A 122,525-nucleotide genomic window follows, 5' to 3' on the forward strand; every position below is an offset into this window, starting at 1 on the left:
TGACTTGCTACGCACCCGCGTCCAGAAAAAGGGACGAAAGGGTCTTTTCACCTATATGCGGCGGCGTCGACGTTTTCCTTAAAAAAGTGTTTTTCAAGCACTGATCGCACAAAAAACCAAAAATAATCGGAGATTCACAGCTAGGGCCGGCGTTCTCTACTTTTCCCTTAAAAAGGGGTGTTCTTTAAGCACTGATCGCACAAAAAACACCAAAACGGTACCTTTTTAGGATCACAGGTTTCCGGACGTTTTCTTTTAAAAGGGTCATTTCAGAAAAACGGTGCGATACGCCATTAGGGTCCATTGATGTTGATGGACACGTAGCATTTGTGTATGAGAGTGACATAGGGACGGGCCCGGACGGGCACATGAGAATGAAGATTACCGTCGCATATCGGCTGAGCAAAGTAACAATAATAAAGAAATTTGTGAGAGGGAGGTACTGTAAAAATGTTGATACCACTTCCTCCCACTGTCCTACACCAAGCGCGGATCCAGGATTTTTTTGGGGGGCCCAAATTTGAAATTATGCGAGCCAAATATCGTAATTGTGACCTGCATTGACGTAGTGGGGGGGGGGGGGTGCAGGGAGGGGCGATTTCCCCCTCCCTCCTCCGCAAAGCGCCGAAGCTTTGCCGTTTCATTAAATTATTAGACAAAGAAGACGATTCGTTTTATCGTTCTCGACTCTTAATTCTTGTCTGAATTCGTTACCCCCCCCCCCCCCTCCTGCGCGAAGCGCGGAAGCTTTTACGTTTCATTAAATCATCAGAGAAAAAGACGATTCGTATTACCATTCTCGACTCTTAATCCTTGTGTGAATTCAGTCCTCCCCCTAATGCGCGAAGCGCGGAAGCTTTGACGTTTCATTAAAATTATTAAAGAAAGAAGACGATTCGTTGTACCATTCTCGACTTGTCTGAATTTCAAAAATGATTTTTGTCTGCTCCTTTTTCTTCCTATATACGTCCTCTTCTTTTTCTCTCCTCTCTTTTTTTTGGCCGGTGTTTTTTTTTGGGGGGGGCGCCCCCACCGCCCCCATGGCTACGCGTCTGCGGTCAGATGAACATAATTTTGATATCTTGTCCGCTCCCGGAAACTCAGGGGATTAAGGCAATAAATTACGGTCAGACAAGCATTCAGGGGCCCGCCTTAGGGGCCCTGGTGGGGTTGAGGGTGCGGAAACCCGGAATCTCATGGGTTTTAGGCATATTTTGATTACGGTCAGATGAACATATTTTATACCTTATTTGTGACACTGGCAGGACACTTGGCGTGAGGTCCAGTGGGCGGAGCCCCCAGAAGCTCAGGGGTTTTAGGCATTAAATTACCGTCATATTAGAATCCAGGGGTCCGCCTTAGGGCCCTAGGCGAGGTCCAGGGGGCAGATCCCCCGGAAGCTCAGGGGTTTTAGGCATTAAATTTCCGTCATATTAGAATCCAGGGGTCCGCCTTAGTGCCCTAGGCGGGGTCCAGGGGGCAGATCCCCCGGAAGCTCAGGGGTTTTAGGCATTTGATGACGGTCAGATGAACATATTTTATACCTTATTTGTGACACTGGCAGGACACTGATTGATGTGGGGTCCAATGCAGCGGGCGGAGCCCACAGAAGCTCAAGGGTTTTAGGTACTAAATTACGGTCATCAGATGAGCATTTTTGATACTTTATTTTGTTGTTACACTGGCAGTTAACTATTCTTTCTTTCTTGCTCTTTTTCTTTCTATTTCTTTTTAATATAATTTGTCAAAAAAGTGTGGGGGGGGGGGGGGGGGGAGGAGCTGGAAGCTTCCGATCCCCGCCGTTCCGCGGGCCCTGACATGTAGGCACCTCAAAAAGCTAGTTTTCTTGCCTGGCTGTTGATTTAGGAATTTGTCATTTTACAACAAACGCATAAAAATGTATAATTTACTAAAAAATGAGGAAAATTATGTCATTTCAGCATTATGTGTAAACCACCGTAACGGTTATAAAATCAGAAATAAACCCCTCCCCGATCAAGACGCCAGTGCCCCCCCCCCTCTTTGTTGGCGGAAAAAAATCGCAACTTCCCCTACCTTTCTTTTTTTTTCTCTTTCCCTTTCTCTCCACATTTAAAATTTTCCTTGGAAATTGGAAAAATTACGGCGTCAGATATTTCGTTTAGTGGCTTGGGGGGAAGGAACACCTTTTTTCAACAAAAACAAATTTCCCCCTTTTTTTTTCCTTCTTTTCTTTTTCCTTCTTTTTCTTTTCCTAATTTTTTTTTCCTTCTTTTTTTTCCCCTTGGATCCGTCACTGGCGGAGGACACTGGCCCTCTTCCTGGCCCCCAAAACAGGTACATTTAACCAATTAAAAACAAGAAGACGGGCCCCTCCCCCTAGCGCAAGGGGGTGGGGCCTGGATGTTGATTCGGCGCTTAATATTTTCTAACGAATTTTGAAGAAAGAAAAAAAATAGTGCTCCTTCAATCTCAAATTAAGTGACGTAACGCTTCAGTAAATGCACTTTGTAATGTATTCCCCCTCCCATCCCTTCTCCGTTCCCTAATCCCGGTCCCTAATGTTTTCTTTTGTATTGGGGTTCAGGTTTTCTCTGCTTTTCTTTTCCTTTTCCTCTATACAGTGTATACTTTTTAAGTGGTTGACGTTAATAAAGCAATTGCCCTTTTTTTTAAACCCAAAACATGATATATAGATTGATAAAAGATCACATTCCCATAAAATTTTGTTTGCTCCTTCCCTTTTCTTGTATCGGATCTACTAATCATGTATGTCATGTTTGAATGTTTAATATTTTTTTTGTAATGGAGAATGAAATAAATGAAATGAAATAAAATGAAATGAAATGAAATGAAATGAAATGAAAATGACATGAAGTACGTGTAACAAGTGTGCAAAACTTAAACTTTTAACAAAACTTCTTCAAAGAAACGTCAATCGTTCTTCTATTCTACGGAAAGTACCTGGAGTGATTTATCTTCATGGAATTCCGCTCATGCGCACTGTACATTGCACTCCATGACTGATCGTGTACGAGGCTGATTCAAGAGCTAGGGAACTAAATCATAGAAAGATGGAAGACCCCGAGACAAATGGATCGAACGAAGAGCCAGACCAAGTGCAGTTCCTGTACAAGGCTATGTGTGAGTTTGGAGACATAAAACGCTTCATTTTCTTGGTTCTGGCCTACTTCTAAGTTCTATCATGAACTCGTACAATCTTACTTCGCTCGTATGTGCATCGTGTGCTAGCTTAGCGCTGTACACGGCGCGTACCTGCACAGGCTATTTCGCCTGGCCCAGGGTTTTGGCCTGGCTGGGGCATAAACCTCTGCCTCGTAACGCCTAACGTTAATAACGGCCTCGCGCACTCGTATGGTGGATTATGGATGGGTGGCTGGCCGCTCAGCTGGGACCTCTCACCTGGGGCCTCTCACCAAGATCATTCAATGATAAATAGGGAGCATAATGATAATGGGGGGGGGGGGGGGGGGGGGGGGGGGGAGGTTGGTAAAATGATGTTTTAACTTTTACCAATCTTGGTATCAACGTACGACGGGGAATGAGGTAAGATCTAAATAACGGCATGAAGTCATTTCCGAACTGCATTGTGGGACGGGCTTTCAGTGAATTGGGTAGAAAGAACTTGATAAGGCCTACACAAATAAGATGTTGTATTGCCCTTTAGCTGCCAAAACATGGGTCGATCGGTAGGAAATCTTTTTTATTTTTTAAACTTTTTTTCTTCTTGTTTTTTTCTCTCTTTGGGTTGATATTTCTCACTTTCTTAACGCTTGAATAGTCTACACATTTTTTTTGTTATAAATGTTTTAAACAATTTTTTTTTTAAAAGCCGACCGTAGATTTCAAGATTTCATTTCCGAACTGCATTGTGGGACGGGCTTTCAGTGAATTGGGTAGAAAGAACTCGATAAGGCCTACACAAATAAGATGTTGTATTGCCCTTTAGCTGCCAAAACATGGGTCGACCGTAGATTTCAAGATTTCAAGATTTTTGGGTCGGTTGCAAAGGGCAATACAACTGTTATTTTAGGCCTAATGATCCAATAAGGCCATTACAAAAAATATACATGTGTAGCGTCCCCGCCCGCTTCCTTTTGGGGGGCTGCCTCCTTTTTTTCAAAATTAAAAAAAACATGAAAAACACTGCTAAAATGGATCTAGATCTATTTCTGATTTTTTTTTTAATGTCGGCGGCCATCTTGAAATAAAGCACGACTGTCAAGGAAAATGTACCAAGAGGCCATTTTGAGCTGCCATTTTGAGCGGCCATTTTGAAGAAGAAAAAAAAAAGGGCCTCCTTCCTATTTTTCAAAATAGCAGGATGCTAAACATGTTTTTTTTTTAATTTGGCCTAACATAATGATATCATAATAATCATACCCATGCTATAGTGAATCTTCTTCGGCTGCTACGGTACAATCAAGGAGTTCTGTTGCAAAAATGGGACTAGCCATGGTGACTGGATCAAAAAATCAGTCTGTTGAGTGTTAGGCATTATTATAACATGTAACCATTTGTCGTTTTCCACAGGAGTGCTTGTTATCAGATGATTACTTTTATCAATTATTATTTTATTAATTTAAACAGATCAAAGGGATCCACAGAAGAGGAGAGTGAAACCAGTTGATCATCATCTTCTGCAGTTAGACTTTGGCTTGAGTGATAGTGACAGTGATAGTGACTTTGAACTGAAGGGAGATCATGAAAGTGGTAAATATTCATTTGTTTCCCTCATTATAATACATTTATCACACATGTGCAGGCAACAGGAGACTTTAACTAGAGTTGGCCTATTTTCCTTCCCCAAAATGACTCTGTTTGACCTATCGCATCTCAAAACCTATCATTGACATCCCATGTTAGGGAAAACACCTTGTATCTTTCAGAAATTCAATATACTTTACACATACCTGCCAACCTTTGAAGACTAAAAATAGTGTAGATGTTCCAAATTCATTGTTGACTGTGTTTCTCTAACATCTTTGATCTTGCATGTCAGCTGGAATTCAAAGATGGCTCAAGATTTTAAAAAAAAAGAGTCATCAATGAATTTGCCAGTCATGCCTCCATGCAAGATACAAATCAGATTTATGGAATTTCTGATGTGATATGATTTTGAATCTTTCTCTAAGACTCAGGAGGATCACACGGAGATGGAGGTGTTGGCAGTAGTGACGAAGATAATGATGATGGTGATGAAGATGAAAGTGATGAGGACAGTGGCAGCAGTAACCTGGACAAGGGATCGTCAGAGAGCGAGACTGAGGAGAAGCTAACGGTCGATCAGATGATTGCAAAGGCTAAGAAAACGAAAGGGCATAGTCAGTCAGTAAGTCATAAAAGAAAATTAAAATGTACTGTTGATTAGCTTGCTCTTTTACTGTCCATAGATCTGTTTGTCTGTTTGTCTCTCTCTGTCTATCTGTCTCTGTGTTCGTGTTTGTCTCTCTCTACCCCTCCATCCCTCCTTCTCATTCTCTATTTATCTCTCTCTCTTTTTCTCCCTCTCCCCTCTATTGTCTTTTTGTAGTATTTATATACAATACATGTATATATGAATGTAATGTTGTGAATTGTATTTGAAGTAAAATTTTATCCATATGATTTTATAAGGAGAGGGTCATTAGATTTCATGTGCAGAAGGCCATAATTCGCAGACACCAGACTTGGTGGAAGTCTGCACACAGCAAACACATTGACCTATACAAAATACCCCCTATTTTTTGGAGGGTGAGGGAAAGAAAGATAATGATTTTACCTTAAGAGGGATTTCATATAGTAAGATGTGTGTAAATATGATGCAAAAATAATTGTGTTGGCTTTTACATATTATCATTAATCAGTCTTCAAACATTAAGAATCCAAAATTTGGGACTAAAATTCAAATCGCAAAGGCTTTAAATTTAATATTAAAGTTTACTTTTCTATTGTTTTCTTTTGAATGACCGTAGGTTACAAACAATACAACTGAAATAGGAAAACATAGATTCGTTTGCTCCTTTATTTCCTTCCATTACTGCACTTAATGTTTTAAAAAATTATTATAATAATAATGATAAAAGGCAATCGTATTACGCCATCAATATTGTAATCAATCTTTTAATCTGTTTGTCACAGTGTATAAAACTTGTTATCATCTGATATTTGTATGCCCCCCCCCCCCCCCTCTATATATCCAGCCAAAATCAGGGAACAGATCTGGAGACAAATTAAAGATAGTGATCTGTTGTGTGTGTCTTGGTGAAAACAGGTAAGCACAAGTCTTTTCTCATTTAAATGAATATAAGGCTGTTAAGAATTCCTTCATCCCTTTGCATACACAGTGAAACCTGTCTATAAAGACCACTTGAGGTTAAGGGAGACAAGAAATGTGGTCTCTATAGGCTTGTGGTCTTTATTTACAGGTTTATTTGATACATGTTTCAATGTAAATCTATATTCAAGAGAAACAGAAAATGTGGTCTTCACAGATAGGTGCTCGCTAAAGCATGTTTGACTGCATTTGCTTTTGCTTTTACTGCCATTTAATTTTGCTTCTTCTGCCATTTAATTTTTATTTTCAGATGTTGAAAACAAAAAAAATATCATCTTTAAGTTGTGTAGAAGATGTATACTTCCATCATCATTTTGACTTTTTAGATGATAGTCGTTTGCTATTTATAAGTCATCAACCAGTGACAACAGCCGCTGGAAAGTAAAAGAAACAGATAACATTAAAATTCATATTTCTATAATTATTACATGCATGCATGTAGGTGATAAAGATATAACTTAGAGAACGTAATAATCCCACACTTATTGAAAAAGCCAAATTGATTATCTTTGATACTCACATACAGCTATGCAAACTTGTTTGCTGTACTTGATTTTTACAAAATATTTTTTTGTTGATTTTTTTTTCATTTATGTCATCTTTTGGGAGTATCCTAAAAGGTGCATATGGGAATATTCATAATTATTTTTTGGCTTATGGGAATAAATAAATTGTGTATTTCTTCTCACTTGTAGCGAAGACACAGATGAGATTGTGGAGTGTGACATGTGTGGGGTCCCAGTCCATGAAGGTGAGTAGAACTTGGCAAATATTCCTCATCATTGAGCTTATTTCACCCGTATTTATAACATTGGAAACATTCTCAAAAAGAATCAGCAAGAAAAAAATGCTATTTTATGTGCAAATTATATAGTTGGGACGTAGGGGTATGGACTTGGTAGCTTTATGGAACTAAAAATCACATGCATACTCACTGATCTGTGTGTAATGAGATGAGAAAAAGAAGAGCAATATGTTTATGTTGAGGGAAGGATTAGTCACTGGATTACTTGTAGAGTTACTCATTGAATACTAAGCCTAGGATAACACAGGTTTTGGGTCAATGGACAATACAGGCCATGTTATCCACCTTGAAGGCAAGCATTTCTCCTAAAAGTTGCCTTTGCTTTCATATCAAGTTTTGTACACCTGTGCGGGTTAAATTGTTTGGTATCCTCATTGATAAAAGAAAGAGATGTCTCTGAGGATATTTAATCCCTCTTTGGTAGTAGCATGAAGAGTTGTAAGAACAAGCTTAAGCAGAAATATTTGAGCAAAAAAGAATACCTAATGACTATAAAAAATGCATGCTTTTCATGGTGTTTTGTGTATGTTTATTTATGATCAGAAAAACTGTGAATTTAATAGCATTGATTTGATCACTTCTCTATATGTAGGGACATGCGGTACATATCAATATATTCATGTATTCATGATGCAAGTAAAGTAACCCTACCATATTAAACACGTCTGTATCTCTACCAGGTTGCTATGGTGAGAACCAGAGTGATGCGGACTCAACATCCAGTAATCAGACTGCTAGCTCTACAGAGCCGTGGTTCTGTGACCATTGTAAAGCTGGAGTCCTCAATCCTGTAAGTTTCAAACTTTTCATAATACAGAACTACAAGTGTTGTCTCGCTATGCAGGCAAATATGTATTCAAAGATCATGTTATGAAGTATTCCAGCCTTTGCTTTGATGAATTGTCCTTTGGAAATTGCAGTCCTGAGGAGATTGATTTAGTCCATTCATCATGCCTACCTCTTGTACATTGAACGGCATGTATCAATTCTCCTGGTGGGGGTTCAGAGAATTGCATAGAGCATAGAAGCCGTTGTAAATTACTTCTTTTTATTTCGACATGATGTATTAAAAATGATTTGTATTCTTACAAAATCTTGCTCATCTTAAAAGGAGAGATAGTGATCTTGGATTTTATTTTTTTTATTAAAAGAGAAAGGTTTAATATAAGCCCTGTTGTTGTACACAAAACCTCATTCAGACTCGTTTTTGTCTCGCCTGCGTAGCAAAAAGCGAGACATAGGCGCCGCTTTTCCGGTGACGGCGGCGGCGACGGCGATGGCGTCAACATCAAAAACTTAACCTAAGGTTAAGTTTTTGAATTTTGGTATAATTTTTAAAGTATAAGTTCTTAGTCAATGAAACTTTGACTATAGGGTAATCAAGTATCCCCAATAATGTGAGTAGAATTTCAGATCACAAAGTCAAGGTCAAAGGTCATTTCAGGTCAACAGACTTGGACTATGTTGTAGCATCATCATCGAAAACTTAACCTAAGGTTAAGTTTTTGAATTTTTGATATAATTTTGAAAGTATAAGTTCTTAGTCAATGAAACTTGGACTATAGGGTTATCAAGTCTCCCCAATCATGTGAGTAGAATTTCAGGTCACTAAGTTAAGGTCAAAGGCCATTTAAGGTCAACAAACTTAGACTTTGTTGTGGCATCAACATTAAGATTTTCAAAATGCTTCTTCTTCGTTATTTTTCAACCGATTTTGATTCTGATTGTTTCATATGATGGGGCTAGGAGGGGATTTAAAATTTCTACACAGAATCGTGAAATTCATTATCTATGCTAATTTATGCAAATTTATTCGAAATCACAAAAAAGGCTTCTTCTCCTTCATTTCTCGACCGATTTTGATTTGGTTTGCTTTATATCGTAGAGCTAACTTTGGTACACTAAACTTCTACACAGAATTTTGAAATTGTTCTCCATTAATTAATTATGGTAATTTATGCAAATTTATTCCAAAAATAACAAAAATTGCTTCTTTTCCCTCATTTCTTGACCGATTTTGCCTTATCTGGTAGAGCTAAATTTGGAACAATAAACTTCTACACAGAATTGTGAGATTTTACTCCATTGATTATTTATGGTACTTTATGCAAATGAAATGAAATTATGTCCCTTCCAGGGCATCAAATTTCTATTTTTTGACCAGTTCAAAAGTTTACCACATTAAATTTACGATATTTGTTGTTGTGAGATGCGGATGAGCGCTACGTCATTGACGTTCTGGTTTATCATATTGAATTGCGTTATGCAGGCGAGACCGCCGAGAGCGTTTCCCTTGTTTTTAAAGACATTTGTTATAGTAATATGAATAATTTAGGCTTTCAATAACCCAGATGAGAAGAGGAATCAGTTTATATTTGCCTTGATAGAATAGAAAATAATTTTCCCCTTCCCTTTTGCAAATTAAGGCATTTTTATGAAATCAGTCTGTCCATTTGAAAGAATTATGATCCATCTTTTGTTAATACCAGACATGTGAGTTATGTCCTAATCTTGGAGGAGCATTCAAGGAAACAGACGCTGGAAGGTGAGTTTGCTAATGTAGATTAGCTATCGTAAAAGAACGTATACTGATTTTGAAGGTCATAATTAAGAAATCCAGTACCGTGAAGTTTTTATTGCAATGCCTGTTGCCGTTATAACATATTGTAGAAAGGGTTTGCATTGTTCTTTTAGTTTGCATCATCAAATATGATATCATCAGACATTAAGCTAAATCCAGTGTTCTTAGTTCTGTATGATGAGAATGAAAAAAATGGTACAATTTCAATACTTGTTCTACTATTGTCTATGACTGAAAGAGTACTAATTGTCATCAATTTTTTTATTTGCAGTAAAAGCCTTAAATTATCTTAAGACCACAAGCCATTTGTTATTAATTTTTTTAACTGGCTACAATACATGTCCATGCCTCTGTAAAAATGACTTTGCAGAAGGCCATATTTGTTGTACTCTTTTGCTTTCAGACATCATATTTGGGTTTTTGTGTTCCTCTGACGGGCCAAATAAGTGCCCCTACTTTTAATGATATGCTAGTCCTGATTTGAAGAAAAAAACCTCTTCTCCCATGTATAACTGATCTGTTGTATAATCTTTTTGATTTTGGTTCATCATTTGTTGTAGATGGGTCCATGTTGTTTGCGCCCTCTATGTTCCTGGGGTTGCATTTTCGGATGTTGCTAAGCTGAGATGGGTCACTCTGTCCGAGATGGCACCTGCAAAGTGGGGAGCAAAGGTACGTAGAACATTAAGCAATTACTGATAGACCTGTAAGCTAAAGCATTTTGAAGAAAACCTTTCACCAGTTTTATTTAGCACTATTCTTTTCATGATGTGACATTTTGTACTGAAGAGACCTGGGGGGTCTTTCACAATGAATTTAAGTAGAACTTGACTCTAAGTTGGACTTAAAAATGATGGAGAGCCATTTGTAGCCTTAAAATGAAGTTCAAAAGTAGAAATTCAAGTATTTTAGAATTTTCATAAATTCCACATCAAGAACATGAAATCTCTTTGATAATAGAAAATATGAATGATTTGAATTAACATTTTATGCCATATTAAATTACTTTTACAAATATTTTCAAAGAAGCTAGCAACTTTCCATAATAGAGATGAATTCAACTTATGATCTTTGTGAAACACCCCCATGAATTGATTGCTGTCACATTTCAGGTAAGGGTATTTCTAGTTGATGCAGACTATAAATGTATATGTCTTCTTGGTTTTGAAATGGATCTGTACTGATTTTCTTTTGCAGTCATGTAGCTACTGTGAAGATGAGAGGTTTAGTCTAACAGGAGTAGCAATCAGTTGTGATGCAGGGATGTGTAGAAACTTCTTCCATGTCACATGGTGAGTTCTCCTTTTTATTTCCCCTCTCCAATCACTCCACTGAGTCCTGCTATGTTTTGACTTTTCACATGATAAAAATGAAGTTTGTGGCATAAGAACTATAAAAGAATTATGGTCATGAAGCATCACTTTTGCAATCAATGCCATAATTGTGATAAGTAATTGTGTATATGATTTCATTCAATTCTCATAGTCAAATCTGTGTATGTTATGAAGTAAAAATGATGTATAGTAGTACTTTTCCTAATTATGCTCTTGTATTTTTGAAACCATATGTTTCCTTTCAGGTTGTAACCTATTCAGTTTATTTTATGTCCTCGTCTTATATCTTCTTAATGTGTATTACACGTAATATATAGCTGATTGTTATATGAAATGTCTTTTTAACTGAATGAAATAAAATTGAATTGAATCATTTCGTTGTATTTACTAAGAGGAAATATGATATATGATTTTGTTGAATGTTCTTACAGTGGTCAGAGAGAAGGACTGTTATCAGAGGCTTCACCTGATGAGGTACGTATGTGCTCCACATAGAAATATCATAAAATCTTTTTTTAAATGACTCAGTAACATTGCCACAGATTCTGAAACAAAATCCTGGATTTAGCTCATGCTGGAATCATAATTATAAACCTTTAGGTCAGTCAGGAATCCCATGGCTTTTACAAGCCAATAGCCTGTCTGATTATCAAGATATTTATGATATTTGTTTTTTAACACTACAGTCTATTGGGGAAAATGAGTATGGTAAAACCGGTCACTCAAACAATTTTATTTGTGAGGCACTTCATGATCAGTTTGAAGCACAATTTTGTTAAGGGCTTCAATATTACGCCATATCACAGACACTGATAACACGTAGGGCCATGCATCTCAGATTTAACATTCTTAAACGATGCCTTTAATGCGATAAGTCACTGATAGGGTAGGAATTATTTCCATTCATTAGACATTTTGAAACATGTAAAAAAAAAATTAAAAAATGTTGGTATAAAAACACCATTGAGGTTTAATGTTTCTATTTTATGGTCATATACAGGGGGCTTATACCCAAATATTTTCAGCCTTATTCCTTAATTGGTTAACAATAACAGACAAACTATTGCATTCACAACCTATACCTACCCTTGTTGTAAACATCAAACTGCAATCAGCTATAGTGCCATTGTCTCTTTTGCACTCTTTGAACCAGGAGATTGCCGATCCATTCTATGCGTACTGCAAGCTTCATGTTGAGAAGGGTATCCGACGTTACAAGCGTCAGAACTGGCTTGCTATCCAGTCCAATCAGAAGCAAGCAAGCTCTGTCAATCAGCGTCTAGCTGCCCTGCCAGATAGAGTCCATGCCAAGTTCCTAAGGTGGGTTTCTCATTATGTGCCATATTGAAAAGTGATTGATGAACTGTTTCTAAGTTCAATTCTAGTTACTGCATTTTTTATTTAATCCTAATATAATGTTATGATGAAGTGTTCCTGTTGGATCCTATCAAATTTGCTTTATTCTTATCTTTTGTGATACATTTTCAAAAATACTGCTACATCTGATCTATGTGGTAAACTAGCACAGCCATAGCTACTAAAAACCTTGTAATAGGCATGAGAGCTGGCATGACCAGTGGTAAACCATCAACAAAAATTATTGTCATTAATTTTTATGCCTCCGCCACCGAAGGTGGTGCCGGAGGCATCATGTTTTCGGGTTGTCCGTCCGTACGTCCGTCCGTCCGTACGTACGTCCGTCCCGTTTGACCGTTATCACAATATCTCAAGAACCATTTAAGATTTAAACTTAAGACTCGGGAATAGTATTTATCACCATAGGAAGACGATCTGATTAGATTTTGGAGTACGTAGGTCAAAGGTCACAGGTCACAGAGGTCAACTTATGAAATTCCTTGTATTGAGTTTGTTAGCGCGATATCTCAAGAACCATTTGAGATTTAAACTTCAAACTTAAGGATAGTATGTATCACCATAGGAAGACGATCTGATTAGATTTTGGAGCACGTATGTCAAAGGTCAAGGGTCACAGAGGTCAACTTATGAAATTCCATACATTGAGATTGTTATCATGATATCTCAAGAACCACTGGAGATTTAAACTTCAAACTTAGTGATAGTGTGTATCACTATAGGAAAACAATCTGATTAGATTTTGGAGCACGTATGTCAAAGGTCAAGGGTCACAGAGGTCAACTTATGAAATTCCATACATTGAGATTGTTATCATGATATCTCAAGAACCACTGGAGATTTAAACTTCAAACTTAGTGATAGTGTGTATCACTATAGGAAAACAATCTGATTAGATTTTGGAGCACGTAGGTCAAAGGTCAAGGGTCACAGAGGTCAACTTATGAAATTCCATACATTGAGATTGTTATCATGATATCTCAAGAACCACTGGAGATGTAAAAACTTCAAACTTAATGATAGTGTGTATCACCATAGGAAGACAATCTGATTAGATTTTGGAGCACGTAGGTCAAAGGTCAAAGGCCACAGCGCATATTATGAATGCAAAAACAGCTTGTGATCGCGTTATCTCAAGAACCGATTGATGGATTCATGCCAAAATTAGGTCATGTTTGTTACTTGCAGAGCCAATGAACTGAGTAGATTCTTGGTTCATAAGGTCAAAGGTCATGGGCCCATTATGTATGCAAAAATAGCTTGTGAACGCATTCTCATTAGAACTGACAGATGGATTACTATTTAATTCAGAACATCTTGCAGAGCCAATGAACTGAGTAGATTTTATGGTCATGAGGTCAAAGATCAAAGGGTCATATGTATATGAGAAATTGCTTGTAATCACAATATTCTGAGAACCTGTCAATGGATTACCATTGAACGTGAATTCAATTTTTTTTTTCTGTTTTGGTTTGTAAATTTGCTCTATAACGGAGGCATCATTTTCGACTGCACGCAGTCGAATTCCATCTAGTTTAGATTCATCTTTATTTACCTAATACTAATAGCTTATCTACATCTTCTTCTTCTTCTTCCTAAAAAGTGCAGGCTTCATGAAATGAAGATTAACACACTGTGGGTTGATGCGCACAGTCAATATAGTCCGCAGATATACACATTATTTGGTGAATGTGCAGTTAAAATAATAATAAAAAATAAAAAATTAATATAAACAAATGAAAAATAGCTTGTCTGCATGCTAGACGGTGCCATCCCTCAATGCCACTTTGAAGGCATCGAGTGAGACAAACTCTCTTGGGTCTTTCTTCAGAGAGTTCCATTCTTTGCTGGTGCGGTGAAAGAAGGAATGGAACTCTCTGAAAAAAGACATGAAATCATCTTGATATGAGTTCATTCATTTATCTATCTATATCTGCTTCTCCGTCAGCCAATGTGTTGTGATGATTTTTTCACACCCATGATCACTTTGTCTGCTAATCCTCAAGCTTTCCTTTGTCTTCACCACACCACCTAGCAGGTTCCAGGACCAATACAAGGCTATGAGGAGGCTGAAACCAGACCCCTGGGTGCCCCCAGAGAAGGTCCCCCGGGCCCTCACTACCAGTGCCTCGGCCTGCAGACGTCTCATGCGTAAGGCCGAGCTGATGGGCTTTACCGTGGATAATATGAGGGCGGCTCACGTTAGACACAAGAGCAGTCAGCAGGTCAGCAGGAAGTGGCATATCCCTCCAGCATTCTCAGCAGAGTTTGTCAACTACTGTATAGGTGAGAGTCAACTTTGGTATGCCAGGGAGCAGAACAAATCATTTCTATATCCCCAATTTTGTTAGTGTCATGTATTTCTGAAAAAAATCAGAGAGAAACATGTAGCGGTATACCTGATCACACACCATTAAGTTATACTGGGAGGAGAGACGTGTGGGACATGGTGATTAAGTCCACCTTTTCCCCCTCTTAGTCACAGAAGACATCAAATAGAATAAATGGTAATTTACAAAAATATGACTTTGCAAATATATCATTCCCCAAAATATGTATGATGATATTGCATTTAAAATTGGTTGCAATAAAGGTCTAATACAGGAATTGAATTAAAGTTTAATTCAATTGCAGTTTTAATAGAAGTCCCGTTACAAAATTGCTGGAAACATTATGACAAAGACCAAATGTGAAATTTATAATAGAAATATATAGTTAAGCTATGAATGTATAGAACTTGCATGAAGGTTTCCAAAGAGAAGATAATATTTCCAATTTATATTTTTCCCAAGTTGGTATGCAATCATCCAAATTCATTGGAGGAAAAAAAAAAGTCTTGGATTATGGATTTCTTTTTGTCTCTACCTTGATGCGTAGATCGAGATGAGAGGATGAATAATCTAAAGTCTCGTCTCAGTGATTTGATGAAGCATAGTGAGAAGCTCCAATCCCTTGAAAGTCAGTTACGCCGCAAGTATGATGGGGTAAGTACAGTCAAACTTACTTTAGCGACCACCTTTACAGAAAGAACACCCGTCTATAAAGACTACAAACTTTGTTTTCTTTGAAACAGTGTTTCTCATTGAAACGTGTATAGAAAGACAACCAGCCTATAACTTCCCCTTTTCAATACAGATTTACCTTATCATTAGTACCATGACTCAATGATTGCTTTCTCACCTTATTCTTCCGGTCATCTAATGGTTCAATATTGATAATACAGTAAAATTGAACTAATTCAAGTTATTCACAGATTGTAGTCCTCAAAATTACAACTTATACCTGTATTTTGTATTGCTGTTGACTTTATTTTTTAATTTCAAATAGAAATTGTAACTGTCCGAAATGATATGCCAACAAAAGAAGAAAAAAATGATGATGCTACTTCAATGTTAATGTACCTGTCATGAATTGTGTTCAGTGAGAAAAGCAAAACATTGTTGAATTTATTGATTTAATGTGTATTTATTCATTTATTTACATGTATGATATTGAATCCAAAAGCAAAGGAGAACCAAATAATTTAATGCAATGTTGAGTAACCAAGAGGCTGTTCAGACCGGCAGAAAAAGCGCGGTCTAGCGCGCGCTAGACCGCGCTATCTCTGCGGTGTGGAAGGTACAACATCGTTTCGGTTCGCCCAACAGCAAGCCACGGCGTGCCACTGGAGCACCTCTTGGGGGTGGTCCAAAAGAGATCTCTGCCGGTGTGAACCTGAGCTACGATAGCATGCCGGAAGTCATCGTTCTTCACGCGGGGAATTTTATACTCTTTCTATTTTGGTGCGAACTGAATCTGAATTGGTACAACTCAACACTCCAAATTAGTCATAGCGCGCGAAATCTTTGACCGCTCTGACCTCATGACGTCACGCGTCATGGCAACAGGACCTCTCAAAAAAGGGGGTGCTACGATAGACCGCGTTATCTCACTGCGGTGTGAATCCGGCGAATGCCAATGGGCGGACTGTGGGTCGTGCTCAATAGCGCGATACACGGTCCCCCCTTGCGGTGTGAACAGCCTCCAAGATATTTTCCTTGTAGACATAATGTTCTACCTGTAAAATAGCGGGTTTTATTGTAAATCTTATTCCATTCATCATCTCAATTTTGTGTCATCATTTACATCAGCTATCGGTACAAGTAGCAGAAATGCGATCATGTCAAGCCGAGAGTCGTGGGGAAGTAGAAGCCATGTGGAAGACACTGGGTGCGTTGGCAGGCAAGAAGCTACAGCAGCCTCAAGTCCTTAGCCTTCCTCGAATTAGGAAAACACCAACCAAGAGAGAAGAAAAAGAAGAGCTGAAGTCTCCAGGTGTTATTCATCTGTAATTATTCATTCCTTCTATTTTTCATCTTCCTGTCCAAATGCCATTATACCTTTACTATGTCTTCCCCCCCCCCCCCCTTAGTGTCTAACACTTCTCGTTAAGTAAGTTTGTCCTTTCTTACCATTGTCCACATCAATCTATTCGTTTCGTGGTCTTCCTCTTATTTCTACTATTTCTCCTTCTCTGTCCCTCTCTTGTCTCTATTCGTATACATTGTCTTACCCTCCTTTCTGTCTCTCCAACCGTAATCCACTTTTCTGTGATATTTCCTTATATCCCATCCATTCACACAGCTTACTTTCCTTATCTCTACATGTGCAATTTATGAGAAATGAGAAATGGACATTATATTGTGTGAATAGTGTCTGTTTGTAATTAGTGCAGGCATTCATTTATAAATCAATTTCTTATCTCCGTTGATTACATGCATTGTTATGTGAATGGAAGAGAGAAAGGGGGGGGGGGGGAGTGTCTGAAAAATTATTATTATTAATTACTTGGCATTACCTGTGCCTGAAAGACAAATGTAATCCTAGGAGCTCTCGTCCTGCTTTGACTGATTAGGGATGTGCAGGTGGAGCACTAAACCGGGGTTTCCCCCTTTTCTTCTATGAATAATGTATTTGGTTCTTGAAATGCAAAGATGGTTATTCTCCTCTACATGGAGCCTCTGTTTAACTTCCTATCAGACTGAATGTTTTCCAGTTTAACATAGCCTGCGTCTATGAAATGGGGGAGGGGCTCATCAACACACAATGCAGGCTTCAGTCATCCGCCTGGGTTGGATTTGAACCACAATGTTTGCTTCGACAGCCAGGCACTTTACCGACTGATCCAACTCGCCTCCTCAAGTAGCAAATGTTCTATGATATACACATTTGTTGCATTATCTTCCAGGTGTGGCCTATGTGAGCAGTCTCATGACCAGCATCTACTCGTGCTGTGTGATATCTGTAAGAAGTATTACCACATGGGTTGCTTGGAGCCGCCACTGACACGCCTACCAAAGAAGAGTGCTTTCAGTGTTTGGTGAGTAATATTTTCCTTTCAAAATTGAAGATGAGAACATGATGTTAACCATAGAGGCTTCTTCACATATGCTTCTGTAAAGCGCCATTTTTATTATGTGTTTTTTTTAATTTTGTGTGTGTGTGTGTGTGTGTGTGTTTGAAATGAATGGCAAGTGGGGACAAAAATAAGGAGGTGCATGCAACAAAGGTCCTAAGGTTACTCTGTACTGCATGTGTCATAATATACAAAGATAAGAAGTGCAGTATGGTGAGAAAAAACATTAGAAAAATAAATCAATCGTAACATTTACCCGCAGCATATGTGAATGAGACTTATGAAATAAGAAATGAGTTTTGTAATTTATAAGATATTGGATGGTCTTAGGGTTAAGGAAATATTTCACGAGCTAAGTCGAAATATGGGAAGTGTCAGAGATGAGTTCATTGTTGTTTGCACTTTCCAAATGTAATATATACTCAATTACCAAAATGTAGTCTTCTTATTATAGTAATATCAGCTTTTAGGCTTAGCATCAAATTTTGTACTATGCTTCTTTCAGGTAAACTGGAAGAGAAACGGTGCTCTGTATGTACTGTCCAATCCTCCTGTATGTAAATCTATATGATGTGCAAACTATTTTCCAACTCTGACTTGGTTTTATTTATTTTTCATGAATGCACAAAGCTTATCGAGATAGGATATTGGTCGAGAATGCAACAATTCTCAAGTGATGCTATTTGTCTGATCTTTGTATTCTCTAATACTAAGAATGCCAATGGCTATTTGAGGATTATCACTAGTAGATCAATCTTGTAAAAATAAAAAAAAGTTTCCAGTATTCAATTTTGTTAATAGCATTTTTATGTGAACTCCCATATGTATAGTGAGTACAACTTTCAAAAATTCATGAATTTCTTAATTTTGTTTGATTTCATTTAAATTTTCACTAATCCGCTTCTCTGGTTTTTCTGCCTTTTTTGAGAGCAATTTGCCATTGAGTAGGATTTCCCATTAAGAGTAGAGCTGAAGAGGGTGATTATTAACTAACTTGTAGACACTAATTGAAATGTGTTTTCTATCTGCAGGCAATGTTCTGAGTGTGTTAGTAGTAGCAGTGATGAGAGTGATGCAGAAGAAAGCAAGGAAGTAGAGGAAGAGCCGAGACGTAAGAGACGGATCATCAAGGAACCCCTCAAGTTTACCACTCAGTATCCAGACTTCCTGTCTACCAAAAGGGTGAGAAATCAAGCTCAAATCCAATTAGAAAGAGGGGAAAAATGGAAGTGGTGTGCCATTTAGCTCTGGAAAGCTGAAATAAAAGAAAATGTCTAGAATACTGAAAAAGAGCTCTGGTTTAAAAATTAAAATTCTAAAAAGACATAAAAACCAATATGATGAAATCATGCTTGTAGCGTAGAAAATACACTGAGAGTTCCTATAAACAAGATCCTATAAACAAGCATAATGCATGTATAATACAATCATGTATGTCTGAGAGTTATATACAGCCATACCTGTATGGAAAGACTGCCCAAGCGGTCTTTACAAACAGGGGGTCTTTCTATACAGGTAGTTGCTACAGTACTTTTGACTGTACATATTAAATGAGATACAAGGTGTGGTACAGGATACATGATCAGTGAAACAGTCAATGTTCTTGAATTCATGATACAAGAACATCATTGCAAGAATTGTCATGTGAATGACTCAGTCATTAAAATCTCTCTACTTGTTATTCCAGGCTACCAAACCAAAGGGTAAAGGAAGGAGTAAGATGGCAACAAAGAGGAAACAGATCAAGACTGATCCTACTGATGATATGGTAAGTTTTCACATTTATATATTTTTGCATAAAACTCATCTTTCTTTAAAGCCCCCTGTGTATCTTGCTGATATCAACCCTGATCCCACAAGGTGGATATGTACGCTAAATAAATATCCAATATTATTATTATTATTATCATTATTTAGATCATGGATCAGGAGGAGGGGGGGGGGGGGACTGTTGCCTTGAGATGAGAAAAAAAAACTTTGAAAGGTTTTACAAAATCATTGCATTCCTAGAAAATAATCCAGTATTTTTAGTAGGACCATGGGTTTACTGTGTGCAAGACTTCTACAACCATTAATGGTATTTCCACCAAATCTTATGGAATTTTGTATTATACCGCCTGTTATTATGACCTGCATATGAAAACTGACAACCATCTCCTTGTAATGGGGATTGTCAGTCATGCTGTGTCATGTCAGTTATTGGGGATCTACCTGGAGTCAAATATTTGTATTCCTCCTTGTCTTCTGATTCATGATTAGCAGTAATAAGAGTTTGTTTTGTGTTTTGTTTGTTTTTATTATCAATTGTAAGTGATATTCATATTGGTATCTCAGTCTTTCATCACACCCAATACTGGTTTACTTTGTCTTACACCAGCTTGATCCAGCACCAAAGACCAGAAGGAAATCAAGGTGATGGACTTTATTGCAGGGCTTGTTGATAATGTAGCATACAGGTAGCAAGTGACATGATCTACACATTTCCATAATGTTTAGAAGGTACTAACCATGAAGAGAAAATGTAGGGGCAACGTGAAGCAATCATGGTAATTTTTATTTTGATTTGTCAAATATCATTTTACTTTGTTTTGCAGGGTGGTAGATAATGTCTTGTCTTTCTTATTGTGAACTCCAATTTATGACAGTTCGTAGGAAAGGTTGGGAAATATGTAAGGTTCGAAGGCCAGTGCACTTTATCATAAAAACTTGTTATCAGAAACAACTGCCAAAAATCTATTGCAATTGCAAATTTTTCACACAACCTGTCAAGTGCCAGGATTTCAGTAGGTTGTATTTTCAATGATTGTTACTTGTTATTGCTAATTAGTTTTAAGAAATGGGTCCAGCAGACCATTGACCATTAATTACTTTGGAGTGGGCATTTTAAAACTATGCATTCTCCAAGTATGTAGTTTATCAGGTTTCTCAAAAATAGGCTGAATGGTTAGATACTCTTTGTTATGACTAAGTGATGGCTATATCTGCCACAGGTCATTTTAAGTTCTATTCTTACCTCTTGGTGCATTATGATAATTGAAAACTCCAGTTGAAATTTCATTGTTTTTGTAAACTGTAATCCTAATAGTAGATGTGATGATCCCTCAAGATTTATCATGAATTAACAACTCTTGATACATTATGTTGCATTTGTGACCCAACTAAAAAAAGAGATACAAGAATTGAAAGTCTGTTTCATTAATGGCAGAAAACTGCATTAAAAAAAACACACAGATTGATTTGCTGTTGCATTCCCTGTTGCTTAGTTTGAAAGTAAAACAAAAGCATGTATTGTTGAATTAGGCCTAGGCCTGTACTTTCTTGCAGTCACTTTTGAACTCTAGCTGTAACAGATAGTCATCATCAAACTTTCATTGTAATGTTCTGAATTTGGCATGTGATTGTAAATTGAAGTAAACATACATGTAATAAAGTAGATTTTAACATTGTGGAAGATTAAAACGAACATTTCAGTCTACTTATGTTAGGAGTATTTTGATAGAAATACATGTACAGTGGCTGAATTCTAATAACAAGTACAAAACAATAGGTGTGATATTGGAGCACAGAAAGTTATCTTCTGCGATATTAGCTTTTGTATCAGTTTAAATATTTGTGGCTAGTATGTTAAAGTAGAAAGAAAACATGTTAAAAAATGTTCTCATTATGTTCCCCCTGTATGACAAGTTACATGTGCGTGATATTTTGATGTTCCGTCCATGATTTTTGATGAAGTTTAGTGTAAATATGTAAAGGAAAGTCCATTTTCAGGCTGTCAGTCATTCTGTCTGAGCCGAAGCACACTACATTGCAGTCTGACATAGGTTTGTGCAAACAGCTTTCTGATCGTCTTACACAGGCTAGTGGTTAATATAAGGGACTTTGCATCTTCACCTCTAATTTGTGTAATATTCCAAAAGGGGATACAATTTAAAGTGACTCGTTAACATTGCCTCAGATTATGAAACAAAATCCTGGATTTAGCTCATGCTGCAATCATAATTATAAACCTTTAGGTCAGTCAGGAATCCCATGACTTTCATAAGCCGATCGCCTGTCTCATCATCAAGATATTTATGATTGGTAACCAAAATTTTATTTTTTGTTTTCCTAACGGTTTATTGGGGAAAATGAGTATGGTAAAACCGGTCACTCAAAGTTTTTTCCTTTTTTGATGCACTTCTTGATCATTTTGAATCGCAATTTTGTTTATGGCTTCACTATTACACCATATCACAGACGCTGATAACACGTAGGGCCATGCATCTCAGATTTAACATTGTTAAACGATGCCTTTAAGGTACATCAGCTCAGAATGTTTAGTATCTTGCTGTTTGTCACATTTTTTCAAATCTGAAAAACAGCTTTCAGGCCTTGCCAAAACAATAAAATAGCTGTTCGAGAAATTAAGTGTCTAGTCGAGACCTGAAATACTTCTACCATCGTTTTCAATTTCAGTAACGTAGCAAGTGTTATCAATGACCAAGAGGCAAGATTAATTTTTTTCAGACAATAGATAAGATCTTAATAAGCTGCTTGTTGGCACTTTCATATTTAAAAAAACATGTTTACTTCAAACCAACTGTCCTGTTCTCAAAATACTGAATTCACAGATTTGACTGTTTTTCAGCGAGAGAAGGATGTTTACTTTAAAACCGTCAAGGTTAAACAAAATTAATCAGGCGAAGCATATATTCTTGCAACATGCATATTATTGTGAGACATTTCATCATACGTGTGTATGTCTAGGTTTCAGTGCTAAAACTGAAGATTTGATTATCTTTGTAAATGTAATTCTTGAATTCATGTAGTATACGTAGGCATAAGTGTCGCCTGTTTCATTTTTGTACTTTCTAATTTAAATGTTTTCAGTGATGTTATTCTGGTAGTAGTTTAACATTTTGTTTTGTTACCATCTTGTAATGTGAAGGAAAGTGGGACAATCTTCCCCTCTTTTATGTACATCTGTGTATGATGTATTCATGTTTAGTGTTTGTAATTGGTTCACTTATTGTGCCATTAAATCATGCACTTGCCACTAGTACAAATTATTTATTCTGTTTTCTTGCAGCAATGGTAGAAATATGGGGGGGGGGGGGGGCATTGAGTGAAACCAATATCCATGAAACATCTCTTCTAAAAAAACAGTTTTAGAGAAGGCGGAGGGGGCTGCAATTTTTGTTAAATTTATGTACACGGCAACAAAACACAAAAATGAAGTGGGGAAAAAAAATTGCTAGAAAACGACATGTGTTTATAGTTAGTCATGTTGTCCAGTACAAGCAATTTCCAAACAGACATAAAGACATGCAGGGATTTTTCTCTTTTGACATGAAAATGATGAGCAATTTGACTTGACAGTTATCAATCTACTCTTTCAAGCATGTCGATTAGATGTATTCATGTGGGCGTATGGATCTCTATTTTGTGCATCCAGAGAGAGACAGAGAGACACAGAGAGAGAGAGAGAGAGAGTACCAAGCAGTCAGACAGGGATAGAGGAAGGGGGGGGGGGGGGGTGCAAAGCGAAGATAAAGTGCAGAGGAAAGATAACTACTATTTAGAGATATGATATAGCAAAGGAAGAGTGTGAGGATAAGAATATATGTACTAAGATGAACATGTTTTGATTAAAGAAATAAAAAGGTTAAACAGAAGGGAACAAATATACTACGTACAATTTATTTATATACTAATTAAAGTGACGAACTTGTTTATCTGCCTCTTTTTTTTTTTAATTGATATAATCGCAAAGACTGTCGAAAACTCAACTTGAAACGGTTTCAATTAATAGCCTTGTACGTAACCCTTTGAAATGTATAAAAATCACAATCCAAACTCGACCTCTATGGGGTTTACAATAAGTTTCTATACTTGCCATCGAGTCGGTTTCAAAATCTTTGTAAAATAGCACATAGGACGCGCTCACCAATACATACGTGTATTAAAGGGGAAGTCCACCCTGAAATTAAGTTAGTTTTAATAGGAGTAGAAAAATGAGAGAAACAGGTCAGTGAAAGTTTGAGCAAATTCCGATTAAAAATAAGGAAGTTAGGATTTTTGAAGTTGTGATCAATCAAACACAAATTGGCAACTCTATGACTTATCATGCGAGCTCAACTTCCATTTGCTCAGTACTAAAAGTATCTAAAATTTTCATTTTCCCTCAAGAAAAATTTCAACCATACATGCACCCTAAATATAATAATTGCAAATATGTTTCTATACTCCCCCTGCAAGGAACAAATATATATTCCGTCATCAATAACGAAGAAAACATGATTTTATGGAATATTATGCACAAAGCAAATGAAGGAGAGCTCGTATAATAAGTCACAGAGTTGCCAATTTGTATTTGATTGATCACAACTTCAATAATTCATAACTTTCTAATTTTCATTCAGAATTTGCTCAAACTTTCACTCACCTGATTTTCTTATTATTCTGCCTCTATCGAAACAAGCTTATTTTGGGGGTGGACTTTCCCTTTAATATTTCGTTTTTCCCCTTACGATTCTGCGTGGTCTTCATGATTCTTTGCATCCATTCTTTATTGTTACAAATTGTTTCCATATTCACCAGAATTACTTTCGAGTCAACCAGTTGGCCATTTTCGTAATGTAATCAAATTTAATTCATAAATCTTTTTGTTAAGTGCCTCATTACTAGCCATATCATTTACCTGTTACAAGTACTTGTATTTTAATAGTCAGAATGCGAACTGCACACATTATGTGTTGAGTAGGACAAGCAGTAATGTTTGTCATAACTAGCATCAATTAATGTATTGAATTCGCATTGTAAATTGTGCTGAATTGAATGCACCCAAAACGAATTGGATTGGCAAACTTACAAAATAATAATAATAATAATGATATTCAGCTTTTATATAGCGCTTAATACATCTCAGACGTCTCTAAGCACTTTACATATATACTATTACCCCGGTCATTGGATTCAGTGCTTGCCCACACACAATGTGTGCACAATCTCCACTCCCTGGGGAGTGGAAAACCATTTGACCAACAATGACGGTCGCATCCTACGGTGAATATTAAGTGTAGGTTAATATCTTGCCAAAGGATATTAGTGCCGTGTCGGAATTCGAAACCTCGGCCTTCGCATCTCCAGTCAAGCGCCCTAAAGCACTCGACCATGACACTCCCCCTGCAGGGAAAACCTATAACATTCAGGTCACGAAATCCTAAATGTTGTCTTTCTCGTTATAATTGGGTGTGGTGGTTTTGTGCAATCATTTAATAATCTAGTTTAATGACGGATATAGCATTAAAGGAGCTACACAAAGAAAATTCACTAACAACTAATAACTAGAACATATTACATATGGATGGAAAGATTTTCTCTTGAAAAACACGAATGATTTGCTGAGAAATCATATAGATATCATGGAAAGGCGTAAAATGCAATTTTTCAAGATCCTTCTTAGACCCCCAAGCGCCCCCGAATGTAAGCAAAACACACGAGCGTAGCGAGCTATGAATAGTGACGTCACACACTGGACAAACAGCTCAGTGCCGTGTAGCAGCTAGCCAGCCATGTCTCGTATGTGACGTCACAAATATTACGCTCTATAAAGAACCGCTGATTAAGGCAGAAAATCTGGATCTCAAAATTAACATTTTTGAGAGTTGAAGAGTTTCTCAAACAAAGTAATATACATAATTATACAAACATATATTATATAGATCAGGGCCCCGTCTTATAAAGAGGTACGATTGATCCAAATCAATCTTAAGTCCCCCAATTAATCGCAAGTTTGCAGTATCCTATCTCTTATGTATATGTCAGCTGTGTCCGTATTCTTGCTCGATCCTCGTGTACTATATCAATGCAGAAGTTTGAAGTCGGTGAGATGTATATTGTCGGTCGGCCGACAAGTTTTTTTCCCTACGAACTGTGACTTTTTATCCGCTGTAACGACTTCGAGAGTGACTACAACTACAATACTTGTATTTTCTCGAAGTTTCACTTTCCTATAATATCAGCTAAAGAAATCAGAGGTTTAACATTTTCGGGGAAACTATAGTCAAACAAGGATTAAGAGTCAACAACGGTACGACGATTCGTCTTCCTTTCTCTATTGATGAAACGCCCAATCTAAATTCCGCGCTTCGCGTGGGAGGGGAAAACTTCATTTAGACGAGTCGAGAACGGTACAACGAATCGTCTTCTTTCTCTAATACTTTAAGGAAACGTCTAAGCTGCCGCGCTTCGCGCGAGAGGGAGAAACTGAATTCAGATAAATAGGGTTTAATAAGAGTCCAAAACGGTGCAACGAATCGCTGCTTTCTCTAATAATTTAAGGAAGCATCAAAGCTTCCGCGCTTCGCGCGAGACGAGTCGAGAACGGTACAACGAATCGTCTTCTTTCTCTAATACTTTAAGGAAACGTCTAAGCTGCCGCGCTTCGCGCGAGAGGGAGAAACTGAATTCAGATAAATAGGGCTTAATAAGAGTCTAAAACGTTGCAACGAAATGTCTTCTTTTTATGATAATAACATCAAACGTCTAAGCTTTTCGCGCGGGTAGGGGGAAACTGAATTCAAACAAGGATTAATAAGAGTCGAAAACGGTACAACGAATCGTCTGCTTTCTCTAATAACTTAATGAAACGCCCAAACTTCCTCGCTTCGCGCGGGAGGGGAGAACTTTAAAAAGAACTTTTTTAAATGGTTATTTCTCGAATCCAGGCGTAAGAAAAATTTAAATGTATTTGTCTATAAATCAGTCCACAATATGTTATCTCCCAGTATGAATGAAATGTTTCAACCCCCTTCTCATATTTATTCCCTCCGCAATTCCGGTAACTTTGTTATCCCTAAACCTAGAACTGAATATTGTCGCAGATCTACCCAATATAGAAGCTCAATTCAATATAATACTCTTCCTCCTACCACTAAATTACTTCAAACTGTTCACACATTCAAAAAGTATTTAAACAATACTATTCCAGACTTCTTGTAGTTGTATCTTCTTTTTTTTAATTTTATTTTTTTAATAATAATTTACTTGTCTAGCTTTCTCTCCTGTATATATCGTAAATATTTCTCTCCTGTTTCTTGTTTTACTCGAATTTGCTCTTATCATTATTGTAAGTTCTTATTTTGCTGTAAGTTTTCCTTACTTTTGTACTATCTATGTTCATGTTTTCTATGTCTATAGGAACCCCTCTGTAAACCAGCATTGTTATGCTAACAACGCTGAGTAGGGCCATCCCTCCGTCTTCCTTTTTTTATAAGTGAGTCTTTATGATTGTATATATGTTGATGTCTTTTTTAAATGACGGAAAATAAATACAATACAATACAACTGAATTCAGATAAGGTTTAAGAGTCGAGAACAGTTCACCGAATTGTCTTCTTTTCCTTATAATTTAAAGAAACGTCTAAGCTTCTAAGCTTCGCGCGGGAGGCCTATCACCCACCCCACCCCCCCCCCCCCCCTAATGAGCGCGCTTTGCGCGCTCTTTAAGTGATTCGCTTGCTCATTACCGCCCCTCCCTAAAATAATTTCCTAGCTCCGCGCCAGCATTAAAATATATAGCTACGATGCTGACTAAGTTGATGAAATAATTCGTATATTTATGTCGTCGAGGAAAATGACAATTTGCGCATACGCAAGTACTATAGATAGTCCTTTGGAAAAACAATTTAGCCTTCGGCCCCGGGTTTATAGGGTTAAATTTGTAGATATTGGGACATTTAATTTTGTCGGTAATTGGTGGCTAGTTTTGTAGGTAATCGTTGGCCTCTACACCCCCCCCCCCCCCCACTGGAAAAGGTCTAGCGACGCCCCTGACTGTAAGTCTAATAGGACTGGGCCCACATTAGCAGAATGTCCTTTTGCCGTAGCTTCTGGTCCTTGGTTCATCTGGAGTAGATTTAGAGAAGCAGATCTGAGAGTTCCTGATGGGACGTAAGGACTGAAAACTTCTGATATGATCAATTTTTTTTTTATTTATTTATTTTTTTTTAAAATATTTTTTTTCACATTGCTCTTACCGATAGTATGGTATTGCACGATCTTGTTATTTTGTTCAATGGATAATGCATGCTAATTGCTACATAGACCTTCAAAGACTAACTTGCCAGATAGAATTAATTTCTCTTCTAACTCTCCATCTCACAAGCTTCAATTTAGGAAAATTATCACGAAAATTTATGTACGTATTATGCTGGCCAGATAATAATAGCAATACCAGAAATAGCAACAACATGAAATTATTGAGCTATATGGCTTTTGGAGGATGACAAAAGATTTATGAAATTAATAACACCAGACGGTGTACACGGAACGGTAAGACAGGGTCATACATACATCAGGGTAATATGATATGACGCCCGAAGTATTTTTCTTTTAAATAGTGCTTTTAGCATATTCAGCATATCCAGAGGATATTGTTGACCAGTACAAATATAGCTACTCTACTAACAGAAACGAAATATGAATGGGAACACTGTTTTATTGTCATTGTGATAAAAGACGGCATATTAATGAAAATTATCATGAAATCATATTCTAGTTAAATTCATGATGATATTAATTAGGCTTTTCAAATAAAGGATGCTTTTAGCTTTACCGAGTCTTTATAAAAAGAATCTGAATAATCACCCTCCAGCATATCACGTTGTCTCCCTGAAATATATACTTGGCGATAATGAGGTCGCTCCTTTAGAGTATAGTTTCGATAATAATAGCCTAATGATGAATTACTAATCGATATGCTCTACTTTGTATTGTCTTTGTTATAAAAACCTATTACGATTCACCCAGAAAAAAACACATTCGCGGTTATATTTCATTACTTGCAAGGAATAATATAAACACGGAGATCAGAAATTCAATTTATGTTTTCATTTTGGTTTCATGATTTGGGCAAAATTAAATTTAGATGGATGGAGAAATACCACTGTGTTTAAAAAAATGTCTACTCCTCTGGGTAGTCATATTGTATTAATAAAAATCTCTTTTGATGTATGAAAAGTAATAATTTCACCTCCCGACGATTACAAAAAATTATTTAGAAATCAGAAATGGATCTCATCGCCTGCACAATCACTATGCACAAGCACGCGAGTCTGTGGTCAACCAAATTAAAATTAGAATTGATGTTTGAGTCCACTTTTGTCTTGATAGAAAAACAATCTCGTCCATTTTCTTTGCTTTGGTTCTACTCTAAATTCCGGTTTGGGATTCGTGTACTTATCATGCAATGATTCTGTTCAGCAGTATGTTCACGTCATGGGATTGTAAGATTAGATAAATTCTCATTATGACGTCACCACTACGTGATGGAAAAGAGCATCTTTCATCTAGGGAACAAAGCGCATTTTAGTGTCATGCATTGCCCTAAAATGTCCCGCTAATGCATATCCGGATGTTTATCGTATCTCTGCGACATCACTCGTTGCATGATAATTTCTTGATATCCTTTTGGGAGAACATGACTGCATTTTATTGAAAAAAATAGAACGACTCCGTACTTATAAAATGCCTGCCTAATGACACCTGACTAATGAAATAATAAGAACTACCATTAGCAGCGAATGAAAGCCTTTTTTTTTTATTGCATATTGCGATTAAAGTTATGTAGAATGGTCCAAACAAATTACGCATTGGCATCTATCTTTTTTTAGTGTCTCAGATATAAATCGCAGAACGGTAAAACTGTGTTTTATTGTTGTGTTGGAGATCTAACATCAGAATGATCGACGATCAGCTTTCCTCAATTAGCTTTTAAAATAAAACGGATTATTGTTATTGGAATACTGGTGAAAAGGGGTTCTAATAAAACCGACAATCAAAGGCGTATCTAAATAAAGATGTATCTATCAAATTAAAGCAAAACTCAAATGAGATTTTACAACCCAATTTTAGCTCCGGGTCGGTTACAAAAGAAATGATGTATAGAGCAAATCAACGAATATCACATACAGTTATAACTTATAAGTATCAATATTCGCTTCAATTCGGTCAATCGTTCACAAAAAAAGACAAACAAAGAAAAGAAAGAGAGAGAGAGCCTATTGTTTCCTCTTTAGTCTTAAAAAAAAAAGAAAATACTTGATTCACTTGTATAAAAATTTTATCTAACAAAATACATTTTTATCAGGGATGATGAGGAGAGGGTGTTTTTTTCTTCTCCACAATGCTCTTTTCCTCCATTAAGACTTCGACTTCTTCATGATACGCAACTGTCAACTTAGAATTCATAAACTATCCCTTCCTGATATATCAAGTGTCTGTTATATTCTGTTTATTCATTACTCACCATGAAACGAACCGTCATCGTAATGATCATCCCTCGGTCAAATAATCCAGGAACAGAACCAGGCGAAATCTTCAGCGTGTGAAACGTTACAAGAGAAAATATAAGATTTCTTCGAAGCGTGAAATTTATCTACATTAATATTCATAGCGAACAATATTACAAATATGATGATGATCTTTTGGGGAAGAAGTCCATAAATCGTGAAATTTAAATCCGCGCTCGACGCAAAATAGTGTAACTCATCTTGAAACGGAATCCTTTCGAGAAGCAATATCTATCTTAACCGCTTGACTGGTGTGATTTCTAAGTCATCGCATCTAATTCGATAGTTCATGTCGTTTTTAAGGGGCTATAAAATGATGAAAGGAAATTGCCCTTCGATCATTATTTTTATTACAAAACATTTTTTAAATGCTGTTTTAGAAGCTTTTGACAAACTTGATGAGCATGAGTTCAAGAAAAATGAATCCAATTTAAAACACAACAACTATTGGTTTGGTTGATTTTTTTTTCTTTTCTTCAAATTGTTATTTCCTTTAGAGATTCCATATAGTCGAGAAAGTGTCGCTAAACTTCTCGTACAAGTGCTGCATTTCTTTAGTGGAGTGATGCTTTAGCATGACGATGTTCAACCTACAAATTAAAATAAATCATATAAGTTCCTAAACAGTATTTTCTTTTATTAACTATATTCTCTATTGTCGCATAACAATATGACAGTATATTTTCTTTGGTAAAATGTCTTTATCTCCGTTATGTTTCATTACAAATGCATGTTAATGAAAACTGCAACGGTTAATCCTATTATCATGATTTCATCATTCAGAGAGTTTTATTTTTGTTTAAGTTTAGAAAATAGTCAAGAGCGGTGTTACATGGTGGTACATGTGTATATTATGTTATCACACACAAATGCAGGAATTCGAATGCGCGTAATCATGAACACGTATCAAAGTGTTCACATTCTAGTGCCTATTAAAGTATCCATAATAAATTAACCGGAAAATACACTGATTAAAAGCTAGAAATATCTTTAATAGGTAGGCGGAGACCATAACAACTTGTATAACATCGTCTATTTATATTTTGTTGCAAAACATATAATTACGTCCTGGATGACTTCTACTAATACTGCAAATCATAAATATCAGGTTTGGGATTTCAAGATGAAGTTGAGTATTGTTCGTGCACCTATATTGTGAAAGAAGTTGTCTAGGTTATTTGAAAGGTTCATTACTGATTGTGTTGTATGCTGTTTTGAAAAAAATTACAATGATACTTAAGTTATTAAATCTTGCTGAAAATTCACTAATGGAAATTAATTAATGAACACGGATATGGGCAACTATATGGGTATTCACACAATGATGTTGCGTCGGATGCGATCCAATTTTTAACTCTTTTTAGTTATAATTGAAATATAGTAACATTTCAAGGTAATCATTCTCACGTGACATTGCTTCCGTCATTAATTATTCACATAGAATTTTAAAATCAAATTGAGAAGGCTCACAAATTATTTTCGCTTTTATCACATCTCAATTTTCTCTTTAAAATATATACAGGACAGATAAAACAATAATAGGCTTTTAGAACACCACGAGAAACAAACACGCAACACGTCTTTTTTATTTGATCCTGCAACTCGTTAATGTAAAAATGTAACCCTTCAGTCATTGGTAGCTGACTAAACCACATACTCTTGGTAAAAAGTATTTATGTAGCAATTATTGAATTTAAAACAAATGGTTTAATATGAACCAAAATGATAACAAAAATAAATTTTGTCTGAAAATGTTTACAGTTATATGAACCTTACCTGATTATTGACTGATTTCGTTAAATATGTATGTCAACTCGATCGCAGATATTTTTGAAAAATCAACCTGATGCCATTTCAGTAGCCCTGTCCTTCACCAAATAAATATTCGAAGGTTACAATGTTGATGTAATTCATAATAACATGATTTATACGTGATGTCCCAAAATGGCCCTCGTGTTGAATTCTCCAATGCTTTGCGATCGTGTAACGATCTTAATTTTGTTATCTGGGAAACCTAACTCGTTGCTCTGCATGGTTTCACGACGCTTATACAATATGAATTGGGTAAGACTGGGACTCGGAAAGAAATAACGTGAATATCTTTGGGGTCATGTAAAAAAAAGTTTGACTTTAAAAGCACGGACAGACTGATGAATTCATTCTCGCGGTGCAGATGCCTGAAAAACAAAAACTAGACAGATATTTTCAACCGGTGGCGCTACCATACCTTTGCCTTAGGAGGGGCAAAATATCAGAGCTTAGAGTAAATAAGTTAAGCAAGGGGCACCAACCCTAAACAAAAAAAAATATATTATTCTTTTGTTGCCGAGCAATAATTTTTTAATAGGATGTGTTTATGTTTGATGCGATTCAGAGAGCAATACTCCATTGACTGTTGTTTTTCTTGGTTCGAAAACCGTCAGGAGGGCAATTTACTCCTTACCCCCTTCAAATGCCCATGTGTATCCAGCTCTACAAACATTAAGATTGCAAGATGATCGTCTGCTTTTACCCTCGCCCCTCTGCTTAAAAATACATTGATACCTCCTGCTGAATAAATCTAGATGCATGAAGTAATATCAACCATAGCACCTCCTGTTTTATTTTGCTTGTAAACACTCCCGATCGCGTAGATAGGTCAAACTTGTGGTTTCATCTTTTGATTTATGTTGTATTGTGTGGATTTATTATGCTACTCTGGCAACAACAAAAAAGCGGATCCACAAAAGTCATGTTTGTATAAATATGTGAAGTCATGAAATATACATTATACTGATTGAACAAATATATTAATGAATGACCCTGTATTGTGCACCGTTGTGAGTTTGGATGTAATCATTACGGAGAGGGACAGACAAAATCGAGAAGGTGGGAGAAAGAGATGGAGAGAGAGATAGAGAGAGAGGGGAGAGAAAGAGAGACAGAGAGAGAGAGAGAGAGAGAGAGAGAGAGTGAGAGCAAAAATATGTTACCCAGGTAAAATATTATAAAAACAGATATTTTTATGTGAATTTTGCCTTGGTATGCCTACGAAATCCTCGATTTGAAGCCTTTCACGTATTAATCGTTACATGATCTTCTGACCTAATTCCGCAAATCAATTTTGCATTATGCTTCTCGTTTCTTGACCTTAGAGAATTAAGTGGTCTCATATTCAAATATTCTCACTTACAAGTATAAAGGGCAGAGGAGCGAATTTCGTAAAAACTGGAATAAGTAACAACGGGAGAAAGGCAGACATGTTTTGAAATGTTTCATAAGGACGGTTTTGTTACTGCTAATGTTGTGTAGAAATTATCGATCATGTCACGGCAGCCGAAATCAAAATGAACTTGCTGTCTGAGGAGACGTCAGGTGTGGAAAGGTTAAAGAGAGAAAAAGAGAAAGAGATGGGAGGGGAGAGGCAGTCAGTGGCGTACCTGGGGTACTCCGTCAGGGGGGGCAAGCGACCGAAACAAACAAAAAAGGCGATGCTAATTTTCACTTCTGGCGAGCGAGCGAGCGAGCAAAAAAAATCTTTAAGTAACGTTTGGTATATAAACTGGTATTGTTGCAAGTTGGGGGTGGGAACATTCACTTGTTAGCAACGTTAATTTCATTTTTTTGCAAACTAGTGTAGCGAGCAAGAAAAAAATCACTTCTTTTTTAATAATTGCCACTTAAACTTGGTTCAATTGTCCCATGCAGGGCGCGGGAACAATATTGTGTTTAGGGTGATTGTTGCAGGTAGGGGGCGGGCACACTCGTGTTTAAGGCAATGTCAATCCCATTTTGGCGGGCAGGCAACCCCCTACATTTCTCTTTTTAATGATATTGTAGCAGGTTAGTGGTGGGCACATAATTCCACGAGCTAGCGAGCGTAGCGAGCGAAAAAAAAAAATCACTTTTCTTTTATAGGGAAAATATGGTACATAAAACTTGGGTTCATTGTTCCATGTCAGGGACGTGATTATTAAAAGCGGTGTTAATTCTATTTTGGCGAGCGAGCGTAGCGAGCGAGCAAAAAAAAATCACTTCTCTTTATAGGGAAAATATGGTATATAAACTTGGTTTAATTGTTCCATGTCAGGGACGTGATTATTAAAAGCTGTGTTATTTCTATTTTGGCGAGCGAGCGTAGCGAGCGAGCAAAATTTTTGTAATGATAATTGGTTCATAAATTTCAGATTTTTTTGTTGCAGGGCAGGGCTTACACAATCATGTCTAAGGTGATTAGGTCCATTTTGGCAAGCGAGCATAGCGAGCAAGCAAAAAAAATAAATTCTCTTTTAATAGAAATTAATAAATAAACTTGTTTTTATTGGTGCAGGTCAGGATGGACGCAATCGCGTTTAACGCGATTCAATTCCTTTTTGGCGAGAGGGCGAAAAAACTCTTCCATTTTTAATGATATTGTTGCAGGTCAAGGGTGGGCACAATTGTTTCCAAAGCAATGTCTATTCATTTTATTCGCGAGCGAGTGTAGCGAGCGAGAAAAATGAATTAGTCTCTTTTAGTAACATTTGGTACATATATTGTGTGTTATTGTTGCCATGGTTGCAGGTCGGGGCCCGTCGGGGCAGGCACAATTGTATTCTAGGCAATACTAATCCTTTTCTCTTTTCAGGGGGACGAGGAAGTGAAAACATTTAATACAAAATAGGCTAGCAAGCAGTTCGCGCCAGCGAAGAGTTTCAAATTTGTTATATCACTTATATTTTCCTATTTTCATTTGTTTTAATTTTTCAGGGCCGTATGCTAAATATTTTTCTGATGGGGGAAGGGGGAAAGATGCGTTAAAAGTTTTCGAAGAATCTCAAAAGCAAAAGGAGTGAAGGGAGTTCGAGCGACCGAACTGGTCATGAGGGTACTTTTGCACTTTCAAAAGTAGAATTGAAGGATTTGGTATAGGCCTACACTACATTTTCAGGAAAAAAACTGTACGATTTCAAAATATCTGGGGTCAACTGCCCCCCCCCCGGTGCTTACGGCCATGTTCTTTATTTCTTTTCCCCATTTTTATTCCTTTCCTTTTCTTTTCCCTTTTTCTTCCTTTTCTCTTCTTCTTCCTTTTTTCTTTCCTTTTTTTCCTTTTTTCTCTTTCTTTCCTTTTTTCTTTCCTTTTCCTTTTTTCTTTTTCTCTCCTTTCCCTTTCTTTTCTTTTCTTTCCCCTTTTTCTTTTTTTCCCCTGGAGCCCGTCAGGGGGGGCACTCTGCCCCCCCTGCCCCCCCCCATAGGTACGCCACTGGGGAGAGGGGAGGGGAGACGATGAGAGAGAGACAGGGAAAGAGAGAGTTATTGTCCCTCATTGGGTATAAAAAGAGGTAGCAACAATTCATTTGAATTTATATGGAGGGGAAACGATCGAATTAAACGGGCAATAATGTATCAGGATTATGACTTTGGAGGATTAAGAATGATTAATTTTGAAATGTCCGTTAAAATACAGCGCATAATGTGGATAAAACATCTTTTATATGGAGATACAAATTTGGGATGGAAATTGTATTTTGATTATTGCTCACAGTTTGTGGGTGATAGATTTATTTTTGTATGTGATTATGATATAAAAAAAGATTAAGTTCGTTTTAGATATTCCACTGTACTATATATGGAAATGTTGCAAGCATGGCAAGAGACAAATAATTTATGACATTTGGACGGTTGTATGAATCCAATTATTTTTAATAATAGGAATATATGTATAAATGGAAACATTTTATTTCATAGATACTTGTTTGAAAAAGGGATTGTTCAAGCGAATCACTTGATTGAGAAAGCTCATGTTAAGTCTGTTCAATATTTTGTGAACCTCGTTATGAAAGGTAATAATTTGCTTATGATTATTGATATTTATGATGCGGTACCCAGGTTATGGAAAGAAGATTAATGGTCAATACTATTCCTCGAGGTTGATGTTTTAAGCTATAATACTTATTTTTATATTTCAGGTTTTAAAAAAAAATTTAGATGTGAGTTCAAGAACAATTTATGATTATTTTATAAAAGTACTAGAGCAAAAGTATGATTTGCATGTAAGGGGTGGGCAAAATAAGTATGATTTTTTTATAGAAAAAGAATAAAAAGAATATTTGTTAGACCACGAATTACTCTACTCCATTATAAAACAACGAGAATTTCAATTCAGATTATTGCATGGAGCCATATATAATAATGACCATCTTGATAGATTTGTTTTTGTTGGCGATGATTTATGTTCGTTTGTAAACAGGAAACGGAAACGTCTAATCATTTATTTTTATCCTGCGGGAGCGTTTGAAGGATATGGCAGGCTTTAGTACAACTTTTTTAGTTAAATGAAATTAAAGATTTAGAATGGCGAGATATATTTGTTGGGTCGGCAGGCAGTTCATATAGAATTAAATCTTTAATACTATAATTTTCATGGTTAAGTATTTTATATCTATGTCAAGATCGGGGGGGGGGGAGCAAGTACCGACTTTAGAAAAAAATGAAAAAAACATTTTTAATTATAGGGATGAGGAAAAGAAAATAGCCATTAGAATGGGAAAGCTGGACTTACATTTTCTGAAGTGGGAGCAGCTTAGGGTTCATTAAGATTTGTTTTTCCTCTCCATCGTGAGCTTGTTAAAGTGTAACTCTATTTTGCGGCCTGGTTAACTTAAATATTTAGTATATTTTTCTTCAGTTAATAATGTTAGCAAACAGCCACTGAGTATGTAGTGTATGTGGGTGTGTGTGTGTTTGTGTGTGTATATGGATGCGTGTGGGTGAGGGGTGCATGGGAATGTACGAGTGTGCGTTTGTGCGTTTGTGTGATGGAGGGGGCAGGGAGGGGGCAGGGAGGGGGGCAGGATTGTTTCTGTAAAATTACCTCCAGATTTGTTTAAGTTTTTTTGTTGTAATATATAAGTGAATAACATTTACAATTAACATATTATGTTTAGGTACTTATACGTTTACTCTGTTGCTAAGTTATATTATACTGCAAATAAGTTTGTGTTTAATTATGTTTATGTAAAAGCATCAATATTGAACACGTTTATTTTATTCAATTGTATGTCATGGTTTGTATTACACATTTGGAGAAATAAAACAAAATAGTTTAAAAAAAAAAAAGTTTGTGGAAGTGGGTTTGTGTGTCACAAAAGGTAAATGGGTGTATCACCCAAATGACGGAAATTATGGAAAGCAATGGTTGGAAAGCGGGTACTGGAGGAGGCAAACGATTTACCCTGTATCTTTTGGGGTGGACGGGGTGGGGGTGTATGAGTTATCATTGGCTGAAGTATGGAATGTGGGTCATCCTTCCGTAGATATCTATGGGTACTCCACTTGTCAGAGAGTAGAGAAAATATGATGGAGGAAGAAAAAAGAACTACTATAGTACTATAGTACTATAGTACAATAAGTACCTTTTAAGTATTTGTCCTAGAGGTAGTATATTTGGGGGTAATTGTCCTGGAGCTAATTGTCCTTCTGCAGGGGTAGTTGTCCAGTGAGTATAGTCCTGAAGTAATTGGCCGAGAGGTACCTGACCGACGAATATATTTGTCTGAGGTACATGTTCTCGTAGGAAAATGTGTTTCAGTAGTGATCCAGGATAAAAGATCCGGAGGTAACTATAATCGCATGGACCCAAAATAAAGGTGTTTATCGTCTCGTGGGGACGTGAATGCAAATACCTACAAGACGTGTGTTCTGATGACAGGTTGGTTATCCGGCAATTGATTATGAACAGTAATTTGAAGAAGTTAACTGGCAATATTTCATAAATCTTTTAAGAGCTACGTTGGAGAAAATCATAAAGGGAAAATGTTTATTATCATAATGGTCAGTGATATTTTGATGCATCTTTTTCGTGAAATCCAAAGACAAATTGAATAGAAGGCTTTATTCTTATTTAAGCGTCTGGACACATCTACAAGTGCAAATCGAAGTTCAAAGCAAAGTCATTTTCCTCAAACATTATTTTGTATCGTGACGACAAGATTATGAATCGGTGTGAATGCAGCGGGCAATATGACAAAAAAACATGCACGTGTAATGGACGGTGTATTTTCTCGTCGCCCTTCATTAGTATGGAAACTTGATCTCCTGCCCTCTTTAAGCAGCCCATCTCGACCTCTTTGCACTTACTGATTCAGCCGTGTTAAGGAGTCCCTAATGAAACCGATTAAAAGCAAAATGCATCCACGCCAAATTATGGCGAGAAAGAAAATCACGCGCACTCCGTAAAGTCGTCTACACTTATGAGTTCTATCTTCGAGTATCGTGTGACGAAAAGACGCGGCTCGTTGGAAATAGGTCCGCTATTAACGTATTTATCCCGGCTTTTGTTACACATGTTGATGACCATAGATGAAGCACGTGACATAATTAGTGCGGTTGTCATAAAGGGAGCTGTCCCATGGGATCGTGCTAGGAGGTGGGTGTTCATTATCTTCTAGTCCATCTACTTACCTTAATCATCGACGTAGGTGGATCACTTTTAAAACAATTTGCTCCAGGTTTCTTAATTGGTCATACTATCAAACTAACCGTGATCGTCAATATCTTAATTTCATTCCAAGTCAACCAAACATTGGTATGCCTCATAATGATTTCATACTAACCTAATCTAAAAAAAGATATATCTCCAAACGAGAGTAATTGCATGACAGAGAAGCAGACGGAATTCTTATTAAAATGACGCCGAGTATTTCATCTAAATGTAAATGAAGACGACTCTGCCGAACTTGAATCAACAAAAAACATTTACATGCTGACAACTGATTCATATCTCGTTAGTAAGACATACAGACTAAAGAAAAACATGAACTCACTGTTTGAATAATAACTAATGTGGTTAAACATGCAATATGAGTACTGATTTGAAACTATCTCTAAGAGGAAAGTAGGTTAACAAAATGAGCATGAGTGTAAAAATATAAAACGTGATGAATGGCGGCATATCTTTTGACGTCTGGTTTTTAAATTGACCAAATAGTATGTTATTAAAAATATATTTCAAAATGGTATTTAGAGCGAAGAATCTGAAAATGTCGGTTTTGTGAGATTTTCGATGATAATATCAACATAATTGCGGATCGGCTTACTTGTTGAAAAGAAGATTTGGTTTTGGGAAGGCCGACAAAACCGTATTGTATGATTTATTTTTATAGCCGTGCTTCCATGTTCTACTTCTAGGGTCCTTCCAGTGTTAACTTTATACCTGACTTCTAAAAATAAGCTAAAATTGGTCATTTCAAGCTTTACTATGTAATAATATATAAGGTCAACTGAACGCATTATAAATTGAAAATGAATGTACTTATGGGTAATTTATTCCTAGTGACGGCTAGTTAATTCGTATTACTGTACACAGTACAATACTAAATGTTGTCATATCAAATCATATCTAATTACCAAGCATAAATGGTACCCTGCAAATATAGTCTCGATTCATATAATTTACATTTTGTATTATTATTTGATGGCCATAAATGCCTTTACCCATTGTTTTCTACGTCATTTAGAAACACGTCTAAAATTATCTGAGCAAGGAAAAAAATATGTGAATATTTCATTAAATGTATTATTTATTTTAAAAACGGGTGGCAGTGGTTTTTCTGCATGAGAGTTTTCGATGGATTTTCGAGAATAAAGGGAAATTTTTTTTCAGAAATGTTATGTATTCTCTCACTCTAGTTTGTTTGTTCGTGTTCTTTTCACCACAGCTTGAACCCATTGACTGTTTAATTAAAGCATTGGTATTCGGTACATATCAACCTGTATTTCTATTCTTTTGTTTTAGTAATCATGTGAAGAAGTAGCCATATTTGGCGGACGTAGTTGGTTGCCGAAAGTAAAATGCAAATGAAATTGGCATAATGACAGGACTGCTTTGTAGGGAGCGTGTGTACATAAAAGATCAAATATAAGATACCTCACTCGCTCGCTATTATAGGCAGTTATAGCAGTTGTTCTGTTTTGCCAAAGTTCTGGTAAGAACATGATCGCAAAGATTTTCTAGAAATCAATTAAAGGGCAAATTATGCTATGCATCCCACAGAAGTCATGTTCGGATTACGTAATACATCATTGTCATGCTTACACATGTCAGTAGGTGATTGACAAGACTAGTGAAATTATCTTAGATTTTCGAAAGTCTTTGCGATCGCGTTTTTGGTTGTTTTAATTTTTAGAAAATATTATTTACAGCATATCACTAATTCTTTTAGGACTTTCATTTTTATTTAACAAATATCAATGATCCAATTACCTGCTGCACTAATCAAGGCGTGAAAAAATAACCATGCAAGATCTTTGCCACATAAAACTTCTGTTCCAATTGCCTATAATGATAGCAAACAAATTATTTGTAATGTAATTTTCATATAATTCCAAGTCCCGCCCCGTTCGATGCATTAACTAATAATAATAATAACGTAACTATTAATTGCAGTTTTACTTACGCGTCATTTTCTCGCTCATTTTGATAGCTCTTCTTCTTGGGTGTGTATCGCAGTCAGTCATGTAATATTGTTTGTCTTGTATGGCATCTTAGAAATTGTACAATCCTTAATGAAAGTTTAAAAGTATATGAGAAGAAAAAAAAAATCGCCAATCAACAATCATACTGCTATTAATAGTAAATAAAACTCGATCAACATGTTGTGTTATTTAATTAATACTTTAAAAGGTCAGATGGGTGTAAGGAAAAAAGTTACTAGATCTTTGATAATTTTCAGTTTTCTCCGATTTGGTGTAGACATGAACATGGGGCACGGGCGGGTCTTTTTTATGGGGGCGGGAGAAACGATTCACTATTCAAAAACAATTCTGGCATGAAATAAGTGTGATCACATTTTTTAGTTGATAAAGCAGCACAACAAATCTTTTTTTAAAGCCGGGAGAAGGGCATAAGATTCTTCAGGAACATGTTGGGTCGAATGTTTTTCTTTTATGTACTTAAGGTGTTGTCAAAACTGTTTTACAATGGGCACAGGCCGATTATGTCCCCCCAAATCAGATATAATAGGGCCTACACATTTGTTCTACGAATTCACCGAAAGTGCTTTTTCACTTCATCAGTTTGAAGATCTCAAGTGTTCATTAATGCCTGCGTCACACTGTCCCGAAATTGAAACCAGGGGGGTGTTTCATAAAGCTGTTCGTAAAGTTACGCATGACTTTACGAACGACTTGTATATGAAAAGCCAAATTGGATGCTCAATCATTATTGATTATTATTTATTAAGTTGAACTGTGCAGATGTAAATTAAAATTCTTATTATAACAACCATTTTTAAAGCAAAGTATATTTTTTGCCATAATTTAATTGAGATTATTGTAAATATCAGAAAGAACTTTGGGCATCCTATCTGGCACTTCATATACAATTCGTTCGTAAAGTCATGCGTAACTTGACGAACTCTTTATGAAACACTCCCCGGATCAGATGGTCATATACGAATATGAAATTTTGAATTTCGCTCGAAGAGGGCCCCGAACTTAATCAATAGCCTAGCAACAGCCGAAGCAAGTACAATGCCTATAAAACCACACATAAAGGCAACAAGAACATGAGAATTTTCATTAGTAGTATTTTTTCCGTAGGCCATGGCACACGAAGGCCACACGATGCCTACACGACATCGTATTGAGAGTACGATGCGTGTGAAACCTTCGGCCTACCGTGTGAAATTCAATTGCTGATCGGGGATTAATGATGCTCTGGGCAAGGGCGGCGGAGCGACTTCCAACGTGGGGGGGGGGGGGTTCCTACAAAAAGGGCACTTTCTGGAGAAAAAAAAGGGCACCTACACATTCTCTGGGATGCTTTCAATATTTGTTTCTCTTTACACATCATACAAGATATTGCTTAAGCATCATCACGACGGCATTGCGAGGGCTTCACGTAGTCGTGTTGCCTTCCTCAGACCATCGGGCAGCTTCTTGATTCCTTCGTATTGTCTTCGTGAGTCGAAAATGCCTGATGGCACCGATGATCACACGAGGTAAAGACTAATATGACACGATTTGACAAGATGCACTCACGATGGCCTTACGAAGGGCAAAATGAACATACGAATTGAACACGAAACGAAATAATTTTCACACTTTCGCAAGGTCTTCCGGCATTTTTTTGGCATTCCAAAAACAAAAAGTCAAATGATGGGTGATGCCCTCACGAATTGTCCAATGTTTTTTACGATCAGAGCCGAATTTGAACATTTCCTTTGTCGTGTGTCCATCTGGTGTTAATTTGGGGACAGCAAGACGCAGGCATAGCCCTTAACCGACGGATTAAGCATCGCCCAGAAAACATAAAGTTGTACTTTTGTCGGTCATTATCTATTCCCACCCACGTTCTCTATCTCTTTCTCACTCTTCATTATTTTTTACTGAGTTTGTGCACAAAAATGACGTTTAAAGATTCATTTTTTAAAGACTAATTTTCATCGCCCACCTCGTCCTTCTTATCCGTAATGGACTCGCCCGTTTGAAGCTAAATGACCTGTCTTGCTGCGCACGCATTAACCCCTCACTTAAACGACGAAACGCAATGAGAAAACAACGGGGGATGCTATAGTGAGCACGCTATCAACAAGTAGTTCTGGTTAAAAGCAGAGAGTTAAAGTGTCTACCTACCTCTGTATCTACCAATCTATTTAATTGTCTTTTGCTACTCCAACAATTATTTAATTAGTCCGCTGATGATTTCTTCCATTTTAGCCATCGTCGGGTTTCCTTTCCGCTTTTTTTGGTTGCGCCTATCACTCCACTTCAAGAGGGATCAGTGGTACAAAACTTCGGAGCAGCGTTTTGTAAATTAGCAGCAATTAACCGCCTGGTAAATTTATGAAATACCCAATGAAGGTGGTTTTGGTGACAGGGGAAACAAGTTTCGGAGAAACTCTGTAGGAACAAAGGAGTTCATATGAGCACTTCTTCAGTCTGATTTTCGATAAAAGACTTTCTCTCAAAGCGATCTCCCTCTGACACATTGATTGTCTGCTCAAATAGGGAAGATTTGCTCGACAACGTGAACGCCGGCAATCGACGTTTCAACCATACACACAGACTAAAATGGCGTGTGCAATCAGACATAAAAATTCTTTTTATTACTTTTTAGTTCCCGTCATACTTGCCTTGGTGCTTCTTTCATCCACAGTGGTTAGCGGTGAGTTTTTATTTTTGATTATTGATTATATTGGTAGTAGTAAGAATAGAAGTAGTAGCAGTTAGCGTAGTCGTGGTAGTCGTAGTAGTAGTAGAAGTAGTAACTAATATTATTACAAGTAGTGGAGTGAGGAGAGTGAGGAATAAGAGTAGTAGAGGTTTTTGAGTAAGAGGTAGAAATAGACTTAGACCTAATGTAAGAGGTAGAAAGAAGTAAAGAAGAAGTAGTATTGCGGCTTGTACTTATTGTGGAAGTAATATTAGTAATAATAATAATAATACAAAATATATTCAGCTGCGCTGGTTCAGAGCTCCTTTTTTTAAATACTAAATTCTACAAAATAGGATCTCTCAATTGAACAAATATGTTTTTAATTTGGATTTGAAGACATTGAGAGATGGAGTGCTTCGTATTTCTATTGGCAAGCTATTTTATAGTTTGGGGGCAGCAATAGTACTAACACCAGCTATTGGCAGTAGTATTCGTAGTAGACAAAATAGTAGTAGTCGTCGTTGCAGTACGAGTAATATTGGAAATAATGGGTGATGTAATCATGAGAGCGGTCCCTGTTCCATGAATTTGATGTTTCAGTCTTTATCTCGACTCCGAGATCTGAAATCTAAATACAATTTACCCCAAACTTTCTTCTGCTTTTACCTCGAGACACCGGTTCTCGATTAGGATAGTGGTAGCAGTACGAGTAATATTGGACATAATGGGTGATGCAATCATGAGAGCAGTCTCTGTCTCATGAATTTAATGTCTCAGTTTTGATCACGACTCCGAAACCTGAAATCTAAATACAGTTTATCCCAAACTTTCTTCTGCTTTTACCTCGAGACACCGGTTCTCGATTGCAACACTAGTAGCAGTAGAAATAGTAGTTGTGATGTTGGTAGTAGTAGTAGAAGTAGTTGTTGGAGTAGTAGTAGTAGTAGTAGTAGTAGTAGTAGTAGTAGTAGTAGTAGTAGTAATGGTGGTAGTAATAGTAGTCAGGGAGTAGTAGTATAAATAGTAGTAGTAGTAGTAGTAGTAGTAGTAGTAGTAGTGGTGATATTAGTAGTAGAAGTAGTAATGGTGGTAGCAGAAGTAGTAGTTTTATTAAGAGTAGTAGTGGGAGTATTAATAGTAGTAGTAGAAGTGGTGGTTGTGGTGGTGACGCTGGTAATACTCTTTTAATGTAATAGAAAAAATATCTTGTTTTTTAGTGGTTTATTAGGGATCTCTAAATTTGGACGAATTGAAATTATAGGAGGATGTATTCTATATTAGTGGTTGAAGTACTCTTTTGAGTGGTGATTCCATCATTTGTAGAGCGGATTTCGATTTCTATTCCAACGTTTTCCCTAACATGACTATCCACAACTGGATTTCCACTTCTGTACATTAAGAGTAGTAGTAGTAGTAGTACTTTAATAGAAGAAGAAGTCGTAATACCAATTGGGCTTAATATGTTTTTATTTCATATTATATATCAACCTTTCCATATCAACCGTCAATAAAATGTAATGAAATAAACATAAAACTAAAGAAAAGTTAATTATCTATACTTAACATCAAATAAGATCACGCTCGGATGGGCACATTAATGTAATCGTAAGAACGTCTGTTTAAAAAAAATGCAAAAGAGAGCAAGAAGCTATTCAAAAACATGTCAATGAACATGTGCATCTGTAAGACATTCTTGTTCAATAATGAAAAAAACAATGAATGAGAAATAATGAGGATGATTGAGCTCTGGATGTCAACTGTAGAGTCTGTAGTCTCATGACTACATGGTTCTGACAAGCAAGGTCAAGATGCCTCTCCTATACACCCGAACTCGTGGACGAGCCGTAGGATACCTCCAACCCTAATTAAGATTTTAACGGGCAGATATCCCAATTTTTAAAAAAAAATTAAGAGACTCAGTTATAGTTAAATGGTTATGTTAATTCATGCATGAAATTAGAATGATTCCTATTGGAAATCACCTTTAAAAGGATAAATTTACGATTATTTTGATAGATAAAATATATTTTATATTACATATTCAATTTATAAAATCCTAACTATAAACAGTCGCACTTTCTATTTTATGTATATATAGGTACATATATTTATATATGTTGTCAGATAGATTGTACCTCCATCTAATCGTAATGGTTGAAAGAGCTATTTGAATAGCAAAAAATCAAAAAATCAAAAAGATTTTAAGGTGGAACCACATGGCAAAATTAAATTAATTTCTCGATTTCTTCTAAAACTCTATAATATTCTGTGACGTTCAGTCATAATGGATTCATATTCAATATGTGAGATCGTCATATCAAACTTTTGGATGAGTAATTTCATATTTATATTAAAATTTGATTTGCTATGTTTATATGTACATTACTATCCTGTCCAATATTACCATACATTTTGTTTGGGCAAAGTAGGTGCATAAATATATGATATGATTGGTCAATGAGTTGTAAAGAGACAAATTTTCCATTATAGATTTTTATTTCAATCGTGAATAATCAAATGTAAAGAAAGACAACTGTACATTTATTTTTTCTTCACTGTTATTTTCCATAATACTTCAACATAATTCATTAATACATATAAATTAGTATTCAACTATAGTCCTTAATATTACTGTTCGTTTTCCAAAATATGTTTAGTGAATTATGTTGAAGTTAACTATACAGTCGAGCGAGCTGTTTTTTGAGTAAGATTACTTACTGCCACAACTGATAATACTTTGTAATGTTACAATATAATTACAGGTTTATACTCTAAATTGGTCGAGATTTATTTTATTGTCTAAAAAAAAAAAAAAAATAGTATGAAAACAATAAATAGTATGATAAAAATCGAGACGTCATTCGGCGTGTCAATACGAGATTTCAACTTTCATCAAGAATTGCAACCTTTCGGATAACCGAACGCTTTAAAAAGCCAATTTTTACTATTGTTCAGTGATATTTGTCTCTTTGTCTGTTTATTCAATGATGATGACCTGCTTTGCCAATCATACAATTCACCGTATCGACCAACTATTGTCAAGAAACTATAACATTTATCTTATCAAGGTTGTCAACGATACTGCAGTTGTGTACAGAATATTGTTTAAATAAAATCCTATAAGCAAATGCTCAAGCAAAATAAATATTTTGCAATTGATCGATCTATTACCTTCTTTTCTTTTTCATTGCTTTCGGGTATTCATGATCCGATGTAATGGATGAAAGATGAAAAAATCCGATATTTCCAAGGAGATGTATGGAGATGTCTTTTGTATCAGAGAGCCTTTTTCAATATTCAGCAAAGTTCAATCGCTTTCCTCACGATGACAAAAAATGGAGTTAAAAGCATAAAATACTATCTTCATTCAGCCCCAAAATAACATATTCTAACTGCAGTAGTTCATATCAGTGTCATTGTTTGCTCGCCAAAAAGCATTAGAGAGCCATTAGAGATTGTCATATACCCCTCACATTTAACCCCTAAAAATACTTAGAGATTTTCCCAAAAGACGAAAGATTTAGTCGGTGATCATAAAAACCCTAAATGGATTCTGATATCCGCCGCTATGAACAGATGCCTCATAAGTTCACTAAGGTTGTTTACGAACTTCTTGTAGGCCATGAACTAAGATATATAGGTCTGATGTTTATTCCAAAGTGTCAGAATCCATTGTGTTAGTGAAGTGCACAATCAAATTTGACATCACAAATAGAAGCTGGTTACCAATGAAGACCTACGAAAAAAAACCAGAGAGAAAGAAAGAGATGATAGGAATATAAACAGATAGGAGAGGGAGAAGAAGTGGGATAGGGAGGCTGAGTAATTATGTATTTATAGATCTAACAACAGAGATAGTCTGATGATAGCAAAGAAAAAACGTTTTATAAAACTTGTTTTTAAAGCGTATATAGGCTTCCCGAATGGATTGGTAATTGTTACCCTATCATAGCTTTGGCTCCGTCAGTCATTATGGGCGCACATTGTATTTCAGAAAATGAAATACGCATTTAACATAATGGATGGAGAGAGAAAACTGCAGATAAAAATACATTGTTTAATGACCACTAAGATATTTAAGTTTGACTTAACTACGGCAGGCCATTCATGCCACTGTTTGCTCTCACCGTTTACTGGAATTGGTCTCTCAAGGGACGTACCGATCATGGCCACAAATTTACAGAATTTACTCTTTTTTTATAATTCATTATTGAAGAAAAAATATTATCTAAAGATCACAAAGGTGAGAGCAAACTGATCTTAGTCTTTGTGAAACACTCCCCTGGTGTAGAATCAACATTGTGATTGAGAGTCTAGTTAATAAACCACTATACCACAATGCTCCTAAAAGTAGCCATAAACCATGGCTTACGCGATAAATGAATTGGACATTTAGTTAGTAAGGATTAGATCATCGTATGCTGAACAAAACATGTGCTCCTTTCTAAAATAGAGGTACATTTTAGCTTTATTTATAAAAAAGCGTATACAAGAATCAGTCTTAACGGTGATGAGAAGGAAGGTTGTATGGGTGGTTCTGAATTTCTTTGAAATTACTTTCTTGTTTTAATTAGTATCATCAGTATTGACTGTGTTGTCTAATTCTTCTATTCCTCAACGTTAGTCATTCAGGATTAAAAGGACAGAGAATTCTACTACTTTTAATGATCTTACCTTTAAGCTTCAAGTAGTTATATCGATGCATTTTGTCTATATAGGCTGTAAGTATAACATTCGGATAATTCTTCTCTTTTCATAAAGTGATCGATACATTGAGAGATCGTGTATTTCTTTTATATGATTTTATTGTAGCTAACATTTTGAACAAAATTAATTTGTTTTACAATACTGATGTGAGTTCTTTGTTCTACGTACAATACAAATACAATTTAGTACCAATACGTTCTCGTCAAGATATTTTTTATTTCCCTAATAACGGCTTTCCTTATCAATTCGTTTCATTAAACATACATTGGTTGTTGCTAGGTTAACATTTTTTCAAGGCTTAATAGCTGTATACCGACAAGCCAATTCTAAAGAATGGTAAAACAAAATTAATTTGTTTTACAATACTGATGTGAGTTCTTTGTTCTACGTACAATACAAATACAATTTAGTACCAATACGTTCTCGTCAAGATATTTTTTATTTCCCTAATAACGGCTTTCCTTATCAATTCGTTTCATTCAACATACATTGGTTGTTGCTAGGTTAACATTTTTTCAAGGCTTAATAGCTGTATACCGACAAGCCAATTCTAAAGAATGGTATTATAAAACAAACAAAAAAAGGTACGTGAAGCCTTAAACTAACACGTGCACTGCATGGCAGACTAAAGTCGATAGACCTTTTAATGCGTTTTGTGCAGTTCACCTGCAGTCAACCTAATCCGTAAGAACGTTACCAGTTGCAAGTGGGTAGGTGTTAACTGTATTGAGAGAATACAGCTATTGGAATTGACAAAAATTGTTGTCATAAATTATGTTCAATCACTACAAAAGCATGGACAATTTTAACTGAAATGACCAACTGTCTTTAAACAAGGAAATAATCATGCCGTTGTCAACCAACTGTTTCACTTTCCCTCGCATTAAAATATCTTGTTCAAGGGTATTTTGTAAGATGGTCAATAACACGAAAGGCACGTCCAATGCTTATGTTTTCATTTTGATTAGGACTTAAGCAATGACAAAGCTTTCCCAAACGGAAACAATTTCATATTAAAAAATAGTATCCCTGCTATTTCATGGAAGAGGGAGATAAAGTACATACAGGAAAAAGGGAAATAATTAAGGAGTGTCAATTTAATTTCAACTTTGGATAGGCATGTTTCCCTATGCTGGAGAGAAACCTATATTGATTTTGGAAAATCTACTCCTTAAACAGCCTCCACAGATCGATAGTGTTTTCTATTTCACAAAAAAATAAATGTATATTCAATCTAAAACCGGCTGGTATACCCAATATAGCCAGCAGAGTATCCCACAGTATTAACTTACAATAGAATTTCTCCCCCGGTATATATATATTATTTCAAAAAGCCTGGAATGATCGAAATATCTAAAATTCAAATTCCACAGCTTTGACATATTGACTCATCTCCGATTCTTTTCATTTTGAATTAAAACATTCATCGCGTACACTGAAGCAGATTTATGACTCTTTCCAAAGAATTAATTCCGAGTCTAAATTGGATATGAGTGCGTCAGCTTATGCAATTCGGTTGTTATCCAGATGAGTTATTCCAGTATTATGCAAGATTGTTCAGAATACATTAAGACGATCTGATCATTCGTTCTGCTTCTCATTAAAATGGTTACGTCATAACTATCACTTACTAGATACTCTGTTGACTTGTCATATTTTTCTGTCATTTTCTTTCCTGCCTTTTATCATAATGTACCTTAAGGTGTCTACCTCAAACGTCATACTTATGTAAGCGTGCAATTAGAGTAGGGAAGCAAAAGAAGTAAACGCCGGCTATTATTATTAGTTTTTTGTCTAAAGGACATGTTAACAATTGTACAGCGTTTAGAAAACATTTGTATTTATAGCTTTATAAATGCTATTACTTATGATATTAACACCATTGCTATTATTATAAATGTTGTTGTTGTTGTTATCATTATCATCCAATTGAAGGAATGATTCTGTAATTTATCTTTTTTCATTGAAATTATATTTGTGTTTGTATGCATCTTATTTAATGTACTTAAAAATGTATAATTATGTAAAATGAAGAAATATTTGTTACTTTATGTATATGATTATGTTCTATTTTGAAAATGCAGGAAAAAAAAAAGGGAAAAAGGAATGATTCAAATACAAGCAAACAAAATGATTTTATAAATGCAATGCTTCCTGGGAGAAATTTCAATTATTCAAACATATTTACTGGGTGTATAAGCCAAAAATATGTTTGAATAAACAAAATGATGTATGCCATAGGTCTGTATAAAGAAAATCTGTATTTATCAACTTTAGAAGTATTGCATGACCGTATAACGACGGAAGAAAAGCTAAATTCCTACAGAACATATTTCATTCAGTAAAATATAACTTACCCGATTCGACTCTTAGTACTTTAGTTCGGAATAGAATATGACTAAAATCTAATACTGTGCTTATATGTCTATGCATATAGGCACTCAATGAAAATGAACACATAATAAACCAGATTCCCGTTGTTAAAAGAACTGTGTAAAAACCCACGATAAGCTTCAAACATACGTATACAACACATCAATATGACAGTTTATTTGGGGGCACGTAAAATGCCTTACGAGCTCAAAGATGAACGAAGCTTGTAATTGTTGGTTATGGTGGTTCTATCGTTGATTTATAGTGACCAAATCTGACATCTCGGAATTGCGTCAAACTCCTTCGGGAGAATTAGAGCGTGAAGCAACATCTATGGAAATCATACAGGAGATAGAATAGAGAGTAAGAAAGCTGGAAGAAAAGTAATATTGACCCCACGATCTATGACAGCCAGAAGAAGGGGAGTGAACCGATGATGCTGAGATGACCGCCTTATCACAGCACTTTTTGCCTTTTTTAATAATCCTTCTCTCTCTTTTTGTATGTGTCGTATTTCTTGGTTGCCGTGGGTGACCAACGAATTATGAACATTTTACTCGATTTCTTAGTTTCCTGCTTTGGTCTGATTTTGTCCTATTGAGGGGATATCACATACCTATTGCAGCGGAATACTATAAGGTAACAAGCACTCCACATGATGAACACTTTCTTTCATACTTCTTCATTTCCTTTACCTCGTATATTGGAAGGTGTCGAGCGGAGATTATGATTATGGTTCAAAAGTATAAAATACTGAGAAAATTCATTTTCATGGTCATAGTCTCATGACACAAGTTTTGCATGCTGATCATTTTTGATGTGAATTTTATTTTTTATTTTGTGATTTATACAAATTATCATTTAGATTAGCTTGATTTATGACATAAAACAAAGATGGTCGAAATTTACTCTCTTTTCCAATGAATGATATCTCATAAATATATTTTCATGATTTACCTGTCAATCAGTGGTTAATGTCCCTCCAGACTGTGTTAATCGTTTATTGGGGATGAACTGTGAAAATCGGTAACATTTCCATTGGGTTTTTAGTTGCACATATTTTCTTGAAAACACACAATTACCAAACATATGATATTCGGGAGAACCTAATATAATAGCATTTAGATGTAACTTGTCTGCAACTTGCATATTTCAAAATATCTAAAAAAGAATCCCCCCTCCGAAAAAAATAGAAAAAAATAAGAAAAAATGTAGTTGAAACGGAATCCACTAAAGGGATGGGAATGATCTTGCTGGTTTTCGAAGCGTTTCCCTGACCCCCATAATTGTGATAATAGATTGCTGGAAGTATACCACTGGATTAAATATTGGAGTAAATATTAAATATCAAAAACTGTGTCAATAATATATTTCTATCCAATGAAGCTTTTTTTTTTATTTGAACAACTTCTATTTTTAATACATCAGATATATTGGTAAAGTCTTCATTAACCCTGTTTATGTATTTTTCTTTCGTCCAAACGAAACCTTGTAATCGGGAGTGGAATATGCAACGTCGCAAGAAAATATTATTTGTTGAAATGCTTGCAACAGAATTTCGTGTCCTCTTTTCGTCGTATCGTTTAATTTAACTTTGCATCGTCACGCAGAGTATTACTCTAGAGCTATCTAGATCGCGTAAATTAGTTTAGTAGATTTGAAGATTTACTATAAAAAATCTGTACTAAGCTCCCCCTGCTTTTCATTACCGGTGAAAATGAAATAAAACTTGTAAAAATAAGATTTTTCTTATTTTAGAAGGTAAAAGGAAAATGATACAGTTTTTTTCTTTACCTGTCGAAATGCTCTTTAGAGTTTTTATATTACACCGTAGAAGCCGGGTGATAATTCATGAGAAACCACCATCTCTTACAAACTACTCCTTCTTTAAAGATGTCTCTTTGGGTGTATACTTTGACAAAATCGCTACGGTCAGTGCTGTGGGTCAAAGGGCATATTTTCAAAGAAATTATCTTTCTTTCTTTTAAAGTTATTATTCTAACTTAAACTGTGTACTTTGAGCATTATATTTTTGTTAGATTTTAGAAATTGTTCTTGGTTCTTAAGATATTGACGTTTGAAGATTGGTTCAACTCATAACACACGTGAACTGTACAAGATAGGTTTGATAATGTGTTAGGGCGCCTCTGTACTGAAATGGTTAGTATTACTTGACTGCATATCACCTATATTTCATAACGATCAGCAAAAAAGATTTGCAAACCAAATTATGGGAGTTCTCCAGAGTAATACTCCAAGCAGAATATTTGATTTATTTTCAATTTGAGAATTTTCCCCGAGAATTAATATAGTCAATGAAATACTATTATCTTGTTTACTCCAGTACGTAATTTATTTTAATACTTTTCAACAAAAAAATAAACGATGAATCAATTTTCTACTTTTAAATGGAAATAAAATCCCTTAAATGATTTCTATGGTAATTCGATATCATATCGTTTCTAGAACTGGAGCAGTGGTTTAAGATTTGGGAATCTTTCATTCACTTTAAATATACATAGGTGAACATCCATTTTTTAGGTATAAGATGATGATAAGGATAATATTTATGGGATATAATCTCGGTTTATCGTCAGGGCTTTTTCTACCATTTAATTCAAAAGAAGATTGATAAATTGATTCTGCGGTAACTTAAAAGAAACTTTTTTATTTCGTAGATATCTAAAAAGGTTAAGCTAATTGATGATGAAACGTTAAAATTGTTTATTTGTTTGTTTTTTCCAATATTATTTTTATACAATCAGAAATTACCCAAAATTAATAACTTTATAATGACTTTGTAAAAAGAACTTTTCATTCTTATGATTTTATTTATCGGGAGTACAATCATTTTTTTTTTTAAAGCTCATCATTCCCAATATCTGTCTGACTAATCATATGTATTTTGTTTACTTCCGTCATTCCAATAAAAAAACAAATTTCTACCCAAGGTATTCAAGTGTCAGGATGTGACGGTTAACAATAAATTATTCACAGCATAACAACTTGCCTGCTTGAATTCATCTTTATATTTTTCTCACTCATCGTACAGAGTCGTATCCTATTAGCACCCATATCGTAACTTAATTCCTTGTGTCTTTTCATCCGCAGGGAGCTTCTGTCAGACACGTTGCACAGGAGGGAGCAGGAAGAGTGAGCTATGTTTCTACTGTCGCAGAAATCGTAAGTTTAATACCAAAAGCTCTTATAATGGCAGGCAACGATGAGAGATAAGGTTTGATTGAGGGTGATGAGTGAGAGAATATATTTTCGTTCGAAGTGATAATAAAGCAAACTTGATATTTCACAACAAAAATAGTTCTTACTGGAGGCATATTCTCCTCTTGATTCTAATATCCAAGACTGTCTATGTTGACACGGTCCACTTCAAATCACGTAATAGATATCTGCATAGACGGAGGCGTAGCTTGAATTTGGGATTTGGGGGAGATGATTTTTACTTTATAATCAACATACCAGATAAAATATAGAAATTAATGTGCAGGCACCTCGCTGCCGAATACATAAATACAAAAATCATCATGTGCAGTCAATTCCAAGGTGTCAATTCGATGCACGTATATGAGGAGATTCGGGAATCTAATTGCCTAGAATTATCCTGTTTTTAAATGTTGCAAGCGATTGAAGGGAACGAGCGTGGACAAAATTAATTTCGATATAAAAGATATAAACATATTCCAGCACCCCGTCGCTAAAATATGGAAATACTCAGGCGCTTCGCTACCAGAAATCATCATGTTTATAAAGATTTTAAGCGAGCGAAGCGAGTGAGGAAGATACTATTAAACCTTTGAAATGCCATTTCCTCATTAAATAACATACTTAGCGATTTCTAAGGTTTTCGAGGAATCAACTTATTCTAAAATAATGATTTTTTTTTTCTTTCTGTATTACTACGATTATTTCGCGGCTTCCCTAGAGATGTCCTGCGGCACCCCGGTTGAGAAACGCTTCTCTAGACACAAGTTTTCGTTTAGACATTACACACAGAGATCCGTGATAAGCAGAAAAAGGCACTTCAGTCACCGGATGTATGCTGAGTAAATGAAAAATCATTTAGATAAAAACTCGAGGGAATTTCAGTGCTTCAATAAATCACGATGGATTTGTATGTACTCGGAAAACTCTATTTGCAAATCCCAAATAAAACAGTAATCCGAAACGTGAATAAAATAAAGGGATGTATTACATGAGTCATAATTTTAGAACAACTTTTGTTGTAAAAATTATTTCTTCGAATGTATAAATCATCTGACCTAAAATGATTCACATCATTGTAGTTTGAATGAAAGCAGAAACCGTAGTCTTTATCTACAGGTTTCACTGTTTATGCATATATATGAAGAAATTCTTAACAGTCTGGTTTTCATCCAAACGAAAAAAGACTTGTGCTTACCCTTTTTTCCCCAAGACACACACAACAAATCAATATCTTTAATTTTTCTCCAGATCAGTTAAATGGATTAAAAGAATGGTCGATTTTTAAATGTCCGAATCTTTCAAATACAAATAGGCAAATACTACAATGTTTATTACAATGTGACGTGTATTGGAAATTGTAATAATTTCCGTTCATTAAAAGTATCTATCATATCCATTGCCTTTTATTATTCTTAATTCATGCCCTCCTTGTAAAATAGGTGGTTCATCAATAATCAAGTAGATGGACATCCGTTATAAATTTTGTGCATGAAGCCTCGAAATTATGGAAACCTTAAATTGATTACGTGCATTTTTATGTAATCATATAGAAATTGATAATGTTTTGAAAGAAAGATCATCACCTCATCATCAGCCTTTATATTTTTCTGCAGTTATTTCAACTAATTCAGTCTCATAAACATCGTTCTTTTATCATTTGAGTCAACCGATTTCTGTCTACACTCAAAACAAGTGATAAAACCGTATATAATTAACATATATGGTCCGTTTATCCTTCAAAACAAAGAGTATTTTCAAGTATCTGGAACAAAGTGTACACTTTATATTTAAAAATGACACTACCTATATAAGTGTTAAACCATTTAATGTTCTTCATACTTCCACTTGCTTTTATTCCCTGTCACTACACTCTCAAAGCAAAAAGTGTACACATATTCATGACAACCTGTTACTGAGTCATGTATCAACTGATCGTAATGTATGCATTATTAGTTTGTTTTCTAAATCAAATGTGTGTTGTCTTTCCTTTAGATTATATTCGGGAATAATAACTACAAACCTACATGATGTACTCATTTCAGGTTGCTTTCAATTTCAATATGCTTACTTTCCTTTAGTTAACATGCAAATCTTCCATCAATTCCATTTTCGAAATCTCTTTAAATTCAGAATTAATTTTGAGCATTTAAGTTAATTGCTAATCATTACACGAGGGAAATTAAAGCGATGCTAGGAAACTACGCCGGGTCTATAGTAATGAAGTACAATTCTCCTTGTAGGAGATCGTGTGCCATGTTACATACCAGAGTGCTTATCCACAAATCTGAGAGGAAAACGAATGTCAATATAACTCCTTCCCTAGGACAATCAAATATTCGTCTCCTAGGGAATAAAACATTAATGGAAATCAATTAGCATTCTCTTGGCTTTCTATAGTCTGAATGTATGCTCTTCAATGCACGCTCTTATTATTACATCATCATATTGACCTGAAAAGGGGGATGGAGTCAAGGATTAATATGACTTGTTGGAGAAATATTCACTAGTTGAAACAATGGACTGAAGCTGTATCCTTTTAAGAATGCTCATGTCCAGACGATGACTAATGGTGGCTTGAAAGTACAGGTTTGGAAAAAGAAATGCTTCACAACTGGTATAAGAAGTTGACTTTTAAAATACAAGTTCAGAAGTGTTTTTTCTCCGATTCTTGTCATAAAATATGTCACAATGTCAGCTTATTTTATGAAACATCGAGGACCTTTTCTCATTGCACTCATTAGTAAATGTGAATAATATCTTGAGTTACGTGGTCAGACTTGAATAAGTAAGACGAAGTCATCTCTTAAAAAAAGGTGTCGTTCACACATGAAGAGTTTAAACCGTCGTAAAAAGGCAAAGAAAAATCGCCACGGCTAAACAGAATTGCAAAATCGTACGGTACGCTTTCCAGTTCTTTAAAAAAAAAAAAATCTTTGACCGCCAACCTTTCTAAAGAGCATCTCAAAGGCAATTTCAATAGCCTATTGTGTATACCATACACTGTCATAGAAATCATGTTCTGATCACTGAGATGATTACAACTAACTACATTGATCTGAGTAAAAGAATAGTTAGATTAATTTTAAAGCCTTGGAAGTCCAGGAGTAAATATTCTAAAAAAGAATGAAACGCCGATAATACCAAACAAATAACAACATTGATATGTAAATACAATGATGTTGGCTCGCTTGCTATAAAACCGTAGAGCATTGAATACATAGAATAGAGAATTCTGAGCTTTTGTTAATTTCCACAGCGTCTTTGAAAAAGGGAAAGAAAAATATCATATCTATTGTGACGTGTCGTTGGTTCATGTAGCAATCCTACTCTGAACCTTCGTCATGTTTTCCAGGCCTATTATCTCTCATAGCCACCTCAGTAATGAACAATACCATATTTAGTGAAAGAGTCACATACAAGCAATAACCGTGTTTCAATTAAACTTAGATTAGGTTCAGCCTTGAAAATACATATGTTCAATTCCTTCAAAATTGGGGATGATGCCTAATGTTGATGTTACCATGTATCTTCGTATGTAAACATAGATGTATACCGTGTGAGTAAAAAAAAAAATTACACCAAGAAAATTTATAATTATTTTTAAAATCATTTATGAATAGTAGATTATTATACATCTTATGAAAGAGAATTTATCCCAAATCATTTGGTATCATTTTTGTGTGGTATGTGTTCACGCTCGGAGGAACAGGAGGCATTGTTTGCGAGAGTGCAAAAATCGACTAACGCCAAAGTAATGCCTACAGTATGTGATAAGTTAGGATTAAAGTGAGAGAATGAATTGAATGTATCAAATGAGATGCATTGCATATGCTTTTTGCAGAAGCAAAGTCACACACACACACACGCGCGCGCACAAATGTTCGTTGATATTTGAAATTCGATATATGATATGTGTGACATGATAAATTTTGTTAGGGATGTTATTTGGATCTGCACTGACAGAAATAATACCCAAATCCCAATTGTTGTATTAAAACATCACATAAAAAGCAACTTTGGCGCAAGTCGATTTTTGCACTCTCGCAAACAATGCCTCCTGTTCATGCAAGCGTGAACACATACCACACAAACATGATATTAAATGATTTGGGATAAAACGCTCTTTCATAAGTTGTATAATAATTTACTGTTCATAGATAATTTATAAAATAATTGGCAATTTTATAGGTGTAAACTTTTTTTATTTTTGACTCCCATTGTATAACAAGTAATAATAAACACATGTAGATGTATATAACAAGCAATAGTGAATTGAAACATAAATGTATATAAACTCCCTGGTGAAGGAACTAGTTGCGTTTTAGGAATTCGGATAATCAGGTTTTATTTATTAATGGCAGAAATGCATTACCTAATCTTCTTCTCATATACACGCCAATAAGTGGACATTAACTGACATCTATACATGTATACAATATTTCCTGGAAAAACGTGATGGACATTGATGATATTTCAAGGAATGCCTCCGGTCTAATTGGCCCCTTACACGAGTTCCAATATCCTTTATATGAGGGAAAATCTGGGATTGATAGTAATTCTGATGTTATTATGTCGAGTTCTCACGTACAACATAAACGAATATACATGCGATAAATCGTCAAATGAAAATAAAAACTAATTAAACTGTAACATCACTCTTAAAAATTGTCAGGAGTAAGGACTTTGAATGTTCAACTTGATAATATCTAAAAGCAATTATCCCTCTCTCTCTCTCTCTCTCTCTATACGTGTTGGCCTTCCGCTTCCCACTATGCATTGATTGCATTTATTGTATGAACATTTGATTTATGATGAGGAAGTAAAACGAACGACGCTGATCTTGGGAACAATTCAGGCATTAGCTCAAACAAAGGAAAAGATTCAGAGAAAATAGCAGTTACAAATTCAGAAAGCTGTTGGTGTGTGTGTGTGTGTGTGTGTGTGTGTGCGTGCTCTCACCTCAGCATTCTTGTGGGGTTTTATGTGCGCTTCACATACCCCTTGTGAGGCATTTTTACTTTGTGGGGTATTTTTTCAGGACCCCACAGAGTAAAGTCTTTCAAATGACTGTATATTCGGTGTCCTATGCCCTGCGGGGCATTAGAAGTGGTACCCCATAAATGACATTTTGTGAGCGTGTGCTAAAACTTGCACACTTTTTTATGGTAACATCGTAAGCACACCGCCGGGTTGTTATCGCCAGGTTGTACATACCCCACTAGTAGGGGACCACAAGGTATATCTGGAACGCACAGAAATACCTCACAATCAGGTGCCCCACAAAGGCCCTGATGTGAGAATGCGGGTGTGCGTGTGTGTGTGTGTCAGTGTGTGTGAGGAGGATTGTTAGTGTTGATCTCCCTCTCTCTATTCCCAAATTGCGTTACCGTGAGGTGGCAGTAAATTAATTATACACACACACACGCACGCACACACCCGCACACACGAACACACACACACACATACACACCCGCGCGCACCCCACACCCACCCACACCAGTGGGCATGGGCGGTTTCCTATTTGAGAGTAAAATCGGGACAGGGAACGAAGAGGAAATACTCAATAAACTATTGTTGGGAGTGGGAGAGAAAGAGATATAATAATGATGATGGAGTGAGAAAGGTAAAGGGAAAGAAAAAATAGCGAAACACTATTTTATACAATTTTGAAGACGAAATAGTATGTGTTTGTATAATAATCAAATTCATGATTACACATTTAATCGTAATAAGCTTTATAAGTTCGTAGAAGAATGCCTTGAATTATAAAGTCAAATTTGCGGATGAAAAAAGAGAAAGAAGAAATTAAAATGTGTGTATATCCCTTTAATCATGCCAATTATGTTAAAGATCGTTTCTATTTTGTCCTCATATTCAGTCATGATAAATGGCTTCAGGACTTGCATGGTTTCATTTCCCATTTCATTGTGAAATTAGCCGTCTGCCTTTATGCATAATTCCGCGGGTCGATAAGTCTTTTTAGAGTTCTTTTCATGTTTATTTCTTTTTATTTATCTATTTATTTCCTTTTGTCCTCGCAAGGTTGTCCTCACAAGGACTTCTCTTTTCATGAGGCAATGGATATGTGACTTTACATGTATATCACGATGAGCATCCTTTATTTCCAACCCCCCCCCCTCCCGTCCCCTCCCCCCCCCCCTCTCTCTCTCTCTCTCTCTCTGTGTGTCTATCTCTCTTTGTGTGTCTCTCTCTATCCCCCTCTTTCTGTCGTCTCTGCAAACGTGCCGATTTTAGAGTGAATACTAGCCTGTAAGAAAAGGAGTGACGAGAAAATATATATTATGTGGCTTTGTGCAGAAGTGTAGCTCAGCGATTGACATTGCAAAATTACTGATAATATTAATGATCGGTATAAATAGCTAGCAAATATAAGAACGCACTCACACACACACACATACTCTCTCTCTCTCTCTCTCTCTCTCTCTCTCTATCTATCTATCTATCTTTATCTCAAATGTCTCTTTGTCTTTGTCGCACTTGCACTTTCTACATATTGAGATATTTAATAGGATAAGACCATAACTTACCCATCTAAAAATACATTTACAAGATAGTGATAGTTTGTTCCGTTAACTGTCACTACCAAAATGACGCTTTTACCTTACTTCTGATTTATCGGATTATGCTTTTACAAAAGAATAACGTAAGAAAAATAAAGATCCTGCTTTAAGATAAACTCTTGATTTTATATCATCTAATTTACTGATTGCTCCTTTTTCATTTACATCCAAAAATAATGATCATGAAACAGCTATTTTGTCCACTCTGATTTGATATCAACTTCAAAAATTCAAAGGAAAACAAATATTATTAAGGCTATAATAGCCTTTTTCAGAAGAAAAAAATCTTCTCGGCTTGCGTTTGACGCTATGTTAGAAGATCTGTTCTACAAACCTATCATAAATACGTATTTTTGGTTAAACCTGTTTACAAAATAAACACCTTATGAAACAGTGAGGGGTTACAAAATAAGAGGTGAGAGAGAAAAGGTGGGATCACATGCATGTAGCATTAAAAGCCACACTGGACTACTTATAAGCTACTTGCGCCCTCTATATATCAAACAATGCCTAATCGGTGCCTGTTGGTCCCCCGTGATCGTCATTTTCTTATGTTAATTGAGAGCGGATTTGAAGAGATAACCACCTGTCAGTTACCTTGCAGGGAGGTATAATTCCCCTGGCCAGACTGGTACAGACGGGCCTGGGCATTAAATCAAAAGGCAACCATGGTTTATTGGAACGACTAGAGCATTGCAAGATGATAGTCGCTTTAAGTTTCTCAAGTATCTGTTAATAATTTACATTCTTAGACCTCACACATTACCACGTCCGTTTCACCCGACTGTTTTCCTTTATATTTATGCAACACATCTTATACATTATGCATGTTGTCATACTTCTATTCAGTAAGTGCTGTTGGATATTTCTATTACACTATTCTCCCACACTCGATCTCAATTGAAGTCTTCTGACCAGTCCTCCTCCTCTCCCTGTCTTTCCTCAATATGTTTTCTTCTGTATATTATTTTTTATCAGTGGCAACAAGTATGCCGCTCGTTTCATAATGCTATCGCAATGTTGGTACATTCAAACAACGGAGAATTGTTAAGGTAGCACAAATGGCCAGGGCATCTCTTTTTAACAAAGGCATCCTAAGAACTGTTTAATTTACAACACCCCCCTACCACCACCCTTTTAAACAAAGCCCCTGAGACAAGCATTCAATATTCTCCGATTTGGCACAGTAACGTTTGGACCGTATTGCATTTGATGCCAGAAATTCTAAGGAACAAAAACATCTTTAAAATATCAAATAGGTAACACACTAAGAGTTCCAAAATCATCACTTTCGAGGGAAATAAATTAACATTTTAAAAACTGTTTAGCATAGCTCAAAACAAAACCTATCGTTTTCAGAGACATGGCATGTTGATAAAAGGAAACATATTTGTTGCCGAATTGCAGAAGAAAAGGTTATCAAATAAGCCTTTTAAGAATTCCTATACTAAAAGGGTTCAAAACCTGGAACGGCTCCTGATCACTAGAAATGCTTTATTCTGATGCACAGCGCGCTGCAGCGTAGCTATCAAATAGGGAATTTCCCAAGTTCCATTACCATTATAAACCATATTTAGTAATATTACATCTCCTTATGGACACTCTATCCCTCATTTCATTCATTAAGTAACCTTCATTTGACACATTCAATACTTCTTTTACCCCCTTTGAAAAGAAAGATATCGTATTTTCATTTAGGGGAACCTTACAATAATCAAGGACAATATACCATTCATGTTTGTTCTCCATCTCTCGACACGTAACTAAATATCCCAACGCTTGTTCTACCATCACTCGATGCCGACAATGACAATTGAGACGGTTCGTACACGAACAATATTGGCTCTCAAGCATGGAAATTCATTTCGAGGTCGCCGTTTTCATATAAACCTTGCAGTCATCATCAACAAAATATAGAACGCTGCCGAGCGCGGTTCATTACAATATAAATTAATGCATTTCATAAAGTACCCATATTCAAATATGAACATGAATTGTTCTGTGATATTCAATATATCTGTTCATCTTTGTATTTTTCTAGCGGCTGGTAAAAGATCAGGAAGCGAGGCCAGTACAAGACAAGAAGATGGAACTCTACATGAGGCAAGTAAACAAAAATCACAGTGTTTAAATGTCATATGTCCCAATGTATTACACTATGTTGGTCCTATGTCCCACTGTATTACGCCCTATTGGTCCTATGTCCCAATGTCTTACACCCTATTGGTCCTATGCCCCAATGTATTACACCCTATTGATCGTATGTCCCAATATATCACATCACATTAGTCCTATGTCCCAATGTCTGACACCCTATTGGTCCTATTTCCCAATGTCTTACACCCTATTGGTCCAATGTCCCAATGCATTACACCATATTGGTCCTATGTCCCACTTTATCACATCCTATTTGTCCTATGTTCAAATGTCTTACACCCTATTGGTCCTACATCCCACGGTGCCTAAGTCCGTTTTTTTCTGTGTTGCTTCTACCCACTATTATGTCTTATTACACAGTCATGTCTCTGAATTATACGTTATCGTAGGATAGATGTTGACTCAGGGCACGCTGACATGTAACCGAATAACGAAGTCTAGTACTTGAACATTTAACCAGGTATAATTAGGGACTACGTAGTATTTCATTTCACTACATGGAATTTTCAATGAGTGCTGGAGAATATAAGTTATTCATTAAACATCATAAAATGTTTTCATTAATTCCCGATCCTATCGTGTTAAATTTTTGAACTTCTTAATCAATTTCACTTCTGTTTCTTTCATTTGACATACCTCTTTCTCGCCACTATATTCCACTATATGAAGTATCATCTGTTACCTAATAATTTTTATGTAAAACAGAAAAGAAAAGAACAAAAACCCTTTTCTCTCTTCGAATATGTCATGTAAACACGAATACTGTTTACAATTAGAGAATGATGACAAAATGCTTGACATGAAGACAATTACGGGTTTATTTTGTCTTTTTTGTTTTGCAGGCGAAGGAAACAATGCCCCCCAAAACGTAGATAATGTTTTTTTTCTTCAATACACCAGTGACTTACAATTCAAAGAATTCAAAGACGCCACGTTCTCTTTAAAGATTGATGAAAAGTAAAAGTATAAGGTACCAGACCAAGATGGTAATTGAGAACCAGTTGGGAGGGAAGCGCTATTAAAGGCATTGAGTAAAATAACACTGCACATGTACTGCGATGGCAGATTACAGAGATGTGGAAAATGTTGCAATCAGCTTCCGAACTGGGAGAAGATACCTTGATAGATTACTTTCAATTAAACTTGCCAATGCTAAATAGTACTTTCAGAACCATAATCTTTTCAATCTGATTTCTACTTCACAGAGAGAAAACAGTTTAGATTTTGGATCGGCTTTTGACAACTCAGCTTGTGTTTTGGATTCACTCGCCGCACAATTACCCGCTGTTTGGCAAGATAGACTAGTTGATGTAAGTACTTCTCCATTCTTCCACCGTTTGAGTAAATCTTGGTCTATTAAGGTGTCGTAGTATAGTGGTTCATTCACTTGAATCACAATCCGAGGGCTCAGGGATCGAATCCTGGCCTGGCATGATATATGAATCTGTCAATCAATTGCAGGGGTAATGCTAATGGCAAGGCACACAGGAAAAACAGCTCGTAATTCTACTGATGTGGCTACCCTGGGTTAGAAAAAAAAAATCGATCCACTCCTGCACAAAGCATGTCAGCCATTATCATTTACTGAACAAAGATGGTTAGTCAAAGCAATTTGTAACGAAATCGGATATAATATATAGGACCCTATATTAATCAGATGACTGTTTAATATCTGGTTGTTGTTTTTTAATGGTCATTTGAAGTAGCACTAGTATGTAGCAAAAATACTTTTTTACTTGGTATATATAGGTGCAGTTATAAAAGAATGTATACATATTCTTTTTGGGGCTATGGGGCTTAGGGGGTTCCTGCAGTAATTTTCTACATATGTTTTGCGAAGAAAAAAATTCGGGGGGGGGGGTTGAGACTACGACCCCCTTAAAACCTCCGCTGAGTAATATGTAGATAGCAGAAGTTACTAATTTAGAACCGATCGATTTAATGATTATATATGTCTCTTTTATCCCCCAGGTTATTCGAAGCGCCTTGCAAGAAGACGATTCGTGGTACTAACTACCTGCTCATTTAGTGCGGATAAAATGGAGTCTACTGCAGAAGGACACAAACAAAAGAACATGAACTATGCCGGGAATTATTATTTCAATCAGATGAAAGCATGGGAGCAAACACCGGATGTTGATGCCTAGTAACGGATTCTTTGTGCCTCCAGAATTGTTGAAAAACGCACATCAAAGCAAACAATATAGACTGATTTATTAGAGATATAACCATCTGGCTCATTGTATCACCACCACAATTTTAGTTTTAGGACTGCCAGGAGCTATTCGCTGAGTCTGCGGCGCGGAAGCTCAGGGTTTAGGTCATCAGTTAAGGACATACTTTGACGATTTCTGCGTTATTCTTTGAAGTAACGCTCAATTCTAAAGTGATAAAATACTAAAGAAATAAAATTTGTTTCATTACAAAAAATGCATCTCCATTCTAACTGTATATACGCACCGTTGTTATTAATTCATTTTTCTTTTCCTTTTCCATACTCTTACTCTTTCCAGTATCTGATTTTATTTTAAAAACGTTCCATTAACCTTCTTTAAAAAAAAATCATATAATATATGCCTTTTACACAACACCATCAAAAAAACAAATGAATTAATACAATTCTTTATTTCCTCTCCGACACGAATTCAACCTGGTATATGGTGTTCGCATATTCTATTGTTATTATATAACAACTGTGTTCTATGTCTATTCAATTATTTGTGTATTACAATTGAATACATTGTTATAATTTCTTTGTTTCGTTCGAAAATCGAAAAAATGAAAATAAAAAATAAAGAGATATCATCGCTGAAATAAAATGTAATGTTTGTAAATGTTTTCTCAAACTGTATAGACAAAGCAATGTTAAACTAAATAAAGATTACATCCACTTCTGAAAAATAGTATTACAAACTTTTTTTTCCATCTTAAAATACATAATTTTTATTATTTCTTCACCTATCTTATGCAGATCATGATCCCTACTTGTTTTCTTCATTTATCTTTAATAGCCTTTGCTTGAAACGATTTAATTATTATGTTATTGATTAATGATTACAGGACAAAAAAACGTTCTTAACAAGTAGCTTACAATGACAGCATAAGGAAAGTCCAAGATTCAAAATGATCTTGTGAGTGTCATGTACTTCGTGTACTCGTATGGTTTTATATGTCATGTTTTCCTGAAATGTTCAGGTACATTTCCCAATATGGCCGTACCAACTCTATTCTGCTTTTAAAGACACTTCCCTTATAATCCGTGAGCTGTCTTATCACTGGGCCCTGTTTAAAAAAATTGTTATCAATAACAAGATACAATAACTGTTTTAAGCAACTTAATTCGTGGCATTTGAATGACTGAGACCAACTTTGTCATAGATACATGTACCTAGCATTTGTAATTGATAGCAAGTTTTATTAAACAGGGCCCTGGCTTTTCTCTGGTAGCCTCTGAGCTTGTTACATACATTGTATTACAAAGTCAATACTTCAAAACAGAAAGTTTCCGACATTGGTGCTGTCGTAGAATGTCACTTAATGACATAAGTTGTTGTAGGAAGTTCATAGGCCTAATGCCGTGGCACGATAATTGATTGATTTATTACCTATTTTTACTTTTAAGTTTTATGTAAAATGTGACTTGGCGCATCGAGAAACAGACCAGTCAAAACCAGCCGCAGGACCCTGTCAGACTGGATGATGCATTATGTGCAACGTACATATTGCTATTCCTTGGTAGTCTATAAGCCAGTGGTCATAGTTTGCCTGTGCATGGCCCGGTAGGACTTGTTGACTTCGGATGTCAAAGTTGTCGGAAGGCATCATTGCAAGTTGCCGTAGATGTGTCTTTATTTGGCTCCATACTTCCCGACGACTGCATGCGTCGCTTCTTAAACTGTACATTGGGGTAAACTTGGTGGTAGGTTGTTTTAGCATGCATGTCGTAAACTATGTCGTATATAGGTGTAGTCCATACAGTCACAGACAGTCGTATAAAAGATTTCCTAGGCGGGACAGAGCCATTCTGGCCTTAGTTGAATGGACTCAACTGTATTAATTTACTTCTAGATACTATGTCCCTTTTGCAGCCAACATCAAATTCTGTCGAACTTTACAGGAATTATGAATATGTCATGTATGTCCTATCTGTGAAATGTAAACGTTAGCAGTGTCCTAATATTCATATTATGCAAGGAAATCCGTTTACTTGCTAGACTTCACTGTCAGACACTATTGAGTGACTGACTGGCTTTTTTCATCTTTGGTACTAACATACATAAAATGAGCTGTAAAAGGTACATTGGCATTTGTCTACATCAATAACCCACTTCTTGTAATGGCCAAAATTAAACTGAGTGAAGCTTTGCGCAGCATAAAACGTACGACCATTCGGTACAATGGTCTGAAAAATCAGACTATTACTTACTAGATCTATAGCTCTTAAGTAGATTTGACAACTAATAGTCGTTATTTTCCCACTTAAAGACATTTTCAAGCCCCCCCCCCTTTTTTTTTTGAGGGGGCAGTTCTAAATTACTATTGTCTTTCAAATGCCGTTGGAATTTAACCTTTTCATTTTTGGGGCCTGCAAATGGGACATAGTACCTTTAACGTCACAATTTGACCTTACGGGCGTGAAGATCCTCGCTTTTACTCAACCGTCCATTTTTGTCCATATTGGCAAACGTTACTCTTTTCGCCCTTAAGCGGACCGGAAAAAGTGTTTATAGGCAAAAGGTAATGTTGTTCTATCTAAGATGGAAATTGAAACAGTAGATATATCGTATTTAAATTGATAAATATTTTGTATACAAATACATGCTCATCACTACCATAATCAATTTACCTGTCCTATTATCTCGTTCATGAGAAATATCAAATGGTTAGATTGGATTAAGGATTCACTTTATATTTAACACGCTTCTGCTACAGTCACAGAAAAAGAATTGTTGACATACATCTTTCAGACATGAGATTAGTCTACAATTTAGAAATCATATATGTACGCATGGCCTATATTTATTAATGACTTCTAAATGTCACAGAATAATAAAAAAAGATTTAAAATTATTAACTTTACAAATTACCTGGTTCTTGTTACGGTTACCACGACAACAAAGTGAAATCAGGACTACTGGAAATCTTCAATGCCATTTACGCCAACTTAGATTTCGTAATCTCACGAATTTCATGTAAAGATTAAGTTCGGAGTAATTCTCCTCATGCGGAACGATACAGGGGGTGGTGGATTTAGAGGAGATAATTGTTTTCCCTACCTTCAATGACTAGCTGGCATGTTAGTGAACACCAACATTTGATGCCAGCGAAATTCCAAGGTATTTTGTCTCATATTTAACAATGACATCATGTACTTTTCATAAAACTGATGATAGCTCTACTATAGCCTGGACCAGACCAAATATCTGGGAAAATACCCTGGGCGTTAATTATGTTTAATATTCACGATACTCGTTGACTAATGGGATACAAAAAAAGACCTAATGCTTTTGACCCGCCCTACACTGAAACCAGTGATACGAGAAAGCGAAGAAGATTGCCCAGATTGGTTTTTCACTTTCTCGAAAATTTGTGTGTTCCGGTAGTAGTCATAATATAAAAACATTGCATGGTTATCCCCTCTAGCCCAAATATCAATTTCCCAGGTTTAAAAATTTAGCGAATAGTAAAGTGAGCAACACCTTTGGACTATATATATCCACTTCATGTAACTTCCTTATTGAAAGTAATGAGGAAAGATTTTTTTAAAATCATGAATATGGTTGCCCAAATAGATTCGATGCCCCCGCCCCCACTAATTCTCACTCCGCCTCGTAGGCGTATGTCTCCTAATATCATTATTAGATCCTTTAGTATCTATTTGGCAAGGGTGTTCTGAAATAAATATTCTGAAACATTATTAGAATTCGATTTGTGTTTTTTGCGTCATCGGTAATTATTTCAGATATATCCGACAAATCTCCCGTAATTATAATCGACGATTCACCTGCTCGAGATTTTCAGGAATCATGGAAATTGCTCAACTGAATTGATATGCTCATTTAAATTTAATGAACACCGGAAAAGGGAAGGCTGGATTGATTTTTCTATATGGATCTGATGAACCACAAAGCCAGATTACTGTTCAATTGATTATTTTAAAGAACAAACAACTACTTTACATTAATCGGAAACTGAACATGATCAAAGTAAACCGCTTGTTTTTCAGAACTCTCTAGATTCTAGGTTCTTTAAATAGCTCATTATGATAAGAATTGGTCAAATTTAATTGGAAATGTAACCACACCAATGAATATAATAAACAATATTGTAGATGTTTTCAACTTATACTAAAATTGTTTGTCTCGGTACGTTAATTCTAAATGCTCATTCGTAACTGAACTTAATTTACGGGTCGGTTACATATCACTGATAATATTTCTATAAAGACAAAGTATCGGATATCGGTGTTGCTCGCCGGTGTTGCCAATGAGCATTGAGCCCCTGCGTTCTTTGATCCAATACCCTTTTACACTAAAAAATATTATTTCAGTGATTTGAGACCGGTCCTTAAATCCATTTGCAACCATTTCCTCTAACAAATTAAAATGTTAAATCACCATAGGGCCGAGGTGTGACCACGTTTTTCACAATTTCCAATTAACACTTTAAGCATGCTAGATTCAAGTGTATAGTGTTGGATCTAGCATGTTTAAACTGTTCATCTACCAGTCTCCGACATGAATTCACTTTGTCATAACATTTTATCATCTTTCTTTCATTACAATCATTATTATCATTATAATCATCATCATCATCAGCATCATCATTATTATCCTTATATTTTACATATCCCTTCAATTGTTTGTTCATTCTGCATAATGAATTTGTTCATCTATTTCATAAGATTTGTTTTTGGGCTGTCATATTCCTAGCAATTTGCTCACAATTGCACACCCTTCTTCCGAAAATGATTTGATAAAGTTCGATGAAATATGATAATTTGATAATTCACCCATTTTTGATGATTGATTGATTGTAAGATAGTACTTTTTAGGAGTTTATGTTTCTAATGTTATCCAAAATTGTTTATATTCATACAGGATGCAGCCCTTTGAATTGGTTCACGTAACAGATTTTAGAGAGCTCGTTTCTTTGATATAGTGAACTAACATGTGTAATGTTTTCAATTTTCTGAACATTTTGGCACCACTTTCATTACATCCGCTAACATCCGCTAACATCAGCCCACTCTATCATTTCTTTCTCTCTCTCTCTCTCTCTCTCTCTCTCTCTCTCTCTCTCTCTCTCTCTCTCTCTCTCTCCATTTCAGTGCATATCACTTGTCTCAGCTAACCCTATTCTCCTTTCCACCCCCATCTTTAGACTGGCTTCTCTGAAATTAAAGAGGACTCATTTATCCGTTAATGGTCCCGATACATCACCCATCTTTCCTCACCCCTAAGTAGGTCTGATAGATCCGCCCCACCGACAGAAGGTCGGTAATAACGTTAGTCTCTCTCTCCGTGACGTTTTACCTGCCGGAACCATAGCCTGCGTCTTATACGACCTTGCTGCTTCGGGTATTCATTCATCCCATTGTAGCTCATATACCAGTCTAATTCCGATTCATTTAGAGTTCATTCCCCCTTTTGTGAATGCTGAAAATAATCGTGTCTCAATGCCTTCCTTCGTCGGCTTCAATTTTGCTGTCGAATTCCAGACAAAATATCATGAGAATAAATCGGAAGAGAAAAGTGCTTTGTTCTCTCAAGTGGACACGTCATACTTGATATGAAAAAAGATGGTGGTATTGATTGGGATAGGGAAATATAGCTAGAATGTTTTAGATATGATTTTAGAGATTTTTTCTTTCTCTTTTGAAAAGACAACTTCTAACTGTGATCAAACACTAGGCTTGATGTGATTAAAATAGCTGAAGAGTTTAATATTCTTGTATTTTGGCTCATCATCCTGCTATGTAGTATATATAGTTTAATATGATTTTCTGAAGTTGAAGTTGGTATTTTTGCTTTTCGGAGAAAAGTTCATCTTGGATCATAAACGTGATATTCTAATAACTTCATTGTTTCAATCAATATCTAATTTCTTTGATCTATATATATATTGTAACATCATATGAAATATGTATCCGGTACGTCAAATTTGAATAAGATTTGTGATTGTCAAAATAGGATTGTTTTTTTAACAGAATGAGCAGGACAATCTTTAATTAAAAGTCATTTAATACAAACAATAGATTGATGTCTGCGCTTTTAATAGGTCAATTACATTTCTGTATGACACTTCGTTATTAATATTATACATGTATCATAATTGTGGTATTTGTTAAATCAAATCCTGAATACATTGAAACAAAGGCTGTGCAAAGAGAAAAATGTTGAAATTAAAGAAACTTAAAACCAAATGTTTATAAATCTGATGTGTTGCTCACTGTTTTGATTGAATGTGGTCCTCTCAGTGGCTGTGGTTTGTGGCTGGTCGTTCCTTTGTTGTGGTTAAAAAGTTGATTTGTTTTTATCTATACCTCTTTTACCCCTTCTTAGTAAGACTATGATATTATGACTAGATCTACTCTTGAAATATACAGAAATGGAAGTTTTTTGGGGCGTCATTTCAGGGATCATGTTATTTAAAAATAGTGAAAAGACTTATATTTTCTTAATTCCATAGGAAGCGGAAAACCATAATTCATTTAGATCTTAAAGAGGAGAGGGAGATACACACATACATGTATCACCTTTTCACTCTGTCAATGCAAAATTTGATACATATTTAAAACTTTATGACGTAAAGGGTACAGTATGAGATAACGACTTGACTTCAAATTATTTTGCTCTCATGTTTGGTCGCGTGCTGCATCCTTGACCAATCATTGAATGAGGAACTCACCAGAGTATAGTGAATTTTATGGCCCAAACTTTGACGACAATGTGATTAAATGGAACTTACAGCTGTTAAATTGCATCAGTTAGGAATAACATACATGCCGGAGCTGACATCATTTTTCTGATTAATTTAAAGATTTATTGGAAAAAGCAATGAAAATTCATGAAGCCAGGGCTTTTAGAATATGGGTTGATTTCATATTTATCCTTCCATTCCATTCAATCAAATTTTAATACCGATTTGATTTACAGAAATCAAAACAGGAAATAATTGACTGATAGTGGTTTTTAATGCACCTTAATTAATCAGTATACATATTTGTGTTTAATAAACAAATTGTTATATTCACAAGAGGTTAAAAACTTTCTAAAATGCGTGGGTTTGACAGAAAAGTGGAGTAATCTCTCTAATGCGAAAAAAGTTCATTAATACGGGCATACATTTTTGTGAATCGTACAAACGTACTGGACATAATTATACATGACTGCGTGGTGTTGGTTGGTTTGGTTTGTTTGTTTTACCTGACTACCAAAAAAGCATGTGTGTGCTTTTAAATAAGCAACCGGGGGCCGACGGCTTTGAGTGATGGATGTGATGGTTATTTTACCTGACTGCTAAGAAAGCAAATATGCTTTTAAGTATGCAAACAGACGGCCGACGGCTTTAGGTCTTTTTCGAGGGACCTGGTAGTGAGGATTAATCCCTTACCAAAGGGAAGGGCACTAGCGCATCGACTTGGTTTCGAACCCGGGTCACCGGATAACGAGACCGCTGCTCTACGGACTGAGCTAACGCGCCTCTGAGGACCGAAGGACTTGGTAATGAGGATATTATGCCTTTAATACTAAAGGCCCGGTCACACAGCCCTCCACGGGCGTATCGCGGCCGAATCACGGCCAAAAATTTCTGCCCGTGAAGCAGACGCTGTTGGACGCTTTGAGGTCGCGATAAAGACGCGATACAGCCGTACTTTACCCGTCGTTACACGCGGTAAGAAATTCACACGCGGTTGGCCGCGCGAAAAAGTTTTGGGCTGCCCAAAAATTTAGACCGCGGGTAATCGCGGGCGGTACACGTGGTACACGTGGTACACACGCGGTAAAGACGCGGTACAGACGCGGAACGAACGTGCTAGGACGTGCTACGGCCGCGGTTAAGACGTGGTTACACGCGGAATTGGACGCGAAATTTTAGCGGGTAATCGCGGGTGGAGCACGGTCATAGCACGTTTGTTCCGCGTCTGTACCGCGTTGTTATCACGTGCATTAGCGTGTGTACCGCGTGTAAGCGTGGTAGGCCGCGGTACCGCCGCGCTTCACCCGCGATAAGGACGCGGAACAGTCGTCGGCGTCTGTTCCGCGGGCATACCACGGGTAAACCGCGGGTAAGCCAATTTTGCACATTTTCCACCACGGGCAACCGCGGGCAAAAAAAAAATCGCGAAATTTTACCCGCGATACAGACGCGAAAGGCTGTGTGACCGAGCCTTTAAGGACACTATAGCTAATCGATTTGGTTTCGAACCCGGGAACTCCCGGTACCACTGCTCTACCACTATGAGTAGTGGTATACTTGTAGGCCTATATCCTTGTTACACATTGATCGAGAAAATACATTTTACAATTGATACTTGGCTATTGACTAATTTCCTTGATCTGATCGAGTATCTACTCTTTTAGATTATCACTAAATATTGTAAAAGATCACGTGATTATAAGACTAATTAATAGATCAAGCGATACATTAATTGTTGTTTTGCTCCATCGGCGGTTCTCCACCGTGGAGAACAGTAAAATTGCATGAGTTGATTTTATTTTTCGAAGTTCTTAAGATGAAACAGAATTTGTTCTGAATCTAGATTTCAATCATAACGTACTTATTTATTGCTTCTTTAGCGGAATATGACGCGCCCGATATTATAGAGCACGTCATTTCGCATCTGAGGTCAACAATATCAAGACACATAATCTTTTCGGGGGCGAATTGAATTTGGAATAAGTCGATCTGAAATGTATCTTTATGATGAGCATGGCTGATTTATATAATTGCAAAGATTACAACGATAGACAGAATAGTAAGTGATGTTTAACCTTTGTAATTTACATCCTGTAATACGATGCTTATCTACTATATTCGCCTGCTTATAATTGCATCTACATAAACAAAAACACAGCTTTATATACCACCTCTTTATTTCTCCTTTTCGTTTCTTCCTTAATCTTATTCACATTGGAGCTAACGTGATTAAACCGATTAATTTGTGGGGTAACGAGTCACCTTATACCGAGCGCCTGTGTTTTATTTTCCTTCATGGATGGTTTCTGAACTTTACCAGAATTCTATACACCGCTTGCATACCAATACCTGAATTCAGATGTTAATAACATATCGGAATTCGCAGAGATGTTCTTCCATACATGGCATATTTAAATTGAAAAATAGAATGTTCATACAAAGAGTTGTCACGTTATAAAGTATGCAGATGCAGTTTTTTTTTCTTTAAAGGCATCGTTTAACAATGTTAAATCTGAGATGCATGGCCCTACGCGTTATCAGTGTCTGTGATATGGTGTAATATTGAAGCCCTAACAAAATTGCGCTTCAAAATGATCATGAAGTGCCTCAAAGAAGTAAAAATCTTTGAGTGACCGGTTCTACCATACTTATTTTCCCCAATAGACTGTAGTGTTATAAAAGAAAACGTTAGGAAAACTGTTTTTTAAATTTCGATTTCCAACCATAAATATCTTGATAATCAGACTGGCGATCGGCTTGTAAAAGTCATGGGATTCCTGACTGACCTAAAGGCTTATAACTATCACAGCCTAAGCTAATCCCTGGATTTTGTTTCAGAATCTGAGACAAAGATACCCAATGCATTTAAAGAGTGTAATATAATACCTGTCAGAATACATGATGCACTTATGACGATTAGCAGAAACTCTTCATAATCTGAAAAGGCCGTGGTGTTCCTCCGAACTTCCTTTTATTTTCTTTATTCTTAATGAATTTTCATGGGCAATAATGAAGAGCATATAGCAATGGATATAACTGTCAATGACTCCATCATCATTAGACGCCCAGTGAAAAAGGGCACAACACAAAGCAGACACCTACACCAAATAATACAAGCTTACACATCGATCACAATCACATTAACGTCCCCCTACTGGAACCGATAGAAGATTATCCTTTTTATGAAAGCTCTGGATGCCTGGCAGTTTCTATGATTTAAATTTCAAATATTGAACGACACGCCAAGTTTTAGCTTAAACATAGAACCATTTGTAAGGTTCCTGCAAAATTCTGTCGCGTCGGATCAACAAGTGCGCGGTGGGCACAAAGAAATATTCATGTTTTCATTTTGCGTGATTGCAATTCAAGAAAGAAACCGGTTTTTCGCCATAAACATTACGATAATATTACGTGTAGTTTTGGTTCTATGACAGCCTTCACTGAAATCTCTTACAATTGCAACAAACGAATGCCCTCATTCTGATATTAAATTGTTATATATTCATAAATAAAGTAAAGCCATTCTACTTTGCCAGGTCATAACGCAATGAATAGCTGTGGTTATTAAGCATTAGCAAACAAATGCCACACAAATAAGCATCGATTTCTTTTTCTGAATCAATAAAGCTCCGAGAAACAAGAATACAAAGAAATTAGCATTTTTCATATCTCTCCTTTTATAGATTGCGGTTTTACCGAAATCGGAAAAAAGGATAATAAAATACTTAACATTTAAAGTGCACTGTCAAAAAAACATTGCATTTTTAACGACATAAACAGAATTGGTATGAATATGCAATGCGTTAACCTAGGAAATAGCAGCGATAAACGTGTGCTTTGCTATAAAACTTAGACAGTTAGACGGATCTATCATCCCTGCTATTGTGAACAATATATCAAGGAATAGTGGAATTTTCCATCTTCATACTCGGAGGGGACTTTGTCGTCAAAAGGCAGAATTTTTAAAAAGTGGAGATACAACGGGTGAATTGGAAAGTTTCAGTGAATGTAGGTGTTGGGTATAAGTGGGTGCGGTGTGCGTGTGTGTATGGGAAGCAATGTCCAAAGCAAGAACACCAATATCATTGTGTTCCTCGTGATCTTTAACATATACACGTTATCATTAACAAAAGTATGCGCATACGCTCACACAAACTCGTACACACCCACACCCACACATATACACACATACATACACACACAAACACACACACACACACACACCTTCCTTCACGCTCATGCACACAATATAGAAAGAGTAAAAGGCCTGAAGAAAAAAATATATACGATATGGTATTTAACAAGGCATATAACAATCTGTCTTTTGTATCGTCAGAATTATTTCTCTTTGAGAAATGTCTATGTGGGGCTACTGTCAAAATGGTTTGAGATTTTTTAAAAAATACCCCAGAAATAAAGAACGAATGCACTATATAGCCACAAAAAACACGAGGCACTTGCTATCATTTAGTAACTAATAAGTCTCATCCAGCCACCTAAAAAAGTTTTTTTTTACCACGGGAAGCGCAGACTCTGAATACTTATAGTAATCTCTATTGGCTGGCATTAATGGGTTACACTTTGCATTTATATGACTTTATTATCCTTCAGACGAGCAAGAAATGTAATTTGTGTCATGCGTTGATGGTGTAGCTTGAAGTATTTATAACACCTGGTTGTGATCGAGGTTTAGCTCCTATATAAACATCATCCATGATTTTACTCCGCCTCTGCAAAAGGTCTTAAGTTAGCACAACGAATCGAAGACCTGTTTGCCTAGAAGCACTATTAATGCTGAGGTAAAATACAATTTTCGTAGTGGTTTTTAGTCCCTATACTGATTAGATGCGGAAGCAGGAAATGTTGAGTGATTAACATTTGAATAATTACATGCATGATGATGACATTGTAAGCGAATTTAACTGAGATATTCGTTTAAACTCTGCCATTGTATTGATTTCACTTTAACTTTCAAAAACATTATTAGGGTTACAAAGCAGCAAAAGTTTGATTGTCACAAGGATTATGGAAAAATATGTCGGGCTTTTTGTGCAATATCAAAGATAAGGCTGATATCCGGTCATGCCCATACCATTAAACTAAAAAGCTATTTTCAAAGGTTAATTGAAAAGGTTGATTATGTAATGCAGAGAATTTAGTGTATACTATGAGGTTTCGGAGCAATGCACAAATGTCAAGAAATTGACTGCATCTTGCTGACAATTGCAGGCACTGGACATGTACTATGGGACTACTAACACATATGGCATGAATATGAAGTTTGGTCTTAACTTTCAACTAGTTCTTGTCATATGTCATATGTGAAGATATTTAAAGAGCAGCTATTCGAGGGATTTTTTCTACTTTGGGATGTTTCCCAAAGGACAGAAAATATATTTTTTAAGCTCACTAATAAATATCATCTTCACCAGAACACAAAATGTTCTATAAGCAGATGCGCGCTACACGGATATACTTAATGCATCATACTTAATGATAATGTTGATAATAGTGATTATTGTGAATATAATGATAACAACACCAGAAATAATGTTGCTTATATTAAACTTCACAATTTTCGAAGATGAAATTATAGAAAAATAATAACAGTGGCAGCAATAAATGTAAAATCTTTTCAAAGAAAGATCTTGAAGAAAATTAATGTCTAGGGAAGATATTCATCAGTGCTACCAATCTACTGTGACATTTCAAAATGCAGAAGCTTTGATGAACACCTTTGGGGAATGTGTTCGATTACAATAAAAAATAAAAAGTTATACAATCTATTTATTCACATGGCTTATAAAGAGAATAACACCACATTAATTACCTTAGAATATGTAGAACACCATTATAAAATGACCTGTTTAACAACTTAAATTAAGCCAGGAATTCACCATAAATTATTGGAATATTATTGACTCCCACATTTCTTATATGCGAAGACAAAGCTTAAAATAAAATTTCGCAAGTTTAATACTTCTAATTCAGCAGATCTATTAAATCCACGGTAGAATTTATATATAAATGACGCATATGCTCAGTGCTTTCAAGTTGAAAAGAAAAGATCAACTCTGCTTGATGAATTCTGCCAAAACATACGCGTCGGATTTAAATGAAACCATACGGTATCTAAGTATTAGTTTAGTCAGATTTGTTGAAAGTCTAGGTAATTTAAATTTATATGTGTTCTTAAATGAATTAAGGCAATTTCTTGAATTCTGTCAAACTGGTCGATTTTATAAAGAAAATGTGCATAATGTAGCTACTGTGCTTGAGATAGCATCACAGTAACACCATGACTTTAATATAACTGAGCCGCCATGATACAAACGGAGCTGAAGCGGTCAAGAAATTTCTTCTTACCAGGGCCTTGTCTTACAAAGAGTTGCGATTGATCCAAAAGAATCGCAAGTCCTCTAATCAATCACAAGTTTGCAGTCTCTTATCTCTTATGTACATAGTTTCGATTGATATCAACTCTTTGTAAGACGGGCCCTGGTATCTATTTTCCTCACCTGCATGTGTGGAGAGTGGCAAATATAGATTAATGTCTTGCCAAGAACGAAATACTTTTTGGCAGGGATTTGAGCCGCGTACCTTGTGATCCACACTGCGGTGACTTATACACCAGGGCTTGTCTTATAAAGAGTTAATATCAATCGCAACTTTGTACATAACAGATAGGAGACTGCAAACTTGCGATTGATTTGGATCAATCGTAACTCTTTATAAGACGGGGCCCAGAGCGCAACGACCTGAATAGCACCTTGCGTAGCATAATCATGGCGTCAAACCACGCTACCCCCTTCCAAGATTTTGACTCTATCCACTAAGCTGTCTCTTCTCCTAATCCCACATTTACCCAACTTCAAATATAGGTGATACAAATCTACTTGATTTAGGTCTTGAAGAAGATCAGGTAAATCATATGACATTATCTTGCTAGAAGAAATACCGCCCTGGCGTGGGTGAACGTCCTTGCCACTTTATTTTCATAGGCATAAACATCGGTATTTTTTAAAGGAAGAATTGGCAAAATTCTATCAAGAATCTAAAACGATAAACTTTTACGTTTTTGTTTCCTATTAATGTGCAGTAGGTAGTTCAATTTCCCATTTAAGTTTCATTTAAATGACAGACTAGCGCCTGCATCACATGTTACATATTATATTAACGCTAATCTGATCTGGGCCCCGTTGCATAATCCGGGTGCACAATGCGTACCATTGATGGCAACTTCGTCATTAATGGTAACTTCCATGGAAAGTTTGATTTGATTGGCTGTTGGGTAATGTTTCCACTGTAATTAATATTGATGGTAAAGTTACCACCAATGGTAAGTTAAGTTGTATGCAACGGGGCTAATAAATACAAACCGGTATTGATTGAACATGTATATACCATGTTCGAATGTTCTCCCATAATTCATTTGAGTTTGTAGTACTTTTTTTAGTCATTGAACTCGTGAATTCAGTCCAATAAAGGAGTAACGAATGTTTGAAATATAAGAAAACTAAATCAATGCGAATCTCAAATGGGCAATTTGGTCAGTTGACTGTGACGTAGTCATGAAGAACAGTCCCTATTGTTATGTACACAAATATAATGATTTTTTTTATTGTTGTGTTCTACTTTTGGGGCATTACTGAAAATATATTATGGATAGCATATCACTATAGGTCCTCAGCAAAGACAAGAGCCTCATGAGTCATAGACTTTGAAAATTGGCATTTTTAGTCAGTATGAGTGTTGAAACAATGGAAAAATTGCTCGACACTACTTCACAGTGACATTACCGATTCAGCCCAGTTGAAGTGCCCTTACGTATAAGTGATTACAACTTTCACAACGTTATGACTTTCTTATTTTTTCAGATTCCGTTCCCACTTTCACGCGTCTGCTTTTTTGATTTTTTTGTTTTCTTTTGGAGTAGTTTGTCTTTTAAGGTCAGATTTTCATTTTAAAGGTAATACAAAGTTTTGGGAAATTTTGAAAATTGGGTGGATAGTGAATCTTTACAATTTTGATATATTTTTACGCCCCTGTGGATGTATTATAAGCACTAAAAAAATTAGCCCCTAAAACACTTCTGTTTTCGAGAAAAATTGAATATAAAAATTTACCGGTACTCCCGGTAAATGTTGATAAATTTCAAATAGCGCCTATGGCCGTACAATGGTAGCTGCGACCATGAAAATCTCAGAATATGTTGGTGGGATATATAATTTCCAAACGGGAATAGCTAATCGGTCGATTTTAGTCAAGAAGAATTGTTTCATAGCTAAATTAATATCTTGACCTTGAGAGGGAGCTATACAACATAAAGAGTTCATTATTTATAATTGCATAACTTTAGACTCGATTTCAACCGCGACAACGATCAATGTATGTTGTAGGACCGCATATGCTTCCAATATGTTAATTTGAACCAAATTCATGACCCCATACCAAAACTTTGTAATACCTTTAAAGGAGAGAAACATATAAAAAATGGCCTGAAAAAGTTAACTATAATAACAAGATTAATAATGATAATAATAATACTAATAAAAGTGATACTACTAATAATGACAATAACAACAACAATAATATTCAGGGTTTTCATAGCGCTTAATACATCAACGATGTCTCTAACCGGGTTACAAATACAATTTTTGTAGGCTGAATTATTACCCCGGTCATCGGATTCAGGCATCCTACCGGGTACACATTAATAACCTAGGTGCATGGAGAGTGGAACATACGAATTATTGTCTTGCTAAAAGAAACACCAATGAGAGTCAAGTGAATGAACCCTTATAAAACGACATCTCCTTTAATATATTCTATAACAACATTACCGCGGGACGCCCTAAAACAAAAATGGAAGATTAAACAAATGATCGCGGGGGAGGGAGGAGGCCACAGTGCGTGATACTTGACCTCGGTTATGTCGGTTTATCTTAATTGGTTATGAATAACTTAATTGAAAAAATGGTCTCACGAGACAAATTAATCATTCTCATCACATCCAGTTTCATTTTTGACAAGTAAGATAATTAAAAACAGTTTGGTTATAGACCCGCAGAAACTATAGGCATAGACGATTGAACATGGGTGTGTCAACGTGGGGTTCTCATAATTACGTGATTTTCAACATGAGATTCTCAATAATTACGCCCCAATCAAAGCACTTACCAATCTCTGGATTTAGACTGGTCGTCTTGAGAAATGTTGCGGATCAAATTTTATTGTAGAATCACTTTACTACCACTGTGTACGAATTGTATTTCTTATGTAGCAATTTAAAAAATGACATCGTAACAAATCGCTGTTGTGTATGCTTAAATGATCGTTTTTTAAAGTAATTAGGCCTACATCAAATTGAAATGAAAATTCCTTAAAATGTATCCCCTCTCCCTCTCTCTCTCCCTCGCTCTCTCCATTTAGGCTATGTCTCAAGAAAAAAATTATACCTGTCGTTAACCCATCATTTTTTTCCCTAAGAAAAATAAATCAATATATTTTAATCCATAACAACCTCATTGCAAGTTGCCAGTGTAAAGATATCTAAAATTTGCATATGGTGCAATCGAGCTCCCTTTCTTCCTCCCCCCCCCCCCCATTCTCTCTCTTTCTCTGTATATCTGTCTATCTGTCTCTCTCTATATATATCTCCCCCTCTCTCTCTCCCTCTCTCTCTCTCCCTCTCCTACTCTCAGTTTTTTCTTCATTCTTGTACCAATCCTTGTCTCATTAAACCAATATGCATTTACTCCTTGACAAACGTATTGCAAATGCATATTGCATTTATCCCGCTCTCTCTTTCTCTTTCTCTCTCTCTCCGTTTCATTCTCTCTCTCTCTCTCTCTTTCTCTTTCATTCTCTCTCTATATGTATCTCTCTCTTTCTCTCTCTCCGTCCCTCTCTCCCTGGCAATCGAACCGTAAGTGGGCTTTTAATATACCACTTAAACAGACAGGCCGTAGAGCTCCATATTGGAAATGAGACAAGACTACTAATTATATCGATATTACAAAGCCTTCGACGGGGTTGAACTAATGGATGTTAGGAACAGACTGACAAACATACATCTCCTGATAATCTAAAGGGAGTAGGATAAACTTGTGGTATTACGAAGGAGCTGATTGTGTGTGTGAAATTAAAGTACATGGTCTTAACTTTCTTCGCCGGAAATTGGATGGGCTAAAAAAAACAGGGAAGGTATTGGCAAATAGGAAGGGGTGATATTACCAGGCAACTGGAAGTTGTGTATATCAATCAAACTGGCGTGGCATTGGAAAATATGAAATGAAGAATAGAGAACATTTATTCTTTTGCATGAAGTTTGTTTGCCTTGTCTGGAGCCAATATTTCCTCTGTCGATAATTCTAAATCATATTTCTTTCATTTGTATTTCAAGATCGATCTCGAGATAATATTTTCTTAATCAGCTTCGTATAGGTCAGTGATTAAATCACACCTCATCGAGATTCCAATATCTCATGTTTACGGAAGACCATCGTAAGAAAAAAAGGGAATAGAGTATTTCAGATTATTAATTCATGCTTTATTAGAATCTTATTCACAAAATAAAATTTCTGTACACACAAAAGAAAGGGTAATTTTGACACAATTCTTTCAATGATATACATATAACACTTTCATTAATATTCACTTAAAATACATTAAAAGATACATAACATTTTAATCAATTCAGCAAGGAATATGACAATATGTCGAATAATTTCAATTGCAGCTATCTACATTACAAGTCAATACACATCAAATATAGATTCAAATATTTCAAATTCTATGATGATAAATCAGAAATGCAGCTCATTCTTGTGCGCTACATTTTCGTCATCCTAAGAAAGAGAGGTTGACAACATGGTTGAAGAAACGTTAACCCATAGAGTCGGTGACAATATCGCAAAAGACTACTTACACTAAACAGGATAAACAGATAAAAGAGAATTATATTACCCCTTAAATCACTTGATACTTCACAATGTTATATCCTATAACATATCTTTCGCCGGATAACATCTCTTTTTTTTCCAAAGAAAAAAATATATCATAATTTTCTTGAAAACAATGCAATTTGTACAGTGCAGATAATTGGTGATGTTACAAGCTATTGTTTTACTATCAAACCTTGTTGTCTCTGAGACTATGTATCAAGGGTGTTTGAGACGAAACGATAAAAACAACATCTAGTGAAATCATTTCTAAATAAATGATTTTGTATGAATTTTGGCCATTATTCCTCCAATTTTTTTAGCCGAAACGCATTTAGAAAACAAACAAAAAATACAAGGGAGGTAAATTTCTATTTCAAAACAGCAAGCTTGTATCTTTTATTGAAAGCCTCCCGTTTCTCTAAGCATCGGAAAGATTATTCACAATTCAAACACTATAATATTATCTAGTCAATTACATAACTAGTACCTTATGTTCATTTTTATCATTAACTTGTAAACTTCGTCTTGAGATTCAAATATATTGTATAACAATGAAAATATTCCATATATAAAGTTATAAATAAATCAAATAAAATTGCATGCAAATACATGTAAGTCCTTTCATTCAATTAAATTGCCACCAGAAGGAACATTGAATGATGTTAAAGTAATTTAGATCTTAAATATCGCGTACGTATTAGTTCCCCGTCTGACTTAATAATCTAATCTGATCAAAATAATGATTCTAATTTGATGGGAAAAGGTAGCAGTGATTTGTTACGTAATTCAACATCACCTTATTTTTCTCAAGTCTGGCAGGATGCTTAATTGATAAATCTACCTCATGAAGCTTATGACGACCACTTTTTTAAATATAAATTCACTTGATCCTAGGCAGCACTGGCAGCACAGCTAAAGCCGGGGTAATAATCTCCAAGTTTGGAAGCGCTTAGTGATTCTAATAAGCGCTAAATAAAAACTGAGTATTATTATTATTATTACATGTTTACATATCATAAACCCTAGATGATATAAAATAATGTTAAAATGAATAAATATCATATCAAATTAAATTAAATCAAAATACAGGACAAAATATATCATTTATTTAATAGAAATGAATCATTTTTTTAATATTGCACGTTCTACTCCATATATGGCTCAATAATTACTCATAGAATTTAACATAACTTATGGTTTTCCATTCATAAATTTATTAAATATAATATTTTGTTTAGAATGACACTACGGCCTTCATCTCAATATATATAGCGTGTCTGAATGGGTTGATATTGACGCGTAGGCACCGACAGTCTTAAGGCTCGTTTCATTAGCAAGCATTATTTGAAACAATTCTATATCTTACCAGTACAAAATGAAACTGTAAGAACAAGACTGGTCAAATCCTACACGGATGCTCATATCCTGAGGGCACGGTATTTGTTGTTTCATTCATTTCATACAAATTCTTAACACTATTCTTTTGAAAATGACCTTGACTTCAAACGTGTACAGAGCGCAAATTTTCGAGAGACCCCTGCACAAGCCAGCTGCTAAATGCAGTTGTGTGAAAGTGGGGACGATTATCACTTCCGAACTTTCAGTTTAACTTTGGAAGCTTCTTGCACTTATTGGTCAGACGTGACTGAAATAGATGTCACCCTCGGATCAATAACATGTTGTCAATTTGTTGGTGGGAGATTGGGGCGCGGTTCTAGAAAAATAATAGGGAGGGGGCTTGGGGGAGCCTGTAGGGTTTTACTTAGGGTTTTGCTCTCATTTGTACATACGCCTTGCTTAAATCCATGTATGAATGAAAAATGTTTTTACTTTTTGTATTTGGACGGGGGGGGGGGGCTTGAACCCCAAACCCACTTAAGAACTGCTACTGGGGAAGATTATTATTCCGACCATCATATACAAATCATGTGCGTCATTTTTAAAATGAAGCGTTGGATCACAACAAGTTTGCCAGAAATAACAAATGTGAAACAAGACTTGTCCACATGTAGGGGCACTCCAGATCACCCGCCTAATTCTGAGCGACATAAAAGTCAATGAACAAATACATAAGATAGCAAATACACATATTTATATATCGTTTGGATACAGAAAATTAATTGAACAGCACAAAACACAGTGCAAATCAAAAATAATGTTTCGTTGAAAGACAAAAAAAAAATCAATAAAAGCGCATTGATAGGTTTGAATACCTGTCAGTTCTGATTCAAAAACAAATTGTTATTGAATATATAAGAAGTGCAAACATGTCTTCTTCCCTGTCTTCATGAAATCTTTAGTATATTATGTTGATTCTTCTTGGAATTCTTAATATAGGAACTCAAAACAAACCACTCGACGTGTACATTAACTAATGAGACATTTACATGAGATCAACTCTCATTTATCATATCTTTAAGTATTCTTAAATCATAAATCTATCCACCTTCTTTTTTATGAGGTCAATCAGTGATATTTTGTCAAAAATCTACACTTCAGGTTATTTTGTTTACGGCAAAAGTTTCTCAAATCAAGTAAATCTTAAATGATTTGTGAGAGCCATATGATGATTTTCTCGCTCATCGACTTTTAGAGTTGTTTCTCTCTCCCGGGAAAATAATGATGAAGGCCCTAGTTCACGATACTTCTCATTAAGTATTTCAAAGTTTTATCTCTATTCCAGTAGTAAGGAACATGCTATGAGTGGGTAAATACAAATATATCACACACATGTTCCGAAGAATACATTCAGAAAATACTTCTTTTCAGCCTGCAATCCCTGTATTCCATATCGCATGGAAACTAGAGAATAAAACAATAAAGCTTGAAGACAGTCCAGGAAAATTGATAAGAAATATGATAAGAGTGCAGCTTTTCAATCGATATTTCCTCAAACATGATCATCTGAAGTTCATCCTTTCTATTAAAAGAAGGATTTCGTCGGTGAAGGATGGGGTAGATGGAGTCACGACCCCTCGTCAACGGTGGAATATCTTCAGATGCAGAAGCTCTTCCTCGTAGTACGAGAGTAGAAACATGATGCCCCAGCCGGACAATAAACCAATGTTCTGACATATGAAAATTAAGAGCTTGGATCTCTTCTCCGATTTCTCGTTGAGCGCCATCTGTGGATAACATTTCACAAACATCAGACAAGGTCACGCCATGTGTAAGAATTATGTTTCAACAATTTACGATTCTAATACTACATTGGTATGAATTAAAAATTATAGACTGATTTAGAATGCAGATGAAAATATATAATGACATTTTATGATATGAAATATAAACTTCTGAACTTGTTTTTCTAATATAATAATGTCGATCAAAAAATTTAGAGTTTGCACTGACTCACATATTTATTAAAGAATTATAGGAAATAATTTAGTTGATTTGATAATGTTCTTTTAAATTTTGTTAACGACTATTTTTCAATAAGTTTGAGATCAAGTTATAATTGTAAATTTTTTAATTGATTTACATCTGCTTTGAGATCGTTCGTTTTCTGTCACAGAGACATTTTTTATATGTTTCTTCATGTATAGGCATATGCCTTGTTATTTTCCTCTTCTGATGTAAAATGATATATTTATAGCTATTTATTTGATTCCTTTAGTAAACTTTGATTTTAAAAAAAGGTAAACATCCTTTGCGTCTCACCACAGTCTAACATAAATTAGACAAAATTTGCCCCATCCATTAGATTGACTTGGTAATATTGACCACATATTTTAGGTACAATTCAGTCGATATTGGGTAAAATTTTACCCAGCTTTTGTTTAGAATGCATTCTTACCTCCTGTAGCCAGCTATGTCTATTACTCATTGCAGGCGATCTCTTCAACGAATGCGATGATGAACCATGAGAGTGACCATGACTGCTATCATCTTTCCGTAACATTCCACCAAACTACGAAAGAAATCAAACAAACAAAATAAATGTAAATACAACCCATTGATAGTTTAAAGGGAAAGAAGGGAATGTATTGTAGAGTGATCTTTTGCAGCAAACAGAAACCTCACATCGGCTGCCAACGCGGTCGTGGCTACAATAATTGTATAAGGACCATTCACACTCCCAGACAATGATCCCGGACGTCTACTTATGAAAACTACCCCGGACTAATATTGCCGGGCACAATACAGTCATAAAAGTACCCTTAACGACGACTCCCCATTAAAAATTACCCAAATAACCCTCAGATATCAACCTATGGGGTAACGATATTAGGGAGTAGTTGTCCTAGGGATAAATTGTCCGGGGCTAGTTGTTCAGAGATAGTTGTCCAGAGATAGTTGTCCTAAAATGGGTTTCAATAACTCTTGCTTCGATGCACGTACATTTCTTTTCATTGCTCAATGTACTCATCTCGTTCACGCATTATAGATTTGCAAAAGTCGTGATATAATAGGAAGCCTTGAAATAGATTTTTTTTCAAAAAGATAAAAATAAACTCGGCCAAAAGGTCAGCCTTTCTCTAGCAGCTGAAGAAGTATGAGAATGACTAAATTTGGCATCTCTAAATTGACCAATAATGCACGGTTGACTATCCACAGTTCGTGATACTATTTTTACCCTCGACTGCAAAAATAGCGAACAGGAGAAGCCTTTCAACCCGTCAGTAGCCGTTTTCATTGATAAGGATGTTGTTTTGTGTTTTGTGTTTGTATAGGGAACTGATGGAAAGGTATGTTGGTTTGTATTCAAGCATTTATTTCTATTTTTATTCATTTGTTGTTTGCGTATTGCAAAATATTTCACAATATGACATTTCATACTACAACACTCGGCTTTAACAGGTTAGTTTTCTGGTATGGAAAACAATGCCAACCTTCCGTTGATATTTTCCTGACAGATCACAGTTTATAGTAACAAATGCAATTACAAATATAGCAAGAAAATACCAAATTTATGGAACCACTGCATCACAGAATAATCATCTCACATTTATTATTCAAACCAATGGAGTATTCGTTGTAATTTGTTAATCATATGCCTCTTTTGAACGCAAAATCTGAGCTGTAGTATGAAATATCGTGATATTTGTCACGCAGATATAATTATATGTATATCTTTACACTAATCACATTTACATGTTTATCTCATTTACAAAAGGAAGCAGCAAATTGTTTCAGAAAGCATTAAATTAGAACTGCCCAACACCTGTAACGTGTAAAGAATATTTTTCTAAAGACTAGTAAGAATACATTATATATGATATGCTGAAAATGAGTGGATCGAGAAAAGGTGAATGCATTGTAATAGTCTGGCGTAATGCCTAATCGAAAACTGCATAGTAAAAACCATAGGGAAAAGGAGCTATGGTAAGGGGTATACAGAGAAAGTCGAGTTCTTATCAAAAATTCAAATCAAAGTCACAAGAAAGATTAATCAAAGATAGTAAATACAAAAATTAGATAATTCCAAGGAGGAAATTGTCAATATAAGGAGAAACAGACGGTAGTGAAATTTTACTTTAAAATAATTACTGCAGTAAAAATAAAATCTTACCAAATCAACCATTGAAATATAGAGGAAGAATCCAGCAGTGATTGCAAAAAGCCACTGTTGCGCTCCCTCTCGCGTTCCAATAATTATACCAAGATATAAACCTATGAAGGCAGAACAACCACTCGCGAAGTTCCAGAATACAGCTCGTCCATAACTCATTCCATTCTCGATGAGAACAGCAAAGTCACCTTTAAATCAATAAGAAGTAAAAAAGATGGAGAAAAAAAATATGGATGGTCAACTTCTTTGTACTTGTGCTATGGTAAACTATTCGTAATTGCTTCTCCAGTTATGATGATAACTCTAAAATAAGTAATGTCAACGCAATTTCCTTTACTACACATGACTGCTTCTATTTAAAACTGTCAATTAATTATCAAATAAATTAACAATCATTAATATAAATTTACAAATTTAAAAAATAATAACAAAAAAGCCTAGTCGTAAAAGGCTTTTAAAAGGAAAGAGTCAGTGAGGTACACCAGGATGTAAACTGCATCCCGAACAACTTTTTTTTCCTTATACATGTCCATTAAGTATACTTATCAAACTTCAGCAATCAATTAATTAATATCGATGACCACATCATACCTACCTAGCTCATGAGGTATTTCATGGCATAATACAGCGATACTCGTCGATACTCCTACAAATATATTGGATGTGAAAGCAGCTCCTATTACTAATCCATCAAGTGCATTGTGTAAGGAATCCCCTATCAGCACCATGATCGACACAGGCGCCATTCCTAACGGAGAAAAACAAAATCAACAGCTGTTACCCTGTCTATCTTTGACTAAGGATACGGTCCATAAGTTTTAGAGGGAAACACTTTTCAAGGGTCACAAAAATATGGTCTCTATAGACACGTTGTATTTAACGCAGTTTCGATTATTTTTGTTTAGCAATAACAACTTTACCATACATTTTTCTACATTACATGTTTTATACATATATATTAGGATTTTTCAAACGCCATGTTAAAGATACGATGTTATTGATTGCATCTGGTTCAAAGTACCAAATACTCTGAAACATTCGAATCTTGATAACGTGATTACGAAAGTGATCCTTACAAGATATTTTCTGTTGAACATTACAATGGCTTCGCTAATAATGATAACATACAAAGCTGTTATTAAAAACAGAAGCCTCGATTCCAAGGGAAGTATTTAACAAAAAGAAAACGTGTCTATCCATCTTCTCAGTTCTGTTCTACGAATTTGCATGATATCTGCAAATAACAATAATTTAAAAACAGAACATTGCATCACCCCCAAAGACTCACTGAAAGTACGTTTTCTGTTACATTTCTGTCTTTCTTTCTTTCTTAAAATCAATATTATATTTTATCTGCTGGCGTTTTGTCATCAAAATATGAAACAATTCTTTAAATATTTCTTAATAATTATTGATCAAAATATGCCTTTGATTAGTCAAGCAGATGTTGATTATGATATAACAAAATGATGTTTTACCTCTCATGAGAAATGATCTTTTTTCACCATCCTTTTGCTCCTGAACGAGACTCTCAAAACATCGATCTTCCACGTCGTTATTGCCGTTCATATTTACCGACAGAGGCTATGGAGTTAAACACGATGCATCATTAATATCATTCGTCTAATAGAATGGTCACGTGTCATGTAAGACATGGTGTTCACGTGCAATTTTATGCAAACTAGGCGTGGTCGGTTGAGAAATGGGGGTCACATGCAATCGTATACAACAATATTTGTTGTATTTAAAACAAAACTTTGGTTGAGAGATATTGATGTGGTTGAATTATTTGATTTTAAGTTGAATTTTCGACGGGTCGTCCGATATGAATTAGCTATGGGGTTGCAAGTGTCATACTTGAGTCCTTTTACATTCTTGACGATGTTCTGTAAGGCTTAGCAATCATACACATTCTTACCAATAATTGATACTAAGTTTTAACGTTTAGATTGATTTTGTGGTTAGAGTGATTTTCGTACACGTTCATAAACGTGGACTCTGGCAACTAAAAATCAGCATAGACAATTATTGTTTGAAAAAAAAAAAAATCAAACAATTAAAACGAGATATAAAACGTATGAATAGAAGAATTCATACAATATAATGTCGGCTATAGTTTCACTAACGATGCCAAATTTCATAATGTTGGCAACATTTTTGCAAAAGGAATATACTACGTCATTTAAGTCTTTTAGACAATTAAGATCAAATGTTGACAAATGTTTGTATAAATTAAATGGAATGTCAGTAAGACGACTGCCAAATGAATTTGAAATAATTGTCCGAAGCTAGTTGTTGATTTGAGTAAATAAATGTAGCAGTATAGGTCAAATCCATGGCCTTTGGTTATTTAATTTCCCACATGTTACCTAGTATGGCGAAGTTCTGCACATACATTGGCTTAAAATTGATAATTTCACTTCATATTTTGGTCTCATTTAAGTTCTTAGAAATGAACTTAATATACAGTTATCAGGGACATAATACTGACTAAAATCAATCGTTAAAGGCTATTGTGTCTCCAATCTTCTTCTAATTAATCGTATCTTTCCATGCATTGCATCTATCTGTAACATAACAAATCATTCTTATTAAGGTTTCAATTTATTGTAAATTTGCTATCGATTGAAGGAGATACGAAAAATGTTCGGGAGATACAATCAAACGTGACTGTTTATGTTGCAGGGTCCTGATGAACTAAAATCTTAGATGCCGTCGGTATTACGTATAGGAAAAACCAAGGAGATTTCCTTGTAAAAATAAGCTTGGACCTGCCCTCCTCTAAATATTTCTTTCACATATTGAATTTTGAGAGTTTACCGTTAAAGTACTTGGTTCTGGAAGGTTGGGTAAACCATTGTCTACATCAGTCAGCCAAACCTGTTCCGCTTGCTGATTGAATACTGATGTCTTCTCATCACAATCCTAAACAAACATTGAGGAGAAAGACAATTATGAATTGAGATACGATTGTAAAGATTATAAAAAAAAGTCTTTAAGAATCAATAGTACACGCATGATGAGAGGCACCCCTCTTCCTCCATTGGCAAGATACAATTCTATTGAGTATGTTTGTCTTCATATGAAATAGATCTGTATATATTTTATTTTCGTATGTTCTAGTACTCCTGTTATTTTGTTAATTATGCAGAAGTCTTTCTTTTCTTTTTTTGGCGCAAGTACGCATTTGATTTCAAGTGGATTTCGAGCCTTATAAATCTCATAAATTATCAACTAAATAAATTGCTTATTATGGACATACATCATTTTCAACATTAACCACGTCAACAGATCGAACACAATGATATTTCTAGCCTACTGACAAGAATACGTTTGGATAAAATGAAAACTATTCCTGCCATGAATTCACTCCTATAGTGCTTTGCTCCGTTACATTTCATCCCATAGACAGACCGAGGGCACCCTACTGTATATGGCGGGCTAAACGTGCCACATTCAGGACAGCTATACAACTATACATCCATCAAATGGATGTAAAGTTTAGGCCAATCAGAACGCAGGAAACTACGGCTATGCATCCATCGAAAGCATGTATAGTTTCTAGCGTGCGGGTATGGCATGCGAAGTGCCATAACGATACGACTATACAACTATACGACTATACAGCAATCGAATGAACGTATAGTTCAGCGAAGTGTAGTACAATGCCCCCCTCAAAACCCCTGATCAGGGGTCTTAACTCTGCACTATATATCAACAGAAAAGCCCCTGACCAGAGGTTTCACTCTGCACATGTAGTAGTTTCTCTCTGCGCAGAGTTGCGCAGTAGTTTCTTTCTGAGCAGCAGAGAAACCCCTGCTCAGATGTTTTGCTACTGCACGTGCAGTATAGTCGCCTGGCTGGTAGGAGGGTGTTAGCTCGAATTTCAGGTTAAAAATGAAGGGCGTTATAGCACTAAATCGCCTCGAACTTTTATGAAACTGACTTATTTCCGAGGAAAAAAGGTGTGGCCGTGTTCTATTATAAAATTTCTATTAGTCTGTTAAGTTTTAACCCAATTTTCGGGAAGGAAAGCAGTTTAAATATAAAACATATCTTTAAATGCGAATGATTCGAAAAGTATTTTTCGAGTCGTTCGCGCTTATAGGCCATTTTCGTAATGTAACCAAATTTAATGCGTAAGTCTTTGTGAAGTGCCTCAATACAAATTATTTCATTCACCTGATAAGAATAATAGTATTTCAATAGTCAGAATGCAAGCTGCAAATATTAAGTGTTGCTAGGTAGGTCAAGCCATCATGTTTGTCCAAACTGGCAACAAAGACTTACGCATTAAATGTAGTTACATTACGAAAATGGCCTATTACGCCCTTTTGCCAGCCGGCCGACTCTCTACGCAAGCAGAGAAACCGCTGATCAGATGTTTTGCTACTGCGCGTGCAGTAGTTCTTTCGGATGAGACAGTCCAGCTGCTTGAAGGGGACATATTACGCCAGGTAGAATCAACTTTTGTGTACCTTTGTTTATATAACAATGCTAGATCCCGAGCTTCTTACTGAGAGTATTTCCTTTTTCTTCTCGTTGTTACACACATGCAATACAATACGAAATACATTACAATACTAACTTCTACCAATCGCGAACATCTTCTTGTCTCCGCGTCTTCGCTGGTCTTTCTGCTAAACAAGGCATTCATCATCGACTCGAAGAGGAAGAAGAAATAAATAGCTCCAATAACCGTCAACATCTTGAACATAACATCCATACTGTCGATCTCGACAAAGGTCAAGCTGTGAGAGTCGCTACCATCTGGTTTATGATGTCCATGACCGTCATCGCTATCGCCACCGTGTTTGTGAAGACCAAGGGCCTGGTGAACATTGACACGAGAAACAACATTAAGAAACTCAAAAAGAACTTAATCTTATTTGAATACTGGGGAGGGATACGTTGTATTTCTCCGATATTAGGGACTTTTAGATGTACACGTCACACGTATACTATGTCGATGTGCAAATCTAAAAGTCCCTTATATGATCAATGTAAAACGCAAGTCTGGATTTAGGAAACTATGTTTGTAAACGATTTAAATGGATATTTTGAAAAGTACTTTACAATCGTGTTAGATTGTCAATAAAAAGATGAAAGATCATTGAAGAATTATTGAATTGATAATTATAGTCTGTCAACAAATATTATATTCGAAAATCTAGTTTGGGTTATACATTACTTGACACACACAAATCGTTAAAATATAGTTACGATGTTATCAACATTGACAAAATCTTCAAGTCCGATTTCATTTGAATTTTACATCCATAACCATCCATAGTTGCTATAATGCCATTCAAGTTGTAAGTGTAGAAGGTTGGATACATACAAGGGAATGGCATGCACCATATTAAGTTCCCAAACAATGTGCAATAACTCAAATTACAGTTAACCACTAAATTATTCATTCCCCTTGTAAATTTGATGTCTTTTATGTGTTTTTCGTAACTCAGAATGAAAGATGGACTGGTTGAATTAGGGCCCTCGTTAAATACTTTTTGATGTAGCTTTAATATGTCATATTATCAAGAAATATAAATATCGAGACAAATCTATTTTTCACATCCTTAGAAAACTACAAAACTTGGTAAGGGTATGATTACTTTAGCTGTTAACTGTATGTCTCATCAGGTCATTTAGAAGTAGGTGATCGGCTGGCTGATAGAGAGGAAACGAAAAAGTGGAATGATGAACATCCACCCAACATTCACGGATGCGGACTAATACACTTTGAGTGAACGCAAGAAGGAAGGATAATTACAGAAAGAGAGAAATGGCAAAGAAATGAAGAAAGAAAACGCGAAAAGAGGAAGGGAGAGGGGGAAATGAATCTTCACTTTACGAGCTCACTAACTGGATACAGAGACCCAATCATAACTTCTCTAAAATATGTACTGTATCTAAAGTAAACGCCACTGCACAGTTCACGGCCGGACTATGACTAGATTTTTGAAAGAAAATTGAAAGAGCATTCGATAGTTACTTGACGGGCCATGACCGGTAGCCGACTTTACCTTTGCTCCTACTGGAGGTCCGGGCTTGAAATATAAATTTCGATAGTGATATTTCTCATGAGCTCAGTCAAATCATCTAAGGTATAAAACCTTTATGAAATTCCATATCTAATCCTACTGTAATTCTTTTACAAATCCATAGCCATAGTCCTAGTTAGTCGTGAGTTGTGCGGTGGAAGTTATCTTATTTTTCAAGTTTACCTCTGGAATAAGATGCATGACTGCATCTCCTGACAAAGTACTGATGGAGAGAGCCACAAAGGCATGGATGACGTATTGTTGCACCTTGTCACTAAGACAAGGTAGAATAAGAACAGCTAGTATTGATACAGCCGTGATGATGAACACAGAGAGCGTTCCATAACCATAAACTGCAACAATAAAACAAGAAGGGATAAAAACGGTAAGTTCGCGAGGACAGGTAGTGTTTGATAACAATAAACTAAACAATTGATAGGAAAAAACGAGGAGGTAAGTGAGCGCAGCCACTATCAGATTTTCTAAAATTCATAAAAGCATAGGAATATTCGACGAATTGCCACAACTATTTCCATCTCTTTTATCTTTTGTTTTTATCATTGCTTAGCATTTTCCAGTTTGAAAATGAAAGCTTCACAAATTTGTACATTGTAAATCAAATACAGGCGGTAAGTGAACAATATATTCGACTCCTGACCATTCACCGAGTTCGGTAGTAGGGTGGGGTTCAGTCACGTGGTATTATGAGAAAGTGCCACATCTAACTCTACCCTTCAACTATATCAGGGGATGGGTTATGACGTTGAAATTGACTTCAGTTAACCTTTTCCTTTCACTATGAGGTAACAATTTTGTTTAAAATGACGGCAGCGCTCTCTTCCCTTGGGTTGGGTACGAACGTCTCTCTGGGAATTCAACGTTTGCTTGCTCATCTACACTCTCTTGCGTAAACAGAGTTTAGGATTGGCCATACCTCGTCACATTTAATAATCAATTGAAATAGGGGCGTATCCCGTGTCTTTCCAGCGAGGGGGTAATGGGGTCTCGCAGTGGCGGATCCAGGGGGGGGGGCCCGGGGGCCCGGGCCCCCCCCCCCCTTGAGAAAAAAATCATGTAAAATCACGTGATTTTTACCTTTTTTGGGGGTTGAGCCCCCCCCCCTGGCGCTCAAGGGGGGGGGGGTGCAAATTGAAATTTTTTTGAGGATCAAAAAAAAAATAAGCTCACTACCCCCCCCCCCCCCCCCCCCCCCCCCCCCCCCCCCCCCCCCACTGAGCGACTTTTCGGCCTGCGCGATTTTCAAATTTTCGGGAGCAAAAAAAAAAAAAAGTTGGGCCCCCTCCCCTAAGAAATCCTGGATCCGCGCCTGGGGTCTCGGGAAGCACAGGAACATATTAGATGTATGTAATGTAAGGGAACAAGGCAACAGAGCGACGGGAGTGTGTGGGAGGGGTAGCATTTCCTTTGTACACGATGCCTAATTGCCCCACTCCAAATCTCGGTGTATATATATATATATATATATATCTCTCTTCGTCAATCTTGTTGGGGCATGTGCCTGTCGTGCATCTCCGCATACACCAGAAATATGTCATATTTATATTAGCTAATTTAAATGGGTTCGAATAGCAATAGTTAAAGTACAACAATTCATAATCGAATATAGAAAGGGATTTCATGGAGTTATTAACAGCCTCCCAAATTGAATTGCCCCCCCCCCCCCGTCTGCAGGCACAATGTCGTAGTCCATATACGAAGGAAAGCATTTTCACCTACAAACTACACCCCACCTCCCCCCCCCCGACCCCCCAACCCCCCCCCCCCCCACCCTCCTCCTTCTCCTCCTCCCCTCCAAGAGTTGAACTTCACCTTCCGCAGTAGACAAGGGCCTGTTGGGACGTACATCATCAGCATGTCTGTCAGGGTTACAGGCATCTGTGATGATCTGATGTAAGATGGCCGGACAGAGTTCGTTGAACTGTCTCTCTGAGATCCCCAAGGCCTCGTTGATTCCGAATATATCCAAGAGTTGATCACCAGAATAGCACTGAATAGGAGATATGAATGATAATTATTGTATGATAAGTGTATGATAAGTGTATCGCTTCTATGAGAGGGGAGACACGTGTATGAAATATTGCTTCCATATGGGGCAGTTAGGGGTGAGGGTAGCATATTTTACAGCGTTACCTAAATGTTTGTACTGTTTATCGCCGACATGAAGGAGAGTTTACTTTTTTATAAATTTAGCTCGTGTAGAAACATATAATTCGACGAAACATATTGCTCATGATATAAAGTTTTTCCCTGTGGCAACGCGGTCATTGCGTCTGATATCGATAGCATATCATGATTGATGTGTAGAATATGTTTCAAAAGAGCTCCTTTTAAATTTTGATGATAAATCGAAATCGTTGTAAACAAAATTAAAAAGCACGTCAGCTCCACCATAGCTCAAGAAATGGCAAATGAATGACAATGTGAGATGATTCCAACTTCTTAACTATCCTACTTTTCTCATAATTTGCCTGATATTACTTATTAAAACGATAAATATTTTTCTCCCATTTGCCTACTTCCATGCAAGTCAAGTTTCTATGAATTTCTACATTTCACTTTGATAAATGGAATGAATATTTGTAGATCAAGATATAAAATGCATAACCAGAATATTGTAGAAGATTGATTAATTCAAATTGTCTCCTTGGCTGTCCTTCCCTCCTCTTTCGCCATTCATCTCTGTCTTTCACCCTTGTCATAATGTGTAATGCTGCATCGATTGTTTGTTTAAAACTGCATTGAGAATAGTCTCTTACCCTCGACATCTTAAGCATACTAATGCTGCATCAATAATTGTTTATTCAACTGAATTACAAATAAAGTTGAGGCCCGAAGATTATGATAGATAAAATCTGGGATTACTGTATCCTTCGAGATTTGCTCTGAGACAATACAGAAGTCGCTACAAAAAATGACAGCCGGTTTGATTTGTTGATTTAACTCAATCCACGGCATTCATGGATACGACAAGTCGGAACCGTTCAGGCGCTGTGGATAAAACATCTTATCTCAAATTATACTTAATGAATTGTGATCCTATAAATGAGCAGTTTATTCATGAATACTGATAATTTTTCATTTCATGTAGATTCATGAACGTAGTTTAAGTATCAAAAGAAGGACAGAAAAACCTCTTAACGCTGAAAGACTATCGGCAGTCGCACAAGCAAAATATGGGATGCAAAAAAGGAAGAAGGAGAAGAAACAGAAGAAGACAAAGGAGAAGGAGGAGCAGAAGAAGAATTAGATAAATGAACCAAACAAAAACAAAAGGTAAGGAAGAAGGGAATAGTAAGAGAAAAGGGAGAAAAGAAAACGCAAATGAGGTATTGACATAGTTAATGGGGAAGAGAAAAGTAACATTATAGTGCGCCATCCTATAGTCCAAACTTTAAGAGCTACACAACTGAAAAAGTAGTAAAACAGCAAATTTTATTTTGAATTGAGCCTGAATTTCATTCTTTAAAATCTAAATTGTTGGAATGAAGGACAACAACGCAAACTGAATCTGAAATTATTACGAGAAGTATCATATCCAAAAACATGGCGCGTCGTGCAGACTAACGCGTATGGGTGTAGGCAACTCCAACCCTCCGAGCCTCTTAAACTCCGAGCCGTGAGTCACATGCTAGGTCAGGTGACCTCATGAGTGGACAGGAACAAACCTCTTCATGACACCCTCCCAAAATAGCACACCATTCATCGCTTAATAACGCAAGACAAAATGGTTCAAATTGGGGTCTTTCCCTTGATGGGCTTACAGATGGAGAACGAGAAGGGCAACGAAGAGAAAGGTAGAAAAGGCTTTTTCAAAATCCCATATCTCATAAAATATCTCAAAGTATGAAAATGTCATATTTTACAATGGTATTTTAACATTTCTGAACAAATTCTTTCGAAGAACAACACTAAACCAAATAGCTATTACATGATAAATCTCAATTATTAGGCAAAAACCAAAATCAAATATCTGATGAATCGACTTATAACTTTTGAATAAAGCGCTTATCTATCACTTATCACCTTTTCCCCCTAAACACCCCCCCCCCTTTTTTTTTTCTTCTTCTTTCTTCTCCTCCTTCTCGCACGCCTGGCATGTTCACGGTGTTTGGAATTCTACGTATCTCGCAGAGAGATTATTTCTGAGCTGAACGATCCTATCAACTGTTCACCTACTTACTAGAAGATCTTACAAAGCAGGCACACTGGTGCGCGGTCATTATCATGATCTTGAGGAGGAAGGAGACCTAAGGATCGAGTGACTCATGCATCTCAGCTGTCTACTCTACTTAAACCGAACGAACGGAAACATGAAACGAACATCCGTCCTCTTTAATAAACCAAGGGGCATCCATGATGGTTTAAAGGGTTGGATAGGTGGGGGTTATAACTTGACCTGCAAAAGAGAAGTTATTGTTAGTAGTCAATCGTCGACCTTATCAAAAAATGTACGCTGACAGAAAAGTAGATAACGCGGCAATACGTTGAAATTCCAAGTTTTCTCCTCATGTCTGTGATGTCGTTGATAAGACTGTGCCTTTTGACAAGTTTTGAGCATCTTTTTACTATCAGACATAAAGTCTATACGTACCTGGCAGATTATGGTAAGATAAGCACCCCTGCAATGACTATAACTTTTCAAATGAAAATATTTTCACATTTTAATTCTTTATGTCTACAAAGACAGCGAATACTAAATGAGTTTAATGAAAAAACTTTAAAGCTCTCGCGCGGCCATTAAATGCTGCATAATCTCTGAAAACCCATGTTTAGAATGTAAACTGAGGTCTACGTGAAGAACAGAAATTCACTTGTTTTTTTGTTAAGCTATTACTGTTGAAAGTAAGATTTGTAGAAAAATCAATATTTTATCGTATCATGCAATGATATCGTTCACTCACAATAAAACAAGAATGCTATTGTTATACAAATATGACAAATAGGGCGTACCTGCTGAAAGGTGTCGTTTTCTGCATGGTGCTCGATTGAGTGTGTGTCATGATGTGATGCTCTCCTTCGGATACGGGGGTTGTAATCAGGAATGGTCGGTTGACCCATCAGATACCCTAAACGATGTGCATGTCCAGCATGACCATGTCCAGCATGACCATGTCCGTGTTGGTCGTGTTGACCGTGCGTGCCATGCCCGCCGATAAAGGGATTTTGTGTCGGTGGTGCCGACGTCGTTTTATTTCTCGGTTGGCGTCCGCCAGGAACCATTCCGTGGTCATGCCCGGCGTGATCATGCCCGTGGTCTTGGCCTGTTCCTTGTCCGCGACCTGTAGCTGTTCCTTGTCCGCGGCCTGCAGCGAATCCCTGGTCGACTGTAGGACTGCCGTGGTCATGATCATGGACCCCTCCACCATCTGATGGATGGTCGGTATGAACGTTGCCGAGATCGAGATCGCTAAGAAGACGCTGAAGTCCTGCGATAGGGTCAGTAATGGAAGTAGATAGTTATCGAATAGTTTGAAACAAATGGTGACTTTCGATGACCCTCTTCAAAATACAATGATAATAATGATAGTAATAAAAATAATAATAGTAATAGATATTGTTATAGCGCACATATCCACAACGTAAGATGCTCATGGTGCTCCAATGTGACTCCAGCCCTGCTAGGCTACAGTTTTCGGCGTTCACATCATTTAAGAATTCCTCCCTATTTGTACCCATTTAACACATGGGTAGAGAGTGGCAAATGCAGATTAATATGTTGCCAAAGAACTTTAGTGCCGCCCCGCTACTCAAACCGCGAACCATGTGATCCACATGCCGAAGACGTAGCCACTAAACAACGACACATTTCTATCTACATCGAAGTTGAATACTTGTCATCAGTCGACTGTGATTTAGAAGCTTACATCTTTAACGATTAAACTATTAACGGTTAAACTTGGCTGGGTGACATTTTTTTAAATGCAACATGATTCATGATTAAATGTATGGGATCAAGAAATCATGAATTCATTAATCAGGTATTAATATGGTCTGGTTTTCCACGAAACAGTAATATCGTGGTATGCTAGGAAACATTTTATGTCGAAAATGTGTAGATTGTACAGAAGTTAAGTCTAGTTAAAATGGCGGTGAAACGATGACTGATCATAACCTACAAGGGACGGAAGCACAAGTGAGAATACAATGACTGTTTGAAATACACTCCCATTTTTCAAAGGAGGCTTTGTAATCAGTTGTTTGGAAATAGGCGAGGTCCAGACAACCCCTTCTCTCCAGAGACATACTGACCAGAAGCGTGATGAGAGAGAGAGGGGGAGAGAGAGAGAGAGAGAGAGAGAAAGATAGAGAGAAAGAAAGAGAGAGAGGGGAATGAGAGAGAGAGGATGGAGGGAAAGAATGAGAAACAGAGGGAGAGAGAGAGGGAGAGAGAGAGAGAGAGAGGGAGAGAGGAGGGGAGAGAGAGACAGTGAGATGGAGGGAGGGAAGAGGGAGTGAGAGATTGAAGAGAGAGCGAGGGAGAGCGAGAGAGAGAGAGAGAGGGAGAGAGAGGGAGAGGGAGGGGGATATGTACCTCTGCTAAACAACAATCACATGCACACATGGTACTTCCTGGGTTTAATTTGATAAATCAAAATGTGTTTATAAGATATACTAAAATTATAAATGTATAAGTTTAAGTTCAAATTTGGACCATATTCCGATAGCAGCACTGAGGGTGTGAAGTTGGGTTTATAGTTTTACCCTTTCTTGTAAAATTTCGTTAAAAAGAAATAGAGAAAATTGACGAATGTTCCAAAGTAAAAGCAAACGCTCTTTAAAACTAAGTTTTTTGGTCAAATCTTATTTATTTATTGCACCATTTTGGAAGTAAATAAATCTCCTAAAGGTAATACAAAGTTTTGGGAAATTTTGAAAATTGGCTGGATAGTGATTCTTTACAATTTTGATATGTTTGGATGCCCCTGTGGATGTATTAAAAGCACCATAAAATTTGGACCCTAAAAATTGAATAACCAAAATTTAGCGGTGCTCCCGGTAAATTTTGATAAATTTCAAATGGCGCTTACGGCCATAAAATAGAAGCTGCGACCATGAAAATCTCAGAATATGTAGTTGTGATATATAATTTCCAAACGAAAATAGCCAATCGATCGATTTTAGTCGAGAAACATTGTTTTATGGCTTAATTTATATTTTGACCTTGAGAGGGAGCTATACAGCATAAAGAGTTTATTATTTACAATTTCAGAACTTTAGACTCAATTTCAACAGCTGAATATTGTAGGATCGGATATGCTTCCACTGTGTTCATGTGAACCAAATTCATGACCCCATTCCAAAACTTTGCATGACCTTTAAGAGGGGATCCACGTATTTACTTAATGCTCCACTTTGGAAGAAAGTAAATCTCTTTACGGAGAGAAAAACAAATCCGCGCGTTTGGAATCGTGAGTATTCTACAGATAACCAACACAGTTAGTATCAAGAATATGTTTTTAACAAATGTAAAATAACAAATATGGACGACCTTACCTGCCTCGCGTATGATATGGTTTCTACCAAACTCGTCGAATATAAAATCTGCAAAGTATGAAGGAGGGACAAGCAGCCCTTCCCCAATACAGTGTCCATGGAGCAGAGAACTGATCAGGTGAGCGGCAAGGATCTCCAGACCGGCTTGGGTGATGTCCCGATCATCTAGAATGTTGGCAGCTTCGATCAGCGTATGGGCTTCAAAACACTGGAGAGGTTCATGGATAGTAAGAATATGTTCAAATAGAAAATAAATCTGTCGGTATTTGAAAAAAAACTGAATTATGATGGATTTTGACACAGCTGGGAGGTAAGGGTGGAATTGGTTGCTAACATTTTAAAATCAATATTTGTTTCTGCTCATTTCTAACTCATTCTGTGATAACAACAAAAATGTAACAATAATCAGCGTAATTTAAAAATAACTAATGACAGATTTATTTCTGTCGCGATTTACATTTTTCCAATGTAAACTAATTCGCAGCTTCATGTACGGGGCTGACATGGGATTCCTCTTTTTTCTACTCATACGAAATAAAATCGTTTCATTTAATTTGAGACTTTGAAAACAAATCGTAATAATCAATGATAGGCTCAAATTCTGATTGAAAAAAAATATTCTTGGGGAATTTTAGAGTGATATAGGTTAACTTTTCAATGAGTATTTATTTTCTACATAATAGCATTCTGCACAGTAACTCCGAGAGCGAGTATACAAGAATTATCTGAAGGCGATAAATAAATAAATATCAGCAACTACTTCCGAGACAAAAATTTACCTAAATAAATTTCAAAAGCCTTCCGCAACACATTTTAAAATGTGCGAACATGACAATGGCGTATTATTACGTAATCCAAATATAATTTTTATCGGACATAACATGTAGGTATCAAAATTACTCTAGAGTTTTTTTGTAATCGTGTTTCTCTTAATTTTGTAAATGTACTTTTAAGGAATGGATCAAGACACTGGATTTAATTTATGCTAATTTGTCTTGAAACAGAGTGTAGTTTGCCAGGTAGGCACATATTTATATACCATAATAAATATGACTTGCAGTAGACAGAGTTCTAGTGGCACCATGAATCACTTTCGATAGTATACTGTGACGTAGAGTTTGGCAAATTGCCATTTCGGGAAAAACCTGTCGTGTTTGGTTTAATGTAATACATACAAGATTATAAAAGATTGGCAGATTGGCGACATTGGATCAAACTGAGTGCATAATTAATGAATAATCATAACAGGGATTATCAATCTTAATCCTTGTTCTGATTAATACTTTTTTAAAAATTTAATCCAAACGAACGGATTGTTGTCTACGTAAGATTAAAGCAATTGTTTTCAAACGACAGAATTAAAGTGATTAAAAGTAGATGACGTCATGAGGAAACACTGCTTCATGACACAATGCTACATGCTGGCGACATTATATATTATCATCCGTACACATCTTTAATCTCATTAAGTGGGTCCAGTAGGTGGTAATTTATGAGGTACCGCTAATCAATATGGGCAGTGTTAAATGAATCAGGAAACCCCACTCGAAATATGACTCAGGTAAACCTGACCCAGGTTCCGCCACAAACATGGCTTAAAGGTACAATTCAACTTTTTGAAATAAATTTGTTGGTGGTATATTGTGGATTGATAATTACTATGATGTTTTAAAGAACATGAAGTGTCGATCGATAAAGCCAAGAGTCATTTGCCCCATACGTCACCAAGTATTATGATATTATGAACATAATTTGACATCGAAAGTATATCATGGTGCATAATACTTGGTCTATGTCTAAGCTCCTTGGCTTGATCCAAGCTCTAGAGGAAAATTGCGAGATAACGAAAATTCTTAGACGGCTCCAGTATTAACGTAAGGGACATGTAGTTTGGACGTTTCCAAATATAACACATTTCGGTATATTACTTACCATGAACTTCTTCGTCTTCTCCGTGTGTTCGCAAACCCATATTGATTTTTTTTTTTTTAAACAGCATATCCTACCAACAAATCATGGACTAATCAGGACTATTCCTTAGTTATGCTTCCCATACAACGTCCCTATGGACCTTGTTTCCTAGTCAAAACAAGAGATCAAAATTGTAGTACATTTTATAGGTCAAAGTTCGTTGAATAAACTTCCATTCCTGTGGGGGACAGTCACTATACATTGCCCTTGATCTCAATCTTAAATATGAATTCGTCAAATTCTAATAACTTAGTTTCCACCTTCCCCCATTTCCTAAGGGCAAGGACAGTCATGAAGTAGGTCATTCGATGAGCGGACGACAGATTAGCTCAGATCAGATTTGTCATATAATTGTCCCGCCTATGGCCATTTGACCGGAGTTCCTAGTACATCAACTACAGCTGACTACGGTACAGTATTCGTATTGCACCGCTTTCGTGTCTTTTGTAATATGAAATTACAACTGAAATAACCTACAATAGATTAAGTTCGGAATGAATTTTGGTCTCTTTTCTTCTTCTTCAAGTTTGTGCATTTGTGCATGTTACGTATTTGTCGAGTGTGAGGACAGTGGTAAAGTAAAACGTTCGATGAGCAGACGACAGAGTAGCTCAGATTTGCTATTTATAAAATGCATTTAATTTTCCTTTGTTCAAGTTTGTACATTTGTTTCTTCTCAATCGTGGGTTAAGCGTAATGCAGAAGAGTGTACATACAATTGTTTACATTTCCCTGACTATTTCGCCAAAGGATTTTGTTCACGTACATTACGTATTCCTCATCACGTTAATTTGTTTGTTTGTTTGTTTGTTTGTTTCTTTTTTTTGGGGGGGGGACAGAAGGTCGACGTAAATTTATTTGTCCACATAGTTATTTGTTTATTTTCGATCCATTATTTAACAAAAGATTATTATTTTGAGAGTAAACCCTTGAACTGTCAAAGAAATATAACAGAATACCCCCCCCCCTCCCAAAAAGAAAAATACAAACAAAATACAAAATTACGAAAATACGAAAAACAAAACGTGGATCTATCGTTCCGCGGAAACAGTCAACAACACAATGCATCGATATCTTCCGAATCCGGTCAATTTAGAGCACGAAATTCAATACGGTAATTCTAAATTACTAGCTATTTATGGAAGAATAATCTCTACATATACAGTCGGGCCTCTTTAAGATTCATAACTATTCCGAAGTGATCGACTTCCTGTTATACCTTAACATTTCTAATTTCATTTCGAAACGATCTATTCTAAAACTTCTAAGTGCTCTTGCAGCAGACTTCCTGCTCCTCGAGGTTTTCTTTCTTTGTGCTTTCTATATTGTAAGCTTTCTAGGTTGACAATCACTTTTTCCGGAAAAGATCTTCCAACATATCGCAACAATTTCCGAAAAATTTGCTCTCAAGGGCAATTTCAGTGCCCTATTGTAATGTCCCATAGAAATCATGTTCAGATTACGTCTTTGACATGACATGACATTTCAATAGGTGACGCATAAGACTATTGAAATGGTATTGGGTTGATTTTTCGAAAGTAGTTCGCCTCTATGGGATTTCTAGAAGTGTTTGCAATGCTATGGCACATAATAAATATCTTTACATGATTTCAAATGTAAAGGTAGACAAGAGAAAAGCTCTCTTCATATAACGGTTTGTTAGAGTATAACTTTATATACATGAAATTATTTTATTCTATCAGGCAGTATAAGAGCTAGACTTTCGGTGCGAAGTTATTGCATATTTTCATAATGTTCAACAAAGTGACCCCCCCAAAAAAAAAATATTATACCGAATACAAGGAGACTTACTGGATTCCCCTATTATTCGGAATGAAAGTTGTACCAAAGTCTTGTTGATTGAAATCATATAACAAGTCAAATATCGATGTGTTATTGTTGCTGTTGCTGTTGTCGTTGTTGTTGTTGTTGCTGTTCATAACCCCATCCCCTTTTCCATAAAAATACCCCACTGATGTTGCACTCTATGTTGCTAAACTGACAATCTCTTTCTCATGATCACCTGTCGTTTTAACACGGGAGGACGCTCGGGTTTCCTATCGAGTTATTTTTATACTGAGAATCCGGAAGTTTGAAAAGTCATTCCACTCAACTCGTTACTCGCCCCCAAGTTTTGCCTCCTTCTAAACTGAGCCAAACACTCCATCCGATTTGAATGAGTTCGTGTAGTTAAATGTTGAGGCAATTGATTTTAACTAGCTTATTCATACATTGTACGAAGAGCTTGTCTTAATTTCTCCATCTAAACTGAGCCAAGACACTCTCCGATATAAATGGGTTCGTGTCGTTAAATGATGAGGCACTTGATTTTAACTCGACTTCCGTTCAGACAATATCCAAAGAATTTGTCTTTCTTCTCCATTTAAACTGAGCCAAAATACTCTATCCAGTGTGAATGGGTTCGTGTAGTTAAATGTTGAGGCAATTGATTTTAAATTACTCATTCAGACATTATACGAAGAGCTTGTCTTAATTTCTTCATCTGAACTGAGCCAAGACACTCTATGCGATGTGAATGGGTTCTTATACTTAAATGATGAGGCAATTGATGTTAACTCAATCATTCAGAAAATATCCGAAGAACTCCATTTAAACTGATAAAAGACACTGCATCGAGTGTGAATGGGTTCTTGAAGTTGAATTATGAGACAATTGATTTTAACTCGTCCATTCAGACAATTTCCGAAAAATTTCTCTCTAAAAATGAAGGAGGGTGGCATAGAGTGATGGCCATTTTTAGAATTCAGAAATACCTCGTATGACTAACAAGCACCTTTGTCGACATCATATATATTTTTAAACACAGCAAATATCACCAAAGGCGAAAGAAGACAGTACTGTATTTGTATCTATATTTCAAAAGATATATATCTGTATAAGACAATGTTACAGGAGCTGTAGTAGCAGTTGTCATATTAATGATAATTACAATTTATAAATCATGATAATGATGAAAATGATAATGCTGAAGACATTAACAATAACTACGGTAATGATAATAGTGTTAATATTGGATGAAAAAAATGAAAGTTATGATACGACTTAAACGCTGGGCTTATATTGTGTATCGTTTGCACTGAACTATCTAAAGAAATATTTATGATGCTATCAGCAACGTCTAAACTCTGTTGGGAGTCTTGAGACTACAAGTATATTTCTTTAACTACATCTCCGGCACATTGACAAATGGTAAATGATATCACAATAGATTCGGCATTCTTCCAGCTCTCCATTCTTCTATGGGGTACAGTTTGACAATGTAGATTGATATCTTGCCAAAAGAAAATGTCGCCTGGACGGCGTTTAAAAGCCGACGAACTGAGTCAGACTTCGGTTACATCGACTCGATCATCACAATTCTTGTCCTCTAAAGCTTCATTTTATCTCATGTGTAGGCATTTAAAGCATTAAATATATATAGGCCTGATATAGCCTCTTGCAGGCGCGTACGCAGGGGGGGGGGGGGTGGGGGTTGGGGTTAAACCCCCCCCCCCCTTGAGTTTTTTTTTGTGTGTATGTTTTTTTCTAAAACACCCCCCTTTTGAGGTTTAAAAATGAGGTTTACAAATGGACGACCTAAAAAGGATGACCTTACCCCCCTCCCCCCCCCCCCCAACGAAACGGAATGTCGATCGGTCAAATATTCGAAATTCGGGACAAAAAAAAAATTAAAATGTCCTCTTACCCCCCCCCCCCCCCCCCCCCCCCCCCCCTCCCGCTTATTCAGCGGCTGGCTGAGTCGTTGCGAAATTTTTGGGACCCCAAAAATATGTATATTGCGAAATTTTTGGGACCAAAACCAAATATGTATGTCCTATTAGCCCCCCCCCCCCCCGCTTATTCAGCGGCTGGCTAAATCGTTGCGAAATTTTTGGCCCGATTTCAAAATGTTAAACCCCCCCCCCCCTTGAAAAAATCCTGCGTACGCCACTGGCCTCTTGTCAATGGCCCTCACGTTGTTGGAGTCCGTAAATTCTGGCTCGCTTCGCTCGCCAGAATTTACGGACTCCAACAACGCGAGGGTCATCGACAAGAGAGTAGGCCTGATTATGATATCATCATCCATTTGTGAGTTTTTTCAGATTTGGATCCAGTGGCGAAGGGACAGTGGGCAGACCCTGAGTTTATCTAGTCGGGTGAAGAAACAAAATAAAGAGAAGAAAAAAGAGAGAAAGAGCAAGGGTAAAGAAGAAGGGGAATCAGACGAGAAGAAAAGACGTCTGGACCACCTCTCACTTCCCCCCATAATCAGTAGCCTTGTAAATTCGCTTTTCATTGTCCATGAAGACCGGTGCCACCCCACCCACCCCCCCCCCTCCTCCCCACCTCGATAATACATAGAAAATCCGGGAGAAAATCACATTGAAAATAAGGCGATAAGGAGATAGGGAGGGATGGGGTGGGGGTATTTAGAGCTTTATAAAAGGGAAACTATAAAATAATATAAAGAAGGAAATACAACTCACCTGAAAAGAAGACGTTGGTATGTATGTCTTATTGATGCTCTGCAGAAGCAACTCCAATTTATTCTCTGAGAACAGAGCACCTTTTCCAAATGCGAAACTGGAGCCAAGCTTAGGGACGGAGCCCGAGGAGTCGAGACCACTCAGTGCCAGAAGGTAGTCTCTGTAGGAGAAGGAATCATTGGTGCCAGTGGTAGAAGGACCTAGGGTACATGTGGCCTCTGGAGCGTGGATGTAGTAGAGAATGACCAGACTAGCTGGACCAAACGTTTCTTCGCTAAGGTAACCATCCCTGGCATCTATTCCCACTATTCGGAAGAGGGTTTCTGCAGGTATGCACTACAGATAATGCAGGGGAAAAGGAAAGTAGAAAACGGTAAGGAGTGATGACTTAACAGAGTTATAACACATATTATAGTATATAATTACGGCTGATACGATGATGCATCAAATCACTTTAAAGACAATAAATTTGTCTGATGAACAAAAATCTGTGTGGTGAATAATGAAAGCCAGTTCAACCATGTTTTGTACACACAAATCTATGTTTTCATCATTTGAAAAGGTTGTAAGCCAATTTCACCCAGGGCGACTAAGTGAAAAAAGTTTGTGGTTCAAGTTTTAAATACGAAGTTTTTACTAAACATGTACCAAACATTATCCGAATAAATTTGAGTGCATTAGATAAAATTCAGTTCACTAAGCTGGCCTAACTTTGGATTTGTTTGTCTGAAGCCCCGGACGAATGAAGGCTTTAGACATTCTGAAGTTACCGATTGCGGTGAAATATTCTAATGTACATGAACTACATACATGCAGACCTACGTATTACTTTTACACATATCTTTTAGTTCATAGCATTTTCTTTCGTACATTTTTTTAAAAGTCAAGATTAGTCTTGAGGTATATCGAGAAGAAAGAAATGTCATCGAATCCTTTACATAAAGGAAAAGTCGAAAACCTACTTGCATATTTGTCGTCAACTAGCTTTTTGATGTTAAAGGTACTATGTCCCTTTTGCAGCCAACATCAAATGCTGTAGAACTGTGCAGGAATTATGAATATGTCATGTATGTCCTATCTGTGAAATTTAAACGTTAGCAGTGTCCTAATATTCAAATTATGCAAGGAAACCTGTTTACCTGCTAGACTTCACTGTCAGACACTATTGAGTGACTGACTGGCTTTTTTCTTCTTTGGTAATAACATACAGAAAATGAGCTGTTAAGGGTACATGAGCATTATTTTCCCACTTGAAGACATTATCAAGCCCTACGTTTTTTAGGGAAGTTCTAAATTAGTATTATCTTTCAAATGCCGTTGGAATTGAACCTTTTCATTTTTTTGGCCTGCAAATGGGACATAGCACCTTTAACAAACATAGAACGCTTAACAAATAAAAGAGAATCGTTTGTGCGAACTTCACCTGGCTTGTTTTTTCTTACATTATTGGTATGTTCAGAGCTCTGAGATGACGAATACTCTTATTGTTGCTCAACGCATAATGTGCGGTATTCATCTAATCTCCGAGATTTAGGACAAGAAAGGATCGAACTTGGGATTTCTCTAGTGGAATGTTGCTGACTTGAAAATCGTCATAAACGTTCATTTGGGATGAATTCGTCACAGCAGCCAAGCGTCACAGTCTCTGATACAAAACAAACTAAAATGGATTACTAATATGAGTTGAATTGTTTATTGCGATTCCCTACAGGCTCTATCAAGTCTTATTCAGTCGTGAAGATTTTCAGTCAGGAGGCTTCACGTACAGCAGGATTTGTATAATAACTGCGAGCATACAAGTTGATCCCTCTGTGCGTATCTCTATAGACAGACTAATGGTGTATCGTTACAATGATGTCATTGAAATCTGGGAACATTGTTTCTCTCCTAATAATCTTTATGAGGCTAAAACACGAGCCTGATATCTTTATGTAATGCTGTTAATACAGTAAAGTCGCTTATTGTCGACGGGGGCCGTGTCTGACTCATTCCGATATATATTCAGGGATAACAAAACTCTTGGAACGAGGAGGTTTGTCATCTATTATGGAAGGAAAATAATTGTTATATACCTTAGCGTTTGCTGCGTGCATGAGAGGATGAAAAGCGCTCTAGACAAGAGCCCTTCCTTCTCCGCACGCACACATACGCACACCCACCGTAAATTTATACGCGGCTTTCGTTATGCACCTCTTACATACCTTTTAAAACATAAACCTACCTAGCATTATGGCGTCGTTTGACCTTTTCTGACCTTATCTAAACCAACGTTGGATGTGAGGTTCTATTTTCTCATTCCCTATCAAAAACAATTTTTATTTCCGCTGTAAATTGATGTCATAATAATGCTTGAGATTTGTTTAAACCCTCAAAAATAACTACTTTAAACAGCATATTTCCCCAAAAGATAAAAGAGGAAAAGGTGGAATATAATAAGATCTGATAAACTTTGATTCATGTTAATCGTTTGAAAGTAAGTTACTACACAGGTATTCAACGTTCAAAATGTTTATACATTAATTAATTAATTGAAAACATAATCATCTTCAAACTATAAAAATAAGTGGATTACAGTCACCATGTTTTTCTCTCTCGGCTTGATTCTCTAGAAACAAGGTAAATTTCGTAACGGTAATATCATTCCCCTGCCGAGATGGGGAAACAGAAATGGTTGTAAAGGCTTTTTAATTACCTGATGATTTAAAATCTTTTTAAAAACAACTACTGAGCAATGTTTCTAAACGTGGTTGTAAAAGATGTCTTTGAAATCAAGTGTGAGAGCATTTAAAAAAGTAAGGAGTGGCATTTCCTTCTATCATAAACATGACTTCTGTGCTACGAACATCACAGTACATGCCTTAATCATACATTTTTGCAGCGTTTCTGTTAAAAATAACCCGTGAATAGTGCCAAAGAAATAAGTAAATTCGGAAGGTGTGAAAAGCTCTCATAATGTCTCCAGCCAGACATTAAAACAGGTACTTGGAGCTGCCTAAAAGGGGGTAACTGTATATTACAATTCATGGTTTTGCGATTGTCTTTAAAGATAATCGTAGGCCTTTATACATGATAAGAACCTGTTTAAGCATGCTTCTCGTACAGTCATTGTCTTGGGGGCCATGACGAATATCCCGTTTTATTTTGTCCATGTATATATAATCCCAGCGAAATTTCAGACTACCCTTAGCGGCGAGATTATATTTAGAATCCAGTGACTTGATAAGAGAAAGTGATAAAAGTTCACCAGAAGGCCCTGTATATTAAATGCCAAACATCCAGGGCAGGCTTGCAACTACAATGAAGACTAACCTGCAGTTTGGTGGCTTTTACTTGAATTCTTGTTCGCCAAATTCGAGAGTACGTTTGTATTCACCCGTGATACTAATTGTACATCCATTAACATTACCCGTTTTCCTTTTGGTTTTTAATACGCATTGTTTAAATGGTGGTGATGATGATGATGACGATGATGAAAATGATAATGATGATGATGATGATAATGATGACAATAATTATAATGATGATAATAGTAATAAAAATAATAATAATAATAATAATAATGACAATAATAACAATAATGATAATAATAATGATAACAATAATAATAATAATGATAACAATATAATAAAATTTAGCTGATTTTCTTAAACTTATGTACATGCATAGCCTATATAATAAGCTTTCATCGAAATGTACGACTTGGCAAATCAATATTTGGGGGATAAAGAGATCCGCGGTATTTGGTCAAAGGTTAATCTCACATCATTATTATTTTTTCACAACCAGTATTCTATTATAATTATATCTAACAATATGCTGTGGTCTAGTGGTCTGCTCTGATGGATCATATACCGGATTAAGATTAACTGGTCAAGGTCTGAATTCTAACCATTGCTCTGCTGTGCTTTGGATGAGTGGATAATCTGCAAAATCCCTCTATATCCATGGGAAAATGCTATATTTTGAATGGATATACCAGTGCTCTGAATGTACTCAGCACAAAGCGCATGGAGGTTAGGAGACCTCATTCACAGAGTGCATGTCAATAGTGCAATATTTAATATTCATGAGCGCATCTTGAATGCATATGTGACTATTATCTTTTCAAATATTATATGATATATAGTAACTTTATCACTTTAAATGGTGTTACAATAATTCTGAATATACAGTAGGCTGAGTGAGTGAGAGAGGGAGAGGGTTGAGGAGTCCTGAAAAGGACTCTGACTCGGTAATCTTTCTTGGGGGGGGGGGGGTGTAGTCCTGAAAAGGACTGTTTGTTATCTTTCTTAGCTTATAGTTCTACGGAGAACTATAGCGCTTACATCACCATGCAAGCCGACACTTACAAGCAGCATCTAATAATTCTGAAGTATACTCATAATTTTGTTTACTTGGTTAGACATCGCAGTCATGTTGATAGACAATGGCATTCTAATGTAACTCTACTGATAAAGGGAAGTGATCATTTTAATGATCAAGGTCAATTTTATTTCACCCTGATTGTCTACATGCAGTCCGATTGGCCTGACAAAGAGAGTAACTCATACAAACCACTAATTACAAATAATCCCATTTCTCCGCCAAAACTACGAAAAAAAACTTTGCTTTCACTCATGATGATGAGCAATGACGTTAATCACCGTTAGCTAAATCTTTCCACGCGAGCTTTGGTGGTTGTTCTTAACCCCTTCGGTCTTAAGCTCTCATCATGGCATAGGCGATACGTAGCCGTACAGAATCGTGAATAAGAGGACCTTACACGGCCCGACGCGCGCTTTTAGCTCGTTAAAATTAGCCGATGATCGATAACTTCCGAACAAAATAATGATGGATGGACATTCTGTTTGGAACGTGATAATTTCATGAGGAGTTATTGTGATTAGGAAAACAACCAGGAATAAACGTATTAATGTACAGATAAATATTATGTAATAGAAGAAACTGTAAATACCTACACAGAGCAACTTTCAATAAACTACTATGTTTAGTAATAATGTCATTGTAATTCAGTGAATTCCGTGAATTTCAAAAAATTCAAAATTACCTTGGACACTAGAAGAAACCCAATTTTATTACGGCATATTGAAGATATTTTGATACAGAACCTGAATGTTTCAATGTTCCAAAATCGTTATTTCCCAGTTCATTCGTTCAAACTTTATCTTTTCAGCAGTGCTTAAGAGACACAATCTCCCAGCCTCGCAATATTAATAACTCGGCCTTGGTCCCGAGACCTAAGGATAAATGAATATAAAAAAAGTGATTAAGTAAAATACTAGCTAAAAACAGTAAATTAACGATATTTTTCGATACTGTTTCTATTTTGGTCCTTGATTTCCAATGTCTTAATTTCAGTTATACATTGAAGCTACGTGTTGGATAACATTTGCATGTAATTTTAGCTTGTGTTTGTGTATTTAATCCCTTCTCTAATGTTCCTCCCGCCGATATTGGTGAGATATGATATTCGTACTGTCTACTCTTATATTTCAGCCTTGATTTCTCGCCCCATCTTTTAATTGTGATAAGATTTGTTCTCCAATAATCAAAAGACTGAATAGCTTTTGGAGGGGGGGGGTGGATGGAAGGGGGAAATGTATTGTTTTGAAAACACTCCCATTACTTAGTTATCGAGGTCTTCTCTCAAAATTTTCAATAAGAACAGTATACGGTGACCTTTTAACAATCATGGCTGCTTTTTGATGGATAGTTATTCTTCACATGATTAAATGTATTATGTCAAGTTCAACTACAATGTTTCACACATTTGAATGTTGTAATGACATTGTGTAGGGAACAAAGATGTGGCCCTCCTAAATATAATTGACCTCGTTTTTAAAGCAGCTGTTTTCAAAAATATTTCAAACGAGTTGACTGACGGTTTCCGCCATATGAGCAACTCCATACTGCTGACTTTCTTCACGCTTCTGTAATCGACATAATGCATTCACGTTCGATATTTAGATCTAGCAATTACTTGAAAGTGAGAGTTTTATCTGATTCCCTGCGACATTTCCTTTTTTACTTAAGGCATTGCAGTTTTCAATATTTTAAGGTTTATTTTTACCAGAAAAAAAAAAACGTTCCTCCTTAACCCCAGCATAAATGTTGTAAGAATTTATTTTTTACAGGACCTACTTATTTCGAGGAAGTAACGTAATTTGCCTTTAATTTAATTAGACTTGAAAAGGTTATATCAAAAGTTGCGACCTCCATCAAGAGTTGACTGATTTTAAGTTTTCTCATTTGAAAATTCTAACACGTCCATCCAAGGAATGATTACTTTGAAATGACTGTATCTTCCAGGTTGCTAATACATATCTGAAGATGGTGCTTGAGGTTCTGAACTATATAATAAAACAATCAGTTATTATTATTTCTTGGATGGGTCATAGAAATAATTCCGAATTATTAAGACAATTCTGGGAATCTCTCCTCATCTTAACGGTAGAGGTGTCCTTGTTTTTTTAAGTTCATAGTAATGAATATACCGATACACCTTATACCGGCAAAGTCATTATTAACCACTAGTATTCATATTCTGTAATCTATTTTATTGTTGTCACTTATGTACTGTAGCAATTGACGACATCCCTCTCCAGTAACTGCTATGTCTAATACACGCTGTGTACAGCATACACAGAGCAACTTATTATCGGATTGCCTACACTCTAACTATACAACCTTACACCATATGGACTACTCATGCCGGACCCCTAGTACGGAAACGCTGGCAAGGGGCCTCTCTTTTACCCCCAACTAAAACTTTTATAGAGACCTAGGTGATATTTTTAGCCACTTTCCGCGACAAATCTCCTCCACACTTGCTACAGCATCGCTTTTTCTTTTACATCCATAGGGAAAGAGGGGTATGGGTAGGGTAAGAGGGGTAGAATTGCAAATCTGTTCTTGAGAATATCTCAGTAATCTCATAATTTGTGGCTGTCTGACTATATTGACACTGTATATTCATGGGTTGACTTGACGAATCTTTGAGCTGTGGATCTTTTAACATTAGGTGTTGCGTGCTTAAGAAGTGATGTACTGTAGTTTCTTCAAGTTATTTGACACTTATCTCAGCGTGACAGCTTGCACGCGTAACCAGAGTTAGCGGGACCTTGACTTCCACAGTTCTTCGAGTTGAGATTATGTCGTTTAATCGTTTTCGAGGTCACAGTGAGATCTTTAAGGCCCTTTCGTTATAATGATGATTTAGAAATGCAACTTCTGTGTGATCTACTTGCCAGTCTACGTTTAATAAACAGAAACAGTTTTATGATATAACTGCTGGAAAATAAATTGAAATGAAAAAAAAGATACGCACACATACGAAAATTGCTTTATTCTTTTCTTTTTTATATTATATAAGTATACTGTAACATATAGATAAGAGGAAATTTAATATAAAAAAGAGGAATATTTTACGAAAGAAAAAAAAATTAAATATCTAAATTAATTTCGGCCATGCTCTCAATGCGAATACACGTTTGAACAAACCTTTATTACATTCTATGTGTACATAGAAGGTATAACCATATAAATACCAAAATCATTATCAGGCCAAAGCCACAGCAACCATTTTGATTGCAATATAATCTGAAAATGTTCCCACAAGTTATTGCCTCCATTGTTCACTTTAAGAGAAGGAAGTCCTACATTACACACTATCACAAAATCAGATTTGATTAATTCTCTGTTGCCTTGATATGTAATGGACCCCTTGATGAGTTGGCTTCCGGTGTATTAACCTAAGGTTCTGTAGGAATTCTTTAGCCGAGGTATATAAGAAGTATTCTTAAATCCTTTTCGTAAGATTGTAGACATAATGCAGGCGCGTACGCAGGGGGGTTGGGGGTTGGGGGTTGAACCCCCCTTTGGTATTTTTTTGAAAAATTACCTATGGCTGACCTAAAAAAGTTGACCTTACCCCCCCCCCCAAAAAAAAAAGTCAAATTTTCAAATTAAGAGACCAAAAAAAAAAAGTGTCCTCTTACCCCCCCCCCCTGCTTATTCAGCGGCTGGCTGAGTAGTTGCGAAATTTTCGGCCTGATTAAAAAATGTTAACCCCCCCCCCCCCCCCTTGACAAAATCCTGCGTACGCGACTGACATAATGTACTCTGTATAGACCTATGGCGTGGCCAGTCCGGGGTCATTGGAACGGATATGTTTTGAAATTGCTGAGTCTCCTCGAAGTACCATAATTATGATGCTTTCTTATCTACTATAAATGAACGTTACAAAGTTTCATCTACAAATGAACTGTTAACGAATGCTAACGATTGTCCGGAGGATATACGTTTTTCAATTTCCTCTTCCGAGGCAGAAGCGCCATAATAATAATTCCTTCTTATCTGCTAAAAAATGCTTCTTGATCAAGACAAAGCACAAGTTAATAAAATGCAATAACATTAAAATTGTCGTGGGGTGTGTGATTGAGAGGTTCAAAAGTTTATTAAACATCCGATCAGAAACGTGGTACGGTGCTTCAAACAAATTTTCAAGTACGGTACTAGATCTATAACTAATATATTGAATGATGAATCGCAATAATTACTTTAAGTCATGGGCTTTCCTCGGCCCCTTCTAAAAAGGTAGTGAAGGGTGGGGACAGGGGAGAGGAGGGGGATGATTTGGTGTAGGTCAAAGGAAGTTCAATTTGCTGAGCAGGTAGTGATCATAAATTAGAAGGTAATTCGTGGATATTCCGTATTCTTAGGAAATGAATAATCAGGTAGGGATAAAACATACATTTAGGCCCCACTGTCGAACGTGCTATCAAAATATTTTGATCATGAAGAGATTCCATATAAAACTTAAGTAAGGCGTATCGATTCCATAAACATCACGCAATCTCTCTTAGCTTCGGTACGCTTCCCAGCAGGAGGAAGCGTTTTAATGTAGTTTGTTTCCATATATGGTTTTTTTCTCCATATAGGCCTATATGTATCGTTTTATACAATTCTTTATTTAAGAGAAGTAGAATACAAACGGAGTAAACACAGTACAAATGTCTTGAGAATGGCAATCATTTGACAAAGTAGTGATAACCGTGATAATGAGAAAGATGCAAAGTTTGCACGATTTTTACCTCATATTTACAAAGAATGCATGAGATAGGTTTTTTATTCGATAGATACAGCGTATAATCTTACATGATTGGCTGAACATGGAAAAGAATATATACATAATTTTGTACAGTCTTATTTGCAAAAAAATACAAGCACATTTACTATATATCATTAGTGAACACTAATGTTTTTTGCTCAACGGGGGGGGGGGGGGGTATGGAGCACAACTTTTGTTAAATCAGGGGGGGGGAGTCGCGCGAACCCCTGAACCCCCGGTGGTGAAGGACCTTCCTTACCATTGTCAACACTCTGAAGATTTTTTTTTTTTTTCGCCGTTGTATAGGAAAAATTCGGTTCCACGTATATTCCATATTTTGACAAAAAAGATTCGCATGGCACAAATTCTAAATCTCTTTTTAGTAAGCCCTTTATCGTTGAGGCGGCTTCACATGTTTTTATAGTCAATCACATTGATAACTATCGACATTAAAAATCTATAAAAGGAAAACGAACAAACTCATAAGAGTTGAATATATTCAATCTGCTGGCAACTCCATGTACATGCACGTATTAATACGGTAAACCCTGTGTCTATTTCAAGTTAGTTGGCACTGAAACTAAACTTGGCTCTTACTCAAATCACTGAGAGCCTCTTTGACTGCACTTGTTTCTTACTATTGTATGCAAAAATGCAACAATGTTTATTAGATTCAATGCGTTGTTTAATGTTACATATGTTTCCCTTTGTATGCACTTGTTTCTTGCTATTGTAATGCAAAGATATGCAAGGTCGTTTTAAACTTTCAAGGCAGGTTGGATAAACGACACATTATACTAGTCAGTAATTCAACAAATTTTGGAAAGTTTCCACGATGCAAATCCTCATAACCTCCCCACAAATAAAGGCTCAATGGCTAGGACTACTGCCAAAGTCTGACATATGTATTTTATTTCTGTAGTTATCATGTGCAAGCAAAGCATTCTTCAGTATATGCTGATCGCCATGTACAAAATGTAAAAGATTTATTTTCAAGTATATACAACAAAAAGCATAGAAATGTCGGAGCAAGTTTGCCAAGTATTTTGATCATCTTTTAACAAAGAAAATGAATGATTTGTCCTAAACATTCATTCATTAGCCCTTGATTGGGGTACTTTAGTTGGCATATGACGTTGTTTGCTCGTACTGATACTGATCAATAAATGATATGGCATTTGAATATGCAAATACAATGTTCTTTGACAAAGTAATGTTAAATTTCCTTAGATTGGGTCTTTGCGTGTCATCTAGCATCTATATGTATAGTCATCTATATGATTTCACAAAAAATTATGAACTTTGAAGAAAGATATTTTTTATAAATATTGTATAGGCCTATTCATAATCTTTAATTTTTATATTAATAGTTGATCGAAATTCAAATTTTTCAGGATTTGACAGAAAAAAATTATTCTATATGAGTGCATCCACACAAAAACATATTACTATCATTATAACTTGGATGCTGGTGTGAGGGAATAAGATTCTTAGGGGGGGGGGGTGGGAAATTTATATTATCAATATAAAGAAAATAATTAGTGGATAGTGAGGCAATGACGTCACAGACTAATGAGTGAGTTGCCAATTTGTCTTGTGATTTTCAGAGATTTTCATGTCATTACAAATTCATAACTTTCTAATATTAGTTATCCGATTGCTCAATTATTTTTGCTTGATTTGTCTGATTTTCCTGCTTCTATTAAAAATAAGTTATTTTTGGAGTGGACTTGCCCTTTAAAATAAGAAGACAATCCATTCGCACTATGATGAAGGGAACAAGCCAGTGAAAAACAAGTGGGAATTAGAAGAGGATCATAGTAAGCCGTGAGTTTGTAACTGAAAGTTGTTTAATTACGCTATATAAAATGTTCATTGTACTTACCCAATCACATACTTCAGGGTTGGTGGAACTATAGCAATCAACTCTCTGTAACAATGTATCAATCATAAGCTGGGTCTGTTCTAAGTTCAAGCTTGGACCTCTCTTCGACTCCTGCTGCCTCTGCAGGAGACGGGTCACACGATCAAAAGGTCCATTGCGTCCATGAATCTGAGCTTGAGAGGTGTGTAGTACGGCTGACAGGACAACCATCAAGACGGACAGTATCCATAGGCTTAGTCCCGATTGTCTTATTAGACCGGTGGTCGTAGATCTTAACAAACCCATGGCTATAACCAAAGACCACTATGACTCCTAGTGTCGATGTTACCTTAACTCCGCTTTAAAGGTATCAGAATAAATGTCACCCACCATATATTTTAGTGAAGCCAATTTAAATCCAATTCTTGTCAAGATAGTTTCCTCCTGTAATTTTTTTCATATATAGGCTAAAATATATATCGTCTCATTAAATATGCTTGAACATATCAAATACTTTTTTCGTGACAGCGTGAATGATCCAAAATACTGGAAGAACTTTGTTGCAGAACAAATTGTATAATGTGAGTACGGTATACAGTGCAAAACAGAAAGTCGATTCTTTCTACTAATTCATAACAGAATGTGATTATGAAGACAGTCCCTCCAACAAAGAATGGCGGTTCATTTCACTGCAGGAAAGGACGGCTGTCAACATCCCATGTTAGCTGATCCTACAAACTAGACTGTCACAACGGTTTGGTCGTCTGGCTATAAACACACACACAGTGTTCTTCAGACTTCGCAAAAGTTCCTTCGAACAAAAATGCGTCATTTCCCACCCCATATACAGTAAGAGACGAAGCAAACCACGTGGAATTAGATGTGAGCCTAGCTTCCTAGTCTGTGTACGGCAAACTTCTCTTGCCACTTCGTGCCGTGTGCACACAAACATGTAAATTATGTACAGGGTCAACTTTTAAAGGCCCACTGCACTACTTGTAGCTACTTGCGCCCTCTATATAACAACCAAAGCCTAATCGGTGACCATTGGTCCCCCATGATCCTCTTTTTCTTATGATAACTGAGAGCTGAGTTGATGAGATAACCACCTGTCCAGTGACCTTGCAGAGCGCTCTAATCCCTCCTATAAACTATGGCAGATATGCTTTAAGAAACAATAATTTCACCATGAAACGTATAGCATATAACCCTGAGACAAGCTTGTTAGCCCAAACAAATGTTGTCAAGTAATATACGCTTTTTCATGTAGATGGTAAACATTCTAGGGGCAAATTAAGTTGGTTGAAGGGCACTTTGTACAATCACGATTTGAGGACAGAGGCCGTTGAGATATATATATATTATCCTAAAGACGATCAGAACATACGAATCGAAACATCGACAACCAAAAGCTCTTATAGACCTCGAGCACCAGCCCCCGTTTCGGGGCTTTTATTGCCTTGAAAAAGTCAATGGATGAAGCCCCTGAAAACTTATATACACCTGCTATCAAAAGCTTTTAATTTTTGAATAAGTGAGTATCTAATTGTTAATTCATTCAAAGAATATCCTGCATCGTGTCACCTACCAGACATCTCGATCGGTCCTCGCTGGGTCCACCGTTCAGGCAGGAAGTGGAATTACATTGCTAGAAAGCCACAAGGCAACGCGATGAACGCCGTGGAACTACTTCCGGAAACCAGCCTCTACGATGATTAATTCTTCAAATTTACATAGCTCAACGGGGCGGTAAACTTGAATCCCCAAACCCTTATTTGGACCTTCTTTAGCGGCTTATTTCTTATTAATAATGATACACCGACATTACACCATCATGTGGAATATTATCTGTCGACGGCCTGTTCGAAATGTAGACGCTAACTCTTTAAACGAAATATGTTGCTTTCTTTGGGAAAGGGATAATATCTGTCATAGAATTATTATCTAGATTTTAAATAGGCCAAATTGTACTAGCAATATTTTATTTTTCCATCCGATCACGTTCACTATTAAGGTTCTAAATGAGATTTGATCTTCGTTCTCTTTCTTTGTGTGGGATAGTTGTGTATCTCTGGAAGTTTTACGTGTTATCTATGGAATTTACGGTTTTATAAATGCGACCTTTTCAAATATTCTTTATCAAAACGATTTTTGAGTTCATCTCTTACATCATGATGTTTTATATTGATACATCTTTATACCACCTAAGATGGTACTTACTTTCATATGTTACAGATTGTGACATATATTCTTACACTAATAATTGAAAAATGTAATACTCATCACGTTTTAAACCTAGAAGCAACTGACTTCGAAAAAATTCAACGTCACATTTTTGGTTATATTGCGTAATTACTGTGTCAAACTTAGTTCTAAGTTACCTTGCCACATTTGCCAATGTTTGTATTTTTTATAGTATTGTTGCGGCATGTTGATGACCAACTACACTCTTTCTTTTTACTTTTCCTGACTTATTATTATAGTTATATACAATGTCAATGTCGGTGTACCATTATCAACTCTACGTAGCTTGAACCTAAGATTTAGTTGTATTTTTGTGAACTGTCTGTCGTGGACATCGTCTGGTCTTATACAATATTATTTTTTGTTGTTGTAAATAATGATTTTGATCTTACATTTTGGCTCATTTCAACCCTAATTACGGTGATTTCGGAGGTGCATTTTCACATTCAAACGGTGATTAAAAGGATTTATTCTGAAGCTAATCTAATTAAATGCGTATACTGTGCAATTTTAAAGTCGTGGATATCTAAATAAAATCATCAAATAATACATGGGGCGTCAGTGCAAATGGTAATACAGAGGCTTACAAAGGATCACAAAATAAAGTAAATTATCAATACGCCACATTGCTTTGGTGAAAGCAACCCTAGTTTCTGGGTTTTCTGTTTGTTGTTTGTTTATTGTTTGTGCGAGTGTATATAGGAATCATGAGATTAAGAAACATCAAGGTGGTTTTGGATGAGATTCTGGCTAAGCATTTGTGCCCCAAAATACAAGGTAATAATCAGAATCATTTTTAATTATAATTTGGTGGATATATTATAAAGTTAAATGACTCACATTGATTTCTATTTTCTTTTATTATTACAATTGACGTATTGAATCATTTATTTAGTTCTCTTGTTTAGTGTAAGATGGGTTCATAAGAATCAGTAATACTGCAATTAAAATGAGGCTAACGTCAAGTCGAACAGATTGCGATGTGCTTATATGACATCAAGAATAATTATAGGCTTATATATGCAACAGGCCGTTGTAGTTCACAGTTCACAGTTCACAGTTCACCGTTTTCTAAACACCTCTTCTTTTTTCTCTCGTTTTTCTATCTCTGATTTATTACTTTCTTACAAATATAATTATGTAACCCTACATGTTGTATTAACAGAACATCTATATCTAACCCTGAATGGTATACATTAACCGGACATCATACAACTTGTATATTATCCTAACCCTAAATTAAAAGATTAAAACTACTAATAACTTATGATTAAACATATGGTTTCTTGGGAGGCCTTTAAGTTTCCTCTGCCTGCGAAACGTACGTAGAGGGCAGTAATTATATTGTTCAATCGTTGACAGAACATGAAAATGTCCTGCTAATGACCATGTCTACTTAATTACTCATTTTGTTCACTTCATATGTCCTTCTAATGACGCTGTTAGATGTATATATTTATGTTCATATATATACCCCAGATATAGGTATTTTTAATTGTGAACCCCAATAGTTCTAGGAGATATAAATAATTGATGACTAAGCTATGAAAACACCTGTTTTATATGATAAATAAAATCACCAAATGCACTCTGGTTTTGCTATGAAGAAAACGG

The 122,525-nt window shown here is 36.2% G+C and overlaps 3 protein-coding genes across 6 annotated transcripts; 2 read left to right on the forward strand and 1 right to left on the reverse strand.

The window, feature by feature from the left end:
- Positions 1-2,977: 2,977 nt before the first annotated feature.
- On the forward strand, positions 2,978-22,850 carry LOC586102 (PHD finger protein 14). Of its 4 annotated transcripts, none has more exons than XM_030972314.1 (18): positions 2,978-3,123; positions 4,591-4,713; positions 5,136-5,332; positions 6,183-6,253; positions 7,012-7,067; positions 7,802-7,911; positions 9,611-9,666; positions 10,263-10,374; positions 10,900-10,994; positions 11,468-11,510; positions 12,190-12,356; positions 14,446-14,696; positions 15,288-15,394; positions 16,541-16,737; positions 17,638-17,769; positions 18,837-18,987; positions 19,493-19,573; positions 20,180-22,850. In XM_030972314.1, exons 1-18 carry the CDS (start codon positions 3,054-3,056, stop codon positions 20,219-20,221), a joined length of 2,061 nt encoding a protein of 686 aa, XP_030828174.1. In that variant the 5' UTR covers positions 2,978-3,053; the 3' UTR covers positions 20,222-22,850. The 4 variants fall into 4 exon arrangements, with proteins under 4 accessions (XP_030828174.1, XP_030828177.1, XP_030828175.1 ...); XM_030972317.1 differs by having other exon boundaries at positions 20,183-22,850; XM_030972315.1 differs by having other exon boundaries at positions 14,449-14,696.
- Positions 22,851-42,635: 19,785 nt separating this feature from the next.
- Positions 42,636-66,406, forward strand: LOC105446332. The gene is made up of 5 exons (XM_011682977.2): positions 42,636-43,266; positions 53,449-53,520; positions 62,182-62,243; positions 63,503-63,607; positions 64,269-66,406. Exons 1-5 carry the CDS (start codon positions 43,173-43,175, stop codon positions 64,308-64,310), a joined length of 375 nt encoding a protein of 124 aa, XP_011681279.1. The 5' UTR covers positions 42,636-43,172; the 3' UTR covers positions 64,311-66,406.
- Positions 66,407-84,352: 17,946 nt separating this feature from the next.
- LOC582410 (zinc transporter ZIP12) lies at positions 84,353-119,525 on the reverse strand. The gene is made up of 13 exons (XM_030972330.1): positions 118,689-119,525; positions 107,695-108,030; positions 101,237-101,444; positions 98,693-99,168; positions 95,552-95,729; positions 93,905-94,074; positions 92,266-92,508; positions 90,498-90,602; positions 89,156-89,261; positions 88,273-88,425; positions 87,678-87,865; positions 85,962-86,075; positions 84,353-85,290 (listed from the first exon to the last, which is right to left on the reverse strand). The coding sequence occupies exons 1-13, from the start codon at positions 118,971-118,973 to the stop codon at positions 85,144-85,146; spliced, it is 2,709 nt and encodes a 902-aa protein (XP_030828190.1). The 5' UTR covers positions 118,974-119,525; the 3' UTR covers positions 84,353-85,143.
- Positions 119,526-122,525: the final 3,000 nt, after the last annotated feature.

Source organism: Strongylocentrotus purpuratus, unplaced genomic scaffold (assembly GCF_000002235.5).
Source record: "Strongylocentrotus purpuratus isolate Spur 01 unplaced genomic scaffold, Spur_5.0 spur5_scaffold_6, whole genome shotgun sequence".
Taxonomy (NCBI): Eukaryota; Metazoa; Echinodermata; class Echinoidea; order Camarodonta; family Strongylocentrotidae; genus Strongylocentrotus; species Strongylocentrotus purpuratus.

What these genes read in the sequence shown, in the direction of transcription:
- LOC582410 (XM_030972330.1), bottom strand. Translation starts at nt 118,973, where the DNA reads ATGGGTTTGTTAAGATCTACGACCACCGGTCTAATAAGACAATCGGGA. An exon ending in ACCCTGAAGTATGTGATTGG is followed by an intron (nt 108,031 to 118,688) that starts GTAAGTACAATG and finishes CATTATCTGTAG; the next exon opens with TGCATACCTGCAGAAACCCT. An exon ending in AAAACGACACCTTTCAGCAG is followed by an intron (nt 95,730 to 98,692) that starts GTACGCCCTATT and finishes TCTCCTATTCAG; the next exon opens with TGCTATTCTGGTGATCAACT.
- LOC105446332 (XM_011682977.2), top strand. Translation starts at nt 43,173, where the DNA reads ATGGCGTGTGCAATCAGACATAAAAATTCTTTTTATTACTTTTTAGTT. An exon ending in AAGATGGAACTCTACATGAG is followed by an intron (nt 62,244 to 63,502) that starts GCAAGTAAACAA and finishes TCTACTTCACAG; the next exon opens with AGAGAAAACAGTTTAGATTT. An exon ending in GGCAAGATAGACTAGTTGAT is followed by an intron (nt 63,608 to 64,268) that starts GTAAGTACTTCT and finishes TTTATCCCCCAG; the next exon opens with GTTATTCGAAGCGCCTTGCA.
- LOC586102 (XM_030972314.1), top strand. Translation starts at nt 3,054, where the DNA reads ATGGAAGACCCCGAGACAAATGGATCGAACGAAGAGCCAGACCAAGTG. An exon ending in GTGTGTCTTGGTGAAAACAG is followed by an intron (nt 6,254 to 7,011) that starts GTAAGCACAAGT and finishes TCTCACTTGTAG; the next exon opens with CGAAGACACAGATGAGATTG. An exon ending in TCTCCAGGTGTTATTCATCT is followed by an intron (nt 16,738 to 17,637) that starts GTAATTATTCAT and finishes ATTATCTTCCAG; the next exon opens with GTGTGGCCTATGTGAGCAGT.